The 140256-nt window shown below is 48.5% G+C and overlaps 2 protein-coding genes across 6 annotated transcripts; both read left to right on the top strand.

The window, feature by feature from the left end:
- Positions 1–36620: 36620 nt before the first annotated feature.
- Positions 36621–105431, top strand: ANKRD17 (ankyrin repeat domain 17). 5 transcript variants are annotated; one of them, XM_075422050.1, is made up of 34 exons: positions 36621–36669; positions 60964–61117; positions 61765–61879; positions 62722–62869; positions 63169–63316; positions 63721–63954; positions 65930–66024; positions 71744–71981; positions 72551–72742; positions 73127–73236; positions 73954–74041; positions 74982–75109; positions 75588–75731; positions 76325–76427; positions 77970–78725; positions 83480–83628; positions 84731–84842; positions 85016–85161; positions 87142–87284; positions 88048–88261; positions 88467–88642; positions 89507–89669; positions 90461–90556; positions 91782–91898; positions 92724–92895; positions 93658–94105; positions 94513–94668; positions 94904–95053; positions 95555–97203; positions 99041–99238; positions 100301–100549; positions 102426–102601; positions 102947–103111; positions 104818–105431. In XM_075422050.1, the coding sequence occupies exons 1-34, from the start codon at positions 36637–36639 to the stop codon at positions 104875–104877; spliced, it is 7425 nt and encodes a 2474-aa protein (XP_075278165.1). In that variant the 5' UTR covers positions 36621–36636; the 3' UTR covers positions 104878–105431. The 5 variants fall into 5 exon arrangements, with proteins under 5 accessions (XP_075278165.1, XP_075278164.1, XP_075278163.1 ...); XM_075422049.1 differs by having other exon boundaries at positions 61723–61879; positions 83483–83628; XM_075422048.1 differs by having other exon boundaries at positions 61723–61879.
- Positions 105432–107220: 1789 nt separating this feature from the next.
- On the top strand, positions 107221–113910 carry COX18 (cytochrome c oxidase assembly factor COX18). The gene is made up of 6 exons (XM_075422047.1): positions 107221–107466; positions 109336–109436; positions 110128–110291; positions 111397–111509; positions 112675–112782; positions 113551–113910. Exons 1-6 carry the CDS (start codon positions 107221–107223, stop codon positions 113722–113724), a joined length of 906 nt encoding a protein of 301 aa, XP_075278162.1. The 3' UTR covers positions 113725–113910.
- The last annotated feature ends 26346 nt before the right edge of the window (positions 113911–140256 follow it).

Genomic DNA, 140256 nt, shown 5'->3' with positions numbered 1-140256 from the left:
TCAGCCAAGAGCCAGAGCTGAAAGCTTGTGTTTGGCAAGAGACTGCTAATCTTTCTTTCCTAGTTTTGATGTGCTTGAGGTGGAGAAAGGAAAGAGATACTGAAGACTTCTGTGGAATGGCAGGAAATGTTTGGAGGTTTTTTTAATTCCTTTAAGGCATTTATCTGTGATCTCCAATTTCTAAAAAACATGGCTTCAAACCTTTTTGTGAGCAGGTGTACTTACTGAAATCAGAAGAAAAGCATGTTGAAAATGAACTAATGATTCTGGGAGCCATTGTTTTTGCTCCCAATTTGAAACACGTCAAGAGTCAAAAAAAAAATTGCTTTATGTCTAGTGGGGCTGTAGGACTTCTGGAAAATTTCTGCAGTTTCACAGGGACTCCCCCATTCCGCAGCTGGCACACCCAGCTGTTACTGCATCGCTGACAGCCTTTGCCCCTCGGCAGGGCTGGCACTCTTACCTGGCCCTATTTTTCATTTAGTTTCATTGTAAACTCGCAGTTTTCCCATTCCAGCCTAAGAACTGCAGAGCTGGTCAGTATTTCCTCTTTCATGTTCCCCTCCAGAGAAGCAGACACCGTGTTACTGCTGGCATTGCTCGTGATTTTGTGCTGGTTTTTCTGTTCGGGCCTCTGGATTTTTTAATGTTGGTTTTTTTCTTGGGAAGAGACTAGTTTATCTGTTTGAGACAACTCGTAAATGTTCAAGCATTAAGAAGAAAAAGAGAGCGATCCTGTTCTCATTCTTTCCCCCATTTCTGAGTAAGCAGTTCCTGAAGGTAGAGCTCTCACAACTTTGAAATACGGAAAGACACTTATTTTAAATGAAGCCCTGGAACAGGAGCATCGTTTTCCACCTCAAACATCCCCCACTGCCTTTGGAATCCCTTTAGCTAAGAGTCAGGGCCTGAACTGGCACCTGAACAGGAGAGCAGAACTTCACAGAGCCATCGTAGGTCCTTGTCGCTGTGTACAGCGCAAGAGGGACAGACGAACGTGTAGGGAAGAATCCTTTCAGTCCCCTGTGTTCTGCACAAAGCCCTACCACAGTTGAATTAAAAGACATTGCTCCTTTCAGCGCTCCTGTCCGAGCGCAGGTTTCCAGTTCCCTGAGAGGCAGGACCCCCCTCCTGGCATCGCAGTGGGGAACTCCGAAGCTCCGAGCGCGGAGAGCTGTGACGGGGGGGTGAACGGGAAGAAACGGGGTGCAGAGCTCTGCTACAGCTGGGGTGCAGCCTGCTCTGTTCTTTCAAGGCAGGCACGTGAAAACATTTTGAAAGTTGGCCCTGCCATTTAGTCACCGACATAAAAAGATAACCCAGTTCTGCATTTTGTCCTGCTGTGATGAATTCTAAGGCCCCGTGAATGAAACGTGAAGCTTTGTGTCCTCGCAGGTGAAATCCAAAGCCACTGTGAAATATTTCAACATTTTTGTCTTAGCCTCAGAAGCAAAGTTCAATTAGTCTAACCTAAGCATGTGTACTTTTCTGTCTGAAAAAATCAATTGTTTTTAACAGCTAAAAACTTTTCAAGCAACATTCGAACAGAGCACGTTTAAGAGGTGATCTCTGGCTTGCAGTTCCAGGTCCAGTACTACCTCAAATGCGAATCAAACTCCTCACGACATTAGCAGCTCGTCACGAGCTCTTAGAAGAGAGTTCAATTTTCAGCGACAGCAACAAGAAGTTGTCTTTCCTCTGGCTGCTGTTTTTCTTCATATGTTCTCCTTTACCTGTATTTGTTAAATTATCACATGTAACAGTGGAAAGCTGGGATTCCCAAGGTTAAGGAAGTGACTAGCAAATAGTATGAAAGTGAGGAAATGTTGCTTATTTTGTTTGTTTGTTTTTTCTTTAGAGTAGTGCTTGCAAACTCTGATTTCCAAAGGAGACAAGTGAATTGGGGTACCTAAGCTAAGAGCCTCCAAGCAGACCTGAATTTAAAAGAAAGGTTCCTCAGCACATCCCAAGAATCAGAAAAAATTCATCTAAGACCAAAAAACGTAATTAAGCTTAGCAAAGATCCATATTGCTCATGCGACTCTGTTAAATAAGTAGTAAAAAGACTGGTCGAGAGAGTCACATTAAAGGAACTTAAAAGAGGCACCAGACAGATCTGTGGCTTTGCGAACACTAAATAGCTGTGGGGTTTTTTTAATTTCAGTGTCAATCTGAGAATCCTTCTGAAGTCATGAAAAGAAATATTAACAAACTCTTTGCACATGCAGCTTTTAGTGTTGTCCTTTGGATCAATGGGCCGGTGGCTGTACTCGCTCGGCCGTTCCTCTGCACTGCCCTCCAGCCCCTCGCTGCCAGTCCTTGACATTTGCTTTCTGTCCAAACGCCTTTTATTCTCATACCAACAGTGGTTCGACATTGCCAGTCAACCGCATTCATAATCTACCTATCGGTCTCAAAAATCACTCATGAAATTAAATTATAAGAATGAATTTAGAATTGCCCTTCTCTGGCTCCTGCACTGTTCAGTGAACTTCGGTTTCTGACTTTTCTCCAAGACTACGAGCGCTGGAAATGCACGGTGGGATTCGTCTTACCGAGCTTCAGGTGTCTCCAGTGCAGGCACCTGAGCTGCTCTCGCTGCGGAGAGACTCCAGGCTGCCTTGAGCAGCGCTTTCCACCCGGGGGTTGCCTCAGGCTGCTTTACATCTTTAGTTCTGGCTGCTGGGGATGCAGTGACTACCTGCCACATCTAGTGGACTGCAGGAAGCTCGGCGTTTCTCCTCCCTGGGTGCTGAAGCGCACAACGCGCTGCAAGTCCCCGGAGGTCTCTCGGTTCCAGCTGGACGGAGGTGGCTGTCACTGCTCCCCTGGCAGGCTCTGCCAGCAGCGAGGCTGAGCGAGCATCCCAGAGGTGCAGAGCCACAGGGACCACAACGCAGCTGGCTGCACGGACCGCCACAGACAGAGCAGGGCCTTTCTCCTGCAGCTACCAGCACCAAGCAATGGGGACCTAATATAGACTTACAAATATCTGCAGGGTGGGTGTCAGGGTGGGTGTCAGGAGGATGGGGCCAAGCTCTTTTCAGTGGTGCCCAGCGACAGGACAAGGGGCAACGGGCACAAACTGAAGCAGAGGAAGTTCCGTCTGAACATGAGGAAGAACTTCTTCCCTCTGAGGGTGATGGAGCCCTGGCCCAGGCTGCCCAAGGAGGCTGTGGAGTCTCCTTCCTGGAGATATTCAAGACCCGCCTGGACAAGGTCCTCTACAGCCTGCTCTGGGTGACCCTGCTTGGGCAGGAGGGTTGGACTGGGTGACCCACAGAGGTCCCTGCCAACCCCCACCACTCTCTGATTCTGTGAAACACAAGTACAGCTGCCCAAGGCCTGTTCTTCCTCTCAGTAGCAGAGGAGTTTTCTGTTATTGCCTGTTATCACTTGCTTCTTCATGTTTGTGTGCTTGTGTGTTTTATTTATGACTTCCCTTGTTTTTTTTTCTTTTACACCGAGTAGTCCTTACGCAGGTAATGACCTAGGTGCTCTCTCACATTCCCTGTACCTTTAAAATGGCTTACTGCTGGCACTACCTTTTTTTGTCCTTGCTTATACAACAAAAAGCAGTGGTGGTTGTTCAGTTAGACTCAAGTCTAGACGTGGTACAAGGAAGGTTTGTAACATCGCTTTTAACATTCAAGGCCAGGTTGGACGGGGCTCTGAGCAACCTGATCTGGTTAAAGATGTCCCTGCTCACTGCAGGGGGGCTGGGCTGGGTGACCTCTAAAGGTCCCTTCCAACCCAAAGCATTCAATGATTCTATGATTCCTGGCTCCCTGGGAAGGGAAGTTGGACGCGGTGCAAATTATGTGTTGAACCAAATTTCTCACAGTTCCTGTTTGCCAAGTGGAGAGCCTAGTGCTGAGCCAAGACCCAGGACTCAGCTCCTGGTGTAAGAACAGGAAGCCTGAGAACGTTGAGACCCTGACGTGAACATGAGTCTCACAGACTCCAAGGTCCTGCTGCACGGTCGGGCACTGGAGCCTCAGTGCTGTCAGCACTGTATGGGTTTTGAGATGGATACTTTGGCATCCCAGAACATTGATGTTCTTGGCTCATTTGACAGGGTGCCCCAAAGCTAGAAATTCTCCAAGCACAGGGCCTGCCTCCCTGCAGGTTTGTTAAAGCCAACGTGGTTCTATAGGAAGCATAACTTTGGATTTCATGAAAGTTTATCAGAACTCTGATGTTTCCAGTGATACCTTTTGGATTCATCTGATTGACATTTTATGTGAAAACTGTGCCATAAGTAGGTAGACCACGTCTACTTTACTTCATGATGGTTGCTTGATCAGAAGTATCACCAGCACATCTTGGCTCCTACTGAAGCCACCAGCAGAACTCCCAACAGGAGTCTGAACGAGGGCAGCACTGAATCCATGGGAAATTACCCTTCCACATACATTCATTGTCCCCGGGGATGGTGTTTTGTGATCTACAACGCAAGCAGCTCAAGAAAGAGTGAGTGTTTAAAATGTTCAAGCCTTTCAAAGGACAAACATCTTTTGATCTGCTCACCCTGACCCATGTCCAATAAAAATTCGAAGCAAATTAACAAACCACGACGCTACTGCCTTACAGCCAGTACTCAACTATGACCCACACGGACAAATGCCCATTTCGCAGACTAGGAATGACAGACTTTGTGCCTGACCTTGATGTCTCTTCTCAGAGACCAAGAAACAGAGGCTATTTGTGAAAGACTTCGCCTTTTAGAGCGGTTATTATTTGCCTCTTCAGACTTCTAGAAATGTGCAGATTAGATTGTGTTAGTCCCAGTGACGCTCTCAGATGTGTAAGCCTGCTCCCACTCCATGTCTTCCAAGCTGTAAATGCAAATCTGAGTGTTGAATTTACCCTGTGAATTATAAGGAACAATCTTAAATCTAAAATCTTGAAGGAATTGAAATAGTCACCCAGAAGATGATGAATGTAATTCCTGGAGATCTTACACTGGAAAATATACGAAGTTCAGTATGCCTTCAAAAGAACCAGGCTCGTGTTCCTTGTGTACTTCATTTCTGTCAGAAAATCTGTACAAAAAGGAACACAACATAAGCAAAACCGGGTGTGCATAAGGAAGTGTGGTTTCAGTTAAAATCCTGCATATGGAAAGCGCAGGACCCATCGTTAGCGGCCGTGTAAGTTCAGAATGTTCAATGCCATTCCCAGTAACACAAAATAGAAGAGAATTGCTGACCTGCAGGCCCCTTTCTGCCTTACACTGCCTGTCCCATGAAGCTGAATGAGCAGAGACTAATGCAGCGTGAATTATACCTGCAAAACCAAACTGTTTTGGTAGGCACCTGATTGCACGCAGTAGTCAGATGTGAAGATTTCCTTCAAACCAACCTTCGGTTAAAAATGTGGCCATTTAAACCAAGTATAATCCCAAGAGAACCAAGAGAGAGCAATTTGCCACCAGGTCTGCCTCTAAAATTAAGATATCAGCTGTGTGGAAATTCAGGAATGACTTTTTCTGTTGTAAGACCCACAGACCCAGACTCTAGAAAAGATTTGTAGTGTTCATGGGTTTAGAACAGAAAATGCAGAAGCCCTTGGCTAGCAATCTTCCCTGTGTTACTGATAACATGTAGTTTCATCGGTCCTCATGGCATTTATTCATGAAACTTTGCACTGAATTCTCTGTTCTTTGGAAAAAAACACGGAGTTGTTGTACCATGCGGCAACAAACAAAAACTCCACTGACATGGACTTAGGTCATTTTATCTTGCCACCCACAAAAAGAAAACTTCATGATCAAACTAGTCAGAAAATTCAATAGAGAACGAAGTAACATTGGAACTCAAAACTATTGTGTGGAGAAGGTGAAATGTAGACTAGCCTTCCCAAGGAATTTCAGGGTAGTGTTTTGGGTTTTTTTTCCCCAAAGAAAAAGAAGAGTATTTTATTTGATTTCTGGTTATCAAGCAGGCAATCTACCTAATTCCAATTCTGAAAGGAAAATCAAGTATCCCCTTCCTCCTCTTAGTATGTAACTGCACTTTAAGTTGGGTGAGGAGAGATTTACATGAGACAAATCAGAGTCCCCTGTCTGTTGTGCACTGATACTGCCTAAGTAGCTATTGGAGAGCTCAGTAAGGTTGTCAGGTCCTCAGTGCAGGACTTTGAAACATATTCAGCTTTGGCCTAATTCTGGTCATGTCAGAGTCAGTACTAAAACTCGCCTGACTTCACTGGAAACCGAGTTAGACAGAACTGTGTGCTGTTGGAAAGCGCGCTGCTTATTCACCCTGGTTGCGACAAGAGAACTGGACAGCTTAGACAAGAAGGCAAGAAACTGCTGAATAATCAAGCAACAATCAAACTTTTTCGAGTAAAGTAACATCTACAATCTCAGATTCATTCATGTCAGGTCAAAATTAAAAGCTTCATCCTGCCAGGAGGTCTGTGCTAGCCAGCCTTTACACCCGTGGATCTTCACAGATCAGAATTAGCAGCACGCCGAATGGTGTGCTGCGCTCCAGCAGTGACACTGCTCAGCACGAGTGGCCCAGAAACTGCTTTACACAAGTGGGTACAATCACAAGCGGGACGTTGTTCTGCGTGCAAAAGGTTGGTTTTGGAAGGTAGCGGGTGAATCTACGAAACTGCCACGAGATGTGGTATCTTGGCTCTTTCCATATGGACTTTAGACACTCTCTACAATATTTTCAGGAAGTTATTTCAGGAAGTGGAGTCTCCTTCTCTGGAGATATTCAAGCCCCGCCTGGACAAGGTCCTCTACAGCCTGCTGTAGGTGACCCTGCTTGGGCAGGAGGTTGGACTAGATGACCCACAGAGGTCCCTTCCAACCCCGACCATTCTGTGATTCTGTGATTTCAGACCAAGTTACACAAATGTTTTCAGTCTGGTTAGCAGAAGGGTAGGAAATGTCCATGTCACACATCAAAGAATGAATACGGGTTTAACTGCCTCCTGCATGTGAGGCCCAGCAACCCACTCCAACCTGCCGGCGAAGACGAGTGCCGCTGGAGCAGCGGTCACGGAGGGAATGGTGGGTGCAACGAGCTTTGTGGGAAGTGCGGGCTGGGAGGAGCTCTGGAGTAAATGCAGAAGGCACAAGTATGGACACTAAAAAGCAGCTCTATCTCAGGTATATACTGAGATTATACAACCTCATGCACCAGTACAGGCTTGGGGTGGACCTGCTGGAGAGCAGCTCTGCGGAGAGGGACCTGGGCGTCCTGGTGGACGACAGGGTGACCATGAGCCAGCAGTGTGCCCTGGCTGCCAAGAAAGCCAATGGGATCCTGGGGTGCATCAAGAGGAGTGTGGCCAGCAGGACGAGGGAGGTTCTCCTTCCCCTCCACACTGCCCTGGTGAGGCCTCATCTGGAGTACTGTGTCCAGTGCTGGGCTCCCCAGTTCAAGAACGATGAAGAGCTACTGGAGAGAGTCCAGCGGAGGGCTACGAGGATGAGGAGGGGACTGGAGCATCTCCCCTACGAGGAGAGGCTGAGGGAGCTGGGCTTGTTCAGCCTGGAGAAGAGAAGGCTGCGAGGGGACCTTATAAATGCTTACAAATATCTGCAGGGTGGGTGTCAGGAGGATGGGGCCAGACTCTTTTCAGTGGTGCCCAGTGACAGGACAAGGGGCAACGGGCACAAACTGAAGCAGAGGAAGCTCCAGCTGAACATGAGGAAGAACTTCTTCCCTCTGAGGGTGACGGAGCCCTGGAACAGGCTGCCCAGGGAGGCTGTGGAGTCTCCTTCTCTGGAGATATTCCAGACCCGCCTGGACAAGGTCCTGTGCAGCCTGCTCTGGGTGACCCTGCTTGGGCAGGGGGTTGGGCTGGGTGACCCACAAAGGTCCCTTCCAACCCCTACTATTCTGTGATTCTGTGATTATTCTAAAACTCGTGTTCAAGCCTAATCCCTTCCTAAAAGAGAGCTCTGGCAGAGGCAGCTACTGCGTGTCCTGCAGTGCAGAGGTACCAGCACTCGCTGGTACTGGGCTGGGTTAACGTGCAGCCAGCCTTTTCGGAGTCCTCAGCAGGAGACGCGTGCCACCTACTGCTGCCAACACCCTGCTGCGCTGAGCAGCCGCGGGCCTCAGCGCTGAGAAAACTGTAACGTGCCTGTGGGCAAAGCCAGGGCTGACTTTCGGTTACTCGGAGACGTAGTTGCTACAAACTGTTCCCATTTAGCGACTAACTGTTCCAGCATAGAAAGCTGGTGAGGTGTTTCTCCATACTTCGTTGCCCTGGTGAAGGATGCTAAAATGTAAGAATGCCTCGGCAACTTCTAAATCCGTCCAGGTATCAGTTATTTGTGCTGGTTCGACAGGTACTGCGGCAGTCAGGCCATCCTGTTACCACAGGAGAAGAGTCTGGCTTTCCACTAGTTGTACTTTCTTCCCTCTTTTATTCAGGATGCTGCAAGTAAAGCCACTGACTCTGGAGCTGCACATTGCAGGTGGCTAGCAATGACCAGGCTGACACTGCACTAACCCTGCGAGCCGCCTGCTATAGCAACTGGCCAAAGGTGGAAGCACAGGAACAACAGCCAGAGAGAAAAAGCATCTGCAATGGACAGGTCCCATTCCTGGCTTTGCCACTAATGTTCTGTGCGACCATTTCTACCTCACTAAGTCTCTTTGAGTCTGCTTTCTCTCTTAACTTTTGTAAGATTTACTGGTCCATAGCACATGTATTTGTGCCCGAGAATGGCAGCGTCCTCAGGAGCCTGAGCCGTTTTACGTTTTCCTCATCTAAGAACTTTGCAGAAATGTTTGCTGCTTTAAATAGTTCTATTCAACAGGCACCAGACAATGATATTAGGGGCACGACGTGTCAATGAAATACCTGAAGATGGTGCATCTGTGCAATTTCCCTTTCCTTAGCGGGCTGGCAGGGCCCTTGGCATTCTGCTCCTCGGCCGCGCAGGGAGCACTGCCAACACCCAGCAGCGCCTGATGGGATCAGGCTCCTCAAAGAAATGTTGTCCCTCCTCCAGTACAAAACACCACTTCACCACATGGTGATTTTGTCCATTTTCTTTTCTTCGGGTAAATACTGACTTTGCCCATATTGCTTCCTCTAGGTCTGCCCAGCCAGCGCTTCGCCAACCACGCGGCTCTCAGCCTCCGTCTCTGTGAATATGCACGACACAAACGTACAGGTAGTTCATGTCCCTGTCAGCACAGCATCTGTTAAAAATGGGATCACTAAGGGATATCTTAAATGAGAGAAGTAGGTAGAACAATGTGTGGTGAAACCATAATTCGTATCCATAAACCTCCTGCATTTGCTCTGGTAGCAAAAACATTTAGTTTCCTCTTCTTGGGCCTTGGGGAATACGCATAGCACAAGGTACTTCTCAGACACTGAGCAGAAACCACGGTATAGGGAAGCTTCTGATTTTTTACTTAGCTCTAAACCATCAGTTTCTTTTACAGCTAGGCTGTCTGCGATTCAACTTTATTAAAACACTGGAGGGAGTGACCATGTGTTGGTCAGAAAAGGAAAATTAATTCAATTTGAACCACAAAAATGGCTTATACAGTTGTAAGAAGCAGAAGAAGTGAAGGATCCAGCTATGAAATTATTGCCTGTTGATTGCTGAAATTTTCTTTCTCCCAGCCAAAAGGTGAGATTTTGTTTTTCCTATTTTCAAATTTGTTGAAGACCTGCAATTTTGGCTCAGACTGCTCTCATGCCCAGAGTTCTCTGAATGCACAGGTGTCACAACAGTTTCACTGGCAAAGTTGTCGCTTCATGACTACAACTGTTAGCAGCCAAGGGTCATACTGAATGCGCCTAAACCCAAATGCTTGGTAGGAGATATCATATAAAGAAAGGTTACCACTACCACACTGATTTTTTAATAACGTGCTCATTCTGCCTTTCAGCTCCCTCACACGCACCCGGGTGCAGGCTGCTGCCCTCACTTTGACACCACTTCTACTAAAGGCAGTCGAGGCAGAATGGTGCCTCTGGGAGGCACGAGGTTCTCATGCTAAAAAAGTATTATTTTCGCAATACCTGCCAGCTAAAAGTGGATGCATATTTGGTGGAATCAAAAAATAAAATAACAGCCAAAGCTAACAGTAGCCAGAGCTGTCTGCAATACGTTGCAGCTGCAAGTTCTCTAACACGTGCAGACGCTGACAAGCAACAAGCAGAATGTGGGGAGTCATTGCGTGGCAGGTCAAAATTCAGAGTGAATAGTCACTAAGCAAGCACTTTCTTACAAATTGCCTCTAATGAAATCTGTCTAACTGAGCTCCGGCGTCTCTCCTTGCCAATGGCAGTGCACACAGGCGGGTCAGTAATGTACCTTATTTAGAATATTCTGCCACACGAAAAAAAAAACCACATCTCCTATGCCAGTGACAGTCTTAGAAAATTGCCGTAATGAAGTGTAGAACCAAGAGATCAGCTCTCACTGGAGTTTTGAGTAATAATGCAGAGAAAACCTGACTCGTGCTATTATTTATTTGGTGCTCTTATTGCAAAGTAGTTGTGTACGACTTTTGGAAGTACTTTTACTGAAAAATGTTGTCATTGTCCTCACATGGGTCTTTTTAAATTAAAGATGTTTGAAACATAGAATGTGAGAAGTTCTTTGATATACTAGGTAACACCAATAAAGCACAGCACTCCAAAAATCATGGACAGCTTTTCTGGCTACCAGTAGTCACTAGCTAACGAAAAGGTGTCCAAGAATTGGAGTAGGGCTACACAAAGGTTACGTGTAAGTGCTTTGCTGAATGCAGGTAGGCCGAAGCAGATGATTTAAACCTCACTGAAGTGGCATTTCAGAGCTTTGCTGAACGTGGACAGGCTGAGGGTAAGTTTGTGGATTTGTGTTCAGGCTGACTTCTGGAATACAATGTTCAGTACTGAAAAGACTTCTGGCTCGCAGGCCAGCCGTGCCCTGGGCTGCATCCCCAGCAGCGTGGGCACAGGGCGAGGGGGGGGATTCTGCCCCTCTGCCCCGCTCTGCTGAGACCCCCCGGGAGTCCTGCGTCCAGCTCTGGAGCCCTCAGTGCAGGGCAGAGCTGGAGCTGTGGGAGTGGGGCCAGAGGAGGCCCCAGCAATGATGCGAGGGCTGGAACCCCTCTGCTGGGAGGAGAGGCTGGGAGAGCTGGGGCTGCTCAGCCTGGGGAGGAGAAGGCTGCGGGGAGACCTTAGAGCAGCTGCCAGTGCCTGGAGGGGCTGCGAGAGAGCTGGAGAGGGGCTGGGACAAGGGCAGGGAGTGACAGGACAGGGTGTGATGGCTTCAAGCTGAAAGTGTGGAGATTTCAATTAGATTTAAGGAATAAATGTTTTACTCTGAGGGTGGTGAGGCCCTGGCCCAGGCTGCCCAGAGAAGCTGTGGCTGCCCCCTCCCTGGCAGGGCTCAAGGCCAGGTTGGACAGGGCTGGGAGCACCCTGGGCTGGGGGAAAGGGTCCCTGCCCATGGCAGGGGGGGTGGAACGGGATGGTCTGTGAGGTGCCTTCCAACCCAAACCGTTCTGTGATTCTATGAAAAGTCATATCTTGTGTATAATTGAAAATCGCACCCTTGAGAAAACAAATCAGGTGTTCGAGGCTGAGCCTGCACATTGAAATTCATGAATGAGAAGAAGTGATCCAGATTTACCTTTCAAAACACTCATAAGCTCGCTCACCAGACACCTCTAGGTTCATGTGTAGTTTGACTTACTGCAGCCCTCTTTTCAAGTACTGTCTAGGGGTACTGCCTCGTTTGGAAACAGAACTGAATTCACGTTCATGAATGAGAAAATAAGAGAACGACAGGCGACAAAGTGAGAATTCACCCCGTCAGCATTTTTCATCCCACGTACGTGAAACGCTTATTGAAAAGGACGCTAATTCAGGAACACAAAACTATTCAAGGCAGCACCTAACACTATAATTAGCTCGCACTAAAGGCAATGGCATTGTAAATGTCACACAAGAAAATAGATTTCTGTTTAGCCTGCTGGACATAAATGACAAAAAAAAAAAAAAATCACTTTTTATTTACTGTTGAATAGAAACAAAATATTTTTAGGACATATACGTTTAAGAATCAAATGCTTTAGTACAATTTCATTTCCAGAATGTTGGGAGGAGTAGGAATCGGTCATTCATGGCCCTCAGCTCTGACTTGTTTCAGACGAAGACGGATCGCCAGCTTCTAGCTCCATCTACTGTGTCAAACTGAAATAACAGAAAGATCGATCTTTCCTCTTTTTTAAAAAAACTGTGCCCCAATCTCCCCCTAAAATAGAAGATCAGGAATCAGTAATACTGATTCAAATGCACTGAAGCAAAGACAAAATGGCAAATAACATGAGCCAGTAAGCAGAACAGCACACAATAAACAAGGTGGGAAAGGTTCTGCTCTGAAAAACAGGCTCCGCAGGATCCTCGTGGGGGGGTTAGATCATTGTAGGTGATGGAGAGCTTTCAGGCAATTTTTCTAGTCATCATTTTAACTTGGTGAAAAATGTTTTTCTTCCACTTTACATACCTCTTTGAGATACCAAAGAAATTTCTTACATTGCCTTCACTGAAACCAAGACCTGACGAAGTTTTACCCGGAGATTCTCACCCCCTTTCTTGTCCAGACATAAACTGGCCTGGTAGGATAAATATTTTCTAGGCACGCTTCACATGAAGATAGAAAAGCAACAGCTTGGACCTTGTTGTTCTGCATGCCAGCAGAAGGCTGCTTGCATTAAGATCTCCTGAGCTGCACACAGAGAAGCAATTTCAAGGACTTCTTTCAGAACTAATCAATTGTTTATTTAAAAAGTGGTTACTATAGAGATTATCATTATGGACTAGCAGGACTCGAGCAAAACATGAAATGTAAGAAATGTTTAACCTCCTAGCTGATTCTTGTGTAGTCCACAGCTGATGCTACCTTAAACGTCAGTAATAAACCCCCCAAACAACAAAACATTATTTTGACAAGTAAACTTTGATATTCAACTACAGGTGGTTTTGGTCTGAGAGGTCTCATGCACAGTTTTGCATTCCAGATCCATCAGCTGTGTTACACATAAAATACACAACACCACCTCTTTATCTTATGACTTCTCTTGGCTTTATTTTATCTTCTACAGCACTTGAAGAGAATCAGAAAGAAATCCAGAATCTCATCCAGATGCTATTTGCCTCAATTTGCCAAGGTGTTTTTCAATTCTATACTCACAAAAAGTAAACATTTTGAAAACATGTGAAGGAAATTAGGCACCTGAAACCTACTTTCAAAAAACATTTATGCATCTAAAAATGTAAGTCTCACAGCGTACTTATAAGTTGTAGGATTCCAAGTACTTAAGCCATTTCTTAAATAAGATGAAGGGAGAGCCATGAATGTTGTCTACCTTGACTTCAGCAAGGCTTTTGACACTGTCTCCCATCACATCCTCCTAGGGAAGCTCAGGAAGTGTGGGCTGGACGAGTGGTCGGTGGGGTGGATTGAGAACTGGCTGAATGGCAGAGCTCAGAGGGTTGTCATCAACGGCGCCGAGTCTGGTTGGAGGCTGGTGACTACTGGTGTCCCTCAGGGGTCAGTACTGGGCCCAGCCTTGTTTAATTTCATCAACGACCTGGATGAAGAGTTAGAATGTACCCTCAGCAAGTTTGCTGATGACACCAAACTGGGAGGAGTGGTGGACACACCAGCAGGCTGTGCTGCCATTCAGCGAGACCTGGACAGGCTGGAGAGTTGGGCACAGAGGAACCTGATGAGGTTCAACAAGGGCAAGGGCAGGATCCTGCGCCTGGGGAGGAACAACCCCAGGCATCAGTACAGGCTGGGGCTGAGCTGCTGGAGAGCAGCTCTGCGGAGAGGGACTGGGAGTGCTGGGGAACAACAGGGTGACCATGAGCCAGCAGCGTGCCCTGGGTGCCAAGAAGGCCAATGGGATCCTGGGGTGCATCACGAGGAGTGTGGGCAGCAGGGCGAGGGAGGTTCTCCTCCCCCTCTGCTCTGCCCTGGTGAGGCCCCATCTGCAGTGCTGTGTCCAGTGCTGGGCTCCCCAGTTCAAGAAAGATGAGGAGCTACTGGAGAGAGTCCAGTGGAGGGCTACGAGGATGAGGAGGGGACTGGAGCATCTCCCCTACGAGGAGAGGCTGAGGGAGCTGGGCTTGTTCAGCCTGGAGAAGAGAAGGCTGAGAGGGGACCTTATAAATGCCTACAAATATTTGAAGGGTGGGGGTCAGGAGGACGGGGCCAGACTCTTTTCAGTGGTGCCCAGCGACAGGACAAGGGGCAATGGGCACAAACTGAAGCAGAGGAAGTTCCGTTTGAACATGAGGAAGAACTTCTTCCCTCTGAGGGTGCCAGAGCCCTGGCCCAGGCTGCCCAGGGAGGCTGTGGAGTCTCCTTCTCTGGAGATATTCCAGCCCCGGCTGGACGTGGTGCTGTGCAGCCTGCTGTGGGTGACCCTGCTTGGGCAGGGGTTGGGCTGGGTGACCCACAGAGGTCCCTGCCAGCCCCGACCATGCTGGGATTCTGTGACCGCAGCCCACGGCCAGCGCCCCGCCGGCACCCTGCCGTCCCCGATCGCTTCATGGACGCCCCCCGGGTCTCCTCCGAGCCGGTCCCAGGCGGCCGCTCTCCGGGCGGTCGTGGCTCCGAGGGCAGCGGGACGCAGGGCCCGGCCTCACCGCTCTCCTCAGCGCCGGCCACGCCGCCGCCATTGCGAGGCGGGAAGGAGGCGGCTGGTGATGACGTCGACGCCGCTTCCGGCGCCGGGGCGGTGACGGCGGCGCGCGCGGAAGGGGTCGGCGCCGGGAGGGAGGGAGCGGCGGAGCGGGCAGCGCGGGGCGGGCAGCGCCGGGCCGGGCCGGGCCGGGCCGAGACCGGGCGGCGGGGGTTGGGGGGGGGGGGGCGCGGGGGGCGGCGGCGGAGGCGGGAGCGGCGCCCAGCGCTGCTGCTGGAGGCGGCGCGGCGGGAAGTATCGCGAGAGGTGGCGCGGCGCCGGCGCTAGAGGTGACCGAGGCGGCGGCCCCGGGCGCCTCCTCCTCCTCTCCCCTCACCGGCTCGGCGGCCATGGAGCAGGCGGAGGGAGGCGGCGGGAGCGCCGCGGCGGGGCCTGGTCCCCCCGAGGGGCCGAGCGGCGGGGCCGGGCCCTCGCCGCCGCCTCCCTGCCCGCCCGGGGCGGCGGCGGGGCCGCGGGGGCTGGCGCGGGTGTGCGACCTGCTGCTGAGGAAGAAGGCGGCGGCGGCGGCGGGGAAGGCGAAGCGGAGCGGGCGGGCGGGCCGGCGAGCCAGCAGCAGCGAGAGCGGCGGCGGCGGCAGCGAGAGCAGCAACAACGGCAGCGACGAGGAGGAGGAGGAGGAGGAAGACGAGGAGGAGGAGGAGGAGGAAGAGGAGGTCTCCGAGGTACGACGGGGGGGTGGGGGGTGCCTGCCCTACCGATGCGGTTTCGTAACGGCCCCCCACCCCCCCCCCACGCCGGGGCTGCGGGGAAGGAGCGGGACCGGGCACCGGCGGGAGCCCCCCGCGCCCCCCCCCCCCACCTCGGGGCGGCCGGCGGGACCGGCAGCCATCATCCCCCTCCCCGGTGTGTGGGGATGCGGGGTCACCCCGGGGGTCGGAGCCCCCCGGCAGCCTCCGGTGCTGTGAGGAGAGGCCCTCGGGGTGCCGGCACCCCCCCCCTCCCCCGGTGCTGCGCTCTGTGCCCACACGTGGCTTGGTGGGGGGGGCTCCCCAACCATAGAACTATGGGTTGGGTTGGGTTGGGAGGGACCTTGGAGATCGTCTGGTTCCAACCCTCCTGCCATGAGCAGGGACATGTCCTGCTGGACCCGAGCTCCCCAGTCATAGAACCATGGGTTGGGTTGGGAGGGATCTTAGAGATCATCTGGTTCCAGCCCCCCTGCCATGAGCAGGGACATCTCCTGCTGGACCCGAGCTCCCCAGCTGTAGAACCACGGAATGGCTTGGGTTGGGAGGTACCTTAGAGACCGTCTGGTTCCACTCCCCTGCCATGAGCAGGGACATCTCCTGCTAGACCCGAGCTCCCCAGCCATAGAACCATGGGTTGGGTTGGGAGGGACCTTAGAGACCGTGTGGTTCCACTCCCCTGCCATGAGCAGGGACATCTCCTGCTGGACCCGAGCTCCCCAGCCATAGAACCATGGGTTGGGTTGGGAGGGACCTTAGAGACCGTGTGGTTCCACTCCCCTGCCATGAGCAGGGACATCTCCTGCTGGACCCGAGCTCCCCAGCCATAGAACCATGGGGTGGGTTGGGAGGGACCTTAGAGACCATGTGGTTCCACTCCCCTGCCATGAGCAGGGACATCTCCTGCTGGACCCGAGCTCCCCAGCCATAGAACCACAGAATGGGTTGGGTTGGAAGGGACCTTAAAGATCATCTGGTTCCAACCCCCTGCTATGAGCAGGGACATCTTCCACCAGACCAGGAAGGGTTGTGGTGAGGGAAAGCTGGTGGTCATGCTGCTGGGGTGAGGGTGCCCTGGAGCCGGCCTGCTTGGCTCTCCTCCAACCCGTCCTCCCAGCAGCCGCCGTCCCAGCGCGGTGGTGGAGCGAGCACGAGGAAGCGTGGCCAGCTCGCGCTCGCTTCGCGTTGGGTGTTTCAGGTGAGTATCGCCGGGAAGGCTTGGCGCCCCGTTCTGATGTGCATAGGCAGTCACGCGGAGTTGCTTGGCCGAGCGGTTTTAATTCTGTAACCTCCTGAGCTGAGCGCTCGCTTCCCCCTTCTCTGGACAGCGTCCGCAGAGGAGTCCGCTTCGAGTTTGTAAGCTCTTCTTCGAACTTCTAAGCGGTCTGGCTTTTGGGTGGTATGTCTACTTTTGTGTTAGAAATTAAAATGGGCAGGAAGAAAGGGAGGGAAGAGTCTGATCCAGTCGAGGAAGGGCTGGGCTGAGGTGGCGATAGGTTTTTCCACGGTTAAGAAGCACTCTGCGTTGTTTTGCTGCGGAAGCTGATACAAGAAGCGCTTTATCAAACTTGTGTGAGACGCCTTGCACGCAGCGAGTGTGCCTTAACGAGTCGTTACGCCTGGCATTTTGCTTCTGGAGTGATTCTTCCTAGGCAAGTGAACACCGTTATGTAGGTAGAAATTTTTGGGGTGCGAAACCTGGGAGATGGGCAGCCGTGATGACGTCCCTGGCAGCCCTGTGGAGACGGGAGGAACCCCTGACGCTGGTGGACGGAGGCCGTAGGGTTTTGCTGTGATGGCGCGTGGCGACGGGATGAGCCTCGAGAAGGTTGTGTGTGGTGGCAGCCTTCAACAGAATTCATGGAAAGCGAGACTCGCTGGGAAAATCGGAGGCAGGTGTGTTTGGTGGTCCGTAGCCTTCCAAACGGCTGCTTGTAGGGATGGCTTCCAGCTGCTGTTGTGTGTGGCGTGGCGCGGAGGGCAGAGACGACCGCCCAGTAGACGTAGCCTTCGGTGAGGTGAGCCTGTGCTCGCATGCTGTGCCTGCCACAGCCGTAGGTACCTACTTAACATGCTTGGAGAGCTGCGGAGAGATAAAAAAGCAAACGATCGTTAAACTATCACGAGGCAGCAGAGGAATCCTTCGCTGCTTTTTTGACAGAATGACACGTGCTGTAGATACCAATAGCTGGGAAGGCAGTTTTGGCATCTGGAAGCTTCCCTGGCATTTTCACCTTATTCGTAGTAAGGGAAGGCTTTCCCAGTCTAGGTGGTCTGGGATTAAATATTAAGCAGGGGTAAGTAAGTGATAAACAAGTTCAGAATAATGCTGAGTTTATGAAGTCCAGGGTACATGACAAAATGTACGCCATCAGCTTCATTTATAATAATTCTTTTTGTTGATCATTCAGGTTGCTTGCAGAAAACTTCTAGTCTTTCTCCCACTGGCTTCAGGATGAAGTGATACAGCTGGTAGAGTATGCACCACTGAAATCACCATTTTTAGGCGTGGGAGCACGAGGATGGCCTGATTAACGGAGCTGAGGGTCTGACTTCAAAGTAGCTCCTAGCAGCTCCTGGGGAGGAAACGTGCTTTGAGTGTTCTCAGCAAACGGGAGTTTCCCTTGTCTGAAAGCAACCTGATGTTTAATTTTGGCTTTCAGAAGCTTTTTTTTTTTTAAAAAAAAAAAAAGTTTCCACTGTGGGATTTTTACTTCTTTGGGATTTGAATTTTTTTTTAGTTTGGACTTACTTGAGCTGTGCATAGCTTGTGTGGCTTTCAGCAGCTGGGCTGTGGTCTGCTGGCCACGGGCAGTCTGGAAGGCACATAAAATGAAAAACACAAAGAAATTGAAGTTTATGGCTTTGCTGTAAATGGAAACTATTGTGGAAACGCTGCATAAGATGTGTTCCCTCCCAGCCATTCAGTTCATTCTCTCTGTAAACTTAAGACAGTTTGTCTTAGGCTATTTTTTGCCCTTCCCATTCTTAATACATTAAGACTTCTCTAATCTCTGAAGCGAAGTGCTTCTAGATTTGACTACTAGTGAGACGGCTTCTAAAAAATCTGGAGGACAGTAGCAACAAGCCAAAGGAGTTATAAGCAGAAACCTGGCAGATACTAGATCACAAAAACCCCACGAGTGGAAAGAGAATGTTTGGCTTGATTGGTGCTGAGCTGGTGGAATGGAATAAAAAGTTGTGATCAGATGTTTTCACCTCAGTCTGTTTCTAAACTCAGTTAAATCTGAGTGGAAGCACAGGCGCTGGATAGAGCTTTGGGAGAGGTTAAATGGGAATTTCATACCAACAACGCGATGAGCTCCTACTACGGTGTTCATGGCAACCTCCAAGGTTGCTGTTTGAAATTGCAGCAAATTGCTGCTTGCCAAAAAAACAAGATTCTAGGTTCAGTGTTGTCTGTAAATGGCAAATTAACTTTTCCCTAACAACCGGTTAATAAAGAAATGGCAACTCTTGTCAGAACGCAGGAAGAGGAATCTTAAGGCAAGAGAGAAGTGACAGTAGAAGGTGCGTACCGGGGGAGGTCAGCTCGTGTGCTTCCTGGCAGAATTCTGCCCTTAGCGTGTGAAGGGGCACGCTCAGGCAACACGGTGCGGTTTTCGTAGAGGGGGTCTCATGACCCGTGCCAGGGGCTGTGCTGCCCTTAGAGGACCGCAGTGCTGCTTCGGCCGGGTCAGAACTGGCAGGGAGCGTGCATTCAGGCCAAGGCTGGGTAGGTGCAGTGACACGTGTGGCAGATTCAGTCGGTTGACATGTCAGACGTCCCCGGGGGAGCTGAGGGTGCGTCTCTGCTCTCCTCAGGACGGTGTGAGGGGCGTCGCGGAAGGCTGCATGCGTGGGCCGGGCTGTTCCCTGCATCCCGACTGGGAAGCTGCTGCTGCCTTTGAGTGGGGCTTTGTACAGTGTACGCAGAATGGTCGGGGTTGGAAGGGCCCTCTGTGGGTCACAGAATCACAGAATAGTAGGGGTTGCCCCTTGTCCTGTCACTGGGCACCACTGAAAAGAACTTGGCCCCATCCTCCTGACACCCACCCTTCAGCCCAGCCCCCTGCTGAAGCAGGGTCACCCAGAGCAGGCTGCACAGGACCCCTGACCCCCACCCTGCAGATATTTAGAGGCATTTCTGAGGTCCCCTCGCAGCCTTCTCTTCTCCAGGCTGAACAAGCCCAGCTCCCTCAGCCTCTCCTTGTAGCAGAGATGCTCCAGTCCCCTCCTCATCCTCATAGCCCTGCGCTGGACTCTCTCCAGTAGCTCCTGATCTTTCTTGAACTGGGGAGCCCACAACTGGACACAGTACTCCAGATGGGTACCCTTCACCCTCCGGTTGCTGTGGCTGATTGTTGATAGGTAAATATGTGGCACAAACACGACGACGACTGCCTGTCACATTTGTGCCTTGGGTCAAGTCAAAGGTCTGTCTTCTGAGCTTCTTAAAAAAATGATTTTCAGAACAGGAGTCAAAAAAAAATGGGGATTGGTGGGGGGGACAGGCAGGTTAGATGAGTGAAAGCTGACGTATAATGTGAAGCTTGGGAACATTATTATTACTTAGGAACTTTAGTATTTGGGGTTTTTTGGTGGGGTTTTTTTTGGTTTAGCAGTTCCTCTGAGCAGGCTCAGATGAAAAACATAAATATGCAGGTTTCTTGGAAGTGTGCTTGTATGTACTGAATTTGTTAAACATTTGTCTTCAATAAATAGTGAAATAGGACAAAAAATGAGCAAGTCCTAGTAGCAAGTTGCTGCTTAAAAATCTGATGTCCAGAGTGCATTAGGACTTCTCTTATTAAACACAGGAAGGTTTAATAAGTTTATAGTTGCTTTTCTTAATATCATATCCATTTTAAGAGTTTGTAAGTTCAGTTTTCTCCTTGAACAAAAAGTCTCCTGATGATTAGATGTAGCTCAGTCTTGGATTTGTGTGTGTTGCTTTCTGGTTCTCTCATTTTGCCTGTCCGGTGTGGTTTGTTACTGGATCCTCATATGACGTGCAGATTAGCTTTCCTAAACGTACAGCCAATGTCAATACAACATCAGTAACGCCAGCTGTACCTGAGAGCGCTGCCCTGTGCAGAGGATGTTTTTGAGATGTTTTGGCTGTTTCTTAAGTGTTCTTGTTTTGACTTGGGCCTCATAGCTGCTGTAGATAAAAGCTCATTTTTGGTTTTTCAGCTGCAATTGGATTAGTAATTGATCAGAACTAGTAAGATGAAGTAAACAAAACAACAAAACACCACCAGTCCTCTAAAATTTCTTCATCCAGAAGAAGCTACTCTTAACTTCTTCAGTTTAAGACGTAAGGTGTTAATCTGCAAACAGGTTTACTGGTGTGATTTCAAGAGTGTTGCTGGCACATGGCTGTAATACTGAAATTGTGCAAGGCTTTAACAGCTTAAATATTAAAGTAAGCTGTTGATTTGAAACACAGATTTTATTTTATATTTTTTTTTTTCTAATCCCAACTGTCCTAGTTGGAAGAAGGCCTTTGGATTCTGCAGGGCTGCTGAAGAGCCAGTATGTCTCGCTTGACCACCATGCGATTTCTCTGTACTACCATTACTTTCATCTCCTCCTGTCTTCAAATACGTGACCGAACATGCAACTCACTGGGCTCTGTCCTGGTTAGCGTGTGACATCCTGATGTGCAGTTCAGTCCCCTACGCTGCCGCGGTGTCTACGCTGTAATTCTGTGCTGTCTGCTTCGGCGGTTTGTTGCCTGCACCGTTTCGTTTCTTCCCTGCGAAAGAAGAAATAATAGTGAAATCCCTTCGGGAAAAAAATAAACTTGTGTGAGACCTAAGGTGATTTGGGCATTTTCCTCACCAGTATGGTTACTACAACGTGTAGCTCGATATAGCAGTAGTTACCTTACACCAGCTGAACTGGTGTGACTGAAAATGCAGGTGAGCCACAGCAGGGGCCGTGGCAGACTTCTTGTCCATCCCCAGAAAGAGCCTTATCGTGACACGTGGGAAACGCCAGTTCTCGCCTCTGTGTGACATGCTGCCAACACACAGCCTGCTCTTAGAGAAAATACTCTAACTGGGTTGGTGCTACGGGTGAGATTTTTGTTTTATCTTGCACGAGGGATATGGTAAGTATGATGTAATTGAACTGTCAAAAGTTAGCGTCCATTGATTGTCTCTGAAGGTGAGAAGAACGAGTGCCTGGAAGTGTGTATAGGATGTTCCTCAAAAATCCCTGAACTTACAGGGCTGTTGGGGAGGTGAATCCTGCAACCAGGTTCCACACGGGTGGAATCTGCTGTAGCTGACTCTGGGAAGCTTCGGCCAACACGCTCAACATAGAATCACAGAATAGTAGGGGTTGGAAGGGACCTCTGTGGGTCATCTAGTCCAACCCCCCTGCTGAAGCAGGGTCACCCAGAGCAGGCTGCACAGGACCTTGTCCAGGCAGGTCTGGAATATCTCCAGAGAAGGAGACTCCACAGCCTCCCTGGGCAGCCTGGGCCAGGGCTCCGTCACCCTCAGAGGGAAGAAGTTCTTCCTCATGTTCAGACGGAACTTCCTCTGCTTCAGTTTGTGCCCATTGCCCCTTGTCCTGTTGCTGGGCACCACTGAAAAGAGCTTGGCCCCATCCTCCTGACCCCCACCCTTCAGATATTTGTAGGCATTTCTAAGGTCCCCTCGCAGCCTTCTCTTCTTCAGGCTGAACAAGCCCAGCTCCCTCAGCCTCTCTTCGTAGGAGAGATGCTCCAGTCCCCTCACCATCCTCGTAGCCCTCCACTGGACTCTCTCCAGTAGCTCTTCATCTTTCTTGAACTGGGGAGCCCAGAACTGGACACAGGACTCCAGATGAGGCCTCACCAGGGCAGTGTAGAGGGGAAGGAGAACATCCCTGCCTTGTTGTGCCCTAGACTAGGTTCCAGCAAAACCAGCGCGGGAAACCGGAGCAGTCATTTGGCTGGCGTCGCCGTTCCCTGCTGACCACCTTTCGGCCATCGCCGGTGTCACCCTGTAGATGGGGACTAACGTGTGCCCCCGGATCGGGGGGAGTGACGTTGTGGGGATTCATCTCCCGGCGAGGAGACGGAGTGGGCTGTTGGCTGGCCGAGGTGGTCAGCAAAGGTTCGGCGGTGCCTGCGTGGGCACGGCGCAGGGTCTGGGTATGCAGAGCTGGGGGGTGCTGTCTGGGTAGGCTTAGGGCGTAGTTAAAAGAACCAAACAAAACCTAAAGATTTTTTTTTGTCCTCTCTACATAATGGAGGTTATTAGTGAATATCCGGGTTTAAAAAGAAGCGCCCTGCAGAAAATGACCGCGGCAGAAGGTGGAGCTGGGTGTTGGCGGCGCCACGTGAATTTGTTTACTTCCTCAGTTACTTCTCCAGGAAATGTCCTTATAAACAGAATTCTGGTGTGCAGGCTGGAGCCAAACGCCCCGTATTTTAGGCTGATAATTTAGTTGTGTGAAGAGAATGGTTTCTCTGGAAGAGATTTAGCTGGGAGAATTTCCTCATCTGTCAACTGTGAACGCAAATGCGATTATGCATGTCTGTTTTTTTCCTCTATCTGTGTTTTAAAAACAAAACTATTTGTGCTTATTTAGGATATAACTGATGTGGAAATTGGATTTAGGGATTGAAAAATATCAATGCTGCAGATCCAAGATAAGCAAGAAGCCTTTGTTTCTGGGGTTAAAGAAACAAGCTCATTTGTGCTTAAAAAAATGACACAAATTTGATATTGGTTTTTTATGTTTGACACAGAATCTGTGGCTGCCTTGGTAGACATCTGCATTTTTTCTGAAATAATGATGTGCTTCTGGTTTCTTGATGGTGTGGCATTTTAGGTGAGCAAGTGGAAGTACATCGTGGGGATGTGCTGCATCTGTAGAGCTTCTGTACCTCTGTGGGACCTTTTTCTCGTGCCAGTAACTTCTGATGCGTGGAGCAAGAAGACTGATGGCGTGGGTGGCGAAGGACTTAATGCTAGAAAATGGTTTGGAGAAGGTCATTTAACTAGCATGTGTACTTAGGGGGAGTAAAGTCTTCCTTAGCGTGTGGTTAGCCTTACCAGTGAATGTAAATACGTCTTGGTGTTGGCGTGTGAGTTCTGGTGACCTCCGTGTGGTCGTCGTGCAGTGTCTCCAGGAACAGCTGAAAAAAAGACGTGCTTGGCCAACGAAGGGCAGCGTTTCCTCCCTGCTTTCACTACGCAGGTAGGGCTTTGTGTTAATCGGTACCCAGAGGGGTTATCTCCATATTCCAGATGTTTTTCAGCCACATTTGCAATCCTGAGCTCGTAACTATCTGAAGAGCTGAGGCTGCGTGGAGGTGTTACTTCACTGTTGTGTCACCTTATTTTCACATTAGGTAATAGGTGTATACCAGGCTAAAAATCCGCCGTGCAGCCAGGCTTGTCTTTAATACGTCTTTGTCTGTGCTTGCAGTGTTTTCTTTTGGGCTGGATGTTGTAATTACGACGATTTTGTTTGTGTTACTCAGAGCAGTTTTTCACAAATTCAGATTACTGGTGTTTGCTGTACAGGTGTTTTTCCTCTCCTGTATTTTAGCTGAACCCTCGGATCTTAGAAGTAGAATAGTGTATTCGAGGAAAACCTTAATTTTATTTTTTTACCCGCCCCATCCCAATGTCTTAGGTCTTTGTGGTCTTGTGTTAATCACCAAGAATGGATAGTGTGTCCAAATGTGCAGCTGTTTCGATGCCAGAGAGCAGAGCTGGGAAGAAGTTTGGAGTATTAGGAAGTAAGATGAAATGCCGCGATTTAGAATCTAAATGTGGGGGTTTGGCCTCCATTCTCCTCAATTCAACTTGAAACAGTCAAGAAGTGAAGTGTCTGGATTCTTTTTTTTTTTTTAGGTTAAAATTAAAAGCGTCTTTGACACAGTAGCATGACTTCTTGCTGCTGCCGAGGAAGCTGCCTTGTACTTGGGCTCGGGGTCGTTTCCCCTTGCTCTAATGAAAAAGGAATGGTTGTTTCTCAGCCCGTACGGCTGTGCTTCTCTGCAGGAACTGTTGTGTGGATCATAGCCTCAGCAGAAGGGCAACATCTGAAACCTCTCTCCAGGGCAGGGAGCGATGCCGAGATAAGAGCAAGGTCGTTGTTATCCTCCCGGCTTTTCCCACACGCCAGAATAAAAGTAAACAGCAGCTTTCACAGGAAGCCGGAGGTCGCTAGTCCGTCTGTGTCTGGCAGGTAGCTGGGCACTCCCAGGTTTCCCCGTCCCTGAGCTTTACCAAACTTCAGGTATTTGTTTCCTTTTGTTCAGTCTTGTCCTGAAATGCTATGCCAGCGGAATTTTCCTTTTTAGGCTGCTCTGCAGGTGTGAGTCGTTCTCCTCCACAGACTGGTGAACAGTGCTTTAATGAAGTTTAAAATTTCACGTCATGATGGGACTGACTTTGGTTCCCTGAAGTGCTCGGTGGTGTTCAGCCTCTGCGTCGGCGTGGGGACCAGTCCCACCGAACTCACAGAATCACAGAATAGTAGGGGTTGGAAGGGACCTCTGTGGGTCACCCAGCCCAACCCCCTGCCCAAGCAGGGTCACCCAGAGCAGGCTGCACAGGACCTTGTCCAGGCGGGGCTGGAATATCTCCAGAGAAGGAGACTCCACAGCCTCCCTGGGCAGCCTGGGCCAGGGCTCCGTCACCCTCAGAGGGAAGAAGTTCTTCCTCATGTTCAGCTGGAGCTTCTTCTGCTCCAGTTTGTGCCCGTTGCCCCTTGTCCTGTCGCTGGGCACCACTGAAAAGAGCTTGGCCCCATCCTCCTGACCCCCACCCTGCAGATATTTGTAAGCATAACTCGGGGGAACTGGGCTTGTGGGAAGGCTGCAGCGAGCACGCTGCTGCCAAAAAAAATGGCATTCATTGCTCCTCCCAGCCTCCTGGGACATGATCCCGTTGAAAAAAGCCTCGGCAACAGCAGCGGCGTGTTTACAGCGGATCAGTCCCTCGATCCAGCTTGTCAGGCAGTCGCTCAGGAGCTGGTGCGGACGCAGCCGAGAGCCAGGAGCTCCTGTGCAGCCTGCTGTAGGTGACCCTGCTTCAGCAGGAGGGTTGGACTGGGTGACCCACAGAGGTCCCTTCCAACCCCTAGCATTCTGTGATTCTGGGCAGGGAGGAGGCACGAGGGCTGCCTTTTTCGGGGGAACCGTGGATTTAAATGCCTGTCAAAGAAGCACTTGCGTTGTCCGTGAGGACTGGGGTTGTTAAGAAGGGTACGGATCTGTGAGAGCTTTTGGGTTAGAGAGCAGCGTAGTCCTCCTGATGCTTCCTGGGGATCTCCTGTTTGGAGGTGGCTGGCACAGTCCTGGAAAGATAAATTGTGCAGGGGTTTTGCGTGCGGCTTTAAAACTGGAAAGCTTCGTGAGATAAAATCGGCGCTGACTTTTTGTGTCTCTGCTATTTGCTAAGGTTCTTGAAAGCGTCGTGTTAAGGACAGGGAGAAGGAGAGGAACGAAGCAGGATTTTCTTAAAATGTTGCCACACTTTTGAGCCTCACCACCACTGCTTTTGTGTCACTTAGTGCAGTGCACCCGGGGAGTCCCTCTGCACACTGACGAGCGTGAAATGGTCCTGAGCACAACTGTGACCCGTGTGGTAACAGCAATACGAGGAGCGGAGCGCTTCCGACGTCGCAGCCTGCTAGGGAGATGAACAGATGCCTTCTGTCCGTCTCAGTCGCTAGCAGAAGTGAAAGCTGGCATAACGGCACGCTGGTATTTTTGTGAAGCATCAGTTTGATGAAGGATCTCCTCAGGGATAAATATAGTGGCAAACTTTATGTGCTAAACTTTGGAAAAGGGCTTTTCTGAAGCCTGCGTGTGGGGGAAATGTTTATGCTTCTGCACAACTTCTGTGCAAACTCACTCTGTGCTTGTCTGAACATTTTGCGTCTGAACCCGAGGAAGAACTTCTTCCCTCTGAGGGTGATGGAGCACTGGAACAGGCTGCCCAGGGAGGCTGTGGAGTCTCCTTCTCTGGAGATATTCAAGACCCGCCTGGACAAGGTCCTGTGCAGCCTGCTCTGGGTGACCCTGCTTGGGCAGGGGGGTTGGACTAGATGACCCACAGAGGTCCCTGCCAACCCCTACCATTCTGTGATTCTGTGATTGTGTCTCTGAGTTGAGGGGGGTTTTTAGAAGCATGCTAGTACGTGCACCGAAGCTGGGTCTGCAGAGATCTGTAGCATATGGGATGGCGTAAGGTGGTGAGTCGATCCAGTAGCTCACCTCTGCCGAGACGGGGGAGGTCTCCTCGTCGGAGCCGTTCCCAGCTGTGCGCTGGCACTGCTGCTGCTTCGCCGGCCGTCCCTGCAGCGGGGCCCTGGCCCGTGGGCTCTCTGACAGGGGTGAGGTGGGCACCGAGGGGGAGAGCTGTGTGGGGTGCTTTGCTCGCCTGGTCTTTCTGCTCAGCCTGGAACCGAGGTGTTCTGTCAGCTGAGGACAGGCCTGGTTCACCGGTGTGGGGCTTCGGGTGCCCCTTGAGCCAAGCATTGGTGAGACCGCTCTGCCACGTGCGGTGTTTGCCATGAGACTGGTAGAGATGCTGACTGCTCCTGCGCTTTGGAGCTGTGGCGTCCGTGCTGTCCCAGCATCGCTTGGCTGTGTCGGGGTACGGCCAAAACCTCGCCTCGCTTCCACATCTCTTCGCCTTTGACAACTTACCAGCGTTACTGGTTTTGAAGAAGCGTGCGAAGCAGGGCCACCTGGTGAGCACTGCCTTGAGTGAATTAGTCTTGGAATATGGTTAGTAGTAGTGGTCTCAATGAACTTTAGTTAAAAAAAACCCACCCTTTTTTTACATCTAAAAAAACCCCAGAAGTTTTCAAGAAAGGCAGATGTCGTTGGTGGTGGCTTTCATTATAATCCCGAGATGGCTATTGCAGAGTGTGCAGTCTTCCCAAACCGCTGGAATACTTGTTAATTAATAGAAGTAACTCAAGCAATTGATTTTGTAACAAATTGTGCACGCAGTCTGGGACGTATTTAATTTTTTTTTAACTTTTGTGAATTTCCAATGCATTTATTATATGTTGTTGTAGTCAAATATTTCCTTTAGGTTCTGTGTGTTTGATTTAATTTAAATCCCAGTGGAGGGGGAGAGGTTCTGCTGTGGGAGGGCGGTGCACCTATGTTGGGTTGAAAGGGGACCTTGACCTTAAAGTTGTTGGACTAAAGGCTAGCAGCTTGGTGTTACCCCGTGGAAACTCGGACTGCTTAGAGCGCGGAACCGAAGGGAAGCTCTCTTATAGAAAGCTCCCCTTAGACAAAAATTTGTGCCAGTAATCTCACACTTCTGATGAAAACCACCTTTAAAATGTGTATGTAACACCATGTAATTTTCTCTCACTGCTGCACCTTGGTGTCAGTTTTGTTTGAATTTGCATTGGGCAGTTCCTCCATAGCAAATTAGTAGGTGCTCCTAACGAGAGAAAACCACTGGGCAAGTGAGAAGGCAGAGCTGTGGGGATACGTCTTGACGCAGTCACTTTTTAATGGCGTTATAGAATTATCTTCAGGGCAGTGCTGTGGATGAGTAAAGATGTTTTCCTTCCTCCTTTTTCCATGCTTTGATTAGCCCTGCAGAGTTGAAACCCAGAGTATGAGGATGCCAGGATGCCGCTGGCTTGTGGCACTGGCAGGCTCGGTTCAGATCTCGGTTTCATTTAGGCACAGGTGAAGACTGATGTCAGAAATATTTTTGTGTTGTGCTTCCAGCTTCTTTTTAGAGATTGACGGGGTAAGAAGAAGAGGCTGCTAATAGAATTGAAGGCTATTGACTTATGATTCTTGGCTTGAGTGTTGCAGTCGCACTTTAGACACAGCTGGATTTTCACAGAATCCCAGAATGGTCGGGGTTGGAAGGGACCTCTGTGGGTCACCCAGTCCAATCCCCTGCCGAAGCAGGGTCACCCAGAGCAGGCTGCACAGGACCTTGTCCAGGCAGGTCTGGAATATCTCCAGAGAAGGAGACTCCACAGCCTCCCTGGGCAGCCTGGGCCAGGGCTCCGTCACCCTCAGAGGGAAGAAGTTCTTCCTCGGGTTCAGCTGGAGCTTCCTCTGCTTCAGTTTGTGCCCGTTGCCCCTTGTCCTGTCGCTGGGCACCACTGAAAAGAGTCTGGCCCCATCCTCCTGACACCCACCCTGCAGATATTTGGAGGCATTTATAAGGTCCCCTCGCAGCCTTCTCTTCTTCAGGCTGAACAAGCCCAGCTCCCTCAGCCTCTCCTCGTAGGGCAGATGTTCCAGTCCCCTCATCATCCTCGTAGCCCTGTGCTGGACTCTCTCCAGTAGCTCTTCAATTTTGACAGCCCGTGTCTTAGAGTTCCTGGGACAAGTGCCCCGAGCTGGATGCTTTTGCTTTGAGCTTGTCTGTGGGGCCGGTGAATCCTTATGCTTCCCTTAGCTTCCTGGCATAGGCTGCTAACTTTTAACTTTTTTCAGTTGCGGAAGTGATTGCCTTTTTCTGCTGACCCTTGAATGAGAAATGTTCTATGAAATGGTAATGCAGCGTGAATGCTGAAACCCCCCGCCTGTTACTGGGAGGCGATAATACGGATTCGAAGAGGGTTCTGGTGATGTGGAGTCGTCGTCTTCCCTGGTCCCCCCAGAACCCAACAGTTGGTGCGAGCTGCCAAGCGTGCTTTGCTCGAGTAGTGCTGCTGCCACGGGAGAGCAGACCCCGGGAGGCTTGTGTGAAGGGAGTCGGGCAGCCCTGTTCCATCGGGCAGGGCGTAAACGTCCCAGTCTGTTGTCAACGGTCAGTCTTTAGACCTTCTTAGCCCTGTGCAGTCTTCTAAAGCTCAGGCTGTGTTTATCTTGGCACTTTTGAAGGTAGTCAAGTACAGACACCTCTCAAAGGTACGAGTTTCCTGGGAGCTGGGGGAAGCCTTGGTCTCAAGAATACCATGTTAAGGCCCTTTAAGGAGCAGAGTTTCACCCTCTCCAGCTTTATGTGCTTACCAAAATGAGTAAACCGAAATGAACAGGAAACACTGGATGTGGTAGAAGGGTCTGGAATGCCTTGCTGCTGCCTTAGGCCGAGTGAAGACTGTGCTGGGCAGAAATGAAAGAGCTGGCTTTGGGGAAAGCTTGGTTTTGGAGTGGGAAATCGTCTTGGACAGACGGAAGAAGTTGTGATAGAAGGAAAATATGTGGAGTTGTTGTGGAAGTTTCCTTATCGGTGGGAGGTAACAGAGCTGAAACGAGGGTGGTGTGATGGTAAGGATGGGCAGCAGGGACCGTCCTGTGGTTGTAAAACTGGGTGAATGCTCCACTGCAGCTTTTGGCAGGAAAGTCTGAAATGTTCAGAAAGAGAGACTGAATTATGAAGATAAAGGAATAAAAAGAAATTAGAAGAAGAGTATGTGTTAAAAATGGCAGATTTTTTTCAGGTTAAAGCCCATCATCCCCACACTCCCCAGCCCCAGTAATGAAACTTGAAGCAAGAAAGTAAATTTCTTTGGTTGGAAATTCACTGAAGCACCTGCCTGGAGGGTGCTGGAAATTCGGTCAGGCTGACAGCTGCGGAGGTGTGATTGCTGCAAGAAGGGAAGAAAAAGAAAACAATATACAATCTGAAAACAGAAAAAGCAGATGAGGTTCATGACTTCAGATGGTTCCTGAGGTTTGGTTTTGGACTGACGTGATTTTACGTGATTGCTGACCACTGAGGATCAAGACTGAGGAGTTTGATGAATCTGTCTGGCGGGAGAAGGTGAAACAGTAAGTTTAAAGCTCTTTTTCTTGGTATTGACACAGAACTAAGGGACTTCACAAAATGCACCAAGTGATAACTGATGCGAAGTACTATGAAGTAGAGGTCATGCTTTTGTTGTATAACAAGATTTCTGTATTTTTTAAAAAAAAAAGAGATGATGCGAGAAGTAGCAGAGAAGAAAGTTCAGTGTGTTGGTGGCTGAACGAGCTGCTGACCTGATGGAGTGGTGACAGGTCTGTGCCCAGGTGGGGATGTAGTTCTCATGAAGATTGATAAGTACTGCTGCAGTTTTACAAGGCAGTGAGCGCCTCTGGGGTAGTGTGTACCCTCAGGGCTGTCTGTTTGGGGAAGCATTCAGTTCTGGCTTAGCTGTAGAGGGTTTTGAAAAATGCTGGTTTTATCCTACAAGGAGATAGGAAGAACTTGGCTCAGTCCAGCAAAATGAGCGTGGGTAGGAGTATCATCACCCTCTAAAAAAGGCAGAAACGGACCCAGCGCAGAGCTGGAAGCTAGTATTAGCAGGAGGAGGAGGAGGAGGAGATGTACCTTAGGTGGTGGGTAACTGTAGCGTGTCATTTTGAGTTGTTTACTTGTTAGTGTGTCTCCCAATTAAGTTAGGTTTCTTGCCCCCCCCCCCCCTTCCCCTGTGCAGTCTGTAAGGTTGTTCAGGTGTCTGCATATTCTCTAATACAGAACAGCTTCAGTAACTACATCTATTTTAGAGATTTCTGTGGGGTTGTTGCATTTGCAGTGCTGTTTTGGTGATCGGCTTCTGCAGCCTTTAAGACAGAATAAAGAAAATCTAGATTACAAAAAGTCATCCCTTCGGTGTGTGATGGCTGGCGAAGACGTTGGATTGATTTTTGTTGATTCTTCTGTAGGTGCGTTCTTGTCTCGGCCATGTGTTTTGCTCTCCCCTGAAGCAGCACCAGTGATAAAGCACGGGGCAAAATCTATGATGGGTTGAGTTCCTAGGTGCTGTGCCACCATGTTCACAGCTTCACTGCTGCCGACTGGGACGTGCTCTTCGCCCTCGCAGTCTTTCAAGCCGAAGTCTGAAGCAGCCTTTGAAAAAAGCCATCTGAGTATTACTTGCCCGTAGAATGTTTCTCTAGCATATAAACAAGTGCTCCTGTGTCTTAGGATGGCTTTTTGGTCTATGTTAGAAGAGAAAATTTGGTCATTTGAAAGTATTAATGGTGGAATTTTCCCCTTTGTGGATTAATTGATTTTTCTGATTTCACAGGTATTTCTAATCTGTATGAAACAACAGTTGTCTCTTTGCAGGTGTATCCTGTCATATCCAGCATGTTCACATACGTTGCAGTTGTGATACATGCCTCAGTTTGCAAGGTGTTGTGTGTGACAGTGACAGGATTTTTGCCTCCTGGGCTCTACACTTAGCAGAAAATGAGTGTCTCAGAATTTAGGGTGGAAACCCACCCTGCTTTTTGGTCTTAACTATCTCAGGAACGTTCTGATTCTGTCTGGGGTCGTCTTGTGAGGACTATCTGCCTGCTGCTGGAAAGAATCACAGCATGGTGGGGGTTGGCAGGGACCTCTGTGGGTCACCCAGCCCAACCCCCTGCCCAAGCAGGGTCACCTCTTCACAAGAGAAATACTCGGGTAAGCCATACTGACGGGGGTAACTGAGAGAGAATTTGTACTCTGTTGAACGGCTATTTTCAGCTTTCTTTTTTTCCTTCACATCTCAGAATGATTTGGTTTTTTAGTAGTGAATGCACGGCGTGGTTCTGCTGAATAAGGTGTTAGCGTCCGCGTGGGACACGGTTTAAGCAACCCAACCTTGACACTGAGCTCTGTGACTCGGAAAACCCGCAAAAAAGTGCGTTTCTGTGCTTAGGGACGGTTGGTGACAGTACTGCCTGATCAGCTGTACGTGGCTAACAATGTGCTTTTGTGATATAAGAGCGGGAATTGTCTGATCGGTTGTTCCAATGCGTGCATTTCTGGGTGCCGGAATCTGTCTCGGATCAATTGTTAAAGTGCTCGTGTTCCGGGGTGAGGTCATGCGAGCGGTGCCAGCTCACGGTGCCCGCTGGCCTGTGTGGGACTGGAAGGTGGAGCTAAGAATCTTTTTAGAAAACTGTCTGCTACCCAGCTCTCGAGCATTGCTGGCTCCGCTGTGTACCTCACCCTGCGTGAGCAGCTGTGTTCCGTCGGATGCTTTTGTTCTCCCTTTGGTCAAATCATACGCTTTGCACTTGGTGACCGGTGCTGTGTGGGAACACAGCCTAGAGTTAACCAGCCTGGATTGGTACTCAGCCCTGGCTTTGGCTGTCGTGGGAAAGCTGGGCACAGAGGAACCTGATGAGGTTCAACGAGGGCAAGGGCAGGGTCCTGCACCTGGGGAGGAACAGCCCCAGGCACCAGTACAGGCTGGGGTGGAGCTGCTGGAGAGCAGCTCTGCGGAGAGGGACTGGGAGTGCTGGGGGATGACAGGGTGACCATGAGCCAGCAGCGTGCCCTGGTTGCCAAGAAGGCCATGGGATCCTGGGGTGCATCAAGAGGAGTGTGGGCAGCAGGGCGAGGGAGGTTCTCCTCCCCCTCTGCTCTGACCTGGGGAGGCCCCATCTGCAGTGCTGTGTCCAGTGCTGGGCTCCCCAGTTCAAGAAAGATGAGGAGCTACTGGAGAGCGTCCAGCGCAGGGCTACGAGGATGAGGAGGGGACTGGAGCATCTCTCCTACGAGGAGAGGCTGAGGGAGCTGGGCTTGTTCAGCCTGGAGAAGAGAAGGCTGAGAGGGGACCTTATAAATGCTTATAAATATCTGCAGGGTGGGTGTCAGGAGGACGGGGCCAGACTCTGTCCAGTGGTGCCCAGTGACAGGACAAGGGGCAACGGGCACAAACTGGAGCAGAGGAAGCTCCAGCTGAACCCGAGGAAGAACTTCTTCCCTCTGAGGGTGACAGAGCCCTGGCCCAGGCTGCCCAGGGAGGCTGTGGAGTCTCCTTCTCTGGAGATATTCCAGCCCCGCCTGGACGCGGTGCTGTGCAGCCTGCTCTGGGTGACCCTGCTTGGGCAGGGGGTTGGGCTGGGGGACCCACAGAGGGCCCTGCCAACCCCTGCCACGCTGGGATTCTGTGATCTCAGGATTCCCTTCGGGCAGGGCTCGTTCCCCTGGTTGTAAGCAGTGCTGTGCGAAGTTTGTCCCCGCGAGCTGCGCGTCACGAGCTCGCTCTCCCCGCACCGGCGTGGGGAGCAGAGGGCTGCGGCGCGTTGGGCTCGCAGGGTGGCCGGGGCCGTGGTGAGGAAACGGGGCGGCTGTGCGTGGCTTGGGCAGCTGCTTGCTTTCAGAGCACCGCTTGTTCAGAAGGCCACTTTTTAGTAGCAGGTAGTAGGAGGTGAGAGTACTGACTAGATCGTGACCTTTGGAGTGAGTAAAAATAAAGATAAGAAGCTTTCAAATGGAAGCAGAGATGTTTCAAAAAGATAATGTGTTTTTTTTCTGAAAACAGCTAGTTCAGGTAATTCATAGAGCTGGACCTGAAAGCAAGGAAGAAATGGATTTGTGTTTGCCTTTGCAAAACTTCAAGTTACAGTTCCCAACCTGTGTTTGAAACTCAAAATCGCACAGTAGAAATATGGAAGAAATTAATAATGGACATCTAAATATTTTTTGTTGTTGTTGGTTTTTATTCCCTCCTCGGTACCTCTCTTTCTTGCAGGAATGGAGTAGAAACCTGCTTTAAAGCCTTTCCGTTTTACTGCAGAGCTCATAGCGGTGTGAAGTGAAGGGTTGGGAATGGGGTTTTTGGAATTTGGTGTTCCAGGCTCTAAACTCTTTTGAAGTGCCAGGTGAAGTAGTGGTGGTCGTTTGGCAAACGAATGCTGCTTTCCCACCCTGCCCCAGAGGGCTGCGATGGACGTGGGCTGGGAGAGGGAGCTCCAGGGGCACGGAGGGGGTTGGAGCGTCGGGGTTGTGAGTGTGACAGCAAACACACGTTGAGTGTGACTGGCCTTCGGTGGCAGGGCTAGCTGGTGGGGTGGTGTGCTGCCCTGACTCCTCGTGGTGTTTCTGATGGTGTGGGACAACGTGAGAAGCTCCGGATCATTCTTTCGGTTTTGTAAATGGAGTTATGTTGTTGCAGACAGAATTCTGTCTTCCGAGTGGGACGGGAAATGGTTCAGCTCTGGAGGTGAGCGTATTTCTCCTTCTCCTGAAAATCTTGTTTTGTAAAAATGGAGAAGATTATGCTGTTCAGTTTGCTTTGTGTCGAACAGACATCTTCTTTTGTTCCTCTGTTGTGCTGTCTTCCCATTTGAAAATGTTTTCGATGTTGTCATGTGTAAAGTATCTCAATCTCAGCGCGAAGTTGTGTGTTTCATGCTTTTTTTTGTCTGTGATACAAGATATCTGCTAATTCTTTCCGATGCTAGGAAGACTGAATAACTAGTCTTTTGAGACGTGAGTGTTGAGTGGGAGGTGGTGGCTGGTTTTGTGTTTTTATAAATATGTATATGTCTATATATCTATATATATAGGAATCCTTGAAGTTGGCAGGGATAGCTTTGTCCTTGGGCTAACATTTGTGTATAATTGCTAGGTTGCATGTGCACAGGACGAAGCTGCAAGGGGCTGCTCAGGGTGTTAGAAATGCCGACCTAATAGCACTGGTCGAGAGGAACCATGGCGTTTTGTCCTGCGGTTCTTTGCGCGGGCAGCAGTTTCCTACGGGAAGTAGGCTGTGATGTGTAGACGTCTGTGTGATTCATTCCCTCAAGGCAGCGAAGACTTCTACGAGTCCTTGTGACCATCTGACTGGAGGTTGCTGAGCTTTGGCTTCCGCAGGGACACGCGCCCAGTGAAGCTGGCGGGGCGGTCGGGAAGGCATTGCTCGAGGTGAGCTTGCAGCAGGGACGGCTGAGACAAACCCGAGTGGGTAAATGTTGGCTTGTCCTCAGAGTTGACCTCCTGTAAGGATAAGTCATTAGGGGTTTTTTTTCATATTGTTTAGAACTTTAAAGAAAAAAACAAACCCCAAACTGGCTGAACAGCAGGCAAAATAGTAATGGCTGGATTTGTCCGTTAACTCTTCCAGTGTAGGGCCTCTGAGAGGAAACCTGGTGGCTGACGAGGCAAACTTCGGTGAGGTGTTTGATGAACACCATAAACCTTCTGCCGTGACGTGGGTTGTGTAGGGCATACGAAGTTCCAGTGACCGGCGGGAGACAAGCTGCACCGCGTCAAAACTGAACAGCCCGTAGAGGAGGTGCTCCCTGAACGACTTCTGGAAAAACAGCGTAACATCTGGGCTGTTCCCTGAAGTGGGAAAATAGTACGGGCTGCCTGAGCAGGCGCCGAGTTTGTGGGCAGTGAGGGACTTTGATAGGTGCGTAGCCTCTATTTCCCATTTTTTGGTGGTCAAAGAACAGCATTTTAATCAGAAGGACATAGCTGTGACTGAAACTTAGGCTGATCCACTAGGAAGTCTCTTTGTGATCTTTGTATTTGGCCTGGTCAGCTGTCTAAAACCAGGCAAGACTCTTCTTGCTGTTGTGAGAGTGCTTGTTGCAATTAGGGCGTTTTTTTGGAGTAAGATGATGTTGATCAAAAGAAGCGATTGCTACTAGCATTTCTTCAAGTCTGAATGTGAATTTAATTCCTTTGGCCTTTAGACCCTTTAGTGCTTTGCTAAAATGAGTTCACGAGAGGGGAGATCTCTCTGAGGAGTTGACAAGCTGTATTACGCTGCACTTTTTGAACTGGGAAATGAGCTATTTCGAGAGCCGCAGACGTGATTGCTCCATGGTTGTGACCTGCAGTGTGCAGAAGGGATGTCACTGTCACCTAGCGTGGGAAGGAGCACGTGAAACTTGGCTTTGCTTGGTCCAAGTTATCACTGGATGTTTTGGGGGAAGGAGAGGAGGAGTGTGGAGATGGTGATGGTTCTCAAGACCGCCCGGTGGAGACCTCGCCTCGCACGGCCGGCACCTTTGTTGTGGAGTCTCTGGGAATTGGGGCCGCCCTGCGTTGGCCTCGAGCGGCGGTGGAGGAGAGGATGGGCTGGTGGAAATGCAGTCGTGGGCAGGTTTGTTGGTTTTGGGGGGCTTCGCTGTAGTGGGAATGGTAGAATCGCCAAGGTTGGGAAAGGCAGCTGAGATCACCAAGGCCAACCGTCACCCCAACACCCCCCTGCCTGCTAAACCACGTCTCGAAGTGCCGCATCCACACGGGTTTTGAACCCCTCCAGGGATGCGGACTCCCCCCCCTCCCTGAGCAGCCTGCTCCAGTGTCTGACCAATCTTTCAGTGAAGAAATTTCTCCCAATAACCCGGCCCGCGCCCCCCCGCGCCCGGTGGTAGGCGCCCGGCGGTAGGCGCCCGCCCTGCGCGGGTGGAACCGTCCATTTCCTGTTCCGCGCTGACAGCGGGGGGGGAGCGAGCGAGCGTGGTGCTGCCGGCGGCCGGTCCGTGCGCCCTCCCTGCCGACGGCGCGGGGCCGGCGGGGGCATGGCCGCGGGCGGGCGGTGAGGCGGGGTGGGGGCGGCGGGCCGCCGCCATGGAGGCCTACGTGCTGGAGGACATCCTGGAGGTAGGGCCGGCAGCGGGCCGCAGAACAAAGGGGTGCGCGGGGTCGGCGGGGGGAGGCGGCGGCGGCCGAGCCCCGGGGCAGCGCCGGGCCCGGCGGGGAGCGCCGCCTGCCCGCCTTCCCGCCTCAGCGTGCCCGGGGCCCGCCGCCCGCCCCTTCCCGCGCCCGGCCGGGGCCCGGGGCCTAGGCGGGAGCGTGGGGCCGCCGCGGCGGCCGGGCCCGGTGCCGTGGGGCGGCGGAGGGACGGGTCCGGCCGCCGGAGCAAGCGGTGCTGGGCTCCCTGCGGCCGGGGCCGCTGCCCCTCACGGCGCCGGGGGCCGCTGCCCCTCACGGCGCCGGGGCCGCTGCTGCGGCCTTTGCCGTCACCCCGGCAGAGCCCGCTGGCGCCTGCTCCGCCCGCCTAGGGCCCGGGTACGGGACGCACGGCCTGCTCCCTTCCCGGGGGAGACCCGGACAGGCGATGCCAGCCGCCTGGAAAGGGGCCTGCCCGGGAATGGGGAAGCGAAGCTGCTGCTCGGGGCAACGCCGAGCTCTGCGCCGGGTCACGCTCGCTGGGAGAGCTCAAGGACACGTCCTGGGTGCTTTTGGTGGTTGTTCCCGTGGGTTTTCTGTTTTTGCTCTCAAAACCAGAATTTCCTTGCCAGGTGACTTTCTGAAATACTTGCCTGTATTCTTTGTTGTAACGAGGAGCCGCTACCTTATTAGCTTGTGTCAAGGTTTAAACAAAGCAGTGCGTTCAGCAATGCTTGTCCTGTCGTTTATTTTTCCTTAATGCCCATACTTGCGTTGCTCTTTATATTGCTCTAAAGTTCTCAGTCGGTAGAAACGGTGTTGGTGTTAAACTGCTCCAAGGTTCACAAGGAAGTTAACGTAACTATATCCAGAATGCGAACGCAACTGCTCAGTGTGTGGTTAAGAAACTGGTACGGATCTAGGAACAAGACATTTTTCCCAGTATCTGTGTGTGGCTGGGTGTCTGTGGTGAGGCAGGAAGACCAAAAGTGAACGGGGCTTTCTGCTGTCAGGCAAATGTTTCAGTACTTCAGTTGTCTTGTTGAATACTGAAAGCTTTTTCTGTTTTTTCCTCTCTTTATTTTAACTATAATTGCCATGTGCAACCCCATAGTATGTCAAATTAATAAAATACTTGGTATTTATTAATAGTCTTGTTTCGAGAGGCAGGTAGCAAATTAATTTTGTCAGTATAGGAGTATTGTGGGTTTGTACGTGTGAAGTAAACAATTAAATCTTGCTTCTCAGAGTAGGACGTGGTGACCTTTCTTTGATAATTTCAGCACATGTTCTCTCCCTGGTCATGAGACCAACTGTATCCAGGTAAAACATCCTCAGAAATCGCATGTGGCTTGCTTGGCTTCAGACGTCTGTAAACTATGACTTGGTTGGTTGTTCGCCAATCTCTGAAGTACTCTGGTAGCAGTAGAGGCTGCTCATAATTTTGCAGTGCCATCAGTAGAAGCGGTGTCGTAGTCTTGCGTTCCCAGTACGGGTCCAGAAGTAAAATTTGGATCCCTCGAAACTTGTTTCTGTTGTAACTTTGAACAACGTGTTTACGGTGTGTTTTATTTTCCCATTTTAGGGCTTTTTTTCCTCCTGCGGAGCAGTTTCTGGTGTTCTTTCAAAGACAGCAGCGTGAAGATTGGGAGAACTCCTCTTGCTTAGGCAGCAGAATCTATGTCTGGTCTCTGTTTTATTGGACAGACTTGGTGCTGCTTAGTGTTTAGTTAAATTTGAAGGGATCAATCCTTGCCTCTTCGTGGAATCTGCAAGAATGTTTTCACCTCTAAGTTGGTTATAATTCAAAACAGGAAAAAAAGGCGTTTTCTGTAGCATGCTAGTAATGTTGAGTTAGCGTAGAGACCGAGGTTCAAATTGTGTTAGAGGTCCTTACTGCGAGAAGCGAGTAGGTGCTTCAGGGGCAAAAATCACTTCTGAGTTAAAAAGGTAGGTAGTAATCCAGTAATTCCTAGTTCACATGTTCTAGCTTGCCCTAGTGTGAAGGCTGCTTCCTTGGGGAGGGGAAGAAACCAGATGGAGTGAAAGCATAGTCTCTGCCTGTGTCGTCCCTGAAGTTGCAGGACTCTGTCAGAAACAATTTTTTCCAATACTTCTTTCCTATCGGAGGATGAAACTAAAATAACTCTTCAGCAAGTTCAGTGCAGCTGCAGGCAGAAGTGGTCACTAGCCGAGAGGAGTTTGTGTGGCGTCTGGCTGCCGTGAGCTTCTGCCACCTTCCAAGAAGGTGTGCTTCATGCAGGACTTGAGCTGGCTTTGCTGCTGTCAGCTGAAGATGAGCATCTCTTTGGCTCGGTTACTCGAACCCGGCATTGAAAGCGCTGCGTGGGAAGGCAGCTGGAAAAAACTGTGGGGTTAATCTGCAGTTGGCTTCTGCTCATGTGGTTCTTCTGATAGGTGTATCTTGGCCATACTTCTTTGTTGATGTGTGACTGAACTGACAACAAGGTGGTTTTTGTTGGTAGAACTTTTCAGTTTTTGGCTTGTGTGTGCTGGTGAAGAAACAATTACGCAACAGGAGACCTTACTGTGGTATTCAAAGGGGGGCATAAACCCGTGGCTGGGTTTTTGTTGCGTGAGGTAGTCAACGAGAACATCGTCTTGGTTGGGAGAAGAGGAGGTGTGTTTTGTCCTGACAGATGAGGATGTGGTCTGCATTGTCGTGTGCTGAACTCAGGCTGACAGCACAGAAAAGCACTTAGGAAGCTTACAGTAGTAGAGGGGTAGATAGATATTCTCTGTGCTCACCTGAGACTTCAGGAGAAGCAGCGGGGTGTCCTGACCTTAATGTTCTTCGAGAACTCGTTTGTGCTTGACTTCACCGAAGTGGACTGGAGTATAACGCAAGCCCATATGTGGCAGTTTCTTTACGTCCTTAGTAAGTGCATTAAAAATAAAAAAAAATCCTTAAACTTTCTAGCTTAGGGTAAATATCTTGCACTTGGCTTGAACTGAGAATGAGAATCATTGTGAACAAACCTTCTTTTCTTATCGTGATAGCAGGAATATTTCCTAACTGCAGAAGGTTTTTTTTAACTTTGTACTAGAGGGGATATCTGAATAACCCCTAAGATGCGACCTCGATGGCTTTTTGTGTAGCTGCCGCTGGTGTCGGTGAGAGGCGAGGTGATACGAGAGGATGGTCCGTTGCACCGTCAGCAGCCTGGTCGAGCCGCGGCGCGGGCGGTGGAGCGTGCTTTGCGTGGTGCCCGAGAGCTTCATGCAGAGCGGAGCCTGCCCTGCGTGAGTACGCCGGTGCTTGGGGAGCAACCACGGAAGGAGGAGCGAGCAGTAAATAGAAGAGTAGTGTCTATAGCGTGTGCTCGGGGATCAGGGAGGCCTCTGCAATGCAATTTTTTTTTTTTTAACAGGCCAAGGGTTTTAATATTTATAAACTTTGCAGGTTCCTGGTCTGAAGATTAAAATCAGGGTTATGCTATAGTATTTCTGCTTTGGGCGTTAGCAGCTTTCCCACGTCCCAGCTCTTGTACAGGCTAATCCTTTCCCTGTTCTCTTTCTGGTAGCTTCTCTTGGTAATCTTGTCTGTTTTACTTTCTACCTGTTTGCCCATCTTCTTAAAGGGTTTTGTCTGTATGAAGTCAGCATTGGCTGCCAGTGTGCTCTAGCATTTCCTAGTGATTTGCTGCAGTTGTGCACGTGCTGTCTGTCAGAGCAACTCCTCCTGCATGTGTTACGTTCAGGGAGGCTGGAGCACTGCTGTAGCAGTGCTGTAGCTGGAGTACTGTGTCCAGTTCTGGGCTCCCCAGTTCAAGAAAGATGAAGAGCTACTGGAGAGAGTCCAGCGGAGGGCTACGAGGATGGTGAGGGGACTGGAGCATCTCCCCTACGAGGAGAGGTTGAGGGAACTGGGCTTGTTCAGCCTGGAGAAGAGAAGGCTGCGAGGGGACCTAATAAATGCTTATAAATATCTGACGGGTGGGTGTCAGGAGGATGGGGCCAAGCTCTTTTCAGTGGTGCCCAGTGACAGGACAAGGGGCAGTGGGCACAGACTGAGGCACAGGAAGTTCCAGATGAAGATGAGGAAGAACTTCTTCCCTCTGAGGGTGATGGAGCCCTGGCCCAGGCTGCCCAGGGAGGTTGTGGAGTCTCCTTCTCTGGAGATATTCCAGCCCCGCCTGGACAAGATCCTGTGCCCCCTGCCCTGGGTGACCCTGCTTCGGCAGGGGGGTTGGACTAGATGACCCACAGAGGTCCCTTCCAACCCCTATTATTCTGTGATTCTGTGATTCTGTGATTTCTTTGAAGGCATCAGCACGAAGCCTGGGCTGCACCTAGCCCTAACCCCAGGTGATGAATATTAGAAGCTTATCTTCCCGGCTGGGTCCAAGATAGCAGAATTTCTGAGGCTTACTCTTAAGAAATACCGAGCTAATGTTAGCAAGAGGGCCCCCACTTAAACGCTGTGAGGTCGTCCCCCACGATGATGTTTAAAAGGTTGAAAGCTGGTGGCGAAGCAGCAGGAACGCAGTGTGGAGCGCTGTAAGTGCGTCTGGGGCCGGACTCTTACCTGCTGCGGAGCTGTGAAGTCGTCATGTTCTCTGATAGTCTAAAGCAGAAATGAACTTCTTGTCAGGACGTGTGCTCTGCTGAAGAGGAGGTGTGACCTTCTGTTTTGCTAGTCCTTCGCATCAGGTCAGTGCGCTTGTGTCGGTAGCTAGCTGATCGTGCCATAGTTTGCCCAGGCTTCAAGAAAAGCAGATGCTTTTGGTTGCTGTTTCAGGGTGTGGGGCTGAATTGTTCCGAGGTGAACTCACGTTCAGGGAGCTCGCTGGGCGAGTGAACACTGAACGCAGCAGAACATGCCTTGCCTGGAGTATTGTTCAGGGAGGAAATGTGGCCTGAAGGAAAGCGAGCTGAACGTGCTGACAGCAGAGGCTAAAATTCATCAGCCGTCTCGCATTCAGGAGGTGGCACCGACACCCCTGGCGATGTGCATCGGAGGAGGGTTGGGGCAGTCTTGGTGAGGCTCGTCCCGCGAGGAAGACCAGGATGCTAGAACTTGTACCATATCCTTGTTTGGCTGCTAGTATCGCACAAGTTTCAGGAAATTTTAGAGGAAAAGTACTTTTTTTTTTACCCCTCTCTTGAGTCAGCTGGAGAGGAGGGGCTTTCCGAGCTGGGGTCTGTCTGAGCGTGCTTACTGAGGCTGATGATGCGCTTAACTGATCTACTATGCAACTCTTTATGTAGCGAAAACCTCTCGGTGCCGCCACCTTCGTCCCCTGGCTCGGTGGAGTTGACAGAATGGTGTCAGTCTGAGTGAGCAGCAGTGATGGCAGTCGCCTCGGCCTGCTAGCTCGCGTGTTTGCGGCTTCGCCGAGGTGAGTGGAAACGAGAGTGAAGCTGCCTGGCTGGTTCCCAAGGGCTCGTTCTGTGTCGTCATCTGCTGCTTTCAAGCAAAGCATGGGAAGGTGATTCCCCTTCCCTTGAAACTGCTCTCCCGCTAATACTGCTTCCTTTGGCCTGTGGTGGGGGGCAAAGAGCTTAGAACAAGCGTGTGTGTTGAGTCTGCTAGAAAAGCAAGTCCTGTCTTTGATTCCTGTTGGTTTCCACCTGCCAGTTAATTCGATAAGACTGTTTTGCAGTGCCAGGAGCTAATTTTCAGCTGCTGGATCTGGGTTCCCTTTGTGTGACAAACAAGAAGTAGAAGCTGGTAGGTGTGATTTCTTTGGGTCTTAAGCTGTTTCTCCTTGAGTTCCAGGAAGTGATTACAAGCTTGATAGTATAATTGGAAACCATTCTTCTTATTTATGTTTTATTGCTTTATCTTTTTCAGTAACGGTTTGTTCTTGGTACAGTAATACGAAAATGCAGCTGCTGTGTGAGAAGCCTGTAAGGCAGTCAGTGACTTGGTGCTTGGGTAACTGCTTGTTAAAAGGTCAGTGTTTCTTAGTGGTGGTGTCTGCCAGCCAGTGCCTTGCTAATGGGGATAACTTAGCCAAGGCCTTGACTAGCAGGTAGGATCAGATGATCTGCAAAAGTCTCTTCTAACCCAGACTCTTCTGTTTTTAAGCAGTTTGTTCAAATCAGGTACTTAATCAAAAACAATAGGAGAATTCAGAGAGATGTTTTAGACAGGTGAATTTATTTAGATCCCCACCCACAATATGCTCTGTCTTTAAACTTCTGTGGAAATGTATAAAAAGCTTCTTTTCACAGCTAAGGTGCTTGTCCCTTTTTTCCTGCGTGTGTGTAGAATCTCTCCAGATCTTTGCCTTGCTGGAATTTGCTGGCTGTGTTGACCGGTAGGGAGTCACATGCTCTGAAGCTGTAACCCACGCTGAAAACAACCTGTTACACTGCCTCAGCATCCCAGTCATGCGAGAAGGAAACCTGGACAACTGGCTGGTGCAAATAGTGGTTGTCTGTCGCGTTATGGCCGCCGCCTCCCGTGCTGCGCAGCTCGTGCATGGTTCCTCCAGTTCCCTTGCACTGAGAGCAGCAACATTCCTGCTGGTAGGTGGGGTCTGGAACATCCCCGAGCTTGTTTTAGGAAGAAGCACGTTGTTCCTGTCTCTCTCTGTGGACAAGCGTGTTGTGGTAGGAAAAGGAACTTGGTACTAGCAGTTTTATCTGTGATGTGAAGGTAGCTGAGTGTAGTTTGTGCTCGGGGGAGGCAAGGAGAGGAAGCGAGTCGTGGTGCAGCTGGTCCTACTGAGAAACTAGTGCTGGAGCTATGTCCATGTAAACAGTGAATAAATATGCTAAAATACCTTCGTGGAACAGCTGTGATCAGAAGCATGAAGGGGAGAGTAGAAATCAAAGTTGTGGTAGTGATTTGAAAGAACTTGGCACGTGATTTTGGTATCTAGCATGCAAGGCTAAAGGAGTGACTCCACTTAACATTGCTGTCTTTGCCCTGAAACCTTGTGTTTGTTTTTTTTTTATAATGGGACCTCTTTTTGATAAGAGGGAAAAAAGATACATTCAGATTCAGTCAAATACTTGTGTGTTGCTTTAGCTACCTTCACAAGTCTGTTCATTTACCGTGTGTAAAAACTGTTCAAATCTGTTCAATATGCAGAAGGTTTCAGCTGGGTGTGCCAAATAGAGGGGAAAAAAAAAAATCGTAATTCATTTATTAGGTATGCCTAACAGTAGTTTGTATTGAAGGAAGAATTCAGTGATTATCAAGCTTGTCAGAATTTTAACCGAATGAGCTGAAATTATTAGAAATAGCTCCTTCTGTGCTCAGTGCCCCAGGCGGTAACAACAGGGATTCTAGTCAGGTACTGAACTCAGCTGTCTCCTGCTGTAACTTCATCCTCTCGCTTCTCATCAGACGAGAAGACTGGTAAACTAGGCCATACCAGTTCCGTTATTGAAAAAAAAGAAAAATCCTTCAATTGTACATGCCAAAAAAGGAAAGGAAATCCGCATTACGTTTCAGTTGGTTCCGTTTCACTTTTCTGTTTGGCTCAATTTTTATGTCTGTGAGCATGGTCAGTGGTTTTGGGACAGTTGCATAGCTATTTCTGTATTGAACTTCATACGACGAGAATAAATACTGATAAACAAAACTGGAATGACTGGGAAGTAATTTCAGAGCTCTTGATCTAGCTAGTCATGCCTTCCTAGACTGTTTTTGGTTAACTTCATGAATGTCCCTGCGTGATACTTTGAATTGATTGTGCTGTGTGGGGAGAGGTACTGAAGGGAGAATTCAGCAGGATAATTATATGGAGAAAAGTGTATGGAGAGGTCCTCTAAGGACCTCTAGTTTCTACTTTCCCCTCCCTGATGGCTTATACTGGATGCAGACTGCAGAACTTCTGGAGGCACTATATGAGCAGGTCCTTAATTGTCATCTGCACAGCACAAGGGAGGGGATTTCTCTAGTTTGCTGTGCCTTTGAGTGGCACGTCGCGTTTGATTTGCTTGGGCTGAACGCGTTTCGCTGATCCTGACTTGAAGGGCTTGCATTCGGGAGCCTGTCCTCAGGCTCCTGGCTCTGCAGCGATGGTGGACTTCAAGCAGTAGCAGCCTGGCTGGTCCTTTGCTGCTTCCTAGCTTTGGAAGTTGGGGTGGCAGGGAAAGTAGCTAAACCTGCGCGTGCTAAACAGAATAGCAATTTTACTTCAACATTGGGGAGGCTAGAAATAAAATGCTGTGTCTCAGTCTTTATTAGTAGAGAAATGTTGGAAACCTCTGTCCTTCTAGTAACTATAATTTCACAGAATCACTGACTGATGGGGGTTGGAAGGGCCCTCTGGGGGTCACCCAGTCCAACCCCCTGCTGAAGGAGGGTCACCCACAGCAGGCTGCACAGGACCACATCCAGGCGGGTCTGGAATATCTCCAGAGAAGGAGAATCGTTGTTTTTCTTGTTTCTGTTGTGCGTTAGTGTCCACATGCCTTGTCTGCGTCACTGAGCGTAGCGTGGCTTGGCTGAAGGAGCTACCACCTAGCGTCAAGAAAGCAGACTTGTGGGACACGCAGAAGGTTCCTTTGGGTTTTTGGTCCCTGGAGCAGCATACTGTGTTAAGATCGTGGTGAGAGGGACGAAGTCATCTGACGCTGGCAGGCTGCCCTGCACAGTGGACTGTTCCTCTGATCGCTTTGATGGTGGGAAGGGCGAGCCGTGACTGCGCTGAGTTGCACATTGTGCTGCTTGAAGAAAAAAAAAACTGTTCTAGCGTTGCTGCATTTCGTTTTACATCTCTGCAGCCGAGCTGATTCTGTGTTGCTGTGAGCGAGCCCGTGCACACATCAGCGTTTCATTCATGCTGAGGGAGTTCCAAGCTGGGCGCAACCAGAATAGCTGCTTGTGCCTTCCTCTTGTCACTCCTCCACACGTCCCCCGCCCCGGCTGCCGCTTCGTCCTTCCTTGCGGAGCGCTTGCTTGCCATTGTGAAGAACAGCCGACCAAAACTACTTACAGAAGGCAATGATTGCCTGCCAAACTTGTGTAAGAAAACATGTGGGCAGCGTAAAACTGTTTCTGTTTCAAAACCAACTGGTGTTACGCCGTTCAGGCCACTTGCTCGCTGGGTTCGATGCTCGGTAGCCACGGTGAATGACAGAACAGTTGTGTGTCCTTGTGGTGGCTGTGGGCCTGATGCCCAAAATGTGCAGGTTGGAGTGTGTGCGGAAGTGATCAGAATTGAGAATCTGAGAGGATTTTTTTAATGGGAACAATGAGGAAGAAATACGCAGCTTAGGTGAAAAGGAGCGGTAGTGCTGCTGAGCATCACTTGTTCATGGAGAGCAGTGAAAATACTGTTTGTTAGCTTTGATTTTTCGAGATATATCTTCTCCCTCCCCCCTCCCCCCCCGGCTTTTATTCCCTGGTGTTGTCTTACAGGAGAAAAACGGTTCTAGAGGGAGTATAGTTATACGTGGTGGGCAAAACAGGCAGACTGGAGTGGGAGGCAAACAGCTTTTCGTTCTTGCTGTTGCGAGGTGGATGTCTGCCGTAGACATGCCGTTTCCTCTAAAGCAGATCTTCGTTCTTCTGAGTGCAAACGAAGAGACAGTCTGCTGCCGTGGAGGGGACAGGCAGGAGGGGTTGGGAGTGTGTTGTAGTGCAGGACAGCATCTCTTCTATCCCCGGTGGCGTTCTGGGCTCCTGGTTTTGATTTGTCCCCTCTCCAGCATTGTGGCAGAGGAGGCAGGGAGGGAGCTGGTGGGTCCGGCGGGGTGCATGCCTCACCTGAGGCCCAGAAGGCCTTGGCCATGCTGGCTTTCCTGTGCTTCATCAACCCACTGTCGAACTACTAAAAAATGCAATTTTGCTGCCCCGGGGTTGGTATATCGTCCTTCAAATGGCAAATTTCAAGTTGGCTGTTGCTACTGACACTTCATGCGAACTTCCATGTTGGCTTCTATTAAAAAGAGAAAATGGGATGCTTTGGGGGGAAGCTTCAGTCTTTTTCCCTCGATATGTTCCCCTCAGAAATGTAGTTTTTGGTATGCGTCTTCGTTACCGTGCAAGCGATGTGGTAGAAGGCCCACGGTGGTTATATACCGTGCCATTGCTGTAACTGCCACGAGCTTCTCGTACACCTTTTACAGCCGATGTGATGGGAGACTGCAGTCTGCGGTCTGTGTCCAGGTACACCCTGAGCACCTTAACCAGCACGTTAAAGTGAGTACCGTGTCGCCCGAACTTCGTTACCACTAGTGCAGGTTTGTGAGAAGCATCAGAAAAAGCCCGGCCCCTGTGAGCCCTGGGGGCAGAGAGGCAGTTTGTGCCTCTTCTGGACCAGCAGCCTGGTCCAGCAACCGACGGGACGTGGGTTCGGGCAGGGCGCTAGCGGAGTACCGCCCTTCTGCTGTGATTTCTCCAGGAAGCAGTCATGTGGGTGCCTGGTATATGTTCTTGATCCTGACCAGGAAAAAAAACCCCAGCTGTGTGAATCTTTGCTTCTTATTTGATGCAAGTCTGGTGTTGTAGAAGGGTTTTAGAAGATTTGAGACGTAGCAGCTGGGTTACCCCACAGGTGTTCTGACAGAGGAAAGCCCTCCTTGGGAGTTCTGAGACATGAGAGTGAGCTCAAAATGCCGCTTACAGAAGTCAGACTGGAGTTGCTGATGCAGCAGGGAGATGGGTTTTCTTTAGTTTTGCTGGTAACTGAGCAGCTTTGTGCTTGGGAAGGGGGAGTCTATGAAGCATCAAAATCCCAGAATCCCAGCATGGCAGGGGTTGGAAGGGACCTGTGGGGGTCACCCAGCACAACCCCCTGCCCAAGCAGGGTCACCCAGAGCAGGCTGCACAGCACCGCGGCCAGGCAGGGCTGGAATATCTCCAGAGAAGGAGACTCCACAGCCTGCCTGGGCAGCCTGGGCCAGGGCTCCGTCACCCTCAGAGGGAAGAAGTTCTTCCTCGGGTTCAGCTGGAGCTTCCTGTGCTTCAGTTTGTGCCCGTTGCCCCTTGTCCTGTCGCTGGGCACCACTGGAAAGAGTCTGGCCCCGTCCTCCTGACACCCACCCTGCAGATATTTAGAGGCATTTCTAAGGTCCCCTCTCAGCCTTCTCTTCTCCAGGCTGAACAAGCCCAGCTTCCTCAGCCTCTCCTCTAGGTTCGTGTGCACCCCAGACCCAAACTGAGTAGAGGAGTTTTGAAGCAAAGTGGTAGGATGCACAGAACCTGTTAAGTGTCTGTTGGAATCGCAGAGGTGGATCGTGGTTTCACGGGACTGTAGCATTGTGGGCTCCTTTTCCCTTGAGAAGGATGGGTGGTGTTGGTCGTAGCTGCGGAGCCGAGCAGGGCTGGTCCCGCCGGGTGGGCAGTGGTGGGTGCTGGTGGTGGTGTCCACAAGTGCTGTCCGGAGGGCCTCCTTCCAGCAGAACGCAGAGCTCTTACCTTGGAAGTTTTGGGGAGGGAGTTTCCTAGAGTTGGGAGACGTGGTGTTTGAGTTCATAAAGCAGCGCGTTAGGCGTCAGGAGATGTGAAGTGCAGTCCTCTGGGTAACAGTAACTTGTTGTGACATAATCCAAGCTATTTAATCCTTCATACCCATGATTTCCCTTGTTGTGTGCGGTCTGATCAATCTGTAGATCGCAGTATCTGTGTTAGGGGATGAAAATATGTGGACAAACGTGGATCGCTTGCCTGCTGATATTGTTGAAGCAAAATGCTGTTGCCTTAATGACTTGCCTGCGTGTCAGATGTTTCAGGGAACGGCGGTCTTCCTGTGCGTGTGTGCGTGGCCGGCGCGACAGAGCAGTCTGGCTTCTGCTTGGAGGGTGTGTGGTGTCAGTGAGCATGTGAGCTGCCCTCTGTTTTGGGGCTGAGGTTGGCTTTAAGAGCAGAGTTGGGAAACACACAGAAAGAAGTCATCTGACAATGGCTGGGGAACAGGACCGAACTCCTGGTGGGAGCTGTGGCTGATTTGCCATGGTTGTAGTCACTTGGAGATGCAGGGAGGGATGAAGCCAAGCTGACTGGGCTCGTGGCTGAAGGCTGTGCTGGCTGATGTAGCAAAGCAAATCTGAGGCATTCCTTCACGAAGGCTGGGAAAGTCCTTGGTTTCCCTCTGCGTAGCCTTACGAATGGAGCATGCTCTGTCAGTGAAAACTCGCCAGGTCACAGTGTTAGCGGAGGCTTTATTTCTGGAAGTTTACTTTGAATGGAGATGGGATTCTGGTCTTTTACATCACATGTACTGAGAGATAAGAGGGTGGTCTTGCCCATGATTGACATGACTAGCTAGAAACGCCTGTCCTGTTTCTCCTCTGAATCTGCACAGTTTGCAAAGTTCAGCAGCTTCCTTGGCACGGACTACAGAGAAGCTGCTTTGGGTCATCTGAGGCCTGGCCTCATTGCTAGAAATAAGTGTGTGTTCGAGTCTGAGAACGGCTCTGGAATTAACAGCCCTCAACTGAGCTGTTAGAAAATGTGGGTGAAGGCAAGGCCCCACAGCATTGCTGCTGCGTAGAGCTTCATTGCTGCGGGCTTTGTCTACGTCGAAGTGACAGAATCACAGAATCACAGAATAGTAGGGGTTGGAAGGGACCTCTGTGGGTCATCTAGTCCAACCCCCCTGCCGAAGCAGGGTCACCTACAGCAGGCCGCACAGGACCCCGTCCAGGCAGGTCTTGAATATCTCCAGAGAAGGAGACTCCACAACCTCCCTGGGCAGCCTGGGCCAGGGCTCTGTCACCCTCAGAGGGAAGAAGTTCTTCCTCATGTTCATCTGGAACTTCCTGTGCCTCAGTTTGTGCCCATTGCCCCTTGTCCTGTCACTGGGCACCACTGAAAAGAGCTTGGCCCCATCCTCCTGACACCCACCCTTCAGATATTTGTAGGCATTTCTAAGGTCCCCTCGCAGCCTTCTCTTCTTCAGGCTGAACAAGCCCAGTTCCCTCAACCTCTCCTCGTAGTGGAGATGCTCCAGTCGCCTCACCATCCTCGTAGCCCTCCGCTGGACTCTCTCCAGTGACGATGTCGTGTTTCCGTTGTTCCGCTGTGCTGATCTACAGTCCGTAGAGTAACAGCTTGTTTTGGTTCAAATGGATGGGTGTGCACAGTTCTGAGCTGCAGCCGTAGCAAAGCGCATCGAGCCCTGAAACCGAAGAGGGGAAAAATGCTGCAGCAGAAGCGTTTGTGAGAAGCTGGGCCGCCTTTAGTTGTGCTAAGCTGCTCTAACCTCCCTCCTCAAAGGATTGGCGAAGAGTCTTGATCTGTTCCAGCAAAGTCTGAGGGTGACAGAGAAATGGCTGCTTATTGAGCTGTGAGAAGAAAGCTCAAGAGAATTCTCCGTGATGACTCTGCAGGCAACAAACATGCAGACAAGCCCCCTGAAATTAGCCAGAGATAAAGATAGTACATTATCATGGGGATTTCAAGCTTGCCTCTTACAGAGATGGCGGAGCTGAAACAAGGCTTTTGTGCTTTTAACAGCTCGGGATTTTGCTTTTTTTTCAGGTTTTCACTTTTTCCTTAGGTGCCATTTAAAAGGAGGATGCTGGAAGGTTCTAAGTCAGTTGACGTGGATCTGCCAGTGTAGCAAGGTGCTTCATGGTGGGCTTGGGAATGCTTGCATTGAGAGTGCATCCATTAAATCTGTCCTTGGAGTATGTAGTCAAGGCAAAAGGTGAGTCCGGTGGAAAAGGAACGTGACCAACTATTAGAGAAGGATTTTCTCTTTCTTGTGAGCTCACCTGCCTTAAACAAGGCTTAAGAGAATAATTAGTCGCTTGAAAGTAGGGCAGCGAGGGGCAGGATGTAACAGTGCGCAGCAGGAGCGCTTAGCCCTTTTTCAGTAGTGCGCGCGTTGTTCAGCGATGCTGGCGTCGCTGGATCGCGGTGCTCTGCAGGTAGGCGTCCAGAATCTGCTGGTAAGAGCAGAGTCACACTTGACGTGCTTCCCAACTTCTACATATTGAATGGCAAAACTGGAAAGACTGTCATACAGCTATGTTGTTCTGTACTCCTGGTGTTCTCTGTGTTCCTCAGTTCTTACCCCTAGATCCATCGAAGCTGGCCATGTCAGGATTCGGGGGCAGTTTGACTCTGTGGTGACGTGGTGTTCCTCAGGATGTGCTTTAAGTGCCAGCTTATCCAGAGAGATTGAGAGCCCTCGAGCTGTCCTTCAGCAGGAGGAGAGGTGGGAAAACTCTGAAACGCCATTTATACGGCTCAGAAGGCTTGTCTGAAAGAGCCTGTGGTACAGTCCGGGTGGAGAAGTGGCGGGGTGGCCAGAGGCAGCGTAACCCCTCTAAGCTTTTCACAGCTGTGATGAGCAGGCTCTGGTTTGTGTGGCCCTATAAGTAACTTGCTAAGTAGCTTAAGCGATGCTTACCTCAGGTACCTGAGAGAGAGTCTTAGTGGCTGCCGGTGTTGGGCAGGTGTGACATTGGGGGGTTTCGGCGCCGAGGGGAGAGGGCGATTCTGGGAAGCTCAGCTGCACCAGCTCTGCTCTCCGTGGTTGTTCTCAGCGTCCCCTGTATTGTGTCTCTCCGGTAGAGCTGACTGGGAGGACGTGACGGGTTACTTGCCAAGGGCAGCAAAAGCTGCCTGCGTGGGGTCAGGCTGGCTGTTCAGCATCCTGCAGCTGCCAGGGTTATTTTGCAGAAAGCTGTTTCCATATTGGTGTCGGGACAGTGTGGGAACAACCTTTGCTATGGGTGTTACCTCTTTGTCGGCGGCTCTGGGCTAGGCCACCCCGTCTCAGGGTGGGTCCAGAGGCAGCAGCGGTCTCGGTGAGTTACTCGTACGCTGTCAGGCCAGTTTTGCTGCCATGTCAGTTCTTCCCAAGCCCACTCCAGAAGAGGGTTTTTGTCAAATGTCCACACTCGGCTTGTGGGCTTTGAGGGGGAGCGTGAAGGTGCATACCTGTGTGCAAGTGGTTGGACTGGAAACGTGTCAGCTGTTTTGTGGTTAATATAGAAATATTGTATGAAGCAGAGCTCTCACAAGTGGGATGGCAGGCAGCTCTGAAGTAAGTGTTTTGATTATTTTTCTGTCTTGTTATTCCTGTCAGAGACTAAAACTGGTACCTCCCCCCCCCCATAAATGTGGAACTGGGGCAGGGAACTTAATACGATAATGGGTTGAGGTGTTGTTATTTTTACGTTGGCATGAATTTTTGTCTCACATGAGCAACTGCAGCTGAATACCAGTCAGTGCATAAATTTGCTTTACGTGGAAGCATGCCAAGTGGTTGGAATGGGAATTTGAAATGGGGGAAAAAAATATTAAACTGAAGGTGGTTTTCCTTGTAGTTTCACAACCTTCTTGTAGCTATAGGTATCAGTCTGCCAGTCTGTCTGTTCTCGTTTGCAATGCTGGGGATACGGGCTGCAGAGGAGAGGAGGGGATCTTCCTGCGAGGACCTCGGCACCTGTCTCATCAGAAACACACTGCAGTAGTAATGCAGGTGTCCCTGCAGCAGAACTCTGTTGGTGCCAGGCAGGAGGACAGTGGTACGCTGTTGCAGCAGCGTGGACTGTTAACTCTTCACACTGTCCTCCCTGTTTTTATCTTTCTTGGCACTAGCGAGAGAAATTGAGTGTATAGCTGATGGAATAAAATTAAAGACGACACTGTTGAGGTGTTCCAGCTGCTGTGATTGAGACCTCTCCTGAACAAGGCATTTTGGTTTGGGGAGGGCCGTTGCCTGTTTGAAAGACTGCAGATCTGGCTACGTCCCCCAGATCGCTGGGAGCAGTCCTCACTCTGAAGGCAAGACGGGCTGCTGTAAGGCTTTGCATCTGTGGTGGCAGTGCTGCTGTAGGAGCTGGGTAGGGCAAGGCAGCATCACGCAGCTTGTTCCTGTTTCAGAATAGGTTTGGAGAAAACCCACAACAACTGCAAGGCTGGAATTGAGTAGGCAAAATAGTCTGCTCGCTTGGCTGCAGCGTGTGCTTTCCCTTTCAGCAGCCTGGCAGCTAAGCTTGATTAAAAGGACGTGGTGCCTTGGGTAGCTATCCAGTACCCCATCACTTTCACTTCAGAGCTAGGTCATGTAAACTAGGTGGTCGTGATGTTCTGCTTTGTCCCCACAAAAATGGCAAGCAATGCCAGAGGCTTGTCTTCAGTAGAGTTTTGAGTGGAATTTTTGATACAATTAATGCTGTGAAGATCTGCATCTTTAAATGGTTGGAAACCTGCGTTAACTAAGTGGTAATTTCGCCTGGAAACGTGTAGCCTTAGGTGCAGACGCAGAACCGCACACTTTGCCTTAGTGTTTACTTCGATACAGCCAAAATCGATTGCCATGGTTTTGTTTCAAGATGTGTGTAAGTTGACTGCTTTGTCTCTGTTTCAGATGAGAGCATTTTTTCCAGTAAGCTGACTTTGAACTGGGGTGGGTTAATGTATTTTGGAAGTGTAAGAGGTGATGTTCTGAGGGCTAACGGGTAGCAGGGTAAGGGAGAGCACGCATGAAGTTCTTGCTTTAGTATGGGACATGTGAGGGGCTGAAAAAACTTCCTACCCTTTCTTATGCTGAGCTGTGACCAAGGTGAACCAGAAATGCAGTGCGTGTACGTTGTGTGGGCAATCTGAAGTACCTTTGGAACAACGAGGGGTTTGACTTTCCAAGGCTCCAAATGGTTTCTTGACACTTGCAAGTGAAAGCTGCGTGTGAAGGCTCAGCTAGGCCATGAAGGTTGAAAACACGATGGAATCGTGCATCGTAATTTGCAGAGGTTTTGGGTTGCCTGTTTGTATGTTAGCTTTTGGATGCCGGAGTGAAAAATTGGTGCTGGAAATACTTGGCCCAGTTTGCCACGTTCCAAATAGATCATTGCTTTGTTTTGATTCACTCTTACCTCACGAAGCTCTTGATGCGCGTTGAGTGTTGAGATGTAAGACATGAAAAATGTCGTGCAAAGAAGCTTTAGCTAGTTATTAGTCAGAGCCGGACTTCGTTCTTCCGCTTGGAACGTTGTTTGATTTCCTCTGGTGTGTTCCAGTTGCAAGGTAGCAGGACAAAAGCTGCTATCTCTGTGTAAAACGGACTCGTAGGGTATTTTCATGAAGTGAGCAGTGGACAGTATTTTAAAGAAATGCTCAGGGAAGTTGTGTGATAGACAGAGATACACATAAATATTTTTGTGCAGTGTCTTGCAATAACTTGGAACGATTTCACAGTAGTCCCCAAGGCTGTAGGAAGCGATCAGGAGATGCTCGGTGGAACTGATCAGCAGCTGAAAAGTACGTGGGGACCATTTCTGATAGAAGAGCAGGCAGAAGAAAATCCGGGTGGGGATCCTGGTCCCAGACTCCAGGGTGTAGGTAGGCTGGTCTGGGGCCTTCCAGAAAAGGTTTGTCGCTGTGCTAGCCCCGTGGCCCCGTCCTGCGCGTTCAGCTTGTGGGGTGGAAGTTCCCCAGGTCCAGCTCTAAGGAGGTGAATGGCTTCGGCTGCAAAAACAATCTGTTGTCTGAGGGAGAGGAAGGACAGGGACAGAAATAATTTGTGCTCTGCCATCGGAGGTGTGAGTGCTGAAACTGTTCTGGAGCGAGAGCGGAGATTGTCTCGGACGTGAGTTGCTAGAGCACAGGGGGAAGGTGATGTGACTGTGGGTCAGGCTCAGCTGGTTGCATGAGGAGTTCCTCAAGTAAATTGGGATTAAAACTGCTCTCTGTAGGAGAGTCCTTTTAGCTGAGAAAGTGAAGAATCTGAAGCGCCCTTACTCTTCAAGGTAGGGAGTTGTCAGTGTGGTGGGAGGAAAGTTTATTGGCTGACCTGGTAATGATGGTTGTTTCAGTCTGAGGGTGGCTTTGCAATACCTGATGGACTTGAAAATCCCTGTTAAAATTTCGTGTTGTCTTTAAAAACCTTTTGCTGCTCTCCAGAAATTTTGGAGCTCGGAAAAATGAACTGTTGGAGCGCTTGGAAATTGGTGGCAAGTCCTTCTGCACCTTGGTAAGAAAGAGTATGGAAGGGCTGTTGGTGAAGGTCTGCCTGAGGCGGTGAAGCTGGCTCCACGACAGCACCCGCCAGCTGTTCCTTGTGCCCTAGGTTCTGCAGAGAGGCTTTGTGCGGAGTCTTGGTTCTCAGAGCGTCCGTTGGGCACCCGCTGGGTATCAGGCGCCAAAGGCTGAAGTGCCAGGGTAAAGATTTAGCAAATTCTGAAATTGTAATTGATGCCTAATGTGAGACAAAAGCCATGGGAGTCATCTGACCAAACCTGAGGAACAGATCTGCCGTTGGATTGTGAACCTAGCAAACAGGGGCCAGCCCCAAGAGCAGGATGAAAAACGCAGAGGGTGCTTTTTCCCGAAAGGTGTGTATTCGGCCTTTGAAAATCCCTGTCTGAGCTAGTGTGGCTCATCCAAGATCAGGCTTCAGGTGCTGTAGTTTATGGAGCTTAAAAACACTGAACTGCGAAACGTTTCATCCCGTTCCGTTAACGAGCACGCCTTGCGATTTCACGGCCCGCGGGATGGGTTGTTTGCAGCCGAACTGCTGCGCACTGAAACTGCGTTCCGCTGTCCACTGCTGCTTCCAGAACTGCTCGCTGCTTTGTTTGAGCATGCCTTCGTGTAAGGCTTCAAGACAGCAAAACAGACACTGTAATCTCTGCTATAAACGCTGGCTGAAACATGGCGAGGAGCTTGGGTGGCTCCCAGGGGGGTGTTCCTGGGTGCTTGGCCAAGGGTGCTGCTCAGGTTCTTGGGCGCGAGTGTGGGGCCAGGAGCGGTGACGCTGTGTGCCTGAATGAACCGTGCAGTTCAGCAGCTGTTTGCTGCCCTCCCGCCCTGCGCGTCCCCGCTCAGGTGGCACGTGGCACGGTAAGACCACGCTAATTTTTATAGTTTGTAGGGAATGTGGGGTCTTGGGTGTTTACGCTGTGTTAATTTCTGACTAAATGCTGGAAAGCAGCAGCACAGAAATACCATGTGCGTGCAGGATGGCCTTAGAAGAGGAGGACTAGGGAATGGAATCAACAAAATGAGCTCCTGAAATCAGGCAGGAAAGCTGAGATAAGAAGGAGAAAACAGCATTTACAGCCTTTCCTTGATGCCTCTGGGTTGTCCTTGTAGCACAGCTGTGATTGAGGAAGAACTGCAAAACAGTGATAAAGAAATGCTAGAGATGCTCTGTAAATTAATGGCCAGAGCTATTCATGGCAGCTACGTACTGATTAGGTGGATAAATAACGGGCTTGTGTCGTTCTGCAGTGAGGGCTTTGGTAGGTGGTGGGTGCTGGAAACTGTTTGCTGCCGTTGTTCCCAAAGGAAATTTTAAACAGTTGCTTTTGTTGTCCTCCACTATTGATAAAGTTTAGCTAATCGTAAAGCTCTCTGGTGATGCTTGGTGGGCCACTGTATTGGTGTAAAGTGTAAAAATTAGACGTGCGTGCAAAGAGGGAGCTCGGACACGAAGCCGAGCGACAGGTTAGAGGTGCCCCAGCCCCAGCAGAGCGGAAGGGCTCGGCTTGGCTCCGGGGCCCTTCCGTGCGCGGCAGCAGAGAGGACCAGAACCGCTTAGCGGTGGAGCTGCGCGATGGCGTCGGAGCTGAACCGTGCTGCGGTCGGATGCGTGGAGCTGGGCTTGGTGGTGTGACGTGTCGTTTGCCAGCACGTGGCAGGCTCTTCTGCTCAGAGTCAGATTAGAGTTGCTGTCATTTTAGTCTTGTAATGTTAATTTAGGTGTTGTGTACCGACTTTGGTAGTCAAGAGACGTGACTAGCTTGGTACCCGAGTTGATGATGTGGTTCTAGAGGAGCTGCTTGGTGCTGGCTGCTGGATTTCTGTCTCATTTCTGTCTCATGAGTGTAGAGGATGTGAAGAGACAGTTGTTTGTAGGTAGGATGCAGCTTCCCTCCTTCCCCTGGCTTGATATAAAATTAGGAAGATGCCAGTCTGGGTTTAGCCTGTTGAAATCAATAGGTGAGTGACTCCAAATCCTTAATGCTTGGGGTTTTTTTGCGTGGTTTTGGCTTGAGTTTTTTGGGGGTTTTTTGCGAGGGAAATTGAGAGGACGTTTATTGCTTGACCTCAGTTTACATCTGTGTGAGACCACATGGAGGCACGTGTATGGCCTGGCAGGCCCTGGGAAGGGGGTGTAGAGGGAGGTTTACTCCCGGGTGTCCGTGGCGGGATCTGTGCCGATGGCAGTTTTACACATGTGTGGCTTGATGGTGAGAGACTGATGAGGTCTGAGTTAGCATCAAGAACTGAGTTATGTCTCTAGTTGGCCTAGCAACACGTGGTGGTCAGAGCCCTGCCAGCGAGAGCAGGGCAGCTCAGCTGTGCTTTTTTTTTTCCACTGGTTTGACCTGGCATGTATAAAAATGTTTGTTCAGTGTCTGCTATTTGGCAATCAGAACATGAAATTACTGACATCTTGCAGGGCTGTCTTCAGGGTCTGTAGACACGAGTCCTGATGGATCAGCTGGTAACTGCTGGGGATGTCTGTGGGACCATGTACCAGCTGGCAAAACAGTACTGAAAACGCAGAAGTGCTGTTCTTTGCCAAAGAAAAGACACAGCCCCACCCGTAGAAGAGTTGTAAAAAGTTACAGCGTCTGGTTCTGGTCTGGTGAAGAGGAAATCCCTCGGTGGTGTGTTTCCTACTTAACGGGGAAAACAGAAGGAGCAAACAGGTCACCCCGGGGTTGGAGGAGGAAAAGGGCAGGTGAGGTCTTGAGCCTTGGCTTCTGCAGATGGAACACCAAATGTGCAGGTCTGCGAGTGCGGGCACGGGGAAGGGGCGAGAGAGGTCGCTGAGGGAGGGGGCGGGCGGGCAGAACCCAGCCCGACGTGGCTGCAGAGCTTTGCCAAGTAGGGAAGAACTCGTCTCCCTAATAGGAGGTGATAGAAGCGTGCAACGCTGAGAATTTAAGTTTGATTGAGTATTACAATACTTGGAAAATTTAGAATGACTTGCCTAGAAAAATAAGACTCGGAACTTATGCTAAAGTACTTGTAGCAGGGAATTTCCCTGAGGTTTGGATTTATATACCTGTTAACACTGTGCTTTTCTGAGCCATTTCGTAATTTCTCTTTGCAGTTGTATTCAGTGCAGCAGAACTGTAGGCTGCTCTGTCTGAGATCGGTCAGAACTTGGTGATTTTGTTCTCCTACCTGGTTTTTAGATTGTAGAAGCATCAAACACACTAGACGTGATTACGGGCAAAGTAAACTGGGGCAAGTACAGAACAGAAGATTTTTATTGCAGGATGAGAGAGGAGGAGAAGTCTTGTTGAAGGCCTTCTGTTGGGGACTGTCCCAACAATTTTTCAGAGTATGGTTTGATCGGAGGAACGCGGGCTGAGAACCCAGATGAAATATTCTGATATGAAAGGTGGAGCATTTCTGTACAATTCTACGTGGTTTTCTAGCTAAGGGAAATAAAATGCATCTGAAGACTGTGAAAGGAAATATCTGTTTGCTTGGCCTGGTGAATGGGAAGGCTTTGTCTTTACTTGTAGCTGCTGTAGAGAAGGCAGTATTTTCTGAGAAGAGAAAATGGAATTTTCACTGCTACCAAAATACACTTTTATTCACTGCTGTTAGACACTGTGTCTTTCACCACTGTCACCCTGCATGCTGTTCTGTGGCGTGCTGAGCCGGCTGGAAAGGCGAGACTGCAGATCTGATGAAACTGCAGCTAAAAAGCAATGGTGAGAATATGGAGGAGAGTAGCTGGAGGCTTGGTGGGAAGTTCCGCGAGCTGCGGGCTGGAGGTGTAGCTCTTCTACCTGAGAAAAGGAAAACCAGTTATATTTAATGTCATAAAATAGTCTGAATTTGTTATTTAAGAAGTTAAATTTCCTGATGTGGCTCTGAAGTGGTTTAAATGACAGCAGGTAATACAAACATTTTCAAACTTTGTTGCAAGAGACGTTTTCTCCTGATAACTCGTGGTTGTCTTGGTGCTCTGTAGTTTGTAGGTGGATTGCTTTCTCTTCCCATTGGCCTTGTGTTGTAGTGTATTTTTTAATTATACCACACTCATACTCTTAGCTGCAAGGAAAACAGGAAGATTTTTCCATCTGCAAGTTAAACTGCACGGAAGACCTAATTTGAGGGGAGAGGATGCGAGTCGGGAGAGACGCGTTCCTATTTTGACTTTTTTCTTGGCAAATATTTCATAGCGTTGGGAAGAACCGTGACCAGCTGTTGCGTCTCGCTCAGACGAGATTTTTTCAGTTCGTCTAAGCAGTAGGGATTTTGCGTGAGGTGGGTGAGCCAAGAATCCTTCCGACGGCTCCGTCGTTCGCCTTTCCAGCGGTGAGATCTGTCGCTTGGCTCCCGCGCAGCGGCGCGGTTCCTTTCGCGTGCTGCAGCGGGCCGAGTCCTTTGGAAGAAGACAAGTGGCCTCAGATGACCCCAAGCCAGCCTAAGGACCAACGAAGGACCCTGGCGAGGCAGGAGCTGGCTGTTCCTTGGGACTGGGGAGGAGGCTAGGAGGTGCCTTCACCAGTTTGCCAAACTGGAAGGCTGCATCCTGCGCGAGTGTCCCTTGGAAAGAGCCGTGCTGAGGAGCAGGGCGCAGTGCCGCGGGCCGGTCCTGCTGTCGGCCGCTGCTGACGTCGGAGCCGCTTGCAGCGGGTTGGAAGTCATCCCCTGCAGCTTGCTGTGTTCCCAGCTTTGAAGAAGGAGGGCAAAGAGGCTTCAGAGGAGGGCAAGGAGCTTCAGAGATGCCCCTGAGATGTCTACTTGTGTATTGCCAAAAGCTGTCCGACGGGAGATTTTGTTTCTCAGTGGCATTGAAGGGATAAATCCAAGTGACTTTGAAAGTCGTTCTCAGCCCACCTTGCTAAACAAACAAGGTGTTGGGGTGCAAGCTGTGTGCTGGTACCGTACCCTGGGGAGGTTTGCGCTGCAGGCAGGCTGCAGGAGGAGGAGTTGTGGCGTGAGCTCTGCGCTCGTGGCAGGAGAATAGATGGGAGGCTGGGGGGAGACCTTTCAGGAGCCCGGAGATGAATCGGTCACTCTGCTGGCTTGTCTGCCCACTTAGGTTCTTAGGGCATTTGTCTACAGGAATCTGAACTTGTGATGCTCATAAGACTGCCTTTAAACTTTGGAGACACACATGAATCCGAAGAATAAAATAAATTGTACTTGTGTCTTGATGAACTGTATTCCACGTGGAAACAGACTGCTGCTGTGCTGCAGACAGTAGCTGCTTTTACCCTAAGGTGACTGAAGTTCTGAATCGTGTTGTAGAGGTGGCTGACACACGTGGTGTGTTTGTCTGGCAAACTTGCATTTAGATGAATTTTGGTTTTGGTTTGGGATCGTTTTTTATTTATGGATTTCTTTGATATTTTAAGGTGTGAATTTTTGAGGCTGGTGGGCTTTGTAGGGGGTTGTTTAAACTTGGTCTTTAGAATCCAATAAATGGTTCGATGGCTAGCCAGAGGCTTAGGGGTGTGTTCACGGAACTCTGAGAAGTGTCTCCTCTAAACTACTTTGCAGTTCTGCTTTAACAGGCAGTAAAACACAAATGGATGGTAGAGGCTTTGCTCCCTAATATACTGATCTCTTCCTCGATTTCTGTGTGTGTCACGACCGAAACAAATGGAGAGTACAGGAAGGAAGGGTCTTTAGAAGAGCTTGGACTGCTCAGCATCTGTTCTCTGAAGAAGGCAGATACAATGGGTTGCATATTCTGTAGGAAATATTTTAAATAAATATTTTCTTCTGTGAAACCCTTGTCTGTTGCATTTGAGTTGATAATGGAACGTGTTGCTGGTCCGTTTTTTTAAATGCTGTATGAGGAGATACCAGACTTGAAAGAAGTGAGATAATTGAGACAATTGTTCTGCAAGTCAGAAGAAGACAGCGCTAGAAAAACGATGATTTTTTCTGATTTTTTGTGCTAGTAGAGTTTAATGCTGTTTGAGGGTAGGTTACTTCTTTGAAAGATGACTGGGTTGTGTGAAATGGAATAATTCTGTTTTTGTTACGTGTATCTCATGTTTTGGGGAGGTAAAAAAACCCCAAGCCAACAGCTTGCGTAGAAACTCATGGCAGCTTTTAGGCCTTCTGGAGCCATGTGTATTCTTTCACTTTTCCCTCCCTGTGGTAAGTTGGACTCTCAAGCTGTGGAGTGCAGTGTGGAGATGTGAAGTCGGTCGTGAACCTTGCGAGTGCATCATGTGGCTGCTCGTCACAGGGCGGACGGGTAGGGTGAGGAAAGGTACATTCTTTGGATGTGAGCTTGGAAAAATCTCACTGCTTCCATTGATGAAATAATACCCTATTGAGTCCACAGAGGGTAGTTTGGCTGACAAAGTACTTCAAAAGCGAAGTGATAAATGCAAAGGTGTTTTTTAGTGTTTTAAGTATATTTAGGTCAGTTATATCGTTCTTAAACCCGATCTGTTATTTTTCAGGTGGAATCGTTTATCTTGGATCAGGATGATCTCGAAAACCCGATGTTGGAAACGGCTTCTAAATTGCTTTTGTCAAGTACTGCCGATGGTGCTGACCTGAGAACAGTAGATCCAGAAACCCAGGCAAGATTAGAAGCTTTACTTGAAGCTGCAGGTAAGCGCTCGTGTCCCACACAGGTTTAACCCCAAAGCCCTTACACATGAGACCGTACTGGAACTGCTTGCATAAGTCTAATCCATGCGAGCATGATACCAATGCGGAATCTAAGGTGGTGTGAACTTGGCAAGGTTGTGCAAGTTATTGAAGAGAAAGAAGCTCATGAAAGCATTTCAAATATTGGACAGTCAGTTTCATGTGAAGGCTGTGCTTCTAATGAGGTTCCTCCAGCGCTGGATTTCTAAAAGTGAAAATTGACAGCCAGCCTTGGGTTGCAGCCTTGTGTCAAAAGCTAAATTGGGCGGTGGGGCTTTGTTTTGTAACAATTACTGTATGAAAAGCTTTACTAGTTGCTTATGCTAAGGAGCTGACAGTTGTTGAAAAATAATGCCTGCTGTGGATTGGAAGGTTTCATTTGTGCACGTCACATCTGAGTGCAGCTCTTAAATTAGCGTTGTAAACAGTTAATCCCTTCATTTTGGAAGCTGTAGTTCATTACGCTTGGAATGTTTCTGCCATCAGATCTCATAGGCTCAATTTCAACTTCTCTGTTTTCTCCTTTTCTGGCACGTGTACCAATTTGTTGTAAATTGGGATGAAAGGAATAGGTAAGCTGTCTACAGCTGATGGTAAAGCATTTGCAGATCCTGAGGTGCTTCGCAGACTGACTTCTTCGGTCAGCTGCGCGTTGGATGAAGCTGCCGCTGCGCTTACCCGGATGAGAGCAGAAAGCACAGCAAATGCAGGGCAGACGGACAAGTAAGCCAATTTTATACTGAATTTTTTTCAGTAGTTTGCTACTTTTAGAAGCAGTTTTTCTTGTTGCATCACTTCTGATTACAGGATGCTGAAACTCTTACTCAAGTGGAATTAGTGCCAAGTTATCATCTGCGATTCTCCTGTTAAATATTCATGGATGGTCAGGTCTTGCAGTGGGGAGGGAAGCACATCATGAGTCGTGGTTGCTGATTTGGTGTTGTGCTTGACCTTTTCTGTGAACCTTCAGAAAATGAGTGGGACAAAACCTGTGTTCTCAGACTGTAACTACAAAGCAGGAATAGGCTGAGACTGTATATTATGTCGTTATTAGTAATATAAACCAACAGTGATTTATTTGCAGTGCTCTATGATTAGCTTTTCAAAAGGGAAAGTTACTATTTATTTCCCAGGTTCTTAAATGGTTACCAAAAAAGGGTTTGTACTTCTGTAGCACATAACGTCGCGCCGCGTGTGTGGTGCTGAGGCAGTAAAGCAGGTCCACGGTCGTGTCTTCTCTCAACGTGTTTTCTGCTTCAGTTGCACACGGTGCAGCGTTTGATAACCGAAATGGTCATCCTGCAGATGTTTCTCTTGTGAACTTCTGTTAACAAATAGTCACAGGAGTGGCTGAGTACGCACATTACTCGATTTGCAAGGAAGTTGTGTGGAAAACCTCAAGTGTGAAAAATGGCACCTCTTTAATTAGCAGTTGGCACTTTTTAGATGGTGTTTCCTTTTTTGATGACTGTGCCCTGATGGCAGGTTGGATTTTTGCTCTGCACATTGAGCAAGCATTTGGAGCATGGTTTATTTTCACGTTTAAATGCTTTCTGTCTTACTAGCCGCAGCTTGGCAGAGGCTTGTTCAGAAGGAGATGTAAATGCTGTGCGGAAGTTGCTGATTGAAGGACGAAGTGTGAACGAGCACACAGAAGAAGGGGAAAGCCTCCTTTGTTTAGCCTGCTCAGCGGGATATTATGAGCTTGCACAGGTTGGTTTCCTAGCTGCTTTTAGTATGTATTGTACAAAAAGAAGTGTTGAATGAATGTGTTCCAACCTTACGCACCTGGAGGGCGGGTTAAGGTGGTGGAAAATGTCAGTTAACTGGCCAGTGAAGGCTTATGCCTAAACTGAATGTTGCTAATGTGTTCTTTGTGCTGATTTCTCTGAGTGTTTCCAACACAGAAGAACTGCGTGTTGGTGAAGGTGGGGGCTTTGCGTAGCGTTTCGACCACGGTGACACGCTGGTTTGTCGCTTGCCGGTGGTGCTGATCACCCTTCTGTTCACAGGTGCTCCTGGCGATGCATGCTAATGTGGAGGACCGGGGCATTAAGGGAGACATAACGCCTTTAATGGCTGCTGCTAATGGCGGACATGTCAAAATTGTCAAGCTGCTGCTAGCTCATGGTGCTGATGTCAATGCGCAGTCATCAACAGGTAAATCAGTGTCAGAGCTCGTTGGAAACTACTGGAAAGCTGGGATTTGCAGTGTGTGGGAAACTGAAAATTTGGGAAGAAGGGCTGTCGGGCAGGCGAGACAGAGTGCTGCCTCGTGGTCTTACTATCTAGCTTTGCCATCTTTTTAATGAAGCTGCAAAATTCCGGTTGCGGACATACAAAGGTGGGTAAGATCAGTTAGTAACTGAAAGCTATTTGTGTGTGTAGGATTTCTTGGCACATTGTATTTTAAACCCTGCTTTGGAAGTTTCTGTATACATTGAAAGTTACTTGCTGTCAGGCCTAGGAAACCAAGTGGAAAAAAACAAACAGGAGAAGATGCTGCTGCGCTATCAAATGCTACGGAATTCTGTTTTCAGACCTTCTTCTCTTCTTCTTCTCAGGCAATACAGCCCTTACATACGCCTGTGCGGGAGGCTACGTAGATGTGGTGAAGGTGCTGCTGGAGTCGGGCGCCAGCATCGAGGACCACAACGAGAATGGTCACACTCCTCTGATGGAGGCGGGAAGTGCCGGCCACGTGGAAGTGGCCAGAGTGCTGTTAGAAAACGGAGCGGGCATCAATACGCATTCCAACGAGTTCAAGGAGAGCGCACTCACGCTGGCTTGCTACAAAGGTACAGCACCAAATACTGTGCTCGTTAGAAAGGTGTGGGAAGGTGTGACAGGCGGGAGAAGGCTTGTCAAACATGTGTTTATTCAGCCTCGCTGTCCAGAACAAAAGGAATTTAAAGGCTAGGAACAGGCACTTTCCGGTGCTTTTGCCCTGGCTGTGATAGCACACGCCGTGTATGTGCCCCAGGTAAAATGATGATCAGTGTGGAGAGCGTAAGCATCAAGATACAAACCTTTTTGTCTGAGCTGTTATGATGCTTTAAAAGATTCTCTGTTTAGTGAATTGTAAGATGAGGAACTAGTATGCTTTATCATAGAATGATTGTAAACTTTCTGTGTTGTAGCTATATTATACAATATAGCTCTACTTAGATGCAGAAATGATTTAGTTTTCAAGGACTTAGCACTTGGAAAGCATGCAAAAACTAGGACCTTGTGTTTAAGGCGTCAGTGCTCAGGCAACAGGCCTTTCTTGCCTCCCGTGGAGTATTAGGCAGCTGTCTTGCGTCACCCAAGCAAGGGATGCTTAATTAGGATGCCAAATGTGTTCGCACAGCTGAGCAGATGCTGTTATAGTCACTTAGGACGTGTTTTATTAGAGCTATTAGAGTGGCTCTTGGCAGCATAGGGTAATTGAAGTCGGTAGCAGAGGTGCTTCTGTGGCAGCTTGGTAGAAGATGCTCTTAGTCTTTCATTTATGTTTCTTTTATCTGCCTTGGCAAATTCTTGGTTCGCTGTTGCTGAAGGCCCTCGTGGGCCATGGTAATTTTCTTTTGCGGTGGCTGTCAGAGCAAAGGCTGTGCCTGAAAGAGAGGAGTGGGACCCCAAAACCTTCCTTCCCCGAGAACATGTGCTTGGGCTCCGAACCGCGAGCTGAGGTTGGAAAGCAGAGATCAGAAGTTGCAAGTCTGTGCTTAGTCAGCTGTTCACTGTGATACACGGGACAGAAGACATTCAGGCCTTTGTGTTTTTCACCTTATCCATATGTGATTTGTCTGTCTTTTGTGCGTTGCTGTGTTGCTCCAAATCTCAGGTCTAGGGCCTAAAAATAAACTCCTAATTTTCTCATGTTGCTTGCGCCTGTAGTAGGATGAGATGTGATATTTGGCACTGAGGAGGTCACTAACTTCTCCCAGATAAGGGGGGAAAGGTGGAATAGCAATGTAGCCTCATATTGGGCAGTATCTGTGCTATTCCTGTTGTTCCCAGGCGTAGTTCTAGCTTTAATATTTAGCCACGATTATGCTGAGTTACAAAACAGCAGGGGTTTTTTTTTGCCTTTGACTTGGCTTTATGTGCTTGCATATTGTGTTGGTCATGACTGTGTAGCGAAGCTGACAGGACTTGGTACACATCCAGGGCTTGGTGAACTGTACCCGTGAATGTATGGAGTGGTTGAGAGCAAATACTTTCAAAAAGCTGTTAGGCGTCCTTATCTTTGGAGGATTCCGATAGATGGTTGAATTCCTAAGAGTAGGCTTGGAAGTTTGAAGGTCCATCTACTTCCTGTGGTTTGTGGTCTGGTGGACTGGTTAGAATGCCATTTGTAGAAGCAGTAACCCTAAATCCTTGATGGCAAGCAAGTAGAGGGCAAACCCCGACCCCCAACAAAAACCCAGCGTTCTGTAGGTGAAAAAAAATCCAAACATCTTTGCACAAAATAAATCACCCTGGTAAAGCTTCTGGAGCGTGTGCTCCTTGGCTCTGACGTCACTTCAAGGAAAGCACGTAGTGCAGACATGATTTTAGAAACTCAGTGAGTTGGGCTGTGTTTATAGTAACTGTGCTGTTTAGCTTTTGTGTGCATTGAATGTATAGATACAAACGTGCTTTTCAAGAGTGTTTCATGCTTTGGAGTTTTTTTAATGTTGTAACATGGCCTTCTGTGACCTCGATTATGTACATTAGACCTTTTCTGTGACTTGTGGAGTGTGCTTTCTAAAGTAGTTTTATCTGTTAAATATTTTCTCCATACAGGCCATCTAGAAATGGTGAGATTTCTGCTGGAAGCTGGCGCAGACCAGGAACACAAGACAGATGAAATGCATACTGCTCTCATGGAGGCTTGCATGGTAAGAGACGTGAGGCATGGGTACGCTGCCTTCACCTCTGGAAGATGAACGAAGTGATTCCTTTTGGTACAGAACCCAACTCTGTGTACTTGATGGCCTTTTGGCAAAAGAAGTTGGAGAGGAGGGGAAATAGCTGGTTGAAAAACAGTACTTCGTCAAACAGCAAAACTGAACTTGTTCCTCTTGTGGCTGACAAAGTAGTTGAATTCTTAAGAGACATCAGCTAAAACTTGCATGAATTCTTAAGAGACATCAGCTAAAACTTGCATGAATTCTTAAGAGACATCAGCTAAAAGTTACATGGCGTGTGCGTTAGCAGGAGAGCTGTATTAACCTGTGCTTTGAATGAGTAGGTTTCCGTGTGTCCGGCTGCACTGTGTTTTTTTCTGAAGTGGCAGAAGTCAGGGAGTAAGGCTGAACTCGTTGTCCCAAAGCAGCTTCTGTAGGCTGCATCGCTCCTTGTGCTGTTATGTGTCACTTACTCCTTGCTTTTTGCCCTTCGGATGATCCTGGAGGCCTGGTGTGAAGCTTTTGTAAGCTCAGTTCAGAGAAATTAATGACTTCCAAGAGACAGCCAAAAGTAAACAATAGTATTCTGTTTGAACAGAAACTTCTTTTGCTTTATGTGATTTTGCAGGCTTCTGGCTGAGCAGCTTTCAGTTTCCGACGGGAAAATCCTTTATATACAGGGATCTCCAAATGAAGTAGAGGGGAAGATTCTCAGTGGTTGCTGAAATGCTTTTAACAATTCTAACGCGTGCTGAACGTAGGCAGTGAATATCATCATAACGGAGCTGCTGGAGGCGTTTAACACACCTGTGTGCTGTGTAAGGCGTTGGGGCGAAGTTCTCGTTGGGTGCAGAGGGCTTTGTCCAGGTGTGCGTGTGCAGCGTGTTTTGGCGTGGGTCGCGGAGCCGCGTGCTCCTTGAAAGCACGGGGTCGGCAGCTGTTTGGGAAGCACCTCAGAACTGGAAAGGGAAATGGTCACTTCTTGCTGATCTTGCAGTACTTTCATGTTGCTGCTTTGCCCCTCTGAGGCAATTGTGAAATGACGGCGTAGAATAGACTGCCTTTTTATAAAATTTAGTAAGGGTCTGAGAACAATTCTGATTTTGCTAATAGCTTTTTGCGATCAGAGCACAAATGCACCTGAAGCTTTCCCTTGAAAAGTTTACCTATGAGTACATTTTCATGTGGAATGGTAGAACTGATGCCGGACTTGAGATTCTTCCAGGCTTTCGCAGTGCAGAAAACTTGCTGAATCGGTGTCTGCAGATAAGTTTTCCTGTTTGAAGGGCTCTTAGGCTTCAGCAGCTATGGAAGTCTCCTGCTGCTGCATCTGCTTTAAAGCACATGTCCTGTTTGAAATCTGTTTCCTATGTATTACCTGAGGTACCAGGATCCCATTGCTGTGGCCTTTTCCTCTGGAGATTCCTTCTGATGATGGAGTGAATCTGCCCATTCATTCCCTTTGTTTCTCCTCCAGGAATTGTGTAGGCTTTGGTACCCCTGCTCTGAGAAGCGAGCGCAGTGCCGTGGGTTCATGCACCCTGCCCCGTACCGGGGCTGGCAGGGCGAAAAATCCAGCAGGTGTTGGTTTGTGTCCCCAGAACGGAGAACGCTTTGAACTCTTCCTGCTGGAGGAAGAGTTGGCTGCCAAGAAAGCCAATGGGATCCTGGGGTGCATCAAGAAGAGTGTGGCCAGCAGGACGAGGGAGGTTCTCCTTCCCCTCTACACTGCCCTGGTGAGGCCTCATCTGGAGTACTGTGTCCAGTTCTGGGCTCCCCAGTTCAAGAAAGATGAGGAGCTACTGGAGAGAGTCCAGCGGAGGGCTACGAGGATGATGAGGGGACTGGAACATCTCCCCTACGAGGAGAGGTTGAGGGAACTGGGCTTGTTCAGCCTGGAGAAGAGAAGGCTGAGAGGGGACCTTACAAATGCCTACAAATATCTGCAGGGTGGGTGTCAGGAGGACGGGGCCAGACTCTGTTCAGTGGTGCCCAGCGACAGGACAAGGGGCAATGGGCACAAACTGAAGCAGAGGAAGCTCCAACTGAACATGAGGAAGAACTTCTTCCCTCTGAGGGTGACGGAGCCCTGGCCCAGGCTGCCCAGGGAGGCTGTGGAGTCTCCTTCTCTGGAGATATTCCAGCCCCGCCTGGCCGCGGTGCTGTGCAGCCTGCTCTGGGTGACCCTGCTTGGACAGGGGGTTGGGCTGGGTGACCCACAGAGGTCCCTGCCAACCCCTACTATTCTGTGTTTCTGTGAAAGTAAATAAAACAAAACGGAGCAGAACCGGGCTCCATTTTTAGGCCTCCTCCCGGTTTTCTCTGCGACCCTGAGCTGCTGTAGGCTGTTGTACAGTGCTTGCTGCAGAGGTTGCCGCCGCTGTTCGGGGTGCGTGGCCGCGGCCTGCGTGGGTAGGTCAGTAGCTTGTTTGTGCCTTGTGCTGACGTAGTCCCAATCCTTCGCCTGAACGTGGAACTTAGAAGTGAAACTGAAAACTCTTCTCTTGCGTTGCCTTTTTACCCTCCGCTCTAACTGGGTTTCTCCGCGGTTGAGTTTCTCGTGTCTTTAGCCTTGTGTAGCATCACCTTGTGAGTCAGTAGCTAGAGAGGAGTGCCACAAATCTGTATTTACTCTTCTCTTCCTGAAACAGCTGTAATGGTTCTAAAATCGGCCAGTTATGTCTGTTCAAGGAAGTTAAAGACCTCAGATAGGGGAGTCGTTAACAGAAACCATTATACTTCTGGAGAAGTCGTTAGAAAGGCAGGCATGTAGATAAACGGGGCTCAGCTATTGTTTATCACGCTCTGAAATCTTAATACATCAGCTGTAGAAATACCATGGGCGTTGTCCTTGCAGCGAGTGCCCTGGAAGGTGAGGATAAAATCACCGTGTTTGATGTTGCAGTAGCCTTGTCATCAGGCCAGCTTTTTGGCAGATCAGAAGGTTGCAGAGAAAGGTGTTATTTCATGGAGCCATGGAGCAAGCCTGCTTTTCCTTGCCCCCTTCTTCCCTGCCTTTTCCCTGCACCAGCGAGCTAGCAGAATTCCATTGGACTCGCAGAAATGTCGAGACCCGTTTTTTATTAAGAGTTACTGGGCTATAGAGAAAAATCTGTCGTCCTTATTCCTGCGGGAAGTTGTTCCTGACTGGGCATTGCCACGCTGCTGCTCGGAACTGGTGGGCACTGATGATTCTTCGGTAGCAGAAGAAAGCTGCTTGCTCAGGGATAGTGTTGAACTTGGATGTACGTTGCAGAATTGTCTGCATGTGGCAGAGTATTTATAGACGAGCCAGTGAGACTGTTTAAACCTTGTCCCACACGGCATTTGGGAAGACTTCTGACCGAAAGCTTCTCGCTATCGACAGCGGTGAGGTTGGTGGAACGCAGGTGAGCTGCTGGGCAGTGTGACTGGCTGTGGGAGCAGAGATCAGGTCTGTCTGGTTCGCGCTTCCCCGTGCCGCAGTGAGCGAGTCTGCCACAGCGAGGGCCGGCTGCTGGTTGCCCACGCTGGCTGAGCTTTAAAACACGCCTGGTGCAGGTTGGCCGGGTGACTTTCTGTGATCTGACAGCAGTTGCGAGGCTCTTGCTCGCTGTTGTAGACAGCAAGGTGTGTTAAAGCACGGCTAGAATTCCCGTGCGTGGGGAAGTACCAGCAGCTGCTCTCAGGGCTGCTTGGCCCCCAGAAGAAGCCTTGAAGCACACCTTTATCCTGCCGCTTGCCGTGCCGGCGGTGAGTCGGGCGATCAGCGAGCTGGCTGGCCAGAGCCTGGTGGTTGAGGCACTGTCTCTGCGTGTCCCTGAGGAAAGATTCTTTATGGAGTCTTGGAGTTTTTCCCTAAAATAGTATTGTCGTTTCATGTAAAAGGTGACCGTGTCCTAGTTAATGTCCTAGATATTTTTCAGAGAGGAAATAATGTTTTGCTCCCTGGATATCAGAAGAAGGTATAAAACGCTTTAGAAAATGAAGCATAAAACTGTCAGAAGCGGTTTCGTATTTTGTCTGGAAAAGGGCTTTTTGGGGTGTGGTTTCTAGCTCAGCGAGGATGGCGATGGCTGCGACTTGCTGCCTCTTGTTCGTTCATCTGAGTTCAAGGTGTCCTTGGCTCGCTTAGTGACAGCCACGGGGTGGCCCTGTGCTCCTGGCCAGCTGCTGGGTGCAGCCCTCCTGCGTTCTGTGTGTGGGACCTTGTCCCATGGTGGTTGCTCCAGGTTGGAATGATGGCAGCTTCCTCGTGGAGAGAACCAGCGTGGAGAGTGTGTGCTGTTTTGGGACCGCAGTGACCAAGCTGGTCTCTTCTTCTGTCCGGAAAAAGCAGAACTGAGTGGCTGTTGGAAATGTCACTGTCAGGCCTCCAGCGTAAACATACAGCTGAAAAGCCACTTCAGACAGTTCCTGAATTTATGGCATGCGGAAACCATGATGAAGATCATATGCTCAAGTATTTTCTTTGTTTCTAAAGGAAGACAGCAAGCGTAGGAGCTACGTTTTGGTAAAACGAGTTTGGCAGCGTGATAATGGTGTCTGGAAATCCCTGCCCAGACCCTGCCGACGGAAGGCTGTAGTTCACGGGGCGCCTGTGGTGTGTGAGGAGCCCTGGCAAATGCTCTCGTTTCGGCTTTTCTCTTGGAGGGAGAAAGTAAATCCTGACTCTGCCGTTAAACTGAGCAGTGAAATAGTTTTGCAGGAGCCAAGAGGCAAGCAAGGTCATCGGGCACAGCTGCTTTTTAAGAAAGGAAGGAAGCAAAACTGTTAAAATGCTGTGCTATCTTCTGCCTCCTCCCCAAAAGCTGGGAATCTGTAGCGTCAATACTCCGAGATGCTAACAGTCTGCTGGACTTGAGGATGAACTATATTCCTGACATGCTTTTTTCTGTAACTAAAATATACTGTATTTAACAAATAATGCAATTACATGTTGAATTTAGAACAAAATTCCCTCTCTTTGAAGTGGTGAGCATTGGCATTGGGCAACTTGTTTGCAGTCTCTGGAAAGAACATCAAGACCTGCTTTACATCCAAGAGAAGATGCTTTTTTGACTGAAATTCTCTTAATACTCCTTTATTTATTAGACTGCTTGTGGTGTTAGTAGTAAAGTTGTTGGCAGAATGCAAGACGAAATAGATTTGAATGGTAACTTATTTCTTAGAATTTGTGTTCCTTAAATAATTTCGCACAGAAGGTTCTGCGTCTGCAGTCTTGAACAAAGAGGAGGTACTGGGTGTTAAAGGAGCTCAGTGTTGTTGGTGTGGAGAAAGCAAGCTTCTCAAATGGTGTCGAGCTCACTCGCAACTGCCTGGGTTCTTCTGTGGTTTTATTTTTGGTCCCCCTAACTAAGCTAATCCCGAAGACTTGACCTTGAGTCTGATGTGAAGAAGTTGACCAGCTTGTTACTTGAGCCATTGACGCGACAGTTTGATACGTGGTTCACAGTAGTTCAGTTTTGAATGGAACATCTTCAGTAAAACACGCTCCAGGTTTCTTCAGGTGCCTGTTTAATAGGAGATCTCTAGTCTTTGTGCAAATACTTAGGAAGAATATTTTGGAAAACTGTTAAGCAAGTTTCTTTATGTTTTTGGACTTCCTTGCTCACCCGTTGCGTTCTTTGTCTTCTGAGGGAGTACGAGGTGGTGACCGCTTCAAGCTTTGGAGAAGAGCAGCAATTTTTCCTTTGTGACAGTCTTTAGATCTTGCTTTTTGCATTCCCAGGATGGCCATGTGGAAGTGGCAAGGCTACTTCTGGACAGTGGAGCTCAGGTGAACATGCCTGCGGACTCTTTCGAGTCTCCGTTGACTTTGGCAGCCTGTGGCGGGCATGTCGAACTGGCAGCTTTGTTAATTGAACGTGGAGCTAACTTGGAGGAGGTGAACGATGAAGGATACACACCGCTAATGGAAGCAGCTAGAGAAGGCCATGAGGAGATGGTGGCACTGCTGCTTGGTCAAGGTAACTATGGCGGTGCCATCCGTGGATTGCAGTTCAGTAGGCGTCTGCGTATGTTGGGGGGTGGGAAAAAAGCAAAGTTGCTGTAATTTTTGTTTCTTTCGTCAGCAACTTCTGAACTCACACACATACATTCTTCTTGAGCAGTTGGGTGTTTTGTTTTTGTTTTTTTTTTAGTAAAATATCCTTTGCTCTACTGGTTTCCTTTGTAAGTGGTCATTCTGAGTGGTTCTTCAGAACAGGTTTGCGTTTCTCAGACAGACATCAAATAACGGACAGTTCATGTGGGCAACTTACGATCTGCACGGTGGTGTTGGCCGGTCTTGAGATGGTGTTATTGCTGAAAAGCGGTAGAGAAGCGCTTTGAAGACCTCAGAGGGGTTCCCAGAGTAGTTAAAGTTGAAATCTTTTAGTCTGATACACCGTGATTTTAGAAGAATATTTCTGCAGCTCTGGAAATGAGCTACTTAAGAAGATGATGCACGCCTGGAAATGGCTTTGTCTGCTGTTGCTGGTTTCAGTAACTGGTGTTGTCTGATGTACGTGTGGTTTTGGTCTTTTGTTTTTTGAAGGAGCAAACATCAATGCTCAAACAGAGGAGACGCAAGAAACCGCATTAACTCTGGCTTGCTGTGGAGGGTTTTTGGAGGTTGCCGATTTTCTTATTAAAGCAGGAGCTGACATAGAACTTGGTTGTTCCACACCGTTGATGGAGGCTGCTCAAGAGGGTCATCTGGAGCTCGTTAAATATTTATTAGCTGCAGGTATGGAGTAATTTTGTTAACAGTTTTGTAGAGACTTAATGTAACCTTAAGAGAAAAATAACTTTTTCCATATTCATCACGCTTTCATTAGCAGCTTCTTGAAGTTGACTGCAGAGGTTTGTGGAACCTTAAGTAATTTGCTAGTTGGACCCTAATGTGGCTTTTGAAGGTCAAGCTGATGTAAACTGACTTGGAACTGAACGTAGAATTTATGTTAATTTTTTTCATTCCTCTCAAATGTGATTAAGTTCTCAGTGTCATGGATGTTGGTTTGGATGGGGAAGTTACAAATTTGTTACCTGATCTTGTAAAGATTATGAAGAGACTTGCGTATTTTCTGTAATGAACTTCAGAAAACTGACATGCTCGTTACTGCTGCTTCAGGGGCTAATGTGCATGCCACAACGGCGACAGGTGACACGGCACTGACATACGCCTGTGAGAACGGCCATACTGATGTAGCAGATGTCTTACTCCAGGCAGGCGCAGACCTGGTAAGTCAGTACCTTCTTAAAAAAATGTAATTGGGCAATAAAACGATCTTTGAACCTTTTTCTTTTAACTAAGTGAGAATTGGTGATGCTTTTCTAATGGATTTCAGGCTGTTTAATTACCTGAAAGTGTTCAGGTCAGTTACAGTACTTTGGCCATTGATGTCTGACGTGTTCCCAAGGCATTCAAGGTTGCTTGTATGGAAAAATAGGGGAATTCGTTCCTGTCATGTGCAGTCCTGAATGGTATTCAGCTTTAAATTGTTGACCTGATTAGGACTTAGTATTTATACCTGCAAATTTGTTCTGTTCCTTACACAGCAAACAGTTGATAGTTTTGTTCTGGTCTGATCTGTTCGGTGTACTGAATGGAATTAAGATGGTGGAGGTAAATTGATTTTTACATTTCAGTAGGCTTGTACATCAGTATGTTATCAAAAGGTGAAGGTGAGCAGGACAGAATGCATTTTGTTTAACTAAAATCCCCTCCATGTGCTTGAGTGCTGTTTGTCCAGGAGTCTCAGACCTGTACAAGGGTAGGTAGATGGTTCCATCTGTCTGCAACGTACACGCAGTTCAAATGTTACGTAAATTTTTGTGTCTGTAGTTTGTGAAACACTAATAAGGGATCTTCCATGTCTGGTGTCTTTCCATTCAAAAAAACCCAAAAAGTCTGAGTTGCATGCTTTTGAATTTGAAGCCTGCCTTTATCTGCTCTAGGAGCACGAATCAGAAGGTGGAAGAACTCCGCTCATGAAAGCTGCAAGGGCAGGTCATGTTTGCACTGTTCAGTTCTTGATTAGCAAAGGTAAGTGGGAGGAGGTTTTGGTTTTCCTGCTGTTAGAAGTTAAGAACATGTCAGTGCCGACGTAACTTCCTTGGATTTGTTTCAAATAGTTTAACTCAAGTAGGTCATTAATTCTCCAACTGGACATGTAGTGATCACCCCTGGGTTCTGGTGAGAGTAGTGGGAACTGCAGCTACTTCTGAAAATAGTTGTATTCCAGTCTCTAACTCCTAGTAAAAGCAGCCACAGCAGTGGTGGTTACTGGGTGTCTCCATGCTGCTGGGGCAGCTTTTGGGCACTGTCTTTCCAGAAGTTTAACTTCAGGTGCCTGTTTGTTTCCAGTGTTTGGCTATAACTTGCTTGATGTTGTCAGAACTGTCAGCTCCAGCCTTACATCGCTGTTGCATGCATCGAGTTGATGCAGAGCTCGGAATTGCTCTTTTCTCTCTCTTGAGCTGTCACCGATGGATTTTTCTTGTACCTTGCTTGTATGGAGCAGGACTGGCCTAAAGCTTCTGGTGTGGGGTATTTTTTTCCTGTGTCGATTGTAGAGGAAAGAAGCAGAGCTGCAATTAATCATCTGCTTGCTGGTGCTAAGATGCATGGATCCATGCGCTGGAGCTTAGTGTTTGGGAGTTTGGGGTGGTGTTTTTTTTTCCTAAAGAGGCATAGCTGGGACACCATTTCTAGCAAATTTAAAAGCAGTAGGTTCACTTGCTGTCTGATGTTCCATACTTACAATGTAGTTATTTGAACAGTGGGTTTTGTGACACGTAACATGTTCAATGGTCTTCTGAGGAGAGTAGTAATTGACTGTTTGATTTAACTTACCGGTTGTAAGACCACAGCCATGGAGAACTACATCTTCATATTTAAGACAAAAATTCACTTCCTGGCATTTCTAGTGGAGGAGAACTGGGTGAAGTCTTTTTAAATAACCTTTCCCCCTCTGTTTTTGAAGGAGCAAATGTGAATAGGACCACAGCTAACAACGATCATACAGTGTTGTCACTGGCCTGTGCTGGAGGTCACTTGGCTGTTGTGGAGTTACTGCTAGCTCATGGTGCTGATCCTACGCACAGATTGAAGGTTGGTCGCTCAGCTACCTTGAGTTTCCTCTGAGGTAGTCTTTCGTTAATCTTAAAAGTAACAATACCCAACCAAATTTCCTCCATTTGTATTCTCTGCAACTGACCCAGCACGTCATGATTTCGATGGAAGTAAGATGCAGGAGCCGGTATTCCCACAAGCAGGCACGATGCTCATGGACATAGTTACAGAAGTTGGAGTTAGGAGGAGTGCAGGTCTATTGACTACCACACGTGTAAAGGTTGCACTCCAGTTGTAAGGTCATAATTGTGGAAGAGGAAGGGAAATTTTAAAAAGTACTGAGTTTTTCTGGAAATACTTAATCGAGTCCTTAAGTTTAGATGTGGATGTACTGCAGATGGAATGACTACTTACTAAAGCAGTCGTAATAGCTACTGTGTCGTGTCTCCCAACGTGCTTCAGTGTTGTCGTGTTTTGATGATGCCGGTTTGTAATACCATGATCTTTCCCCCTGCAGGATGGATCAACTATGTTAATCGAGGCAGCAAAAGGCGGTCATACCAGTGTGGTTTGCTACCTCCTAGATTACCCAAACAACTTGCTTTCTGCTCCTCCACCTGAGGCTACTCAGCTGACCCCACCATCCCATGATTTAAATAGGGTAAGGTTTAAGGGCTGGTTGTCTCTGGGCTTGTGGGGCTTTTTTGCATTTCTTCTTGCAGCTTCCTCAGGAGTTTAAAGATGAGAGGAGAGTCAGTCGTGTCATTTCATGAGCTGCTGAACTGTAGGTGAACACAGTGAAAATCACTTTAAGCTGTTGCGAACATGGTGAAGACTCTTTGAGCATCACTGTGCAGTGCTTTCATCGTTCTTCTTATTGCTCTGTAAATATTATTGGAAAAAATTATGGGGGGGGGGGAGCCCAGCAAGTGAAAAGGTCTGCTTTAATGGGGCTCTTCAGAGTTACGTTTGTAGTGCCTTGTGGCTGGCGTTTGCTTTGCCGTAGCAGAGCACTGTACCATGCTGAGAGGAGTATTGTTTGGCAAGTAATTTCTTAGGTTAAAAATACAAAGTATATAGAAGGCAGAAGGTCTCAAAATTGTTAACTACTAAACTCAGCATATAAAAAAAACGTATTAAATGTTATTAGTCACCATTGAAGTCTGCTTTTTTAACAGGTTTTGTTTACCTTCTATTGAATTATAATTAGATTAGAGTACGAGAAAAGTAATCTGTTAGTATCCAACGTTTTAGGCTCCTCGTGTACCAGTGCAGGCGCTGCCCATGGTCGTCCCACCCCAGGAGCCTGACAAACCCCCTGCTAATGTCGCCACAACCCTTCCCATCAGAAATAAAGGTCAGTCTTAGTTCTGGAGCTTATTTTCTAAATATCCTTCCTAGGCAGAAGATAGAGGGTGGCACTTTTAGCAGAGTAGTTCCTGTGAAGAAGAGTGGTTATGGATTCAGTCGAGGAAACGGCAATTTTTATTTTTTTTTTTTAAGAATTTGCTTATCTGCCAAATAAGAAGTATCAGTCATCTAACCCTGTAATCATAAAGTGTCAAGAAATCTGCCTAAGTAAATGCGTTAAAATATATATATTAGTCTGACGTACTGGACTAATGCAAAATGTCACCCAGAAGCCTATGTAAATTTGATAATGGAAGTTACAAAAACAATGATAATCTCCCTATCGCAGTTGATAACTTGTGTTTACTTAGGCTAGTAGTCTTGGAGTGGGTTTGACTAATTTGATTGAAGGCGGAATTTCTTGTGCTATAAAAGATTTAGTCTGATGTGGCTCAGGTCCTCCTAGGACTAAATTTGCATCTATTTTGATATCGCCATTTTGACACTTCACACTTTCTGTACTTAAGAATTCTCTTCCAAAACAATTTTTCTCAAGGATCAGCACTAGTGCAAATACAGGCGTGCATGTCATAAAATTAACGCTGTGTGTACACTTGTATTGTTCTGGAAATACAGCGAGGATGACTGGAAGAAACTGGGCACCTCCACTGACTCAGATCCTGAGTTTTGATTTGCCTTTCGCCCTTCAAAATTAACCGATTGTTCCTCTCCAACCGGTACGGCAGACCATGTCAGCTGTGTTGCTGTGGACTTCTTCATAAAAGATCAATTGGATTAGTCCATCGCTCGTTCTTACAGGAAGGCTGAAAGATTTGCCTTGCCTGGGCAGAGAGCTGAGTTTTGACACAGGCAAAATCATGTCTGCTATGGACAAAACGTAGTGGCTAAACATACCCTGTTAGACAATGTTAGATCTAAACGACTGCCCTGGGTTCTGGCGCTGTTTGTCAGCTGAGCAAAGCTGGATACCTGTAGTGAAAGGATTCAGGAGTCCTAGAGAGTGTAGCGCTTCCTAAAACGTACCGAGTTACTCACAAAACTGGTGGCCGTGAACAAGCCACCACTCCCTGGAGATGTTTTTGCATCGCCTTTGCTGTGCTTTCAGGGCTGTAACCATATGTTTGTGTCTTAGCACGATACCAGGCGCAGAACACCGAGTAAAGAGACAGCATATCCTTTTTGTTTCCAGTGGTCTCCTAAGCACCACTTGAGAGCAGCGGCTCTTGAGACCATCGCTTCATTTGGCAAAAGCCTAACGATTGTTGGAGTAAATCTGTCAACGTAGCACAGGGTTATTTGGCATGTATGCGCAGCAATCCGTACAGTTAAATTGCAATCTGATGGCTGTATTAAAATTGCTAGCCAAAGAGGTGGTTTTCTGTGAGGGCCTGACAGTACGCGCTGCCCTGCCGTGGGTGCCGTGTCTTGGGGCGTAAGCGGCCGCTTAGCATCCCGACAGTAGCTCTATAGTGAGGATGCCGTTCGTGTGCACTTCCATTGGTTCTGAGGGGGTTTCTTTTTCACACAGCTGCTTCTAAACAAAAGTCCAGCAGTCATTTGCCAGCAAACAACCAGGATGTGCAGGGTTACATCACCAATCAGTCTCCAGAGAGCATTGTAGAAGAGGCTCAGGGCAAGTTGACAGAGCTGGAGCAGAGGATAAAAGAAGCCATAGAGAAGAATGCTCAGCTGCAGTCCCTGGAATTGGCACACGCTGACCAGCTCACCAAAGAGAAGATTGAGGAGCTGAACAAAACGAGAGAGGAACAAATTCAGAAGAAGCAAAAGATTTTGGAGGAACTGCAGAAAGTGGAGCGAGAGTTACAGCTGAAAACTCAGCAGCAGCTAAAAAAGCAATATCTAGAGGTAAAAGCGCAAAGAATTCAGCTCCAGCAGCAGCAGCAGCAACAGTCTTGCCAGCACCTGGGACTACTGACTCCTGTTGGGGTAGGAGAACAACTCTCAGAGGGAGACTATGCACGATTACAGCAAGTGGACCCCATCTTGCTTAAAGATGATCCTCAGCAAGCTGCTGCGCAGACGGGTTTTGCACCAATTCAGCCTCTGGCGATGCCACAAGCTTTGCCTCTGGCAGCAGGTTCCTTACCTCCGGGGTCCATCGCAAATCTTACAGAACTGCAAGGTGTTATAGTTGGACAGCCAGTGCTGGGCCAAGCACAACTAGCAGGGCTGGGGCAAGGAATACTGACAGAAACACAGCAAGGGTTAATGGTAGCCAGCCCTGCTCAGACGCTCAATGACACGCTGGATGACATCATGGCAGGTGGGTTTATATTGTTATGAGCAGGTATAATATTTGCTTGACCAGTTGAGGGTATGTCCACTTCTCTGTGTGTGTGTGTGTGTGTTTGTGTATTCCCGCTAGCTCCACAGCAAGAACCGCTAGCCGACTCGTCCCTGTCTTTAGGAGTTCAGAAAACGAGTTTTAACTTTTCAATTTGCAGGGTTGCCTTGCCTTTTGTTGAGCTAACTGGCGCTTGTTTGTCAGGTTGGTATGTCGGCAGTGGCATTTGTAACTCCTTCATAGTCGGGGGGGTGGGATGTGCTAGGGTCCAGCAGTTCTCTTTGGGCCTGTTGGTAGCTCAGGAGCAACATGTTGACAGTGCTGGTTAGTACTTTGGCCTAGCTGATGGAGAACTGGCTTGGAGCGCTCAGAACAGGCTTGGAGCAGCTACATCAAGCCTAGAATGTGTAAGGAACCTGTAGGCTTGGCTTTTGAGCGAGAGCTGCTCTGGTTGGCCTTGAATAGGCTGCCTGTTGGAAGCTTTTACTTACAGGAGATGGTAATCCTGTGGCTTTTGAAAATACCTGTTCATAAGAATGGCTGCTCTGCCAGTGAAAACCAAATTTAGCCTGACCAAATTCTTCTTAATCGCTTTGGGGAATTCTTTACCCAGTGACATCAGTGCTTTAAGGCCTTAAGCAGGAAAATGAAAGAATGAAACGGGCTGTAAATACTGTAGGAACTGTGAGTTGTTAGTGTTGCTTTCCTTTACACCTGCTCCAGTTGCACTTAATCCCCTTTCCATGTTCAAGCAGTTGCTGAAATACTCATTTTGACTACTTGCCTGAATACAGACTAACTGTTAGGAAATAGTATTAAAAAAGTCATGTCACACAATAATTAAAATTTGCTGGGGTGCTCTTGATCAAGCTGGTATTTAAAAGTGCTGTCTATTTTGACAAGTCTGCTCTGTAAAACATGTTAGGCTGAGGGCTGTGTGCCGGGGGAAGGGCAGCTCTCCGAGAGCGTGTTATCCGGAGGTGCAGAGCTGTGGAGCTGCTCCTGCGTGTACTGCGAGAGTTACTGGGGTACAGTAATGGTGCAGAGTGAACAGAGGATACGATAATGGCTACAAATACCAGGTGGTGATTGTGTAAAATACTTGGAACAACACTTGTCAGATTAGCCACCTAATAAGTAACCCGATGTTCAGATTACTGAAACTTGTGGGAGCTGCAGAGATTCTTTTCTGAAAATCTGGTGTTAGAACTGAAGCGTAGACACGCAGATTGAAAGCTGGCAGTGGATAAAATCCAAACTGGATGCATGAAAAAGTAGGTAACGCGATGTCCATCATGCAGTGACAGTGAGGATTCCTCTCGCGTGGAGCCCCTGGGGTACATCACGATACCAGCCACTCAGTTCGGGAGGTGGGATGGTTACACTCTTGGTTACTGAGGGAGCATCTCTGCAGTGCACTGCAATTGTGTGTAAATGTACCTTGAACTTTGAGTTAGGACACTTGTTGTGTGTTTAGCTGCATGTAACATCTTGAGCATCTACCATTTTGGGTGATCTGCCACATACCCAAATGCTCACGTGTGCCTTTTTGGAAAGGTCAGGAATTTCCAGCGTGCATTGGAGTGAATGTTTTTGTACTGCTTAGTCCCAGTTCTTGGTATGTGCGTGCACACATGCAGTGGGGAATGAGGTCTGAACTGGTAAAATCATGGAATGGTTTGGGTTGGAAGGGACCTTTACAGGTCTAGCCCAACGCCCCTGCAGTGAGCAGCGGCATCTTCAACCGGGTCAGGTTTCTGAGCCCTGTCTAGCCTGGCCTTGAGTGTTTCCAGGAATGGGGCATCGACCACCTCTGGGCAACCTGGGCCAGGGTTTCACCACCGTCGCTGTAAAAAATTCCTTCCTTCTATCTAGTCGAAATCTCCCCACTTTGAGTTTAAAGCCATTACCACTTGTCCTGTCACTCCCTGCCCTTGTCCCAGCCCCTCTCCAGCTCTCTCGCAGCCCCTCCAGGCACTGGCAGCTGCTCTAAGGTCTCCCCGCAGCCTTCTCCTCCCCAGGCTGAGCAGCCCCAGCTCTCCCAGCCTTCCCTCCCAGCAGAGGGGTTCCAGCCCTCGCATCATTGCTGGGGCCTCCTCTGGCCCCGCTCCCACAGCTCCAGCTCTGTCCTGCGCTGGGGGCCCCAGAGCTGGACACAGGACTCCCGGGGGCTCTCAGCACATTTAGATCTGGCGATGGAGCTGGTTGGTTCCTCTGTTCGCTGCTTGTGGCTGCTGTGAAACCCTTTGGGCTTACTTAGAACTCGTAGTAGATTTTTTTTGGACACTGTAGAGATTCTGTTCGTTGCTCTTGGCATGTTCATATACAGATTTGAACTCTGCACAGGTGATGTCAAAACAAATACAATCCAAGTCGTTACCCATAAAAATTAGTGTCTTGTCTCAGTGAAATGTGCTGTAGGGATATGAACGATATTTGTCTGTGAATCATTGCTGAAGCACACTTGAAATATATTTAATGTGAGACGTGTAGGTCAACGTGCCTGTTCTCCACTAGCACGCGTAGACCAGTTGTACGTGGGTTGTACCGTAAAGTTTTCCTTCCGTGGGGAAGGAGAGGTGCTGGCTGTGAAACATGTCTCTGGGTGGTGGTTGGCTTTTCCCTCCCGCTCACCGCAGCACCGTTGGTCTGAAAACCAGACTTCACCTGAAGGGAGAGCGTCCTGCCTGCCCGGGGCTCGGGGGGGTTTGCTGAAGCCTCAGAACGTCGGTGGTGCCTCCTGTCACACCGGAGATGCTGCCCAGCCCCCGTGCTGGGGCCACAGCAGCGGTGCTTGGCAGGAGTTGAAGCACGTGTGCGATGGCAGCAGGGTGAACCCTGTTCGTGTGTGGAGTGTTTGATGATCGTGCTGTTCCTTCATCCGAGTTAAGCAGGTTTGCTTAGCTTCCACTCCATGTTACCATCTTCACCAGGTTCTTTTGGACTAGATGTGAGAGTCAAGAATTGTGATCCTCTTACAATTCCATTCCTTGTTTATGCTGCTTGAACTTAGTGAAAGAAGGTAATTATGCCAGTTTTTGAAAATTGCCTGTTAGGACAGTATGGGTGAAGAGGGGAGCAGGAGGAGAGACCCTTAACTTCTCATCCTTCTATATGAAACCAATCTGAAGTTGTGTTTTTAGGTCATAGCTCGAATTCACAGTCAGCGTAAGGAATGAGAGGAGTTTAAATTGGATGCTCCCTGGAGTGGTATTTCGTGCTGGACTTTGGTTAGTTCTCCTCTGCGGAGAGCTCCCTCCGGCCGTAGCTTTTGACCTGATGTCAGAATGTTTGGCTTGGCTGCGGTGTGTGTCGTTCAACCTGTAGCTAGTGTGATTTGTCTTCTAAGGTGAGTAGCTTTCCCAAGGCACTCTATCATCAGGGTCAAAGGAGTTTGAATCTTGATTGAAATATAAGGCTTATGATACTTTTTATGTTAGAAGTTGGGGGGTTCTTTATTTCTCAGTGACATTTATTACCTTATTTGCTGGGATCTGGTGTGGGAAGTCCAGAAATAAAGTAAGTAGTGGATGAAAAACCTAGCTGCCTTGCAGAGGAGGGAGTACACAAATTGGCGTGTTAGGATACAGGTATTGTGGTATCTGTTGAAAAACTTAGGCTTCAAATTAAATATAGAAGCTAATTATCAGTGGCTGGCGGTTAGGGACGTGGCTGATTATTGAACCCGTTTGAAAAAATGAATAGGACTTGAGGAGCTGGGGACAGAGGGGCATTGTTTTGACGTTCCATGAGGTTACTCAGTGGTGTGTATTAGATGAACACTGACAATATGTGGAAACTGCGTTGCTTTGGTGTTGCAGTTCAAGGTGCTTTTGTCAGCTTGGCAGGAGACGTGCACAGTGCTTTGCTTTCTCCTTTGCTGCTCACACCTCGTGAAGACCTGTGGAAATTCTGGAGAAAAGGCAGGGAGAAAACAACGGAGTTCTTGCAAGGAAAAAACCAAGAAGTAGGAAAATGGGAGATTTTTCCCAGAGGCGGTTTGAGATTTGTTTGCTCTGTGCCTTTAAACATGCTGTGTACGAAATGAATTTCAGGCAGGTGGGGCAGTGGGTGCTCTGTTGTGTCCTGTCGATACGCTGTCATCAGCTGTACGTGGTATTACCTTTTGCTTGTCCTAACAACCTTGACCCAAGTTCCTGCAAAATGGCTGTAAAGAAGCTTCTGCTCCTCTGATTTCGACAAGTTCTGCTATGTGAGCATCCTGACACTGGCTCTGCTGCTTTCTTGTTATGTTTATGGGGGCTGGGGGGTGGGGGCTGAAGATTGGACAGACTTTTACATGATAATCTTTAAACTGTTTTAAGAAAAATTGCGTAGAAACCCGTTGGTTGGACTTGTTCTGCAGCCCTGCTTCTAAAGGTATGGAACTCCTGGTCCAAATCATGGCTCGTTTGTTATAGGAAAGATCTTTGGTTTTAAAAAAAAATAATAATTTTTTTTTCTTTGTGGTGGGCTCGTAGAAAACATGCCAGTCTGCTACATACCTATTTCTTTCATCTAATACAACTGACCTTTTTCGTAGTTGATAAATCTAGAGTTAAAGGTTCAAGGATTGGGTTAAATGTGGAGAAATTACATATTTGTGGAAAGTAAAGTTTTTAGGGAGTTCTGTCTGTCGGTGGGAGCTCTGTCCCACTGTCCATTTACTGTCACGTTGAACACTGGAAGCGAAGTGTTTTGCTTTTGCTAAGTGTCGTCGTTCTGTTCAACAGCAGTGAGCGGAAGAGCATCTGCAATGTCAAACACTCCTACCCACAGCATTGCAACTTCTGTCTCGCAACCTCAGACGCCGACTCCGAGTCCCATCATTTCTCCTTCAGCCATGCTCCCGATCTACCCTGCGATCGATATCGACGCACAGGTAAGCCCGCGCTTGCCATCGCGCCGCGGGTGCCTGGAGCTCCCTTGCTTCTGCCTCCTGAATAACGCAGTGATGGCAAACAGCACTGGTGGGGGAGGAACTGGGTTCCGGGGACTGGGTTTGCTGCTTTTAGAAAGCCTGTGGAGCTCCCCGGGGAGTTGCAACCCACTTTCCTCTGTGCTCTTGCTGAACCAAAGAGGCGGCCTTTGAGTGACTAAAGACTTGTGTTTCTCATTTCTTTGTCGTCGGAGTGATTATGAGAAGCAGTGAAACTGTCTTCTGATAGAAATTAAATATTTTTCTGGCCTGATATCCTAAGACAAAAATAAGCCTTAAAATGTTGCACAGTGTTTTTTCTCGTTGTGCTTGCAGTTGTTGGTCGGTGATCACCCAGTGTGACAGAAGTATGAGAGTATTGAAACTAGTAATTCCTGTAAATTTTTTAACAAGAGGAAATAATTCAGGCTCTCATTTCCACTAAAGAAAAGGCATTTCTGTATGGCTAGTGATTTTAAAAAGGGCTACTCTACGTTGACTTGCAGCTAGCTAGCCATCAAAAAAAAAAGCATGCCCATACTAACTGGCATACGTACATACATAGTTCTAGATTATACGTAACATGGCTAAGATGGGGGCAGCGTGGAGAGGAGGAAAGGCAAGAGATAATTGTGGAGAAAGGAGGGAAACCTGTGAAAAACCAGTCTGGGCTACTTGAGCTGCTTGTAGCACTTGGTTTCTGCAGTGACCATGTCTGGGAGCTCTTCCCATACCCTGAGGGGCCTTGCTGTTGGCTGGTAGACACCAGTGCAGGTCAGCGTCAGGAGAAGTTGGTAGCTGATTCCTACTGTTCTTGAGGAATCTCAGTTCTTGTCAGGAGTTGTCTGGAACCTCTCAACAGAGCTGCCTTGAGAAGCAGAGTCCTGTTACCAACATGAACCCAAAAGCTGATGGTGAGGTAATCAGTAGACACGTCTTAAGCTTGTAAAAGCTTTATATTTTGCCACAGATACAGTTGTACTTGAGCTAATCTGCAGTGTAACAGGGTGGTACTTGTAAAAGGAAATGCTTACCTTCTTGTGTATGTGATGTCTGTTTCTTCCAGACTGAGAGTAACCATGACACAGCGTTGACACTTGCTTGTGCTGGTGGCCACGAAGAACTAGTGCAAACACTGCTGGAGAGAGGAGCGAATATTGAACACAGGGACAAGAAAGGTAGGTGGCTCACTGCAGTACAGACCCTCTCTGGGTTCCGGTGTGTCACGCTAAATAAATACGCAGTAAGCGTAGTCTTTGTGGGGAAGCTTCTAGGCTTGCTTTTCTGGTGGTTGAAGTTAGGTCACTTAAGCTACAAATGTGGACTCTTCAAAGATCCTTTTTCATTGCAGGGTTTACTCCACTTATTTTGGCTGCTACAGCCGGCCACGTGGGTGTTGTTGAGATCTTGCTGGATAATGGAGCTGACATTGAGGCCCAATCTGAGAGAACCAAGGACACTCCCTTGTCTTTGGCTTGTTCAGGAGGGAGACAAGAGGTGAAGTAAAACTTAAGTCTTGGAAAATGGTGTGTAGGTTACGTGTTGTGTCAGTATATTAGAGCAATCTTCCAGATGAGCTACAATAACTGAATTCACCCTTCTGTTTCAGGATGGTGCTTTTAAAAAGGATGCAAAGAACTTCACACTTTCCAGGTTGCATATTGCAGCACGTCTGATACAAATTGCTTTTTCTGTTTTTATGAGCTGGACCAGTGCTGTGCAGACGACCTCACGACTGTAATCATTAGTCGCTCATTATGGGGCTGTTACCAGTGTAATTGCATGTAGATATGAAAGTGAATGTGATGAGTGTTCTTGTTGGGAAGCTGGAGTGCGACATGAATCAGCTCCCTGCGTGAGCCAGGAGGGTTTGCTAATGGGCTCTGTATAGGCCGTAGGATATTGGAGTGCTGCAGATGACTTGGTGTCTCTGATTAAAAATGCAAAAACCAGATTGGTCAAAAGTAAATGTAGGGGAAGGTGTTTTTCTAATATTACATGAAATACTGCATTCGGTGACTTAATTATGAAATCTGTGTTTTGATTTTTTTTCCAAATAGTTGTTACAAATGTGAAGTATATAATTCTATGATGCTTCTACTATATGGATTGCAAAAGCCACGGTGGAAGCTGTATAGTCTGGTGCAGGATCACCTTCCTCTGTGGCCATCTGGAAATTAATGAGGTTGGAGACGCCTCTCCCACTGCCCCGGGCTGTCTTAACAGCGATACCGTGGCATTTAAAAGACAACAGATTCCCCAGACAAAATCTTCCTGCAAACTGGTGGCTCTTCTGGCCCGGTTTGAGTGCCGTCCGGAAGCTGGCAGGCGCTGGGGGCTGGCTGCGCTGCTGGCTCTCCGGCGAAGGGCAAGGCCTGCTCTGCAGCACGTCTCTCAGTGCCCTGCCTGCAGCAAAGGTGGTTTAGGCTTCGCTTTTTTAAGAGATTTGCTTGATCTGTGTTTCTCAAACAGTATTTCTTGGAGGAATGCATCACGTGTTCTTACCTGTTTTTGGGGAAGGAAGATGGGCTTTGGGCAGTAGGGGTGCTGTCGGGATGCCCTCCCTCCCCCCCAGCTTTTGGATTTGGCATTAAGTTTGTCCTGTGATTTCAAGGGAAAATATTCTGACTGAAGAACCCTTGGCTTCAGTTGCGCAGGTCAAATCCACACAGGTTTCATGCTGAAAAGCTGGAAGTGGAGATGGAGATGAGAGAGTGGGTTTTCACCTCAGCGTTCAGTTTGATTTTACCTTGCTAGACAGTTTAATTTCTGGCAAGTCTTCTGCAGAAACTTCATGACGGAACGTAAGCCTCGTAGAATATGGGAAGCTGTGGATTGTTCAGGTTGTAAATGAATTGTAAGGAAGGAATAATGTAAGAAATACTTGTCTTGTTTTTGTTAATGTACAGAGAAAACCAGCAAGGGATGCAAATGTTGGTTTTTCCAGTGGGTCTTGCAGGAGATCTCTGTCTACAGTCTGCGCGCCGTTGGCCGTAGCGGTGTGAACAGAGAGCAGCAGACACAGCGTGCAGCTGCTCGCTTGCGCGCTCCGCAGCTTCACCTGGAGGAGGAGTGTTTGATGTGATCGTGAACTGAGCGTTAAAATGGGAGAGGACGAAAAGCAAGAGTACTTTTTTGATGCCATATTCAAACTGAATCTCTGGTTTTGGCCGTTTTTAAAGACGGCTGAAATAATCATGAAAAGATCTCCCTTGTCTCTCACGATGTTACACAGCGTGGTATGGGTGGTGTAAGCATGCAGGATCGATGTTGTAAAGGAAGTTGTGCAGTGGCTGTGGGAGCGCTGGGGCAGCCTCATCTGTTCACGGAGGTGAGCAGTGTAGGGAAGCAACGGAGTCAAATCGCTTTCTTACTGTTGGAAGATGTCAACTGTATCTTTAGGCTTCAAAAACGTTTCGCCTGGATAGATTCGCAAGTTCGGGAGAAAACCAGATGTTATTTCTTAAAACACTGCAGGTGGTGGAGCTGCTGCTAGCTCGAGGGGCAAACAAAGAGCACAGGAATGTTTCTGATTACACACCTTTAAGCCTCGCCGCTTCTGGTGGCTACGTGAACATTATCAAGATTCTGCTAAATGCTGGGGCAGAAATAAATTCCAGGCAAGTTCCCTTTTCACCCCTTCTCTCATGGTTTTTATGGTGTTCGGAGTTTTTGCCCTCTCCGGGAGGATTTCTTGACAGCTGTGTGGAGCAAAATCTTACTATTCTTACCTGATCACAACCAGTGTATTGTTTAATTTGTTGTAGGCCACTTTCCTCCGAAGTGAGAAGCAGAAGCTTTGGGCTCTGCTTTTCTGACGCCCTTGTAACTTCCATCCCCCTCTGTGTATTTTGTTAACTTCTTTCCTATGTCATACGATCAGGTGGCTTTGTCAAAGATCGAAATCTGTCTTTTTGCGCTGGCTGGCGTGCTGGATTGGAATTAGTTCTGGGTTCCATGAAGAAAGTGTGTGTGTGTGTGTGTGTTTGCTGTCCCTTTGTTTTCCCTGTGTAGTCTGATGAGAGCTTTTTCTGTCTGTGTGCACGTATGTGATGCTTTTGCGTCCAGTGGGAGGCAGAAAATAGCTCAGCCGTGCACCGGACAAGTCAAACGAAAGGTCCAAGATGAAGTTATGATCCTCATAAGAGATGCCTTTAAATTTACAGCAGTTAAAAGGTGACGTGCACAGTATCTCTGACGAAAAGTATTTGTCCTGAGCAATGCTACTACGGAGAACCTTCTGTAGATGCAGGAATAGTTGCTGCGTGGCTGATTTTTCGGCCTTGGAGAAGTACTCTGCCTTCGGTAACTTTGTTAAAGTCACTGCAGAAATGTGATTACGATTTAAAGAGTTTTTTTGTTTTTTCTTTCTTTCTGTTTCAGAACTGGTAGCAAATTGGGCATTTCTCCCTTGATGCTGGCAGCCATGAATGGGCACACTGCTGCTGTCAAGCTGTTACTGGACATGGGCTCCGATATAAATGCCCAGATAGAGACCAACAGGAATACAGCCCTGACTCTGGCGTGTTTCCAAGGCAGAACTGAAGTGGTTAGCCTGCTGCTGGACAGAAAAGCTAATGTGGAACACAGAGCTAAGGTACGGAGCAAAAAGCTGAAAAAGTCTCCAGAAAATGGTGCTTGTAAGTCGTCACTTCTCTGTGGTTATCTGATCTTCTTGCTTTTTGTGCAAGTTGACTTCTCCAGTTAACTCCAGTTGCTGGAAGCTGAAATAAATCCTGGCTGTGAAGTGAAGCACCCCCACCCCTGACTAATTCCTTCTTTTTCCTGCTTGCTTGTGTTAGACCGGTCTCACGCCGTTAATGGAAGCAGCTTCTGGAGGGTATGCAGAAGTGGGCAGAGTGCTGCTGGACAAAGGTGCGGACGTGAATGCTCCGCCGGTACCTTCCTCAAGAGACACAGCTTTAACCATTGCGGCAGACAAAGGCCACTACAAATTCTGTGAGCTGCTCATTAGCAGGTACTGTCTTCGCAGGAGGGCTGCTTCAAGAAAAAGACTGGTCTTTCCCAGTATACAGTAATATTTCCCAATATACATTACAGTATACAATAATATTTCCCAGTATACAGTAATATTTCCCAGTATACATTACAGGGTAGGAAATGGGAAAGGTTCTGTGCCTGTTGACCATTACTATGTATTTTAATTTATCAAAAATGATCAAACGAAGTTCTCTTCGGTGTTAGAGTGCTTGCTTTTGCCCAGATGGACTAACTTGTTTTTTCCTGTCTCACCGAATCATGAATGATAGAAATAATCAATTTCTTGTGAAGTTCACAGACACGGTACTCACAGTTTTGACACACAGCCATGTTAGATGGTAGCGTGAAGTCCTTAAACAACAGAAGACGCACATGGAACATACGTCTTAATATTCCCCCCCTGCTTTTTCTTCCGACTGAGCCTGATGCCCATTCCGTGTGGTTGTGTTTCCCGAGTAGCGTTTGGAGAGGTCGCTTTCCAGGCAGTTGCACGGGTGCTTGGCTTGCACTCGAAGTGTCCAAGTTGTGCACAGTAAGCTACTGAAGAATACAGTGTACTGATGGATGGGAGTTAATGAACTAATTAGAGAAGTTTCACAGACAGCTGACAACCAGCCTGATTTAGAGTGTTAAAAATGTTTTTGGGCTGAGTTGAGGCTCTTGACAGCATCAGAAGAAACAAAAATACGATTTTGCAAGTGGAAGCACTAGGTTTGATGAGAAAATGAGTACTGAGTTTTACCCTCTTGCTGTTGTGTTGCCTGTCTGCTCTGCCAGTCCGGCTCATACGTGAAATGCAAATCTGGCCCAGAGTTCTGATTCGGTGCGTTTGGTTTTGCAGAGGAGCTCACATTGACGTGCGCAACAAGAAGGGGAATACTCCGCTATGGCTGGCAGCAAATGGAGGGCATCTGGACGTTGTCCAACTCCTGGTTCAAGCTGGAGCTGATGTGGATGCTGCTGATAACAGGAAAATAACTCCTCTTATGGCAGCCTTTCGAAAGGTAGAGTGTGAAGTGTGGCTTTGGGCTTGGCTGGTATTGCCTCCATCAGCCCGATGCAGTTGTAAGTAGAACACAGCTGACAGAAACTACGTCTTCAAAAAAGTCAGCTATTTTTAATACTGGACATTGAATCTTCAAAAATAGGTGTGTCATTGTATAATATCTGTATTAAATTCTAGCAGAAATTTGCTTTATAGGCACTTTACTGAGGGTAGTTCTCATGGGTCTGAGAGGTGAGCATTGCAATGTATTTGTATAGAGAGGGGGGAATATCTGATAGAGGGGGGAATATCTGATAGAGCTGGGGGGAAAACTGGATTGGTTTCATATGCAAAAGAGGATGAGCACTTTTTAAAAAAAAAAAAAAAAAAAAAGGGAAAAAAAAGTGCTGTTTAGCCTGAGTTGACTCTGAGAGATAATTGTTGTTAGCAAGGGAGTGTAGCTGAAGTGCTGCAGTACTTGCAAAGTTGCAAGGGAGTGTAGGAGCCTGCGACTGTGAAGTTGCCAGAGCTGGGCTTTTAAAAACTGCCAAAACAAAAGCCAGAAGTGTGTGAAAGTGTGGCTGGAGTAAGGGCAGGTGCTGTGATGCTTGCCTGCTCCTCCATCGTAAACGTGAAGGAGCGCGCCTCACCAGTTCAGCAGCCGTAAACATTAAAAAAAGGAGTGTCGAGAGCATCGTTTGAAGGGGTTGAAAATAAGAATTTTGCAATGAGTGCTTGGAGTAAAGTGTTTTAGCCAACCAGAAGCAGCTGGCCTGATATAAAATGTCACCCTTCGAATTTCTTTTTCAGGGTCATGTAAAAGTGGTGCGCTACCTAGTGAAAGAAGTGAACCAGTTCCCGTCGGACTCCGAATGCATGAGATACATAGCAACAATTACTGATAAGGTGAGAGTGTAGGAAAGAAGATGTTTGAGAAGGAATTGTGCTGTGACGCAGCTTTAGAGTCGATGTTACAAATGGTCTTTAGCTTCCTGGCACATCAGATTTCTGCCAATGATGAGTCCCATTGGATTTTTTCAGAAAAAACACTGCAAAAAGTGGGAACGTGCGGCCATGGTAATTTTGGGCACCTCAGTGCTGTTAGAATAGTAGTAAAAGTGGGGTTATTTGATTATCCATGCTTATTTTTAAGCATTCTCCCAGTCATTGCCTCACTCTGCTCTGCGTTCCTCCCTGTTGAGCAAGTTGGTACTCAATTTGTGACGGCTCTTGCAGTGGGGTGGAGATAACAGAATGAATTTCTGCTAAGAGTGTGAATCTTCATGCTTAAGCTCGCACACAATCTTGTGTAGAAATCATAATTAGCAGTAAAGTCGTTCTGGTAGCCTGTTAACTGGACTGCTGCTCTTACCTCTGAAGGTTCGGGTTTGTTTGGTTTATCTTCAGTCCGGATGAACAGGGCAAAAACTATTCTGTAGTAAGAGAAACGAGACTAGCAGACAGTGCAGAAGTGTGGTCGCCCTGCTCCTGCCTCTTCGCTGATCGGCTGCGCTGCCAGCGAGCTGTCTGTCGGGGCGTGGGGTTGTGGTGGGCGTGCGGAGGCGGGAGGTGCTGCTCTTCAGGGCAGTGTGTGTTTGATGGCCAGTGGCTCGCACCGCTGCCCGCTTCCACGACACTAGGCACCCCGTGCATGGGAAGATTTTCACTGCTATGAAGCCAAAATAAGTTTGGGTAGTACTGTAATATTATAATATTCGCGTATTTCCTAAGTCTCAAAAAAAAAAACCCCACAAAAAAACCCAAAAAAACCCTGCCTTACTTTACGACATATTTTTATTTCCGCAGTTGCTTCATCTTGCAGACCCTTTGCCCTTTATTTCAGAAGATTTTTGGTCTTGATAATGGCATAGGTTATGAGCTGTCATTGCACCGTCTGTAGCACGCTGAGACCTAGGTCACCGAGTGCACGTCACAGCTGTGACTGGAATATCAGTTTGCAAGGTTGGGTCTGGAGAGGAATTTACTGGAGGGAATTTAAAGTAGTCCCTTAAACTCCTGTGCAAGTAACACAACAGTTATTAAATGACAAGTGCAAGCTGGAGATGGCAGATTCAAACACACTGCAGCATTACTCTTTCAGACAGAGGGCTGATGTACTTTACCGTTTCAGGAGATGCTGAAGAAGTGCCACCTGTGTATGGAGTCAATTGTTCAAGCCAAAGATAGACAGGCTGCTGAAGCCAACAAAAATGCAAGCATTCTTTTGGAGGAGCTGGACTTGGAGAAGGCAAGTTGAAAGAGTTTGGAGCTGGGGATATTTATTTGATAAAATTCCAATGTCACGTTCTTTCAAGATCATAAGACCGGTGAAAGTAGGGATTGAAGTGTAGGAGTATGTGTCATTACCGTAGTTGGAGTGTCCAGGGCTGAGCACCTTGTTGTTCAGGTAATCTTTGAACCTGACTTTCACTGTTATTCAGAGAAATTGGATCAGGAAACTCCGATATAACTATTTCTTCTGGAATAATGTTGTACCAAAAGAAGGATTCCTGAGTGTAATTTTTTGTCAAGTGCATGATAGATGGGCATTTTCCAATGACGTTGGTGTGGATTTTAGATATAAACCCTGTTTTGTGTCTTGAAAATTAAAAAAAATACACTAATAATGCTACTAAAAACCGTAGGGCTGTAGTAGAAATCTAATGGAAAAGTCCAGCTACAGGTATGGTGTCAAAGGAGCGCACCCTTTATATTCAAGCCAGCTGAAACCATTTCGTGTTCTCATCGTTAAGAGGGAGGTGGGTGTCGTTCAGCCTGTACTGCTGAGACACACAAGGTTACACAAGGAATCCTCAAAATCCGTCTTGGAAAACTCTTTAAGTATGTATGGTGTCTGTCCTCTGTTTCTACGGTAACTTTCTGTTAACATGAGTGAACAATCTGTTTGGAAGGAGTAAATGCATAAAAATGTGGATCATAGAGAATTTAGCTTCTGTTTTGTAAATATTTTAGTCTAAAATTCAAGTGCAGCTCCCTAGGAAATAGAAAGCATTTGAATTTCTAGACGTGCATGGGAGACCTTGCAATACTGTTCCATGTGCTTGACTTGTAGCTAAGGGAAGAAAGCAGGAGACTGGCTTTGGCTGCCAAAAGAGAGAAAAGAAAGGAGAAAAGGAGGAAGAAAAAAGAAGAACAAAGACGAAAACTAGAAGAAATAGAAGCAAAGAATAAAGAGAATTTTGAACTTCAAGCTGCTCAGGAGAAAGAGAAGCTAAAAGTTGAAGGTGGGTTAAAATATTTGCCTTGTTTTTGAAACACTGCCTTGATTTCCTTCCCAGTATTAACAGTTGCTTTTCTGGTCAAAACGTGACTGCAAGCCTGCTTACGACCTGCTGAGCTGCAGTGAGAGTTACGGGTTGACTTTACCATGGTCGTGGTGGTGGCTTTTTTTTGAATTCCAGGTCCCAGTACTTAAAACCAGGTCAATTTTATTTTTTTAGCATGCGAACAGAAGAAACTGACAATATGGAAATTCCAAATATGTATCGTTCTCTTCTTGCCCATCGAAACCTGGCTCTTCTGTACCTTGTGGCGATGAGCGTCAGAAGGTGTACGGAGAAATGGTTTTCCCTGGTTGTTCCCTCACTCTGAGATGCTGAAAGAAAGGGAGGAGATGTGGCAGTGTTCTCCTGTTGCTCCGGATGCTTGTTGACGTCCCCGGATTGCGTGTGTCTGTCTCTCTGTGCCTGAACTCAGTTTCACGTTTGTTAAATCGCTGCTGCATTTGTTCCCAGAGAAGAATGAAGTTGTGTGTGAGTTAGCGTAGCCGAGGGGAGAGGCTCCCGGGGCGACGTATCTGGTGGTTCTGCAGATGGCCGCGGCTGGTCAGCCTGCAGGGTGGCCACAGTTGGTCAGCCTGCGGGTTGCTTGGAGGCTTGAAAGTCGCTCCTGAGTTATTTCCTAGAACAGCTGTGGTTTGGAAGCCAAAACCACGCGGGCTTCCGCGAGCCAGCTGAATTACTGCTGCGTTTTCACTCTTCCCGCAGATGATCCAGAGGTCCCGATGGAGCCTCCCAGTGCAACCACTACAACCACCATAGGTATATCTGCGACCTGGACAACGTTAGCAGGCTCCCATGGGAAGAGGAATAACACCATCACCACCGCAAGCTCCAAAAGGAAAAACAGGAAAAACAAAGTAACCCCTGATAATGTTCAGATTATATTTGATGATCAACTCCCAATTTCCTATAGCCAACCAGAAAAAGTGAACGGCGAATCCAAGAGCAGCAGCACCAGTGAAAGCGGCGACAGCGACAATATGAGGATTTCCAGCTGTAGCGACGAAAGCAGCAACAGCAACAGCAGCCACAAAAGTGACAATCATTCTTCCACAGCCGTTCCTAACCCACAGAGCAACAAAAAGCAACCATCCGTTCTTGTCACTTGCCCAAAGGAGGAGAGGAAAGCAGTTACTGGCAAATCATCCATCAAGTGAGTTGCTGTGACCGCGCGTGCCGTTTGACGGTGGTGGTTGCCCTGTGTTTGAATGCTGTGCCCTTGTCTTCATGGACTTGGGTTCTTAGGTCGGTCGTTAGGAGGTGGATGAGGCAGCGCGTCCGTGCTCTGGCGTGTGTAAGGAGTATAAACCTGGTTGCAGGATGAACTTGAATGCAGTAGTAGGTTCTGAAGCCAAAACATCACCGTGGATCTGGAGGCAGAGAATTGTTGGGGTGTTTTAAGGTGTAAGCATCTCAATTCAAGCAACTCGCTGATAACAGTGCTTTTGTGGTAAAAGAGAAAAATGGGTTGGGGGGGCCTGGAGAATGGGCAAAATGCCAGTCATCCTTCTGTTTTTTTTTTCTTGACTGCATAATGACAGCATTTAATTTCTTTTAAAGGTTGTCTGAAGTTATTAGCGAAGTGACGACTAATTCTTTGTCTACTTGCACAAAATCTGGTCCTTCACCTCTTTCTTCTCCAAATGGAAAGCTAACCATTGCTAGTCCTAAACGTGGTCAGAAGAGGGAAGAAGGATGGAAGGAGGTTGTGAGAAGGTAAGCGAGACATTCCCCTGACCGCCCCTTGCTGATGTCCTTCTTCAGAATGCTTTCTGGAGTGTAGCCCCCTCGGAGGTTACTGAATGACCCTCCTTCTTAGCAGACCTGACAGATTTCACAAAATTACTGCTGCAGAGGTTGAATTGTGAATTATAACATTGCTTTGACCAACCTGCCCACTGCTTCGTGCCGTGGAAGCCTTTCTCAGTTGACGTTGTTTCTTTTTGTATAGATCCAAGAAGGTTTCTGTCCCATCAACTGTGATTTCCAGAGTCATTGGCAGAGGGGGGTGTAACATCAACGCCATTCGTGAGTGCACGGGAGCGCACATAGACATTGACAAACAGAAGGACAAAACTGGAGACAGAATAATAACGATCAGGTAAGCAGGCTGCTGGGTGTGCTCCTTCCTGCGGGCATTTTTTTGTTGTAGAACATGTTTCTGTGTAGAAAAACGAAAAGGCTTGACCTCGTTGTCCCTTGAAGGATTGCTTTGAGGCAGGGGGGACGAATGGGGTGGGGAAACCAAGAGCAACTGCCAGTTGATACCATTGCATTTGTACAAAAGAAGACTTGAGAGATAAGGTGGAGCATAAACTAGGACTCTGTGTCTGGACTTGTTTAGATACAGCTAAATATACAGGCACATTGAGGGAAGTAAACCTTTTAGCCATTTGGGTTTTTTGGGAGTTAGAGTTTTCAACTTGAGCATCTTAAATAATTGTCAGCAGCAAGAACGTGCCAAGCTCAGTCTTGGCATCGAGTTCTTTTCCTGGCTGTGTAAGCGTGACGGGAGACAGGCTGGGCCGAGTGTTGGAGACGCTTCGCTATGATGTGTGTAAATGCTTTAGTCGCACTTTCCCGTTTCCCTTCCTTTCGGCAGGGGTGGCACAGAATCAACAAGGCAGGCCACGCAGTTGATCAGTGCTCTGATTAAGGATCCGGATAAGGAAATTGATGAACTTATTCCAAAGAACCGTTTGAAAAGTTCGGCTGCAAACTCCAAAATAGGGTCATCGACACCTGCCACCACTACAGCTGCTAACAGTTCTCTCGTGGGCATCAAAGTGACCACCGTAGCTGCTTCGTCAACATCTCAGACTGCCTCCGCGCTCACCGTGCCTGCGATTTCTTCAGCATCCACTCACAAAACCATTAAGAACCCAGTGAACAACGTGCGGCCTGGTTTCCAAGTTTCTCTTCCGCTAGCATATCCTCCTCCGCAGTTTGCACACGCTTTACTCGCTGCTCAGACTTTCCAGCAAATCCGTCCGCCTCGGTTGCCCATGACACACTTTGGAGGTACTTTCCCACCAGCTCAGTCCACATGGGGACCGTTTCCTGTTAGGCCGTTGAGCCCTGCCAGGGCTACCAACTCACCGAAACCTCACATGGTGCCTCGCCATAACAGCCAGAACAGCAGCGGTTCTCAGGTGAATTCAGCGAGTTCTTTGACAACTAGTCCAACAGCTACAACAACTTCAGTGGCTTCTACTGTGCCTGGTTCTTCTGCAAGCGGCAGTCCAAGTTCACCTTCAGTCAGAAGACAGCTTTTCGTCACGGTCGTGAAGACCTCGAACGCCACGACGACCACAGTGACAACCACGGCAAGTAACACGAGCACAGCACCTACAAATGCCACGTACCCAGTTCCTACTGCCAAAGAACACTACCCTGCATCCTCCCCGTCGTCTCCTTCTCCTCCTGCGCAGCCGGTGGGTGTTTCCCGAAGCAGTCCTTCCGACTGCGCCGCAGCCTCTCCGAATAAAGGTGCGCCTGCGTCTGATCCGGAAGCGAGCAGTCCGCCAGCCGTGGAGGCGAGCAGCTCCACCGGCGGTAGGCAGCCCAGTTCTGGTACCGGCAGCTCATCCGTGCACCCTGCTCATCAGCAGCCTCCGGGAGCTCCTCTGCAAGAGGCGAGACCCCCTCTTCAGCAACCTCAGGTTCCTGCACCAGATCCTCGAATGGTTGTGCCTCCCAACTTAGCGGCGACAAGCTCATCTGCTCCCGTGGCAGGCCCGACAAACGCCCCGATGACCTATCCCATGTCTCAGACGTCGATGGGGTCTTCTCAGCCCGCAGCCAAGATGGAAACGCCGGCCATCAGACCGCCTGTCCATGCAGCCAGTGGTGTCCACAAGAATCCAGCTCCTGTGCAAAACTCTTCTGTTGCAGTCCTCAATGTTAACCACATCAAAAGGCCCCACAGTGTTCCTTCTTCAGTGCAGCTTCCTTCTACCTTAAGTACACAAAGTGCTTCTCAGAGTTCAGCCCATCCAGGAAACAAGTCCATGGGTAACAATTTCAGTGCTGCTTTACCGTTTGGGCCCTTCAGCACGTTGTTTGAAAACAGTCCTACGTCTGCGCATGCCTTCTGGGGCGGCTCCGTCGTCTCGTCTCAGACAACACCAGAGTCTATGCTGTCAGGAAAGTCTTCGTTTTTGCCAAATTCAGATCCTTTACATCAGTCTGATACTTCCAAAGCCCCAGGTTTTAGGCCACCGTTACAGAGGCCGGCTCCAAGTCCCTCAGGTAAGGCTGTGTCTTGCGTTCATACCTGAAATAAGAACTGCCGCGTGTTTTTATTTTGAACGCGCGATACTTTCTGCCTCGGCTCTTGTGGTTGTTGATAGTAAATCACCGTCTGCCCTGCAACGAAAGGGTGCTGTGGTACAGTTTGTCGTTGTTTCTGTAAGCAAAGTGGAGTTTGTCTTCCTTTGAAGTGCCACCTGTCAAGTCTCATAACTATTTTGCAGCTGATGAACTTGATAAAAGTCGAGCTGAGGCATTCTTTTTGCCATTCCAGTCTACTCCTCTGCGATAGCTCAGATAATAAACCACTTGGCCTTTTTTTCCACCTCCCTTCCCTGCCACCAGCTAATAACTATTGTAATTTGTGATAACTTGCTGCTTGTCCTGAGGCTGCAGAAAAATATGGAGCATCTTCAGAGGTGTGAAAAGAAATTGCGTTTGGATGGGAACTTGTAATAAGAGGTGTGTTCTCTTAACTCCTAAATTCAATCGAAAAACTTAATTTCTTTGGCTTTCTGAGTTTCATAGCGAGAGGTGCAGCCTGCTGCACAAACAGGCGAAGGAGGTGTCATGAAACTGGTGCTGTAGCTTCCAGAAAGTACGTGTACAGTTTGTACCGTCCGCGCCTCTTTTGGTAGGACCTGTGAGTTGTTTACGTAGCTTTGTTTATGAATCAGGAGATAGAGCAGCTAGTTTTCTCATATTTTGTGTGTGTCGTGGTATTGTGTAGCTTTTTGAGGTGCTCCCTAAATTTTGTCAGTTTACTGCTTAGCGTGGTGACTTTGGCACGCTCGGCACTGCGGATCACGTGAGAACGCCCGTCGGAGAGCGGGGCTCCCGGCACCTCGGCAGCTCCCTCTCGGGAGGCTGCGGGCCCCACGGGAGCAGTTGGAGGTGTCTGTAGGGCCGGGAGGTGGTGGTGGGTTTGTAGGAGAGGAGCCCCTGAGAGCCCAGAGCACGGGACAGAGCAGGGGTTGGATCCTGGGAACGGGTGGTGCGGAGGAGGCAGGCGCTGGGCTGCTGCAGTCTGCTGCCTGTCGGTGGGGAAGGGTGGGGGTTTTCCTAACTAAAGCTACAAATTTCAGTCTTTTGTCACATTTTAGGAGAAAGGTGCAAGTGCCACTGCAGTTGAGTGATAACAAACTGCCTGAATAGATTTTGAAACTTAAGACTTTATTTTTTCCTTTCTTCACTGAGGAGAGTATTAAGGAGGTGGTAATTATTGTAGTTTGAATACCTTGGCTAAAGTGCCGTTTGGTCTTAATAAAATACCATTTTCCTAAGCAAGTGAAAATGTGTCCCTGGGTTGGAAAAAACCACTTTGGTGTTGATCATGGTGTATATAGACATCATTCTGTAAAATAAAAAGTCTTCAAATCTTTAGTATTATTTCCACTGTTCTTGGTATAGAATCATACTTTCTAAACCTACAAAATTTAAATTACAGGTTGATAAACTGCTCGGTTACTTTTCTGAGTCCAGTCATACCAGAACATGTGTTGCATTCCCTTCACTTATTTGCATTCAAGGGACCTGCGTGGTGGCATAGGAGCAGTTCTTGGTTTATGTGTGGCGCAACTGGCACACGCTGTCAGCACTTGTAGAGTAGGAGGGTTAAGACTCCCGGCTCTCTTTGGAAAATAGTAACAACCCCCTCGCCAACAACTGACTGGAGAAAAGTTTTCCTTCCTTCTCTGTTAAGTAAAATAGTAAATAAATGCTTCTGATTACTGTCTGCACTATAAAACTTACCTGGTCTGTTATGCCCATGAGACGGGTGACCTCTTCACGGAGATCTCGGACTCCCGGGAGTCACTTGTGCCTGTTTCCCTCGTAGGTATTGTCAGTATGGATTCACCCTACGCTTCTGTAACGCCTTCTTCGACACACCTGGGTAATTTTGCCTCCAACCTGTCGGGCGGTCAGATGTACGCGCCTGGGACGCCCCTCGGCGGAGCGCCTGCGGCTGCCAATTTCAACAGACAGCATTTTTCCCCACTCAGTTTGTTGCCTCCGTGTTCATCAGCATCAAACGGTGAGTTCTCGTCAGCGGGAAGCCAGCTGAGAGGCAATGGCACAAATAAAGTGGCCTCATGCACTGGCTGTTTTAGGTAGGCTTTTCTCGTTCTGTACGTTTTTAACTGCAGGTTTCTAGATATGTGTTAAACCTTGATGCAGTTGCACATTCCAAGCTAAAACTTCCCTGTGCAAGTTCTGATCTCTAGTGCGGGTTCTGCAGCAGCTAAGGTCATGCTGTTGCGGAGTTCCTGATCCTTGCTGCAATTAACTTTGGCACGTTAACGTCTATGGCACTCTTTCAGTCAGCTTTCAAAGAGGTCAGGTTTTTGGTTTGTGAAGGTAAGGTTCCAAGTGAGAAGTTGTGCAAACCTTGCAACGGTGTTTTACTGCAGCTGGCTGGACAGTGGCGATTGCTTAGCTTTGCTGCTGTGCTTCAAACAGAGCTGTGCAGTGTATTCCAGGAGAACACACGCAGGGCGAGTTCTGCTACCTGCCGCCTCCTTCGGCCTCTGCGGCTCTGGCTGTGCAGCATCATGCTTTGGACAGCAAACAAATACACTGTTGAATGCTGGCTTATGCAGAGAACAAGTTAGGCAGTTCTACTGGCAAAAATAATAACAAACAAACCCCACAACCCCCTCCCCAGAACAAATCCGGATTAAAAAAACAAACAAAAAAACCCCAACAAACAAACAAGAAGAAACAAACCCAACCCAAGAGCAACATGGGTTTATTTCAGCTGTGCTTTGGGACGTGGTCCTCAGATCCTCCGTTGCTGACACACGGTAATGCCTAGTTAGGATTCTGAACCGCCTGGTGCTGCGGGTTGTGGTCTGTGCCCAGTAGCTGAGCTGACAGGTAATCATTTTACGTAAGAGACTAAATCGAAGGTGAATGTCTCTCTGATCTGAAAGTAAAGCTGTTAAAATTATCCTGAAGTGTTTGCTGTGTGAATCTGGCATTGACAGACTACCCCTTTTACTTGTTTGATGTGTAGCTTGACGTCACAGGGCAGGTTTGTGGTGGCTGGAGAGGATCTGGCTGCCATTACTACGCGCTCTCGTTGCTCTCTTTGCAGAATCTCCTGCTCAGTCGGTGTCTTCTGGAGTAAGAGCACCATCTCCCACCCCTTCAGCAGTGTCCTTGGGATCAGAAAAACCCAGTAACGTTTCTCAGGACAGAAAAGTTCCTGTTCCCATTGGGACTGAACGGTCTGCACGTATTAGACAAACTGGAACTTCTACTCCATCTGTTATTGGGAGCAACTTAGCTGCGCCAGTGGGACACAGTGGGATCTGGTCCTTCGAAGGGATAGGTGGCAATCAAGGTACGTAGTGTTGGTAGATGTCCCTGCGCTTGCAGTTGTCCACAATACTGTGTTTTCCGAGCGTGCCTTTGGAGCTGAAGGACGATGCAGAAGTGAGTGCCTCAAAACGTAGGAGTGCTCTGTGCGAAGCAGTTGGAGCAGGGCCTTCGGTTTGCCCTCCTGTCCACTTAACCGCGTTGTAACAAGGTCTTGGAAAGCCCTGGGGCTCCTGAAACACCCTGGCTGTGAAGACTGGGTACTCGAAGCAAGAAATAACAGGGAAAATGAAACCACAGGGGTGAGCTGAGTGAGGATGGTTGGGTTTAGGAAGAGGGAGAAAGAAGAGGTCTCAAGGTATCGGTGTATTTTCTTGCTGTTGACAAGCAGGTTACTTTGTACAGTAGGAGTTCATATTCACACCAAGACGAGCTTTTTGTGCTGGGAATCGTGCGATTTATGGTTTTATAAATTGGTGGTATTCCACATCTGAGTTTTCTTTGTTCTTTCCGGTCATGCCATTTGCATTTTACTAACGCAAGGCTCTTGGCTCTCCTGTAGTCACACAGAATTCAGTATTTCAGAACGCATTGAAAACTTTGGTTACTGATGGGACAGCTTTTCTCAGCAAACGCTGCAGGAGCCTTGGATGCAGTTTATAGGAGGCGGCTGAATTTTTTTCATATTGGTTTTTTGAGGGTTGGTTTTTTTGTTCGTGTCTCGGGTTGTTTGTCTTTTTGCTTGGACTGAGGGGGAAGGACTCAGAGACCTCTGGAGGTCACCTCAGCCTCCTGCACAGAACGGGATTTGCGCTGAGGTCGGACCGGGTTGCTCAGGGCTTTATCCAGTTTGAGCATGAAAACCTCCAAGGATGGAAACTGCTCGGCCTCTCTGACCAGCCTGTTCCGCCGACTGACTGAGGAGTCCAGACAGCTGGAGGTTTTGCTGGGCTGACTGTGCCCATGCTGTGCGTGCAGTGAATGCATTGTCCTGGGTTTTTTTCCCCCCAAATACAAAATACTGTATCCAAACCCTTTTTTACCTCTCTAGTGGTCTTTTCCCCATCTGTGTAGTGAGAGGCTGCTTATCATTAAGGCTTTAGGAATTGAGCATTTTTATTTGCATTGTCAAGGTACGAAAGTTGCCCTTTATGACTTTGCTTTTGGAGTGGTGCTTTCTTTCTGCTTTGTTAATTACTTCAACATTTTGATTTTCGGTTCAGAGGGGGATTGGCTCTTCTCTTGTTGAGGGTTAGGATGGCTTCAGAAATGTTTCTGGATTCCTTCTCCACCCCTCCAAGTGTAATTTCCTGTTGTTTTACGTTGAAAAGTTGTCTTACTGGATGTCTGAGGTTTGAACTGTAGTAGCAATGCAAAGCTGCCTCTAATGATTTAATGTGATTAGAAGATGAATGCATATCTCCAGCTGGTCATTTTCTGGTTTTGCTCTTCAAAAGTACTTCTCTGCCTCTTAATTCATTAAATAACACATGAAAGAACGGTGGTGAGGTGGAGCACAAGTAGTCTTTGTAGCGTACATACCCCTTCCACAGCACCAAACGTGCAAGGAACTTCAGTATTTGGAGGAGGAGGAGTTAGCACAAATGCCAGCTTTCCCTTTCAAACGAAGGAAAGTGGCAGATGCTGTGATTGCGTGTAACTGCTCAGAACTCCTTGCGACGGCCCGGCGTTGCTGCCTGGAGTAGCTCTGTGTGCCGGTGCCGTTCCTGCTGCTCTCCCATCCCACGTGCACCGGAGTTTGAATGCTGGGGGGCACGCAGGAACTGCAGGCTGAGCAAACGTCACGTCAGAAGCGTTACGGTGCGCCAGCGTTCAGGCTGGAAAACGGACGTTAGCGGGCGTCGCGCGTAACGGTGCTGCTGTGTCTTCTGTGTCGGTAGATAAAGTGGACTGGTGTCACAGCGGCATGGGCAGCCACATGATCCACAGGCCCATGTCTGATCCCGGGGTGTTCTCGCACCAAGCCATGGAGAGGGACAGCACGGGAATCGTAACGCCTTCCGGTACATTCCATCAGCCTGTTCCTGCAGGATACATGGACTTCCCAAAAGTCGGGGTAATGGCCTGCCGGGACTCGATGCGCGCGGTACCGCTCCGTTTCCGTGGCAGTGCGCGAGGCGGGTGAGCAGCGCGGAGGTGTCGTTCGCTGTGGGCTTGAGCGTGCTTAAGCTAAAACGCTCACCAGCCCTCACGGTATTGCAGAAGCCTAGATCTGACAAAAAATAACTTGTCCATGATGTAATAAATACATGCGCAGAAGGGTTTTTCTTGAATTCAGGCGCTTCATTACTGCTTTCAGACAGAGAATTTCTTTAACGTGGTCCCCTTCTCTCGTTCTGTATGTACAACAGTAGCAGTGTTTGTGAATACGTACTGATTCTTGCTTTTTTCTCTCCCTAAGGGTATGCCTTTTTCTGTGTATGGGAATGCAATGATTCCTCCTGTAGCCCCCATCACAGATGGTACTGGAGGCCCTATATTTAATGGGCCTCATGCTGCTGACCCATCTTGGAACTCGCTGATAAAGATGGTTTCAAATTCCACAGAAAATAATGGGCCTCAGACGGTAACTTTTCAATTTTTATACTCCCAATTTTGTTTTAACTGAAGGAACGGTGTAGTGAAGAGAAGATCCTAGCTGGCAGAAAATACAAAAGCACAGTGTAGTGTTTGTTGGTTTTGCTCATGCCTCTGAGCAGCCGATACAGCCCCGCTGCTCACTGCAGCACCAAGTGCTGTGTGTGCTTACTGACAGCTTCAGAACGTTACTCATCTCTCCAAAAATAAGTGTCAGTTGTCCTGAGAAGTCATCGGCATCACTGAGGTCATGCAGCTCAAAGGAGTGTGCTGTAGGTCCTGCTGTGAACACACTGGTGCTCGAGAACTGGGCAGCTGTCTTCCAGCTGAGCTCGGAGAAGCTGCCGGTGTAATCAAATCGACAGCGGGTTAATTACTGCAGGTCAGCGTTTTTTTGATGTGTGGTAGGTAAGTCTGGATACCAAAGATAGTTTTGTACCATATATTTTATTCAAAATGATCATGATTTCTGGCTGTGCAGGTCTGCAGCTGGGAAAACACACTCAATTTGCTGTTGTGAGAAAAGCCATTTATTTGCTGTTTTGCATAAGCTTTCCCTTCCCAGAAAGGAAAAGGTCTGGGGGGTTGTTGCTGGGCTCAGAAAGGTGTGATTGTCCTCACTGTGTTAGGAGCTCACATAGGAGGGGAGTAAGGGGCTCTCCTGTCTGCTGCGCGCTGAGCTTGCCTGGGTTATAGGCTTGTCCACTCAATATAATTTAGGGGAACATAATCCTTATACATAAATTTCTTGTTTGTACTCAGCCAGCAACTGACATTATAATGGATCATCAGTAGCTCTTGCTATGTTATATCCTGTGTTTATTTTTAACTATACATTGAGCTCTGTTACTAAGATATTTCTGGACTTCATTTGCTTAGGAATCATGCAAGCTGCAGGCAGAGCTCCCAGCTCTGGCAGGCCATAGGTGTGTAGAAGAAGAGGCCGTCTGTTTGGCCACAGTTCAGGTGCTGCTCCGAAGTGGCTCATGACCGTCACAAGGGGACTTCTGGTTTAGTGAGAAAAGTTTGTCCCGCAGAGAAGGCTTTACTTTGCATACGTGGGTTTCCCCAGAGCCGAGGGTGTTGATGGGCACTGGGCAGGAAATAAGGTGCCAGAAGTCAAGTTCTTGATTGTCTGAGCTTCCAAAGGTGGAGAGGACAGACTCCTGCTCCGAAGGCAGGAGGTCTTCAGGCACTGTGCTTGCAAATAGTTTTGCACATGTGCAGAGTCCTGTTAATTCTCCGTGACAGCGGACCTGGCATGTTTAGAGGGACTAGTTATTTCCCTGGGGATGCTTTTTTCCTGTGTAACAGCAAAATATGTTACATCGGTGTTGCTATGATGGAGGGAGTAGTGGGCATAAATAGGGTTGATTTCCCTCTTTGGTTTTGCTACAAAGGAGAGCAGTCAGGCTGGGTGCAGGTACTTGTTTCCACCAAGTAGAAAGGAAGAGGAAGATGGCCCCTTTGGCCAAGGTGAAAAAGTACAGGCAGAAAGATGAAACCCCCGTTTCCCTTTTCTCACCTGAATCGCAGCGGGCTAAAAGAAGTGCTGAAAGGAACCTGGTGTAGTTTGCCTGCTTGCTGTGTTGTCTGGCGTGGGGCTGTTCTGGGGCGCGGTGCAGTGTGCCTGTGATGCCTGAGCTGCTCTGAGCCGCCCCGAAGCACGGTGCTAAATGAAGCTCTCTCTTCCAGGTGTGGACTGGAACTTGGACACCTCACATGAACAGCGTGCATATGAACCAGCTCGGCTGAGTGGGATCAACTGCTAGCCTCGAGATTCCTTTCTTGCAGAGGAACACACGAATGGCAGAAACAGTTTATGTGCTCCCAGATCATTCTACTGATGTGCTTGACTGAAGTGTGTAGGCTTTTTGCAGAAGAACTTACTAACTGACCTTTTTCTGTGAACATTGTGACCGCCCATTCCCCACCATCATACGTTTCAACTTAGTTAGCCTTTATTCTTTCCTTTCCTTTTTTTTTTTCCTGTTTTTTTTTTTTTGACATAACTTTCTGTTGAAGCTGTTCTTTGGCTGGTTGGTTTTAGTACTGTAAACTGCTTCTGAGCAAACACAGAAATTTAGCAAAATTATGTAAACTTGATCCTGAAGTTTTAGAATGGCAAATAAATGTACAATTGTTTACATAACAAATGGCTAAGCAGAAAGTAAATTTCAATATGTCAGTATAGAGGCTCTACTTTATGTAGACTTAAATTAATGTGAGATATGTACCTTCATATTCAGAAATCTGGATGTTTCCTTCATACATTAAACTATTAATAAGCATAACTTTTCTACTTGTGTAATTTAAGTACACGATAAAAAAGTGGGCATTATCAGAGGGCCTTTTCCAGATGTGTGTTGGACTTTTTGTGGAGCCATACATCAGTTGTAACCAGACATTCAGAGTTTCTGCTTTCCTCCTGTGAAAGGCTTTTCAGCAAAAGGCGCCCGAGAACACAGCCTTTTTGGCCCGTTCACAGTCGTCTCCACACTGAACTCCCCTGCTTGCCCAGTAAATGGGGGGTAAATGTATCGCGCTGCGGCGTCTATTAAAAATCATTCTGGCGGTTGGGTTGGCGCAGTAAGGTCCGTTCTGTTCCACAAATGCTCCCAGAGCTTCTGTTCCTCCGGTTCCTTCCCTTGCCCGCAGCAATCCTGTCAGAACAGAGATCCTTGTGCGCATCAGTTCAAGAATGAGACTCTGAACCTGCAGTTTTAGCAGAGCTTCCCTGATGAAAACCGGCTCCAGAGGAAGGCTTATTTCGGAGTAAGTGGCTTTGTTCCAGTAGCTGATGTCTTGCTCCGAACTGGGTCGCTGCCCTGTGAAGGTTTACTGGCAGAAGTTCAAGCGAGAATTTCCTTATGGTCACGGCCAGGAGCTGTCTCCTCCTCCGCTTGCGGGTGCTCGGGGTGCGCGGCGGTGCCGGGAGGTGAGGCCTCGGGGTCGGGTGAGGCAGGGCTCAGCCGGCAGTGACACGCTCCGGGCGCGTCCCCGTGCGGGTGATCCCACGTAGGTCTGCAAGTCCGAGCTGTTCCTGTGCAGCACCGCGAGGGCTGGCGTGATCCGTTGGTGGCGGCTCCGTGCGGAGGAAGGAAGGCGTGTTTCGTCCTTGCCGTCTCACTTGGAGTCAGCCCTGCTCTGGTAAGTTATGATCCTGAGATGGACGATCTGGAGGGGAAATGCCCGGGATGAGGTAAATGGCTGGCATTTAGGAAGTGCTATTTTGTACCTATTACGGTACTCCTTTGAAAGCCAGAAGAACTAAAAACACTTGCGTGGAGAAACCTGCTGCCCGTTAGACCCTGTGATGCCTCGGAAGGTTTGTGCATCCCAGTGCCTGTATCCATGCCCGGAGGTGACGCTCGGAACAAAAGTACGCTCCTTTTCCCGGCTGTCGGATCACCTGAAATGCATCATGTAAGAACTGGTTGTACCAAAATGGATGCCAGACTGAGGGAGTGCTGAAAAAAAAACGATTGATATGCCATTTCTTACTGTGAGTGGGGAGCGGTGCCCTCCCTGTCCTCTGTGTCACCTGTGGCCCTCGCTGCAGAGTTTTTGCCTCACGCTTCATTGCTGTTGAGGATTATTTGCGTTGGTTTTCTGCAGTAATCCCGCTGAGGAATACTGTGGAGTGCCCAATACATCCACGAGTTCGGTGGGTCGAAAGAACAGTGTTTCTGACCCATAGTTTGTTGGCTTGGGAAACCACCCCATGCCCTGGGGCACGGCGGGGGGAAGGCCCGGCCACCAGTGGGTGGCTTTTTCCTCAGACACTTTTTTTTTTTTTTTCTTAATAGTCCAGTTACGATGTTTTTTTCTGACCAACCTTGGACGCTGAAGGAGAAGGGAAGGCGGCGGAGCCTGTGCGTTCCCGTGAGGGTCCTGGCCGCTACTGAGGAGCCGTTAACTGCCCTTAGTCAAGATGGCCGCTATTGAGGAGCTGTTAACTGCCCTCAGTCAAGATGGCGGCCGCGGCGTCGGGCGGGCTCGTTGCGGCTGCACGGGCACGCGCATGCGCGGTGGCGGCGCCGGGCGGGCTCGCTGCGCTGGCGGGCGGGCGCATGCGCGGTGGCGGCGCCGCCGGCCATGTGGCGGCTATGGCGGCCGGGCGGGCGGACGGCGCTGGCCGTGGCGGCGGCGGTCGGCGGCCCCGGCGGCTGGTACGAGTGGGCGGCGGGGTCGGCGGCGGTGCGCGGCGCGGAGGCCGGGCTGGTGGCCCTGCAGGAGGCCGCTGGGCTGCCGTGGTGGGCCGCCATCGCCTGCGGTGCCGCGCTGCTCCGCACCGCCGTCACCCTGCCGCTGGCCGCGCACCAGAGCCGCCTCCTGGCCAAGGTGGGTTGCTCCCGGGCGCGGGGCGCTCGCCGGGGCTGCTCCGGTAGAGACGTGAGGTAAACCGGGCTCGGGCGGTGTCTAAACACCGGTTTTTCCTCAGAAGTTGGGAGAACGGCTGAAGTTACCGAAGAGGTTCCGTGCTGTGCCTGCGGCGGGCGGGGAGTCTTTGCGGTGCTGGGGAGCAGGGCGCTGCTCCTTCGCTCTGCCGCTTCCTCGCCCGCTGAGGGGGCTTTGTGGCTTCTCCTTTGCTGTGCCGCTTCTTCACCTGCTCAGGGGGGTTTTATGGCTTCTCCTTCGCTCTGCCATTTCCTCACCCTCTGAGGGGGGCTTTGGCGTTTCTCCTTTGATTCGAAGATCCGGTAGGAAAAACCTAACAGTACAATGTATACTGTTAAGCAGGTATTCTTTATTGCGGCTCCGGGCACACAGGGGATTTCTCCTCCAAACGTGCGCGCCAGACACCCTGTTGCTTCAGGTTAAATACAATCACACAGGTAATTATTCATTATATTTCTAGGAACTAATTAGCATATGTAAATATCTTTCACACATGTCTGTTAGTATCTGTGGGTGGTCTTCGGGGGTCCCAAGATGAAGGCCCATCCTCTTCATCACGCTGTTCACTGATTGACATTTGTTTCTGCGCAAACTCAGTTCCAGGATCACGTCCATCATGTCCTTCAGGTTGTTTTGCTCCGGTCTTGTTGCTCTCTTGGTGCCTCCTGATCTCTGGAGCTTGGCGCATTTGCCCTCCCAAGGCCGAGCTGTCTGGAGTGGAATTATTTAGGAGTCTCTTTTATCCCACAGTTATCCCAATTATTTGCTGAGAATCAAGACTACTTTTGTTTCACTTAATTATTTTGTCTAACGACTAAGTGATAGCTTGTGCCCATGTCCTTCCACTACATTCCTTAATGAGAAAACAGGGATTAGTGTAACAGTTATATTGTTAGATCACTATGCATGCAGAAATACAAGTTACAGTACTAAAGACTACTAAAAACTAGAAAATATTAAGGCTTTTTGTTATAGTTTCACATTTCTTACAATCCCCTCTATCACCTTCCCTGTGCCACTTCTTCACCGGCTGAGGGGGACGTTGGCCTTTCTCCCTTGCTGTTGTGTTTCCTCACGCTCTGAGGGGCACGTTGGCCTTTCTCCCTTGCCGTGCCGTTTCCTCGCCCGTTGGGGTGCTGCGTCGCAGCCGCCCGATCTCAGCTGGTCTGTGCCCGGTCGGCTCTCTGTTCCTCGCCGGCGCGAAGGTGGGGCTGGCGAGGGCAGGCGTGTTTCTTGGAGGGGGTTCTGCCGCGACCATCATTATTGCAGAGGAGTGATTTAGTTCCTTTGTTGCCGCGTGTTTGGGGTGTGGTTTCGTTTGTTTGGGTTTTGCTCTGTCTTCTTACAGCCGTGCTGGTTCATTTCTCCTTTCCTCTTGAGTGCAGAAGTGAATATCATGTTGCACTTTTGCATAACGGGGTCTCATTCCTCCGGGCAGTGACTTCGGTGACTGCAAAGCTACATCCTGCTGGGCTTTAAATCTTTTTGCGGTGGCATTAAAGGTGTTTTTGTTAAGTAAAGTAGCTGGTCACAATTCCTAAACGAAGATAAAAAGGTGTTTGTTAAGAACAAAATATAAAATCTAATTCTGTATTTATTTCATTTAGTAGTAAGATAATATCTTTGATTGTTACAGTAAATACTTCTCACTAGTATCTTCACAGGATTATTGTGTTTAAAGATAAAAGGTGTTTACAGATGTGTTGCCGTGTCCTTCACAGTCGTTCTTCACGTTTGTACAGCATCAGGTGGGGAGGGGAAGTGGTTGTTACCTGTGACTGTGCATAAACATTTTCCCTTTTCTTTAGCTAGCTGGAAAATCTGCAGCCTGAGATTAAAAAACTAGCTGAGCGTCTTCGCTATGAAGTTTCTGTTCATGGAAAGCAGCAGGGTTGGTCTGAAAAGGTTGCCAGGTAAGATGGCGATTGTACATAGCTTATAAATCCATTCCAGGTGGAGGGGTAGAGGGAGGGAAAATCCTACAGCAGCAGTTTTACAGAAAGCTTCTACCGTTGCCCAAAACTTAGATTTTCTTACCACTTCTACAACTTAGTTGCGTTTGTTATATTGCCCTTCAGAATATATTAATTTTAAAACTCTGAACTTGTGATAGGCTTACGCTTACAGGGCCAAATCCCGGATTATTTTTGTTGTCTTCACTTGTGACTGAGGTTTTCTTAGCTGTTACAGTATCTAAACGCTGCTGGAGCTGGAGGCGTGACGGATTGTGGTCCTGTTTGTTTCGTAGTGCAGTAGCAGTGACTCTGAGCTGGGATACTGAGGGTGACGTAACTGGCTGATTGCCTCTGCGTTGGGAAAATTACATCCTAGTTCAGAAAAAAAACCTCAGACAAGTTACTGGTAGCTGACAGTGACAGTGGGAAGTTTTGTTGTGAAAAGGTACTTAGAGCAGCAGGGCTAAAAGTTGTGAGGGAAGGGGGTTGGCAAAGGAGAGAGGCATGTCTGAAGAGGAGAGACATTCAAGTTTGCCAAGGTTGCACCTGAACAAGCCAATCTGGCATGCGTAGAATTGTTACTTCAGAATTTGAGCAGTTACTCTATGACAGGTGCTCTGAGAGGACTTTTTTGTTTTCTTTCTAAAAGGTTCCACTTTAAGAAGAACCTGCGGAGGATTATTACGGAGCTGTACGTTCGAGACAACTGCCATCCCTTCAAAGCCACTTTACTGGTGTGGGTGCAGGTTCCAATGTGGGTTTGCGTGTCCCTCGCTCTGCGCAACTGCAGCGTTGGTGCCACGGACTCGGAAGGTGATCAGTCTCAACGCTCATTTTTTGTTCACTTACTGGTTTTTTACGGACTCTTCATTGGTTAAAGAGCTGAGGTCAACATATAAGCTGGTATAAAAACTACTCTGCTACAAAGCTTTTACACTTTATGTATTTTAAGCATAGGTAAATATCTGATAAAAGTGAATTTCAGAGACTTTAATGAGGTACATTGTACTTGTTACACTAGATCAAACCACAGTTCATAGAACCAAAGAACTCGTGTCTGGACGACGCTTACACTTCTCTTTGGTTTGAGCTCTTCCAGCAGCATCCGGAGCATCACCCAGCTCTGCTTAAGCACTCTCATTATTTGGGGTAGAGCTGCGAGCTTTGTGGCGTGCCTCTTTAGAAGCACTGTCAGGGTCTGGGCTCTGGGAACAACGTGAGGCGTTTTGTTGAGTCGTGTGAGTGCTTAATTGTTTTGTGGCCTTCCAGAGACCACAAAATTTTTTACTAGGAAAAAAAAACATCGGCTTGGGATTTTTCTGGTTCACGAGGTAAATGTATTTAGCCAGCAATATTACCCATGCCACAGCACACTCACTATTAATCTGTATTTTTTTTTCAGTGTGAAGTTTCATGTGGAGTACTATATAGACAAGATGAACATGTGGGTTTTTTAAAAAAAAAATAAAATCAAAATATCAGTATTTGAGAAGAGTTTATAGTTTGTTCTTCTAAACAAAAATGCAACAAGCTATATAGTTATTAAGAAAATAGAATTATTTCAAAAACACGAAATATGGAGCCGCTCTAGGTTACTGCATTGCACATTTTCCTCATTGGCTGGTAAAATGGTGGCTGAGATCAAGTTAGTTTTCATCGCAGGTTCACCTGAGTCAGTGTCTCTGATGAGCTAGTCTGGATCTGGGCCTGTGTCTCCCACCATTTTCTCTTTTCGTGACAGCAGACCGCCTTGACACTGATGCGTTAAACCAAAGACTGCTGCTTCTGTGTAGTTGTCGTGTAGATAAAGTGTACGCAGAAACTTGGATGATTTGATTGCAGTGCGTGGTGCGGTTCTGACCCACTTGAGGCAGCGAATCATACTTAATTCCGTGTTTTCTTTAAACTATTCTTGCAGTTCAAGAACAGTTCTCAGCAGGCGGAGCGTTGTGGTTCACAGACCTCACGGCACCAGATTCTACGTGGATTTTGCCTGTGGCCCTTGGGCTCGTGAATTTGCTGATAGTGGAGGTACGCTGGTGGAATAAACAGGATGATTGCAAAAGGAGAATTCCTTTTACAGAATTGCAAGACAGTATTACACAGTTATAAAACATGGTCGTAGAAGGGTAGTTTCAGACTATCTCACTGCTTTAAATGCATTAAGCAGAGCTGAAGAATAACTTCATTGTTCTGTGGATTTGAAGGTGTGGGTGTCTTGTTTAGAGACAAAAACAAAATCTGACGTGACGTGTCTCGGATGCTGTATTGGCTTTACTTGAGCCTCAGTAGAATTTCCTCTTGACTCTGAAGTTTCATTTAGAATGGTGTTCTCATGAGCTTCCTGGCTGCTGAGCATCCAGAACATCCAAAAGCGTATGTGGATCTTTTAGTTTGTTATTTGTTACTGCCTTGTGGTCAAAACTAATAATACTGTGTGTTCTTCTTTAAAAAAGAGAAAAAATCCAGAACTCTCTAAGATTGCTGGGGAGATTAATCAACAGAAACAGAAAAAAAGTCTCTTCCCAGCTTTGGGGGTAATTTAATGGAAGTATTTTTCTGCTCCATTTTTCCGTTAGGTGTTCCCATCAAACTCTAACCATCTGGATTTCATTCTTACTCCGTTTTCTTCTGTGTTACGTGGACTGAGACGGTCTTAGAGAAAAAAAGTCAGTCTGTGACTGTAGGTCTGGTTCTGCCTTCGCTCAGTTTCCTGTCCACCAGTTTGGGTCTCGTTCCCGTTGGCAGCGTTTTTCCAAGGGCTGTGCTGCAGGCTGTGGTGCCGGAACCTCTAGATGTGCAGCAGTGGCATCACCGAGCTCTGCTTAAGCACTCTCGTTATCTGGGGTAGAGCTGCGAGCTTTGTGGCGTGCCTCTGTAGAAGCACTGTCAGGGTCTGAGCTCTGGGAACAGCGTGAGGTGTTTGGTTGGGTCCTGTGAGGTTACCTTACCTGGAGTGATGGTTTGGTGCCCTGCCGGGCTGGTACAGTGTTTGCTGCAAAGGACTGAACGTGCGAAACATCAGACACGTTCAGTGAAATATTGTAGCAGCAGGTTGATGGAAATGGAGGATGCAAAATGGAAGAAAGAAGTGAACGAGAGTGCTGGGTCAGAGGAAACCCCACTGTTGCCTGTTTTCTCATGTTGGTTGTTTCAGAAGGACCTTGTTTGTAACTATGGGTATCTCCTCTTTCAGATCTTTTCTTTGCAAAAAAAGGAAGTTTCCAGGTTCCAGAAGCTTGCTACGAATTTCTTTCGAGTGGTGTCGGTGGTGATGATCCCTGTTGCTGCAGCCGTCCCCTCTGTAAGTGCAGAGCCTTGGCGGAGCGTCCGCTGAGCTGTGGCTGCGGGGTGTCCCTGGTGCTGAAGGGGCGGCCCAGGTGCCTGCTGTGTTGAGCAGACCGTACTCTCTCATACAGTGTGCCCGAAAACAAGATGCTCTGTCTACCTATACGTTTAAATTCTTAACACAGATGGAATATTTTTGTCAAAGAGGGAAGAATCTGCAAACTTACTGTTTCTAAACATCATTTTCGCAGACTAGGGCTTGGAAGGGCGTTCAGAGCAGGGTAGCATCCTTTTTGTGATCTCAAAAACGAGGGGAAACCTTTGTATAATGAAGGACACACAGACAGAGGTTTGCCAAGTGTTTGCTTACTGTAGGAGGAAAACAGCATAGTTTTTAGATTAGGAAGTATTCCATGACTTCTTAAAACCCTTCTCGTTTTTACCAGGTGTGCTGGGTATTTTTGCAGCGATTAACAAAACCACAGTATCTAGTGTTTGGCTCATCGACGTGTAGTCTGAAATAGAGAAATTTAAGCAAGTTTAATATGAATTCATTTATGAACTGTTGTCAGGCTTCAGCGTAGTGGCTCTTTCTTTCCCAGAAGGGTTGAGAAAGAATAAAAAAATACATTTGAAATAGAAGCCATGATTGTTGTTGAGAGGAGTGGGTTTGGGGGAGTTGTTTCTCTCGGTAACCGGGAGTAAGCAGTGGCTGTAGTTCGTGGAGAGCTGCCTGAGACCGGAGTGCTTCTGCTGCATCTAACTCCATGTTATCTCGTTGCAGTCCATGGCGTTGTACTGGCTGTCCTCGAGCTTCGTGGGACTCTCGCACAACCTGCTGCTGCGTTCTCCGGCCTTTCGCCGCCTGTGTGGCATACCGAGGACCAAGTCTGACTCGGATACTCCCTACAGGGATGTCGTGTCTGCCTTGGCTGGCAAATACGGTTTTAAGAAATGAGGTGGTCTGAGCTGTCCCGCAAACGTTGCTGTTTTATTGAGACGTACGTATTTACTGTACAGCATTGCAGCTGGAATTATATTTATTTTCCAAATAAAGCATTGACTGTCTGGCCATAAAGAATGATTTTTTGAGCACAAGCGTGTAAGTGTATGTTTAATGGGAAGTTTTGTTTCGGGGGTGGTCATTTTGCAGTTAGAATAGGCCCGTAATACAGCTTTGTCTCCTGAATTACAGTAAGGAATTGTGCAGATGAATATTAAACAAAAATATGACTCATCTAGGCTGCCTTCTTGTAGTGAAGCTGACCTGACCTGTGGGCTAGCGAGCAACACGCCTGGGGGCGAGGGGAGAGGCTGGATGGACGGACTGATGCTGTGGTTATGGGGTATTTAATGGAGACACTGGTGCTGACTGGTCGGGAGTCAGGTACAGCTGTTCGATACGCGGGGGGGTCACGTGATGGTCTGCAGAACAGCTCTGATAGCTGATTTCTGTGACTGGGGAGCGAGCGAGGTGGTTGTCAGTCTCGTGTGCCTGAGATTTGGAGTTGGGAGGACAAGTTTCTTGCGTCGCCTTGGGGATCACCTGCAGAGTGAGAGCACTCTGTTTCTGACTGATGTCTCTCTTCCGCGATGAAATAGCGTAGCAGCTGCTTGTGGTGTCGTCTGAAATGAGGCAAGTAGCACCTTGACAAAGAATGAATGACTATAAGAAACCAGATACTTCAACTGTGTATCAAATCTCGTTTTAATTTAAGTCCTAAAAGTAAAGTAGAAGTATGTTGTGCCTGAAGGGACCTGCGTACTGTGTTTTTTCCTGTCAACATCAGCGTAGTTACAGGTAGGCCCTGCCGGTGAGGGCATTCAGATTCACACCTTGCTCTGCATACAGCTTCAGTCAGCAGACAGACGTGAAGCCCTGCACGCTGGTGTCCCTTTGCACAGCAGTCTGTGCAAGTCTGGTCTCGTGAAAGGTCGAGTGTCTTCCTGGAGAAGCAGGATCAGGACAGAGGGCCAAGCATTGCTCGTATTCCTGGCCCTCAGGTGGCTGTCACAGTGCGGAGCCAGGATGATTCACGCTTCAACGGTTAAAGTTAGTGCTCATTAATCGCTGGTGATAGGAAGTGATTTTTAAAATAACTGGGATTTTTTTGTGATTAGAGAAAACTATTCAGCCCTGGGAAAGAGAAAAGCAGGTGCAGTGCCAGGCAGATGTGGACAACAGTAACAAGCCAACAGTCAGATGCCTTTGTTGTGGTGCGAAGAATCTGTAGTCTTTTGTTTTATTTTTTCATTTAGTTTGTTTCCTGTCACCCCCCTGACCCGTGAGCAGAAGAGGGAGTCGGAGTTTATCAAGATTTGGTGTGTAGATAGGGCAGGGGTGTTTTTTGAGAAGTGTTGTTTGAAACTCAATGTTCCTAATTTTCAGTCCCAATAGCGCACTTCAAATTGTCTTTTAGTGGATGTATTTCCCCTGGGGGAGTGCATGATGATATTCTCTCACATGTGCTTCAGAAGCTTAAAAGAAAATCACAGAAATTTTATTTTCTTATTACATTTTGTATGAGTTCAGTTGTGCCGTAGGTATTTTCAGGCCGCAGGCGGCCCGTTGGACAGGACGGAATGGCGGCGGTAGCGGCTGGGCTTGGCTTCTGGCCGCGGGAGGACGCAGCCCACCGGTGGCAGAGGCCGGCGCCCGCGACCGGCTGGGAGAACGGGGTTTTCCTGCAGCCCCGAAGGAGACGGCCGTGCAGCGGGAGCTGGGAGGTCGGTCGCTGCCTGCGAGCGGGCAGTGGGAGGTGGCAAAGGAGACGGAGCCGGACGCAGCTCGGAAGTGCGAAGAGGAAGGAGAAGAGGCGACGGGGACAAGCTGGAAGACAAAACATTTCTGAATTGGTAGCAAAACGTGCTTTTTGCCTTGAGGATGGTCCAGCACCTGCTTTCCTGAAGGAGCTGCGGGATCTGCGTCGCCAGGGGTACTGCAGATGCCGACTGGATGAGACCCTGCTTCAACGGGCCCGCGCTGCGCAGGGTTTGGACTAGGGACCCCCGGAACTCCCTTGCCGGCTGCACGGTTCTGGGATTGTATCCGTGTCTTGCCTGGAGAAAAATCACAAGTTCTGCTAAAAACCCCTTTTTCAGGCGTACAGCTGGGTGGCTGTGCCGTGCTACGGGCGCTGCGTTGCCGGTCACTGCACGGGTGGCGGCGAGAACAGCGCGTGCTGCTCCTGCACCGGCCACGCTGGGCTGCCAGCAGCGAACCCTCCTGCGGAGCAGCAGACCGGTCATCTGGCTGTGTGTCTGTCTGTCCCTTCTTACGAGTCACTGACTTGCACATTCGCTTCCACTTGCACGTACGGTTGGTTTAACCATATTCTGCGTTTCTGTGGTTTTTAGAGAGGAGCAGCAACTGGAATTTCAAGTTGTGCTGTGCTAAAACATGTGGTTCTCAATTCTAACTGGTGCTCAACGTGGATTACTGTTTCCTGCAGACTAATGGCAAGCGTGCTACTCTGTGGTAAGGTTTTTTCCCCCAGAAGGTGTTTCGTTCCCTGTGGATTCCAGCTAGAGGCTGTAGCCTCATGTGCAGACGTGTGCAACTCTTTCACTCCAGGAAAACAGGTTGGTTATTGCAGGAAGGAGCTGCAAGTGCAAGACTTTGGGTGCTGGCATTTGAACTTGTTATGTTTTGTCTTTAGTGTCGCTTTGCAAAGCTGGTAGCAGGTCTGGCTGTGGGGAAGGACAAGGCAGTGAAGGTGAGATGGAGTGCTCTTGGCATTGCTCACGGAATTACAGAGCGTGACTTTGTGCTCTGTGTCATCTCAAAGAGCACAGCAGGATTCCGTGACGGAGATGTTTGGGGTTTGTTTTTTCCCTGAGTGTTACAGAAGGACTAGAAGGTGTTAATTTAATGGGAACTGGCCACAGATAAATGTGTTTAGAGTTAATGTAAGGGTGGGAAAGGTCTAGGATGTTTTCAAATCTAACAAAAACCTACAAAACTAAACCCAAACTCAAACTGTTAGGACTGATAGGGAAGTGCTCAGGAGGTTTCCCATGCTTCCTCTGAAATACTTGTTTCTGGGTGCTGCTGGAGGCACCGGGGAGGATGACGGGACACAGTCTGCATAGAGCTGGAGCCATTTGTGACAATTTTGGCACAGAAACCCGGTAACTCGTGCCACGCTGGTGGCTTTGCAGGTTGGAATTCTGCATGCTGATTCTAACCAGCCCCGGTGCTCGCTGTGACGCTTTAGTCGCTTCTGTCTCTGACTCCATCAGCTCAACTGCCAAGAACGCTTCATCGCATTTAGAAAATGTTTGCAGGTTTTGGGATAAACTTTTGAGTTTGGGAAGTATTAATGGGCTGGTTTGTGTCCTTGCTCCTTACTTTGGCAAGCAGTCAGAGCCTGTGATACAAGAGAGAAATTTCATCTGTCTCGGCTGTAATTCTCCCGCTCGAAAAAAAGCAGAATTACAGAAGGGCTGTAATTTTCCTGCTAGAAAAAGCAGACAGCTCTCAGTAGGGGTTTATTTCGGAGCCCCGCAGCGCGGTGCGAGCTGGCACGCTGCTGCGGTCCCAGCTGCAGACTGCAGCCCCTCGTGCCTCGCCACCCCCCGGCATCGCCGCGGCTGCTGCAGCTCGCGTTGCGTTGTGCCTTCCCCTTCCAGTCTGTCGCTGGAGGGAGACAGTGGCTCAGCTTTCAGAGATTTCTACAGCGGATTGATTTAATGGTATCTGTCAAAATAGTCCCTAGCAGTAAGCTTTCTGTAAAATAAAAACAAGCTTCGAATTTATGTATGGCTCTGAACTTCAGTCAGTAGATCCCGCTCCACAAATTCTTTAAATACTTTCAGCTCCATCGGGAGCACTGGAATTTCTGAACTGTTTTTGCTAGCATTGCCAAAAAACCACCCAGAAAGTAGAAACAGAAGTGCCATAAACCCCAGGGATCTCTGGGGATCGGTAATCTGACCTTTAAACAGGAGCAGAAAGAAGTAAAATTCAGTAACTTGCTGCCCTGCCAAGGTATCTGAAGAATCTGGAAAAAGGGGTTATTAGAGAACATCCCAGGCACGGAAGGAGATTCGTGGATTTCAGCCACCAAACTGTCTGAAAGCTGCTGAAAAAAGACAGGGCGGACACCCGGGGCTGAGGAGACCCTCGCGCTTCAGCCTTGTCTGAGGGCGGCTGCCGCGGGCCCTGAGTGAGCGAGGGACGCAAGGCGGCGAAGGGGGGGGGCTTCTGCTCAGAGACAGTACGTACACCGGCAGAATTCGTGCCCCTTTTTCTCTTTTTGTTGAGTAGAAGCACTTCAATGGTTGTGTAGATGACTGTGGAGAGGTGTTTGTGGATTCTTAAAGTTCCATGTCCTCCTTACTCCCAAAACTGCGACGTTACTGAATTTGAAGCGCTGTGGCTTTAAAATAGTTGTAGACTTCTGTGCTTCTTGTAAACACTGGGCTCAGCTTAGAGTTTTTCCTTTGTTGAAACGAAGGGTAAGGAATTAATTGTTGAAGTTTTTAAAAGATTCCAAGTTCCTACTTTGATGTAAACTAAATTAACAGAATTTGGGAGCACAAATGTTAACACGGGATTCGAAGGGTTAGTTTGAATTGTGGTGGTGGCTTGGTGAGGCTCAGGAGGACCAGCTGCTTACCAGGCTCAGGAGGACCACCACTGCTTACCAGTTCTGGGGGGGTGGGTGGGTGTTAGTCTTGCCACTTGTTTCCTGAGTTGGGCCCTTAACCACTTGTTGTGTGATGGAATCGTGGAATCCTGTTCTCCTACAGCTGCTGTTTGGCGCCTTGGCAAGCACGCTTAGGCTGTTGGAAGGGTGTAAAGGTCACTTTTGCCTACGAGGACGTTAACTGATACCACTGCAGCACTCTGCCTACTGAGCAGATCTGGGCTGGTACCAGTACAGGCTGGGGTGGACCTGCTGGAGAGCAGCTCTGTGGAGAGGGACCTGGGTGTCCTGGGGGACAACAGGGTGACCATGAGCCAGCAGCGTGCCCTGGCTGCCAAGAAGGCCAGTAGGATCCTGGGGTGCATCAAGAGGAGTGTGGCCAGCAGGTCGAGGGAGGTTCTCCTTCCCCTCTGCTCTGCCCTGGTGAGGCCCCATCTGCAGTGCTGTGTCCAGTGCTGGGCTCCCCAGTTCAAGAAAGATGAGGAGCTACTGGAGAGAGTCCAGCACAGGGCTACGAGGATGGAGAGGGGACTGGAGCATCTCTCCTACGAGGAGAGGCTGAGGGAGCTGGGCTTGTTCAGCCTGGAGAAGAGAAGGCTGAGAGGGGACCTTAGAAGTGCCTCTAAATATCTGCAGGGTGCGGGTCAGGAGGACGGGGCCAGACTGTTTCCAGTGGTGCCCAGTGACAGGACAAGGAGCAATGGGCACAAACTGAAGCAGAGGAAGCTCCAGCTGAAGATGAGGAAGAACTTCTTCACTCTGAGGGTGATGGAGCCCTGGCCCAGGCTGCCCAGCGAGGCTGTGGAGTCTCCTTCTCTGGAGATATTCAAGACCTGCCTGGACAAGGTCCTGTGCAGCTTGCTGTAGGTGACCCTGCTTTGGCAGGGGGTTGGACTGGGTGACCCACAGAGGTCCCTTCCAACCCCTACTATTCTGTGATTCTGTGATTCTGTGACACCGGATCCAGTGGCTCAGGGGCTGCTGCTTTGTTGCTGCCATGGTTGGGATTTTGCCCTCGTGAAAACTTGAGGCAACCTTTTTGAACTGTGTAACGCTTTGTGAAACTTTTACTTATATGAGATAGGGAAAGTGGGTTTTGCGTATCAGTTTTTTAAAAAAAGATTTAATTTTCATATGCGGGTTGGATAGGAGGCTTGGTTCCCTTTTTCAGTCTGAGGCCACGTTTGCATTCGGTGTGTTGGTATTTCTCAGCGTATTCTCTCGACTTGGGCACGTGGAGCAAGTTCCGAAAGGCACCTAAAGAGACAAAATGACCAAAATTATACACGTCTGCTGTATTTTTGGTCGGTCCCCATACAGGATGGGCACAGACTGGTAGCAGCTACTGTGGGGCTGGTCTTTATTTCTTCATGCTGATTTCTCTCAGGTGTGCAGGAAAAATGCGCCTTTATTTTATAAACAGGAATCCCCCTGTCAGCCGTAAAACACCGCCAGCTTCTTTCGTGCAAACTGCTGGTGTGTTGAGGCAGATGGACGCATCTGTTTGTCCTGAGACCGACACCAACGTGAGGTAAAACATTAGAAGGTTCACAGCAAGTGATGCCTTTCTTCTCAGGTTTAGATGAATGGCTCTCACTCAAACGCGTTCTCAGTCGTGTGGTTTGCAAGGACTGGCAGGACAGGCAGAAAAAGTACGGTTTGTTTTGTGGCGAAGCTCGGCTGCCGTTAGAATCAGCTGTAGCAGAGGTGGGTGACGATGTTTTCAGTTTTCAGTGAGTAATTTGTCCAGCTCCATATAAATCCAGTCCCAGGCTTCTGGAGCGGTCACGCTGCTCGTTGGCGTCGGGTGATTGCCATTCCGCTGGGCAGCGTTTGTGACGGTGCCCCGTTTCGGTTCGTTTGTGTGTTATCGGTGATGGGAGCGTTCTGCTGGTCGGTGGAAAGCTTCTGCCTTGTGCTGAAGTCCTGGCCAAGGTCTCCGGTTGGTCGCTGCCGGTGGTCGGTGGGGTGGAAGTGGGAGCTGCTTTCTTCTGGAGCTGCTTTCTTCTGGAGCTCTCCCCCAGGGTGCTCCTGTCCTGCAGAAACCAGGCTGCGTGTTGCCTCCTGGAGCTGTCTCTGCAGGACACGGGGTGCCTGGAGAGAGCAGAGGATGTCCTCCAGGAGCTGGGACGACCTGCTGGTCCCTGAAGGTGCTGAAGACGTGCAGATCCCGGGCTGGACTCGTGCTGCCTACAAAGCTGTGGTAAAACCCACTCTGCCTGGGCGATGCTGTGCTCACCTCGGGGTGAGCGGAGGGCTGCGAGGATGATGAGGGGACTGGAACATCTCCCCTATGAGGAGAGGCTGAGGGAGCTGGGCTTGTTCAGCCTGGAGAAGAGAAGGCTGCGAGGGGACCTTAGAAATGCTTATAAATATCTGCAGGGTGGGGGTCAGGAGGACGGGGCCAGACTCTTTCCAGTGGTGCCCAGTGACAGGACAAGGGGCAATGGGCACAAACTGAAGCAGAGGAAGCTCCAGCTGAACCCGAGGAAGATCTTCTTCCCTCTGAGGGTGACGGAGCCCTGGCCCAGGCTGCCCAGGGAGGCTGTGGAGTCTCCTTCTCTGGAGATATTCCAGACCCGCCTGGACGCGGTGCTGTGCAGCCTGCTCTGGGTGACCCTGCTTGGGCAGGGGGCTGGGCTGGGTGACCCACAGAGGGCCCTGCCAACCCCGACCATTCTGTGATTCTGTGATTCTGTGATTCTGTTTTTACCTTGGGAGGCTGCGAGACCGTGCTGGTGGCAATAAGGCTGCGAGCGGGGAACAAGGTGGAGCGGGCGCAGGCCAGATCTTGACGTGAAGTAGACCTGCCCGTTCCGAGCATTTGGTTTGGCGTATTCAGCACGTGCAGAAGGTTTTCCTCTCTTTGCCTGAGATGTGAATTCAAAAGGGCAGGCGTTTGTGAGTGATCACACAGAGCTTGCAGAAAGGGTTCTTGCCATACGCTTTAAAATTCAATAGATTAAAAAATAAAAAATCTGACAGTAAAATTCATCTCAAAGTTGTTAGCCTTATTCCCAGAAAGACTGTCCTCCTCCAGCAGGGATGAGCCTGTGCTTCTGACTGCGTGTTGTCACATCTCCACCTCTCTGCTCTACGTACCCTTCTGGTAAGGTTATAAAAACTCACCAGGAAAGAAAAAAAGATTTTAATACCGAGATAAGCACCTGATCGCAGAATCATAGAATGACGGGGTTGGCAGGGACCTCTGTGGGTCACCCAGCCCAACCCCCTGCCCAAGCAGGGTCACCCAGAGCAGGCTGCACAGCACCGCGTCCAGGCGGGGCTGGAATATCTCCAGAGAAGGAGACTCCACAGCCTCCCTGGGCAGCCTGGGCCAGGGCTCCGTCACCCTCAGAGGGAAGAAGTTCTTCCTTGGGTTCAGCTGGAGCTTCCTCTGCTTCCGTTTGTGCCCGTTGCCCCTTGTCCTGTCGCTGGGCACCACTGGAAAGAGCCTGGCCCCATCCTCCTGACACCCACCCTGCAGATATTTGTAGGCATTTCTAAGGCCCCCTCTCAGCCTTCTCTTCTCCAGGCTGAACAAGCCCAGCTCCCTCAGCCTCTCCTCGTAGCAGAGATGCTCCAGTCCCCTCACCATCTTTGTAGCACCTGATTCCGCAGGGCAAATGAAAGCAGAGGGAGCTCTGGGTGTGAATGGTGCTTGCGAATTGTGGATTTTAGCTGTTTGCCTGGTTAGTGGCCAGGGCTGCTGGAACCCGCCCGTGGCACGCTGGGCTGCTGGCACACGCGGGTTCAGCCTCCTGCCTGCGTCGCCACAGCTGACATCTGCTTCAGCAACCTGCAGCCAACGTCCCCCGTGAGCTTCTGTAATTGTGGTTGGCAACAGACACAGCCAGATCACGTCTAGGAGGAGACACTCCTGCTGGTTCCAATTTAGGCAAGGCATGGTTCCACAAACAAGCAGCCACGAACATCTGGAAGGAGGCAGCTCTTCACCGGTTCCGTCTGAACAGGAGGAAGAACTTCTTCCCTCTGAGGGTGACGGAGCCCTGGCCCAGGCTGCCCAGGGAGGCTGTGGAGTCTCCTTCTCTGGAGATATTCCAGCCCCGCCTGGCCGCGGTGCTGTGCCCCCTGCTCTGGGTGACCCTGCTTGGGCAGGGGGTTGGGCTGGGTGACCCACAGAGGGCCCTGCCAAGCCCTGCCATGCTGGGGTTCTGTAAGGGACAGTTACCTCCGTGCTTTCAGATGCTTCCAGTTCAAAACCAAACGGCACCCGCAATGCTAAATTCCTTTTCCCGTCATGAAACCTTCTGCTGGGGTAGGTGGACCTTTGGTTTGGCCCAGTACAGCTGTTCTTGCATTCTTATAAAAAAGAAGTTAAAATTTGCCAGCTTGTTAACTTACCTACAGACGGGGAGCGTTCCTGCTGCCGCAGAAGCCAGCTGAGAAGAACGCGCTGTTGGTCCGTGCTGTGGAAAACCAGTGTAAGATGGAAATGTGAAGAGCAGGTGAGAGACCCCAGAGAAAAGGGCGGGTGGGCTTGGGGGAGACAACCGCTGGAGAAGACGTGCGGAGAAGAGGAACGGTGGTACTGCCTCCAGAATGGAGAACGCATCGTGTATGGGTTGGCCGTCCTCCCTGCGCACAGCGGTCCAAAGACCAGTTTGTGCCAGTGTTGAAGCTACATGGTGGGCCCTTGCAGGTTTTTGGTTATCCGTGTGTATTTAATTTGCAAAGCCTTTTACGTGAACAAGTTTCATGGTGCTGCTTCTGCTAACCCACCTCATCTGGTGAGCTTCCTCGGGCGACCTTGCCTGGCCTCCTCTTCTTGTACTTCACGTTTCGTTCCTCATCACAGCCCAGGCGTCTTGGTTTCTTTTCCTTTCCCAGTTCAGATGCCTCCCAGCTCCCTCCGCGTCTCCCTGGTGCGTGGAGCAGCTGGTCTGCAGGATCGTGGGTGTTCGTGGGGCCGTGGGTGTACACAGCAGGCTACGTATGGTGGGACTGTGGTCCAGTCCATAACCTCCAAGTCTGGCACTCCTCGCTTGACCCTCAGCTGCTGGTAGGGCGGTGTATTTAGGGCCAGCAGCACCTAACCAGCTACGTCCTTCAGCACGTGGTCCCCGAGGGTGCTTTCAGCAGGACACTTGCTTTTGGCATCTGCTTCTTCCCTGCGGGTCTCCCGAGTTGGGGGAGCCCAGGCTTCTGGCTTGGAAATGCCTCTGGTGATCCCCAGCACGGAGGATCACGAAGAAGGGTTGGGCTGTGCTATTTCAGCCTGAAAGTTTGGTTTGGACGGTAATTGTACAGTAAAATTCCGATTCAGAGAAGGGCTCATCAAGTCATTTGTGATCTACATTTCCTAGTGTACATTTTGAATTTATCTGTGTTGTTCATAGGGAAATAAGCAGAAAAACTGAGAATTTTTTGTGTTGCTGTGTTTTGCTTTTTTTTTCCCCTCCTTGGGCCTAGTTATTGTTATCTGGGAAAAATGTATATTTTTTGTTGCAGTGAACAATTTATAGAAATTGCTTGTGCATCTCATTTTTCTGACTTCCTAATTCTGACCGTTGGTGGCTGGAAAGGTGTTCCCTGAAAGTCCGTGTTGTCTCCTGCGGCCTCTTGCCGCGATCGGCCGCTGTTTCCTGGCACCTGCTGATTCGAAGAGCCGGTAGGAAAAACCTGACAGCACAACGTACGCTGCTCAGCAGGGATTCTGTACTGCGGTGCTGGGCACACGGGGGGTTTTTCCTCCAAACGTGCGCCCCAGACACCCTGTTGCTTCAGGTTAAATACAATCACACATGTAAATAGTCATTATATTTCTAAGAGCTAATTAGCATATGTAAATATCTTTCACGCTTGTCTGTTAACATCTTTGGGTGGTCTTGGGGGGTCCCAAGATGAAGGCCCGTCCTCTTCATCACGCTGTTCACTGATTGACATTTGTTTCTGCGCAGACTCAGTTCCAGGATCACGTCCATCGTGTCCTTCAGGTTGTTTTGCTCCGGTCTTGTTGCGCTCTTGGTGCCTCCTTATCTCTGGAGCTTAGCGCATTTGCCCTCCCAAGGCTGAGCTGTCTGGAGTAGAATTATTTAGGAGTCTCTTTTATCCCACAATTATCCCAATTATTTGCTGAGAATCAAGACCACTTTTGTTTCACTTAATTATTTTGTCTAACGACTCAGTGATAGCTTGTGCCCATGTCCTTCCACTACATTCCTTAATGAGAAAACAGGGAATAGGGTAACAGCTACATCGTTAGATCACTATGCATGCAGGAATACAAGTTGCAGTACTAAAAACTACTAAAAACTAGAAAATAGTAAGGCTTTGTTGTTATAGTTTCACATTTCTTACAATCCCCTCTATCATTATCAACATCAACTTTCAAGACCAGGCAGTGCGTGTGTTGACGAAATGAGGAAGGAATAATTTTAGGAGGTTTATGTGTAGTAATATGTCTGTAAAACAATGATTTTTTTCTAGTCGTATCACCTTTATATTTTGGTACAGCTGCTGGTGGTGTAGATGGCTCTGATCCTGCTTTTAGCTCTCTTCGAAGAGTGGCAGGCAGGTTGTGGAGGGGGCTCTGGCCTCACCACAGGTTGACAGGGAAGGAGATCGGACCGCTTACAAGGATCGTGCCAAATCTCTGCAGGCAGAAGCACCTGACAAGTGGTAAACTCTGGGTTAGCACCATGGCAAGCAAGCACACCCAGGCACCTTGGAGGCCTGGGAGCTGGTCTGAGCGGTGGGAATCCAACCCGCGGCAGGAGGGAGCAGCTCCTGCTGCCTTGCACCGGGTGGTGCCTTCCACGGGCCCTGGGAGTCCTGCATTGCTTCTGGCTCTGGGCGTCAGTTAATGCTCCATCAGGTTACTTTCTGAACATCTGTGACAACACCGTGTGGGGCTGTGTCTGCAGATTGTCCTTGGTGGCAGCGGGTAGCCCTGGCCATCCGGCAGCTGCTCGCTCCGATGACTTGCGTGGACTTTCTCTAGCCTTGGTAGGCACGTGAATGATCAGCCTGTTGTTGATCACCACACAGAGATACTTTGGCAAGCGGATACCCTTTAATGGCTTCTCATTTTTAGTGCAAAGCTGGTTCCTTTTTTTCTGAAGTTCAGGCGTGATCTACACCCTGCTGAGATCAGCTGTGCCTGGGCGATCTGGAGCACCCCTCCGGTTGTTCAGAGGTGAAGGTCAGACTCTGGCAGAAGGCAGTATGGCTTTCCTCAGTCTTTCAGTGCCAATATTTTTATTGTCATTAAGTCCAGCGATGTGTGCTTCTAATTTAGCTGATAAATCTGCTGGAGGCTGTGAAATGACTGGGCCTGTTGGAGGCTTTGAAAAATTCAGTGTTTCGTCTGAGGGCCATCAGGTTTCAATGCCGCTGAGTCACTTGCTGGATTTTCAACTTCACAGATTTGATTTATCGGGACAGATTTGATTTTTCAGGACAAGGGGCAATGGGCACAAACTGAGGCACAGGAAGTTCCGTCTGAACATGAGGAAGAACTTCTTCCCTCTGAGGGTGACGGAGCCCTGGCCCAGGCTGCCCAGGGAGGCTGTGGAGTCTCCTTCTCTGGAGATATTCAAGACCCGCCTGGACGGGGTCCTGTGCGGCCTGCTGTAGGTGACCCTGCTTCGGCAGGGGGGTTGGACTAGATGACCCACAGAGGTCCCTTCCAACCCCTACTATTCTGTGATTCTGTGATTCTGTGACAGAACTATGAAATATTGGGGTTTTTTTTGTTGATGGCTGGAAGAAATGGTGTGGCATGGCATGATTCACCTGGTAATGGCAACAGCTAAGCGAAGCCGATGCTGGCTCCTGCGCGGTGCTTGGAATAGACGGACGTGGTACCTGTGTCTGGCTGTTGGCCGGACAACAGGCGCCGGCAGTCGGAAAATGTTGGGCAGTCAGTGGGTTGCAAGGACTTGGTCTGCGCAGAGCAAGAGGGCTTGGAGGTTATCGCTGCCATCAACTCACTGCCGGCTTTGAAAAAGCTCCCTGCAGCAAATCGTTTGGCCTTTCCACACAACAAGAGGCGCGGGTGAACAAGCGCAGGGAGATTCACTGGCGCTAAATCCGATCCTATTAAGAAGAGTTCAGATTGCTGAATCCCCAGCGTCTCTGCAGAGGACAAACCGTTGCAGAAGGTCTCTCGCTCTCCCGGGGTTTGGAAGCGTTGCGTTTCCAATGGGGCAGGCTCTACCGCTTTTCCCTAAGTCACGGTTTTAAAAAAAAAACCACCTCAGACACTACTTAGCATCTGTATTTTCCTGCTTAATAATTAGTGCATTGAACTGACATTGTGCTTTACAGTGGTGGCTGCCTTTTATCGGAGAAGGGAGCTGCCAGATTAAAACCCGCTTAATTCCAAACCGACAGCGCTTTCCTGCCGTCTAATTGCCACCGTGAAAAAATAAGTCTTTTCTTTTGCCTCACCTTAATTTTATATTTATAACTTCATCACCTTCCTCCCCCTACATGTTCTTTCTCATTAATCTTTTGCATTTATTTATGCCTCGGCGTTATTCCCCTCCCGTGTCACGATGCTCCTCCCTTCCAGGTACTTCTTGTCAGGACATGGCAATGTCTGCCCAGGGAAAACTGCAGGAGACTGAGGAGTTTGTGCTGCTTGATGATAACTCAGACAAATACTTGAAAGAATGAATAATCTTGTCCAACGCAGAGCACTCTGTCTTCTGAGGGTGACGGAGCCCTGGCCCAGGCTGCCCAGGGAGGTTGTGGAGTCTCCTTCTCTGGAGATATTCAAGCCCCACCTGGATGTGGTCCTGTGCAGCCTGCTCTGGGTGACCCTGCTTTGGCAGGGGTTGGGCTGGGTGACCCACAGAGGTCCCTGCCAACCCCCACCATGCTGGGATTCTGTGATTCAGGCACCATCACAGCGTCTCAGGCACAGATTATTGCTCACAGGTCGGAATTAGGGCTCTATTTCCTAAGTGCCCATTGAATTTAAGCTTCTGCTCCCTGGAAAAAGAAGTTCCATCAGTTGCATTTCGCCTCATGGGACATTCATACATTTGTGACATCAATGTGTTTCCTCACAGATGAGACTGGTGGTGACAGCAAGAACCAAGTTTACTCGCTCTGAGTCTTTGTCACTTCTGGAATAAATGCATGACTTCTCTCACCCTAGAATCTTTCTGGGCAGGAAGGAAAAAGACAAGTGGGCATCTGAACTGATGCTGCTCTTTAAGAACCAAAAGGTAATCTTTCAAGAAGAGCACAGATTCACTAACAGAAATTAAGAAATAACCCTCCCATTTTCTTAGCGGCACTGAACTTAACAGTGCGGAGGAATACTGATGAAGAATGGAAAACCTGTCGTAGGATTCCTCCTGTTTTTAATTTTTCAGCCAGACTCTACAGATTTTTTTTTATATAGCCTATTTAAGTCATAAAGTGCTTGGGTCAGATTTATACAGCCCATCCACACCTACGTACAGGCCTTTTTACCCGGACAACAGACAAGCTACAGTGGGCTTCAGCGGCATCAGAGATATGTCTTCGTAGATGTGCAGTGAACCAGCTGTCTTTGAAATAAGGTAGATAAGGGTATTTAGTTTGGAGTGCATGTCTTTTAAACACGTTAGACATGAAAAGAGGATATGAAAAGCAAAGGAAACAAGAACGAGCCACAGCGAGCTGAAATTCTGGTTCATCTTATTGGTTGCTTTACCTTTTAACTACCTCAGGTGATCGTTCTCCGTTTCGCAGTACACAGCAGGGTACCTGAAGGACTGCTCTGAAGACCATCTGTGCAGCACAACCCACGAGTTTTTACCATCTTCACAAGAGCACGGTATTCCAGAAGCTGTGTCTTCTGAAGGAACTCAAGTTGCTTCACCTTGCTGGGAAAGCGAGTGGGTCGGAGCCTGTGCTCAAGAAGGAAATGTCAGCTGCGGCGTGCCTGTCCCCTCTTCCTCTGCGCCTGGCTTCGTCTCGTGCTTGCCACGTGCCAGGGCTTGGAATTCAGGCTGAGGCGGGCAGGCAGCCGGACCTTAGCAAACGATTGCTGCGTGCACTGCGTTTCAGCTCTGCGATACCAAAAGGACAATTCTTACTCTGGCTGCTGCCCAAACCTTTCCGAGATGCCCTCCATTTCCTTCGCCGCCCACCAGCCAGCGCGGCCATCGGTCTTCCCGGGGAAAGTTAAAGAGCCGGAGTAGGAAAAGTGCCAGCTCCCTTTAAAAGAACTTTCCCCACTGTTTTGCGTTCATGTTTTACGGTGATCAGACTCTGTTTCTTGTTGCTCTTCCTTAGCACCCACGAGATTTCTTAGCTACTGAGAGTGTTGCTGTGGAGTAAATATTGTTCGGGGTTTCTCCTTGGAGTGCAGCTCTCCGAGAACTCATCGGTTGGAAAAATCCGGCGTTCTCCCATGAAGATGTTCCCTTCTGGTCTCAAAATGACATACGTGTAGGATGAAAATTACGTATTTCTTCAAGAGGACGGGCTATTTTTTGCTGTTGGAGATCTGTACATTCTGTTCACGTTCCATCAAAGGGGAATGTAAAAGGCTTTTTTTCTTGTTTGAAGTTCTTGGAGAAATTCTGCACTATTCCCTCTGATATTACAGAAAGAAATTATGTCCCAGAAGGGTATTAAAAAGTAACATGGAACAGATTCTGTTGTGCAGGAGAAATAATAGAAATATCCCAGCTGGGCTCCTGGGCTCTCTTAATTTTCATTTACTTTCATCCGATCAGTTTTTCGCAGTTCTGCCTGGAGTACAGCAGGGAAATTACAGCTGATTTCTAAAACCTGTTTCACGGAAAGCGTTGAGTGAAACTGAGGACTCAGCACAGAAATGACAGCGAGAGGCAGCTCTCCTGCCCTCATTCTTAAGGGCTGGGCTGCAAATCGCTGCGAAGGTTTCTTTCTGTGATTACTGAAAATGTTAGGGGTACTGCTTAAATAACGACACTCTCCAGGTTTTATATTTTTGAAGACAAGAACGAGTGCTTCATTTCCAGCAGAGCAGGTGATGCTGCTTATCAAAGCGATGCAAAACACAGGTAAGCAGGGTATAACATCCCCCTTCCCAGTTTTGCTTACCTTTCACGCTTTCCCCTGCAGAGTAAACCAAGCACTGAGAAGAAGGTTTCTGCAGTGGCAGTTAATCGGTTTCAACAGTGCAATTGTACAGAACTTTTATCGTTACTGTTCCTTGTAGCAGTAGTTATTAATGTAGTATCCTAAATAGCGTGATTTGGCCTATTATAGGGGATACAAAGAACACCTGAATAGCTAACCCCTAACTTCATGCCAGAAAAACTGTTAATAATACTGTCCTTTGCGTAGAGAGGTTCTGAAATTCTGCCTCTGGTTTCCAGCTCACACTGATATTCATGCAATGGCAGGAAAGAAATACACACCGTTGAATGAGAGGAATGAAAGTGGTAGCCAGTGGTTTTCAGTATATTCTCATATATTGCAACTCAGTACATACCCTTAGATTGTTCTCCCTTTCATTTTGAACAAGACGATTCTGATTAGTTTCTAAAATGTCAATTTTAACAGCGAAGTCCTATATCTGGGTGCTGACTGGTCACTGTTTTCAAGTGTCATATAGTTTTTTGGCACAATTATTTTAGTTTGGATTAATTTTTGTAAAACATAGAGGGACCTCTCCAAAATAAAAACACGAGAACCTCCCTCTCGCTGCGTTATCAACATTAAGTAGCATTGCACAGCCTTAAGCAGTTGAGTGAGATTAGAATTTGAGAACAGGCCTTTCTGAGCATCTAGATATCCTGGTCCAGACTGTAGAAAATCTATGGCTCAGCTGAGAAATGTCACTGACTCTTATTCTCACCTCGATTATTTAAAGCAAAACTGTTCTTTGAATTAAAAACCCAGTTTGGCAGCATGGCCCTGATCAGGAATCTACCTTTTCTCTAAGTGTTTCCACCCTAGAGCCCTGCTGCCTAGTGAGCAAGATGTATGGGAAGGGAGAAGGTGCTCCGCTGGTCAGGTGGGGAAGACCTTCCCGCTGGAGTTCCGGCGATGCAGAGCGCAGCCGCCCGGCGTTCCTCGCCCGTGCAGGTGGCGGCTCTTCTAGACTCCAGCTCCTTTATCCAGTCCACAGCATCACCTGGCCGCCTTGCTCTGGGCCTTCCTCTCTGGAGCGCGGTGACAATCCCTGGAGCGGCAACGCTGGGCGCTGAAGAGCATCCTGACTTCGGGCAGGTGAGGAAATGATTCCTCTGAAATGAGCTATGTTCTTTCTGTTGGTTTATAGGCAAAGCTAGCTCAAACTACAGAGAAATGGGTTGACGACAGGCTTACTGCTTATCTGCTCTATACTCCTTGAAGTCACCCTGAAGCATTGGTGATGATGCCTCTAAAGGCAGAATGTTCCCAGGTCTGTGAAGGACACCGAATCTCCTGATGCCTGTTGGAACCAGCCATAAGATGATGTTTAACTCTTTGTAGGTGCATTTTGCACAGTGCATGACTAGAATTTGTCCAGCAGAACGAGGCTTCTGGAGTACAGAAAATGCTTTGACAGCACCAGAATGACTGAGGAACCCCAAATTCTAGAGGAGTTACCTTTACCTGTCTAAATAACCCAGGAGCTGATTACCCAGGCGCGAGGGGATGCTGCTTTGGCCCTGCCCCAGGGAAGCATCCCCTGGCAGAGGGACGGTCAGAAGCAGTACCTGACTCAGCCGTCCGGTTTTAATCTGATGCCATGTCTGAGGCAAGCCCAGCCGTTTCGTAGTGGACTCAATTCACTAACAAGTAGAAGTTTACTTAGTCTGACAGCAGTCCTTGCTTTATTCCAGAAGTTGTGAGCCAGACTTGTTTCCTTCTCTTTCTCTCCTCTGACTCCACAGCTACAGCCACAGCTGAAGTCCTTGGAATTTCCTATAGCTAAAAATTTTTGCTGTAGCTAGGATCAACTTGTGTTATCCTAAAGATGTAAATGTTTTCAACAATGCAAGAAAATAGGGATTTTTCTAAAAAAAATAAGTATAGAGTACCAGTAAAACACATCTGGAAGATTCTGGTAAGATACATGAAATGCATGTCCTGAATATCTGTGAAACATGTGTCTTAATCCAAAGGATAGAAAGTGAGGGTAGAAGGTACGAAGTATGATTTTGCAGTCAGTAATTAGGTTCTCTTGAGGAACTGAAATGACATTTTGGTTATTTTTGTAATCACTCTGATGCCTAATGGGTGAAGTGAACGAAATAAAATTGCCTCCCGTGGAGAGCTACGGGGCCTTCCTCAAATCTCAGAGTACGGCAGGCTGCGGTGCCGCGTCTCAACACCATCTGTTCTTTGGGTCTGAAATGATTTCTGGGAATTGAAGTGTTCGCGCTTTCCTGTTGACAGTTCTGCTTCAGCAATCTGTGCTCAGGCAGCAACGGAAGTCTGAGCAAATATATGCTACCACTAAAGTTTATGTGCCGGGAAAAGTTGTGCCATGTATTGAATATGGAAACCTATATCAACAAAATGTTATTCACCAGAGTTTGTAAATACATTGAAAAGAAACCTCTAGTTCTGCTTGCTTCCACCCCACCACTTTGGATGGATATTCAAAGTATTCACCTAAATTGTTTTAAAATACTCTGAAAACTTGTATCAACCTTCGTGGGAACAGGGTTGAGCCAATACTGAGTACTTGTTAATATCTCTGCTCCCTCCCATCCTTCTGGAAATTTCTCTCTAGAAAACAAAAGGTAATTGCCACTCATCAGCCAAATTGATGGTGCTGGTGTCTACCATGTTATTGAAACCTGTTCTTTCTCCTGTCTGAAGATGCTTTTGCATTCAGAATGACTGCTGTCTTCACCCTTGGCTGGTAGTTCCTTAGCTCAGGTGCTGAAGGATGCAATTTCATTTTCACGTCGTCCGTGCTAATGGCGCGTAGACGGGTCCCTTCCGAGAGGGGGGAAGCAACAGGGCTCTGTTGCTGGACCGACTGAGCTGGGGGCCGCATCCTGCAGCACCCTGCCCTGACTCTCCTCCGCGGGGAGCAAGCGCTGGGCAGCTGGAGCCCACCAGAGGATGGCAATTCCGTTTTTCACCCGCTTGCGACGTTTCGAACTTTGCACTTGTTTTGCGATAGAGCAGAAGGGTCGCGATTACCGTCGTGAAGCTCAACACGCCAGTCCTTTGGAAATAAAGCCAGAGCCTCTTGAGTCCTGAGCTTCACATTCGCTTCTGGAAGGGTTTCCTCCACCTCCAGCCTGGTGGCCAAGGCACGGAATAGCTGCCTGCAATCCCTTGCTCTGTGGTGTTCAGAGCAGCTTTCCGCCTCGGTCCTTTCTGACTGAGGCAGGGCACAAATCTGAGCGGCAGCTTCCGGCACTGCCAGCAGATTCCCAGTCACCTGGCTGAAGCATTCGGAGGTTATTTTTCCAGTGAACCCTGAATTTCTGAAGATTTCTGGTGAAACCCCTACATCTCCTTGAAAAGAAAATGGTCGCAGTTCCAACTTGATTAACAAACCACATTAATAAGAGCTTGGTTGTGTGCTGATTCAAGGCAAATCTTGCTCAAATCAGTAAAAATTTTCCTTACGAGAGCAAGAATAAAGGCTGTGGTAAAAAAGGTGATTTGTTATCCCATGGAAACTGTAGAAGACAGTCTCCCAATGAAACTGGGAAGAGAAAAGTTTGTGTTTGTCTTCCAGTTGCCTCAGTGAGCCAGGAGGACACAACTAACCCTGTGGTGGAAGCATGTCGGGGGCCTTAGGAAGAGGTAGATCGTTATCCACCGTATCAGTCTTTACAGCCAAACTTGCCAAGATCTATTTACAGTTAAGAGCTCATTTTTCTAGCATATCTAACACATAATCTGCGGACACTTGTCTCCTAGTTCAGTAGCTCTCATGGCAGAACTATGTTCTGCTTAGCGTTTTATGAGTGTCCCAGCGTTTGGTTGTCTTTCCCGTTGCCTCCATGAGTTGGATCAATACCAGCCTCACTCACCACCTTTGTAAAGACTGAAATTGTGCTTTCAGTCCTCGCATCCTTCACTTGCTACTCATTGGTTTTCCTTCTTGCATTGTTTTTTCCTTCTATTTGCATTTTTTTTTTTTCTTCTATGAGACATCAAGTTTAAACTCCGTCAGTGCGGGGCAAGAACTCGCAGAGAGAGACTGTCGAATCACATCTCTGGTAAACACAGTTGCAAAATGCCTGGAAGATTCAAAGTGCATTTGTAAGCATGGATAGTTTGCAAGGGTTGATAAGCGGCTGGAATAGATTGGTGGGATTTTTTTGCCTGTATTGACAGAAACCTACCCTTCAGTGAAAGTCACAAATTGGAATCCCGCTTATCTTCCGCAGCAGAGGTGATTTAGCGTGTGTTCCTCTTTTACTCCACTATGAATTTCCTATCAACAAAAGATTATTTTTAATCGTGCTAGGTCTCTCTTCTTACACTTCAAATCCTGTATGTTTATTCAGAGCACGCTCTCGTGCCAGTGCGTCTCACCGTAACAGTTGTTTAATGTGGTGCCAGATGATGTTCATATTTCCAAAACATCAAATGTAACAGCTTGGTGGTTCTTATCATCTGGCTTTTTTGTTTCATTTCACATCGAGTTTTAATTGCACATGGGAAAAACTCTAAAAATCAGATCTAATCTCCAAGTAAAACCCAAATATTTACTGAAGGAACATAGAATACAACATTTGATAGGCATAAAAATACATCAACTATATGCAACATCATTTTTGTTGTTCGGTGGCTGCCTCATTGTCTGTATTTCTATTTCACCAGGACCAGGCTTCGTAGCTTCAAAGCAGAGCAGCAAGATGTCTTCTCTCCCTCCCCAGTGCTTGGCAGAAAAAGAATTATCTTCCATTACCTTCTACTGATTCTTTCTTGATGACTGCATTAATCGTATTTCTTCTTTTCCCGTGGATGATTACAATAACAGGAACTTGTGTGGGATGTGACGAAATAAACAGGAAAATATGGAACACATTTCTCAGTGTGGGAAGATTCTCGTGGAAGTAAGTACTGAAACAGAACCTGTACCAGCTTCAAATGCCCATACCAACTTCATGCAAACTAAGAATCCAGAAGGAAATCTGTCTAAGTAACTATCCAACAAACAGGAAAGCTTCAGAAATTTAAAAAAAAAAAAAGGAATGTATAGGCTTTTGGTCTAATTCTGATTTTGAGCTGAATTTAACATGGTTCAGCTCCTTTAATTTCTCAGCACACTTCAGCATGCAGAGGAAACTCCTGCAGCACCTGCACTTGGTTGTGTTGCAGCCTAATTCAGATAGAAATCACATAACCAGTTTAGTTCTCAGAACACCTGCTACTTTAGGAACGTACTCCTTTGGGACCCTTCTGCTCTGAGCTTTCCTGCATCTTCAGCAGACTGTGTGAATAAAGCCAGGGCTCCTTCCAGAGCTTCAGTATTCCCCGAGATAAAACGGATAAGTGCATAAAGTGCAGTTTGTGAAAGCAGCATGACAAATTTCACAATTTCCCTCCTAAATCAGCTCTGTGTAGGGGTGGAACTCAGTCGCCTCTCCTGCAAAAAGAGCAAGTCAATTTTCTGTAAATTCTGTTAGGTGACACTGGAGAGGAACAGAGCTTGTGGTCTTAAAACTAATGAATCCTAATTTTATTGGCTTCCTTTGAAGACTTCTGATGTCCAAAACTGTCCTGAATTCAGCAAATATTTACATCCCGAAGTCCTGCCTGGTTTTCCCCAGGGGCAGAGAAGACAATGCCTGGTGCTGGGGGTTTCAGTGGTATCTTCCCGTTTTTTCCTTCTGTGGGTGATAATGGGATAAATTCGTGCAGAAGATCCACCAGCGCCTCTGTCTCGTTAGTTTTCCATTTCACTGGACTCAGCTGGCTGCCTCTGGCTCTGGGAAATCACTTTGCAGGAGAAGGACTGCATCTCTTAGCACCATGAAGGTTTTTGGCTGAACAAGATGCAGGTGACCCCTTTCAGAAATCCAGAAGTTGACCTACAGAAAAGTGCTGGAGGAGACACTCCCTAAACTCAAAGAAGAGCACAGAGCCAGGCAGGGGCTGGAAGAACTGGGATTTGCTGCCAGCAGTGGGAAGAAATTGGAGCTTAGAGATAGAGGCAACGGGACTTCCACGCTTCCTCCCAGAGGGTATGGCTGGAACACCAGGTCCCCAGCGTGAACACCACCAAGATCCGCGCTCAGTGCCCGCAGGCGTGCCAGCACTTCCCAGGGGACCGCTGTGTAGTCGGCAGCCCTTCTGCCAGGTCTGGATTTCAGCCTTCGTGCACACAATTGTTGCTGCAGAATCCTCCTTTTTAAAAGCAAAAATTGAAAGCATTCCATTCATCATTTTTAAAAAAGTCAATAAATGCAGAGCAATGCCACTTCTCTTTCTTTGGGGGGAAGAAAAGCCCACAAAAACCCAACACACAAAACAAATATTTAATATTATTTAGTAGCATACTGAATACACAAGGGTAAAATATGGTCCCCAAGATGATAGGGCGTAGGTCTCGTTTTTTCTGTGCAACCAAATACAGCGCAGTGCTTACAGAACTGCTTGGGTAAGAGCACGTCTGTCTGTGGCCTGCGGCGTGTGATGAAACGGAACGATAAATTAATTCTTCAAATTTAATTCTTCAAAATTAATGAACCGACTGCAGGTGCTCCTTCCAGCCGCTCACTGTCTCCGCTCTTCTCTCCCTTTCCGTGCGTGGAACTTGCCTGCCGAGCGCTGTTTTTTTGGCAATATTTAGTAGGTTGCCAAGGTTCAGACACATTTTTCACACGCTCTGTTGCAGGGTTTCTTCCCTGGAAGGCAGAGACGGCGCGTCGAAGCTGTACGACCTCTCCTCGTCAGGCTGCTGCCCGCCGCGGTGGAGAGCCCAGCGCCTGGGCAGAAGATGAGACCCAGGTACGTGTTCCGCGCGGCGCTGGGCAGCCCGCGCGCACGCTTTCTGAGGAGAAAGGGTCAGCCAAGAAGGATTTAGAAGTGCAGTTCTGAGGAATTTTTGAACAAAATACATTTTGTTAGATATTGGCATAAAATCATGAACTTTATTTTTTAAAAGAATTTTGGTGTGAAAATCTTAAAATCAGGTAACAAAATGTGCTGTCAAGATTGGTTGTCAATGTCTCTCTTAAATAATACTAGGAAAATACTCCATAGCTAATTCTTTCTAGATATTCCCAGAGGCTTTTGTCCTTTTTCAGTTATATTTTTGTATGGCTTAGGGTCCCAATTACTAACCCATAGCGTCTAAGTGTTTGCCTTAGCAAAGTGATATTGTCTGTGATGGATGTGGAAAAGAAAAATAATGCTGTGTTAATTAACAGAAGAAAGAAAAACTGAGTAAGCATAATCACTGTCTTCTGTTGGGAGAAAAACACAGTCTGAGGTGATGCAGCACAGCTCTGGGGCACTGAATCAATAACTTCATTAAGAAGGACAAGTAAGGTTGTAAAAATCAGTATTTCACCATCTCCCTTGGCGTGCCGCGCTCCCCAAAGCTCCGTAAGAGACATCTGCTTGCCTGGAGCGGCAACGGAGATGAACGGTCGCGCTGAGGTGAGAAACCCGGAGTTCCAGGTCCTAGAATATATTTGCTTGTTTTCTTAGTGTGTTGTGGAAATCTGCTTTGCCCTGTCCACAAGACCTGAGGGTCTGAGGAATCTGTAAATCCCGAGGAACGGTGTGAGCGTAGGGCTTCAAAGTGCCGGGAGTTCTGCTGCTTTCCCACTGCTTTGGCTGTGTGCTTTTGCTTCCTGCAAAGTGGCATCTCTTACTGGAAATGATAGGGAACATCCTACCAGGGAAAACTGGGGGGCTTTCTCTCCGCTGTGTCCCAGGAGCTGCCTTTGGAAACTTAGAAACAATGAAAGCTTGAGTTTTGGTATGGTTCCTTCCAGTATTGTTCCTCCTAGGGCTGTGCCTTTGCTGCAGCGTGGTGTGATTTTTGAATTCCGGACTGTTGTTTGAAAACCCTCTATTCTGTCCTACTGATTCTGCCTCCAACAGCTGCTAACCGATGTCAAACTATTAAACTTAGAATATTTTCTTTATTAAAGGATGACACACGGGAAGCCTAAAGTTATACCTTAAAGTATATTTTTAACGGACTAAATAAAATAGAATAACGAGAAGCAATGGTACTTAACACTGGCTACTACTTCTACAGCTACTGAATGGGAGCGAGTAACTTTGCATTATCATGATGAAGTTACCCAAGAACTGTTCTAATGTTATTGCATCAACCCCACTGATGCCATAGATTCAGTAGTGCTTTGGGACCCACGCATCGTGTACTTGGAATCAGGAGTCTGAGAGCATTTAATATTTATTTGGTTGCAGTCCTGGCGTGGTGGTGGCTCAGTGAATGCTGCCTCTGCCTCATTTAAGACTCTAACTGCTGCCATCAATCATTACTCTTCATTTTTATTTCACATCGCCAAGTGAATCTTGCCCCCTCTAAAAATATCATTAGTGTTATTCCTATAGGAAATTATTTATGGCTTTAGTAAAAGTGAAATTTTAGAGCTTTTTGTACACCCTTTGCAATCTGAGGTTCCTGGTAATTTACATATTAAACCCCATGATTTATAAAGCAAATACCTGCTGTTCTTATCTGCAGGGAGAACACGGTATAATTCATCTTTACCCTTTTTTTGCCTTGACAGCCTAAGCCTCGATTGCTCAGTATAAATTCTAATTATTGGAGAAAGATGACAGATTCAGGCTGGAGACCAGAAGGAAGAGGCCAGAAGCAGAAGGCTAGTCCCAGGACAAAGAAGCCATCGGAATGCCAACAAGCCCTGGACCAAAAGGGGGGTGGTGTTCCTTTGTTCAGCTTTAGGTAGAAACACGCACCCCTGAAGCACTGCTCGCATCGGCGCAGACCAAGAAGCACTGGGTCCAAAACACCCGTTGCTCCAGAGAGAGAATAAAAAGCCTGGCTCAGTGAGGCCGCTTTCAGAAAAAGCACCAGACTGGGAAACGACAAAGGTCTCCAGAAATGTGAAGTCTGGGTTGAAAGCCCAAGTTCTTCTGAATCAACTCGCCAGGGGAGAGCGGAACTCTCTGGCTGATCCCAGTCCGGTGGGTGTTCAGTGAGGGTAGGTAACAACCGAACAGCAGCCTTGATGTGCTCCCAGAAGAAAGAAAAAACATCTGATTTCTCTGATTATTTGGTGGGCAGGCTGGGTCATGTGTGGGGAAGGTGGGGTCTGAACACGAGGAAGAACTTCTTCCCTCCGAGGGTGACGGAGCCCTGGCCCAGGCTGCCCAGGGAGGCTGTGGAGTCTCCTTCTCTGGAGATATTCCAGCCCCGCCTGACCGCGGTGCTGTGCCCCCTGCTCTGGGTGACCCTGCTTGGGCAGGGGGTTGGGCTGGGTGACCCACAGAGGTCCCTGCCAACCCCTGCCATGCTGGGATTCTATGAGCTCGCTGGCTGGGTCGTGCTGGGTCAGCAGCCCTACGGCGGTGGGTGGGAGATGGCGTGAATCCCGACGCGGTGTGGTGGGAGGAGCTGAGAAGCTGGAGGATTCGGGTGAACTTCCCACTGCCTGCGGGAAAAGGGAGAGACGTCTGTGGTGGACGGCAAGCTTTCACATGCGTCCGTGAAACTGGGGAGAACCTTCCCAATGGAGATTTGTGATCTGTTACCTCTCCAAATTGGGACGCTAAAAGGCACGTAGACGCAGCACTTAGGGACATGGTTTAGTGGTGGGCTCGGCGGTGTTAAGTTTACAGTTGGGCCCAAAGATCTTAAAGGTCTTTTCCAACCTAAATGGTTCCACGATCATGCAGTACACTGCACTCTCCTGATTCTGTAGCTGTAGTAATTGAATTGACTTTTTATTTCTGTGCCTCCTTGTACATCGCTTCGGATGAGGGCAGCTCTGGACTTTTTATAGTATTTTTTGATCCGGTCTTTTTATAAAATCGTTTGGTCTTTTTCTGTATAACAGCGCAGTTGTCATTTATGAGTGTGAGGAGTGAGATTTCCTACACTAATGTATTCATCGGGCCCTTGTGTTGGCAGCAATGTTCAGTAAGAGAGATGAGGGAATGGCTGTTTCAGCTTGGTGACTGTTCCTGTGTCAACACACCAGTTATCATACAGTTTTCTTGCTTGAATCCCAGTTTATGGTTCGTTAGCTTTGCTTTGAGTACTGCCTTTATGCTGTGTGAGATTGTATGACACAGCAACTTTATCTCTGACTGATCAGTATTCTTCGTAACTTGGATATTATTCCATTAATACTTTTTCCAATGTCTTTATTTTGATGGAAAGCCTGTTGATTTCGTAAGTTGTTCTATAATCGTGGACTATCACTATTTTGGGTGGGGTTCAACTTCAGGTTTTGAGGGTTTGGACATTTTTATTGCCTCTTACTGTTTTGCCTGTGACAAAGATGCCACAATGTCTAGTAGCAGCTCCTCGTGGTTTGTCATTTCTTGAAAGTAACCCAGCCATTGCTTTATTCTTATTCTCTCCAAGAGACCTGATGGCTGGTGCAAGTTTGCCACCTACAATTCAGTTGACTGGTTTTACTACGCCCTGCTCTGAGCAGGAGTGCCAGCTTTGGGGTTAGCCATCCATTTCCTCTTACTCTCTTCTTCTACCTCTGGTGTTTTTGTTCTATATAGCTATGTGTGTGTATTTAGCTGTTTATTCTATTGATGTTGCCACAGTCTGCACCACTGGAGTCGCTCTCCGGTGACTGCCCGTCATTTCAAACTGGGCAAGACGTTGAGCAGAAGGGCTGTGACAACACGAGCTTTGTTTTGGTTTTGCACATGTCTCTTTCTTTTTACTTTCAAAATATCAGCCAGTGACAGTATGCATTTATTCATTCGAAGGAAGGGTTGTCAGAGCA

This window comes from Opisthocomus hoazin, chromosome 5 (assembly GCF_030867145.1).
Source record: "Opisthocomus hoazin isolate bOpiHoa1 chromosome 5, bOpiHoa1.hap1, whole genome shotgun sequence".
NCBI classification, from domain to species: Eukaryota; Metazoa; Chordata; class Aves; order Opisthocomiformes; family Opisthocomidae; genus Opisthocomus; species Opisthocomus hoazin.
The sequence above is the reverse complement of the archived record's forward strand: the minus strand, read 5'-3'. Positions and strand labels throughout refer to the sequence as shown.

Excerpts from the sequence above, each read along its gene's own strand:
- ANKRD17 (XM_075422048.1), top strand. The coding sequence starts at position 36,637 with ATGGAGGCCTACGTGCTGGAGGACATCCTGGAG. Across the intron at positions 87,285-88,047 it reads GGGGCAGAAATAAATTCCAG|AACTGGTAGCAAATTGGGCA; the intron begins GCAAGTTCCCTT and ends TTTCTGTTTCAG. Across the intron at positions 88,643-89,506 it reads TGTGAGCTGCTCATTAGCAG|AGGAGCTCACATTGACGTGC; the intron begins GTACTGTCTTCG and ends TTGGTTTTGCAG.
- COX18 (XM_075422047.1), top strand. The coding sequence starts at position 107,221 with ATGTGGCGGCTATGGCGGCCGGGCGGGCGGACGGCGCTGGCCGTGGCG. Across the intron at positions 110,292-111,396 it reads TGGTGCCACGGACTCGGAAG|TTCAAGAACAGTTCTCAGCA; the intron begins GTGATCAGTCTC and ends CTATTCTTGCAG. Across the intron at positions 112,783-113,550 it reads TTGCTGCAGCCGTCCCCTCT|TCCATGGCGTTGTACTGGCT; the intron begins GTAAGTGCAGAG and ends ATCTCGTTGCAG.